The 144179-nt window shown below is 39.1% G+C and overlaps 1 protein-coding gene across 7 annotated transcripts; it reads right to left on the minus strand.

The window, feature by feature from the left end:
* Positions 1 to 19743: 19743 nt before the first annotated feature.
* Positions 19744 to 116937, minus strand: ANO5 (anoctamin 5). 7 transcript variants are annotated; one of them, XM_012101761.5, is made up of 22 exons: positions 116163 to 116937; positions 106494 to 106537; positions 102654 to 102701; positions 91321 to 91362; positions 88341 to 88454; positions 81873 to 81941; positions 80083 to 80367; positions 73323 to 73436; positions 68335 to 68450; positions 62174 to 62308; positions 60848 to 60953; positions 60690 to 60750; positions 50408 to 50559; positions 48287 to 48361; positions 46283 to 46505; positions 42248 to 42417; positions 41265 to 41362; positions 32668 to 32798; positions 30153 to 30358; positions 28326 to 28504; positions 26649 to 26754; positions 19744 to 21853 (listed from the first exon to the last, which is right to left on the minus strand). In XM_012101761.5, the coding sequence occupies exons 1-22, from the start codon at positions 116875 to 116877 to the stop codon at positions 21623 to 21625; spliced, it is 3420 nt and encodes a 1139-aa protein (XP_011957151.3). In that variant the 5' UTR covers positions 116878 to 116937; the 3' UTR covers positions 19744 to 21622. The 7 variants fall into 7 exon arrangements, 6 of the variants coding, with proteins under 6 accessions (XP_011957151.3, XP_042093645.1, XP_042093646.1 ...); XM_042237711.2 differs by lacking the exon at positions 91321 to 91362; XM_042237712.2 differs by lacking the exon at positions 81873 to 81941.
* Positions 116938 to 144179: the final 27242 nt, after the last annotated feature.

The following is a 144179-nucleotide window of genomic DNA, read 5'->3' on the forward strand; positions in this document are numbered from 1 at the left end:
GGATCTCCTTGCAGTCCAAGGGACTCTCAAGAGTCTTCTCCAACACCACAGTTCAAAACCGTCAATTCTTCAGCGCTCAGCTTTCTTTATAGTCCAACTCTCACATCCATACATGACCACTGGAAAAACCATAGCCTTGACTAGATGGACCTTTGTTGAAAAAATAATGTCTGTGGTTTTTAATATGCTGTCTAGGTTGGTCAAAACTTTCCTTCCAAGGAGTAAGTGTCTTTTAATTTCATGGCTGCAATCACCAAACTGTTTCCACTGTTTCCTCATCTATTTGCCATGAAGCGACGGGACTGGATGCCATGAAGTGATGGGACCGGATGCCGTGATCTTAGTTTTCTGAATGTTGAGCTTTAAGCCAACTTTTTCACTCTCCTCTTTCACTTTCATCAAGAGGTTCTTTAGTTCTTCCTCACTTTCTGCCATAACAGTGGTGTCATCTGCATATCTGAGGTTATTGATATTTCTCCCAGCAGTCTTGATTCCAGCTTGTGCTTCCTCCAACCCAGCATTTCTCATGATGTATTCTGCATATAAGTTAAATAAGCAGGGTGACAATATACAGTCTTGACGTACTCCTTTTCCTATTTGGAACCAGTCTGTTGGTCCATGCTCAATTCTAACTGTTGCTTCCTGACCTGCATACAGGTTTCTCAAGAGGCAGGTCAGGTGGTCTGGTATTTGCATCTCTTTCAAAATTTTCCACAGTTTATTGTGGTCCACACAGTCAAAGGCTTTTGGCATAGTCAATAAAGCAGAAATAGATGTTTTTCTGGAACTCTCTTGCTTTTTTCATGATCCAGCAGATGTTGGCAATTTGATCTCTGGTTCCTCTGCCTTTTCTAAAACCAGCTTGAACATCAGAAAGTTCACAGTTCATGTATTGCTGAAGCCTGGCTTGGAGAATTTTGAGCATTACTTTACTAGTGTGTGAGATGAGTGCAGTTGTGCTAGAATTTAGCATTAAGCAAATGCAGTCGCTAACGTTTCTGGTATGTTTTGTAAATGGATTTTGAGATTTTATTCTCAAAGCTGAACTATGGATCTTTTCCCCACCCTTCTGATGGTTTCATGAGCTGCTGAATATACTGCAAATTACTTTTAAGCTTAAACTAGTGACAGCATACTTGTTATTTTCAACTCAAGTCCTTGACTAATATACCCTTTTCCTGCTTCAAATCCCATCATGACACCTACAGATATAGTAGCCATCTTATAATAGGAAATAATGATAATGAGGATAAAAAAAAAAAAAAACAGGTAAGGATGGTAGAATGGAAAAAAAGAAAGATCTGTGTTCTTGCTGGTATAATTGAAACAATGAGAAAGTCTTGCAACTGCCTGTCTCTAAGATGTCCTTACCTGAAATAATAAATATTGGAGCCTAAGTCATTGTGCCCCAGTTAAATAACTATCTTAACTGATTCAGGTTCACATTAAGAATGCTATTATGTAAGTTCCTTTTTTGCTCACTCACTCAACAGTATGTGAATTCATATTTCTCTTCCAATAATATAGATTGACAGCATCTATGATGATGGTGAAGCCTAAATTTCCTTGGATATCCTAGTCCTCATTTCCCACCCGAACTTAATTTACCTGTATTTTGAGCTGTTTTAGAATTCTTATATTACTGTCTCATATAAGTTTCTTGGTAAAATTTTAATAAAATTTAACAGTAAAAGTATTAAGTTATCTTTGACTATATGGATAACCAAAAGATATAAAATAGCTTTAAGATTGTTTCAAAAAACTTGCAACTGAAAAGTTGGTGAATGATTTCTGCTCATTTCTGCTGCAGGACAGATTTCTGAAGAACTAAGGAATAACTTTAGTCTGTTTTGCTCCTTCAATACTTTATTTCCTGACTGCAGAATTGGTTCTAGAAGGGGCAGCTTAGAACGTCTTCTATCTCTTCCAAACAAGGAATGAGATGGCTTTCAGTTGTGAAAAATTTCACTGGATTACTCTGACCAAATGATTAAAAGGGGATGGGAAGTGAAGAAAAGGAAAGGAAAGAAACAAAGGGAGAATGAGAGAAAGAAAAAAGGAACAAAATTAATGAAGGACATAGGAAAGGAAAGAGCAATGCAAACTGGAGTTCCAGTATGAAAAGCAAGTGGCTATGAGCACACATATCTGACTTGTTAATAAGCTAAACCCCCATTCATCATCTTATTTAAAAACTTTCAGTTCACTCTTATAATTTTCTCTTCCTTCAATGTTAGTGATTCCACAAAATGCAAGGTGACCTCCATCTTCCCAGAAAGAGCATTTTACCAAATCAGGAAACTGTCAGCAAGCACGTTGCTTCCAGCCTGCATCTCCCTTCATCCTGGAATCTTCCTGGCTGCAATGAGTGATGCAGACAATTCAGACACCTTGTTACTACATATTAAGCCCTTTCTCTCAGGGTCTGCAATCTATTGGAGACTCAGCAAAGGGACGTGCTGCTGATGTACTGGAGTTGTCTCGTTATCAGAATCTGAAGCCACCCTATAGCACAGCCCCTTGTTAATATCTTTAGTTCCCCTCAACCTGCTGTCTCTAAAATCGTCCCTCTTGCCTTCATGCTGTTTGTGAGAATAAAAAGCAATCATTTCTGATCCAGTATGTCAACCTATATAATTGTCTATTTCTTCCTAGTTCAGTCTTGGAAGATTGTACTTTTCTAAGAATTTGTCTGTTTCTTCTAGGTTGTCCATTTTACTGGCATATAATTGTTTGTGGTAGTCTCTTATGATCCTTTGTGTGTCTGTGGTGTTGGTTGTAACTTTCCCTTTTTTAAATTAATTTTTATTGGAGTATATTTGTTTTATAATGTGTTAGTGTCTATTGTACAGTAAAATGAATTAGCCATACATCCCCTCACTTTTAGACTTCCTTCCCTTCCAGGTCATCAAAGTGCATTAAGTAGAGATCCCTGTGCTACACAGTATATTCTCATTAGTTATCTATTTTATAGGACCTGACTTCTCTGGTAGCTCAGCTGGTAAGGAATCCGCCTGCAATGCAGGAGGCCCTAGTTCTTCCTGGATTGGGACGATCCCCTGGAAAAGGGAAAAGTCACCCTCTCCAGGATTCTGGCCTGGAGAATTCCATGGATTGTATAGTCCACGGGGTTGCAAAGAGTCACTCATCACTGAGTGACTTTCACTTTTCTTTATGGGACCTAGAGGATTAACTTTTTCAATTTCTGATTTTTTTAATCTGATTTTATAATCCATCTAGGCTTTAAAAATTAATCTATTTGTTATATAAACATTGGAATAAAATTCATATAATAACCAATGTCAGAAACTTAAAAATGGAAGACAGGCTAAGTCATTTCAGTTTTGTCAGACTCTTTGTGACCCTATGCACTGTAGCCAGCCAGGATCCTTTGTCCATGGGATTCTCCAGGCAGGAATGCTGGAGTGGGTTGCCATGCTCTCCTCCAGGGGATCTTCCTGGGGGATCTTCCAAACCCAGGAACAAAACCCATGTCTCTTATGTTTCCTGCATTGGCAGGCAGGTTCTTTACCACCAGTGCCACCTGGGAAGCCCAAAGGCGGAAGTATGCTTTCCTTATTTCCTTCATCCTACCCTTTAGAAGCTGCTGTTGACAGTTTGGTGTGTACCCTTACAAAGATACTTGCAGGTCAATACCTATAATTTTTTACACATGTAAAGAGAATATTTAAAAAATTATTTATGAACTTATCCATATTTTTAAGTAGACAATAGTCACCTTAGTCAGAACAAGATGTTGGTCCAATTGAAGCAGTTAAGAATTTTTCAAAAACAAAAGCAAAGTGAAGAGAAAGCATAGGGTATATGCAGCTTCTAAAATCCATGATAGAATATTGCAGTAGTTTAATAATATTGAAATACAGGCATTATGTATAGTAAAAGTATTTACTTAATTCATTTTGCTTCTCAAATGATTAAACAGTAATTTATCATGCTGCTGCTAAGTCGCATCAGTCGTGTCTGACTCCTAGCGACCCCGTGGACTGTAGCCTACGAGGCTCCTCCATCCATGTGATTTTCGAGGCAAGAGTACTAGAATGGGGTGTCATTGCCTTCTCCTGTAATTTATCATGTGACCCAATAATTCCACTTGAGGTATTTACCCAAAAAAATGAAAAATGGTTACACAAAAAAACTTGCACATGAATGTTTAAATCAGTATTATTCATAATAGCCAAAAGGTGGAAACCATCAAAATGTTTATCAACTGACAATGGACAAATGAAACTTGATATAGCCATACAATGGAATATAACTAATCTACAAAAAGAAAAAAAACACTGGGATATGCTACAAAATGTATGAATTTTAAATCGTTATGCTAACTGAACCACTTATGAAAGACTACATATTATGTGATATAATTCATATTAAATGCTTAAAATAGGGAAATCCAGAGAGATGGAAAGTAGAATACTATTTGCTTAAGACTAGGGAGGGGATGATAGCTAAATGGTACAGGTTTACTTTTTGAAGTGATGAAAACATGCTAAAATTCATTGTACTATGGTAACATATATCTGTGAATATACTAAAAGCCATTGAATTATACACGCTAATGACTAAATTGTATGCTGTATATTTATGTATCAATAAAGCTTTTCTTTTGACTTCCACTTGACAAATTAAGAGCCAAGCTTACAGGTGTCACCCATAAGAGTTCTAGCGCATAGATAGACAACTTTCATTTGCCATTAAAAAAAAAAAAAGCAGGAAGACTGGATTTAGAACTAGGAAGAAGCAAAATATGACAAGTAGGAAATGCCGCTGCTCATAGCTTTGGAGGATGGCAAGAAGAAAGATAGTCAGAAGGAGATAGGCATAGTAATAAGATTTAGATCGCATTTACATCTTCCTAGGCTTCAGTCGGAGAGGAATACACATCCTAATAACGTGAGTAGATGTAAGCAGATGCTATCAGTACCCCACCAAAGCCGTCACTCACCTAGAGTTTGCCTGTAGCTTCAGTGGACAATTTCCATAAAGATTGTTGTATTCTAACCCAAGCACTTATAATTCTTCACCTGGATTTATTTTTCTCCTGGTACAGGAATGTCCTTGTCCTAGTAGGGCAAGTAGAATTGCATAAGAGTTACTCCTAGAAGCCACCCTCAATCAATTAGTGACGGGAATTGGTGGGTAAAGATCCCACCTTGTCCATCCCTCAGTGTAATAATCCTATGCTTTGCTTTACGCAGTCTCTGAAGACCCTCAGTGAGATTGAACTCTAATTTCCCATAAAGGTAACCCCCTGATAAACATTTGCTTTACTCTCTGTCTCACTTTCTCACCCTCTGGAATTTCATCCTAAATACAATTCTTTACCCAAATCTTTATTCCAGACTCTGCAATAAGCAGGGGGGCATTGAACTCGGGGAGCAATTGCCCCCATTTCCAGGTGGAGTCCCTAGGGGGAAACTAGGAAGTTATACAGAGGACTTCATATTAATTTGGATCAATCCAACATAACAACCAAGGAGAAGATAGGTCTGATCAGAAAGAACATCTAGTTCTCTTCCTCAAGGCTTCCTCAATTTTTGTTACCAGGGGGTCCTAAGTGGAGAATCTGTGGCACTGCCAGTTAGTGCCCTACCTAGCAGAGGCTGAGGGCAGCAGGCCACTGAGCCACAGGCAAGGTGGGGGCATGAAATAAATCTGGAGAGAAATAAACTGGGAAAATGGAGTTGGCAAGTGGAGGATGTTGCTCCTCTCAAGGAGTGTTATCCAAGCCTCTACTGCAGATTTGCTTGCCATATGATGTCAGCAGAAAAGACTACAGGTTCAATGGTCATAGAATGCTAGGAGTGCTCCAAGTGACCAGACCTACAAGGGTTATCTTGCCAAACAAAAGCAGAACGCAGCTCACAGACTAAAATCGGCATGAAAGCAGATACCCTTCTCCCATGCCACATTTCCTTCCACGAATAAATTGTAACACCATCTTTGCAGTGGAAACAAGGTGGGAGACAGGCTCTCTGAGAAACTGAGCATGTTTATCCAGGAATTACTGAGACCCAACTAAAAGCACAGTTTATGTCTTTGAAGCCAACAAAGTTGGACACCTGGTAACGGTTAGAAATATTTCTCCCTGGCTACCAGCAGGTGGCGATTAAGATAAGAGTAATTCCAAAAAAAACAGAAAAGATAATATTTTGCGGCTTCTCTGATTCTAGTGTGAGTTAAATTGTGAATTCAACTATACACAAATGAGATAACTGTTTTGTAAAATCTCCATATCAATTTCAGTGAATGATTGTGCTGTATCCCATTAGGCTAACTTATTTAATCATCTCTTCCTTATTCAGTTCAGTTCAGTTCACTCCAGTTGCTCAGTCGTGTCCGACTCTTTGCGACCCCAGGACTCCCTGTCTATCACCAACTCCTAGAGTTCACCCAAACTCATGTCCATCGAGTCGGTGATGCCATCCAGCCATCTCATCCTCTGTCGTCCCCTTCTCCTTCTGCCCCCAATACCTCCCAGCATCAGGGTCTTTTCCAATGAGTCAACTCTTCACATGAGGTGGCCAAAGTATTGGAGTTTCAGCTTTAGCATCAGTCCTTCCAAAGAACACCCAGGACTGATCTCCTTTAGAATGGACTGGTTGGATCTCCCTGCAGTCCCAGGGACTCTCAAGAGTCTTCTCCAACACCACAGTTCAAAAGCATCAATTCTTAGGCGCTCAGCTTTCTTTATAGTCCAACTCTCACATCCATACATGACCACTGGAAAAACCATAGCTTTGACTAGATGGACCTTTGTTGGCAAAGTAATGTCTTTGCTTTTTAGCATGCTGTCTAGTTTGGTCATCACTTTCCTTCCAAGGAGCAAGCATCTTTCAATTTCATGGCTGCAGTCACCATCTGCAGTGATTTTGGAGTGACTTTTCATTATAAAATATCTCAGTTTCTAGTATTACATATTGCTTTCCAATCTTCTTTGTCTAATATATGCATAGATCTGTTTTGTTTAGTGTTTCCTTGGCGTATTTTTGGTCCATTCTGTTACTTTCAACCTGTGTTCTTGTATGCAATGTTTCAAAAGGAAACTCTGGAATTTTATCAGGGGTACTTATTCTTGGAAGGACCTAAAGATAACTTTTTCCTAAGCCCTGAGTCTGTTGAATGCTTGTTTGAACTTTTGTTTTCAGCTATTATTTTTGCTTTTGAAATCTGCTATTTCCTTAAGATCAAATAATCACCATGAGCACAGGTTTAACTCCGGCACGTTGTTTTGCTTTCCTCTCCCAGACACTGGTTCTGCAAGGCCACAAGTCCCCCTTTGCCTTGAAATTTCCTGATGTTTTCAATCAATTTTTTAAACACGTTACCTAGTTTCTCTAGTTGTTCTCAGGGTTCAGTAATCTGAACAAGAACCAGGATTATGGGAAGTGTAATTTCTTGCTGCTGATTAAAAACAGGATGAGTCTAATATGTTCGCATTAAGAATGCTTTCTGTACACTTTTCATCAATTTTCCTCTTAAATTGATTTTTTCCTTCCTTTCCCTTTTCTTAAAAAAAGTTTATATTACTATCCTCTTCTTTTGATGCTATTTTTCTTTGTTCTTTTAAAATAGCCTAGTTAAAAACTACACATTGTCCCTAAAAACCCATGAGAGGTATTTACTGCACCCATAATATTTGAGCTACACATTATTTTCAGTGCCATGTACCTGAAATTATTTTGTAAATTCCATTATATGACCTGTGAGTTATTTCAAAATTTGTTACATTATTTTCCTAGTTATTTTGTTTTATAGTTTGATTTTTATCATGAAAGAAGAAAATTATGATTGATTTTAGCCCACTGAAATTGCTGGGGGGTTTGGTTTGTTCTTGGTGGACTGATATTTGATGTGGTTTGCAAATGTTCAGAGTGTGCATGAAAAGAAATTTCTATTCCTCAGATATTAAGTACAATATTTCATGAAGGAAGTCTACTTTTTGATCATATTGTTCAAATGATCAATAGTTTTTCAGTTTATTTTTTAATATTTTTGTCTCCGTTGTAGTTTGTACTTTGCCAATTTGGTGAAGCTGCATTTACCAGAAGTCTTTTCTTTTATATGGTATGACATTAGATTACAAAAGAGACAGATAGAAGGGAAGCCGCAGCTTTCTTTCTGAATGTCTTTGAAGCCAGTTATGGGGAAGGAAGAGGTTTTCCCGCTGGCTCAGGGGTAAAGAATCTGCCTGCAATGCAGGAGAAGCGGGTGCAATCCATGAATCAGGAAGATCCCCTGGAGGAGGGCAGGGTAACCCATTCCAATATTCTTACTTGGAGAATCCCATGGACAGAGGAGCCTGGTGAGCTTCCACCCTTGCTGCTAAGTCACTTCAGTCGTGTCCTACTCTGTGCGACGCCATAGACAGCAGCCCACCAGGCTCCTCCGTCCCTGGGATTCTCCAGGCAAGAACACTGGAGTGTGTTGCCATTTCCTTCTCCAATGCATGAAAGTGAAAAGTGAAAGGGAAGTCGCTCAGTCGTGTCCGACTCTTTGCGACCCCATGGACTGCAGCTCACCAGGCTCCTCCATCCATGGGATTTTCCAGGCAAGAGTACTGGAGTGGGTACCATTGCCTTCTCCAATATTTAAAGTCTAAACAACCTTAAAAACTACCCCTAAAATCATGCTTAGGTAAAACCTGCCTGGAATAGATTATATACAATGCATATAAACACACATATACCACTCTCTAGTTTGAAATTTTTTGAAAAACATATGGACAACACAATAATTTATAAAGAAGAGTTGTTTATATTAACACTGTAATAAAGCACAAACTCAGAAAAAAGTGATCAGGGTATTACTTCTCATGAATAAGGCAACTAATGTTGCCAACTACAGTATTTCAAAGTCCTTTACAAAAGGAGATAGCTTAATAAATTTTAGTTCAGAGTTTGTGTTACTTTTTCTTCTTTTTCTTTTCATCTGCTTCCATTTTAAGCTTAACTTCTTCAGCTGTAAGAGCTCCCAGTTTCTTATTCTTTGCTTTCTTAACCTTTTCCTTGAGGGCAGCCACATCAATCTTAGTTTCAGTAGCAGCTTCCTTAGGTTTCTTTAGGTTAACTGGTTTTTCTTTAGGGGGAATAAAAGCTTTGTTTCTTTCCTCTTGTCTCTTACTAAGAGCTTCTGCTTGTTTAGCCTTTATTGCTTCCATTTTCTGTCTCTTCTTTTGACTTGCCTTAAAAAAGTATCCACCACTAGCCAATTCTTTATCAATCTGACTTTCTGGCTGTGGTGGTAGGAATGGTGTATACTCTTTCTTAACAGTTTTCTTCTTTGGTTCCTTGCGTTTATTCACATTTTTGTGCTTGAACTGTGGCAAAAACCTTTCCCAACTTTGTGATCTTAACTCAGAGTCTTTCACCAGCTCTCGTTTAATCACTAAGGTTTTAATATTGTAAAATATTTAATATTCCAGCCTTGGGTCTCACAGAACTGGACACACGTGCAGCAACAGAGCACAGCACATGGGGAAGGGTGCACAGAAACGGACCCAGTGGGTTCTACTTATCCAAGATCTTTTCTACTCCACATTCACACCTTTCTAGTCAGCAAGTGGCTCCAAGTCCCTGAGTGAAGCTTGACTGAGAGCTCAGGGCAGTAGTTACACAGCAGGCAAAGTTTTACACAGACTTTGCTGAGTGTCCCACGTTCGTGCATGCTCCAATGTGTCCGCAACATGGCAGTGTTTCAGTAGTGCTGAACGGTACTGTTCTTCTGCCCATCCAAAACTTCCCTCCCATAAAATTACTTCCTAGTTCCTTCCACAATACAAAAGTCCTATCTTTATAGCGAATCTTCTGTTATACAGTATTATTTTCTAAATTCCATCATATGATCTGTGAGTTATTTGAAAATTTGTTACATCATTTTCCTAGTTATTTTTTATTATTGTTTTCTAGCTTGATTTTTATTGTGAACAAAGAATTCACAAAGAATGATTTTAGCCCACTGAAATTGCTGGGGTCCTGCTTATATCCCGAGAATCAACTTGTATTGTTTAAACTTAGAATGTGATGTATTTAATTTCTCACCAATGTGCAGTTTTATTTTCTTGAATATATTGGTAAAAGCACATTGTTACAACCTCACCAGAGCCATGACAGGCTCAGAGAGGTACACTAGGCCAAAAATAATCCCTGAGTCATGCTTCCCGGGCTTCCGGAGATGGTAACTCTGGACAATCAGAGAGATGGTAACTCTGGCCAATCAGAGAGATGATAACTCTGGCCAATCAGAGGGATAATGACTGGCCAATCAGTAAATACCAGGAAACCCCTGCAGCCAATCAACCCTTGCCAACTCCCTGTCTTTGTTCTAAACTTATAAATACTACTGTAAATCTGGGCTCAGGGCTCTTGTCAAGACTCCACCGTGCTGGATGAGACAGGAGCCCTGGCTCGAGCTGGCAATAAAACCCCTTTATGCTTTTGCATTGCTGTGGACATCTTATTCTCTCAGTTTTGGGGACTCGGGCTCTGGGCATAACATTTGGGGGTTCGTCCTGGATCCCTTTAACTGGGAAGAATAACATTCTCCCAGTAGAAGGGGTTTCCTCACTAGGAGAAGAGATATCTGAACACCGGTGTTAGTTTTGGATTGAGTTCAGCGTAAGGCCAAGGCCCGGTATTGTACCGGGGAGGCAGCTGGCTCTGTGAACATCCTGCAGGTAAGACTGAGTGCATTGTCGGTGGCCACCTTGCGTTTGTTATCTGTTTGTCTATTTGTGGTGTCTGCATTGCTCTTTGTGTGCTCTGTTGGCTCCCAGTGTACTTTTCTGTGATCATGGGACAAACAACTTCTACTCCTTTATCTCTTATGATTAACTACTTCTCTGATTTCAAGTCTAGAGCACAGAATCTATCATTGCTGGTGAAGAAAAGCAAGTTAGTAACTTTTTGTTCTGCCAAGTGGCCTGCTTTTGATGTCGGCTGGCCACAAGAAGGCACCTTCAGCCTGCCTACTATTCAAGTGGTCAGAGAGAAGGTGCTCGCCCCCTACCCTTTGGGGCACCCAGACCAAACTCCATACATTTTGGTCTGGCAGGACCTGGTGGAAAACCCCCGGCCTGGCTAAAAACTTTTGTTTTTCAGCCCCTCACTTCCCTTCCCTCTTCCCCGTCCTCAGCTTCATAACTTCCACAGGTACTAGTCATGGAAACATCCAAAGAGAAAGAAGACAAAATGCGCAGCAACCGGGTGAAACCGGTATTCCAGGAAGCCTCACTATACCCCAATTTACTTGACCAGGAGACCAAACTCTCCCCGCCAGATCTCTCTATGCGGATCCACTTCTGCCCCTGCAGGTTCCTCAGGTCTCTTCTGGAGGGATACAAAGGGACACCGAGCCTTTGGCCCCAGCCCGGGAAGGAGGCCCCGCCCAAGGAACTCAGGGAAGAACCAGGGGCATCACCAATATGGCAAAAAAAACCAATCCGGGTGCCGCCTCCTCCACAGTCCAGGCATTTCCAGTTCGGGCGGGGCCTGCCCGAGCAGACGGAGAATGGACATAGCAGTACTGGCCCTTTTCCATCAGTGATCTTTACAACTGGAAAACTCAGACCCCTTCATTCTCTGAAAAACCTCAGGGCCTCATTGACCTTTTAGAATCTATCCTTTTCACCCATAACCCCACCTGGGATGACTGTCAACAGTTGTTACAAGGGCTCTTTACTACAGAGGAACGTGAACAAATCTTGTCAGAAGCATAAAAAAAAAAAAAAAAAGTGCCAGGGGTAGATGGGAGACCCACTATGCAGCCTAACCTGATTGATGAGGGATTTCCCCTGCTGGGACTTCAAGTGCGCTAAAGGTAGGGAGCGTCTCCAAGTGTACCACCACACTCTCATGGCCGGCCTCCGAGCAGCCACCAGGAGGCCAACAAATTTGGCTAAAGTAAATCTGGTTAGACAAGAGCCAAATGAGAGCCCAGCAGCTTTCCTTGAGAGATTAATGGAAGCTTTTAGACAGTACACCCCCATGGACCCACAAGCCGATGAGTCACATGCAGCTGTCATGCTAGCATTCATGAATCAGGCAGCCCCAGATAGCAGGAAAAAACTACAAAAAATAGAGAGGTTGGGAGAGCAATCCCTGCAAGACCTAGTGAGGGCAACAGAGAGGGTTTTTAATCATAGAGAGACTCCAGAGGACAGGGAGGAACGTGTTAGGCGAGAGGAAAGAAAATTCAGGGCCCGGCACTCCTCCCTGAGTCCTGGATAACTATACATGTGGAAGGGAAACCGGTTGGCTTCATGGTGGACACAAGAGCTCAATACTCGGTCCTTAATCGAAAAGACAGACCGATGTCTAAGAAGACCAGCTGGGTACAAGGGGCCACCGAGATTAAACGATATAGATGGACTGCTAAACGTCAAGTGAACTTGGGGGCCCAGCAGGTGACCCACTCTTTTCTTGTGATACCAAAATGCCCAGCACCCTTGTTGGAAAGAGACTTCCTATTTAAAGTCAATGCCCAAATTCACTTTGACCATGGAGAGATATCAGTTCTAGATGGGACCGGACATCCCATACAAGTTTTGCCTCTGACATTGAGGGACAAATAGAGACTGTATCAGCCAAAGCCGCTCATGGCCATTGACCCCAATGTACAACCTTGGGTCCAAAAATACCCTCTACCCTGGGCAAAAACTGCGGGGGTAAGACTAGCCAAGCAGAGGCCTCCTATCATTGTCAAACTTAAATCGGACGCCACCCCTATCCAAGTAAAACAATACCCTTTGAGCCTAGAAGCCCGGCGAGGAATCGCACCACATATATAACAGCTTCTGGAGGCAAAAATTCTTAAAAGGTGCCAATCTCCATGAAATACTACTTTGTTACCTGTTAAAAGGCCAGGGGGAACGGACTTTAGGCCTGTGCAAGATCTTCGTAAAGTCAACAAATGGGTAAATGATATACATCCAACCGTCCCTAACCCGTACACCGTTTTGAGTGGCCTCCCACCAGACTATGTCTGGTATACTGTCCTGGATTTAAAAGATGCCTTTTTCAGTTTACCCTTGGCCCCCTTGAGCCAAGAGATCTTCACATTCAAATAGATAGAAGAAGGCAGCCAGACCTCAGGACAGCTAACTTGGACTCGACTTCCGCAAGGCTTCAAAAATTCACTAACGCTATTCATTGAGGCTCTGGGTAAAGACCTCCATGAGTACCAGGTTGATCACCCCAACATTGTCCTATTGCAGTATGTTGATGATCTTATGCTAGCTGCAACCACTGAGAAAGCATGCCTAGAAACAACAGGCAACCTCCTTCAAACTTTGGGGACCTTGGGGTACTGGGCTAGTGCAAAGAAGGCCCAAATTGCTAAGCAAAAAGTCATATACCTAGGGTATAAAATAAAACAAGGATGGAGATAGCTGACGCAGGCCATAAAAAAGGCCATATTGCAGATCCCTGAGCTGGCATCTCCTCAACAAGTGAGAAAATTTCTTGGGACTATTGGGTATTGTCGGCTATGGATCTTGGGATTTGCTGAAAATGCCCGGCCACTATATGAAAAAAGTAGAAAAAAATAAAAACTGGACTTAGACTGAGCCAATGAAACGGGCTTTTCAAGAACTCAGACAGGCTCTGCTAGAAGCCCCAGCGCTTGCTCTCCCTGACCCGTCCAAGCCCTTCCAATTGTTTGTAGATGAAAAACGGGGAATGGGAAAAGGAGTCTTGATGCAGCAATGGGGGCCTTGGAGGCAACCAGTGGCCTACCTATCCAAACGACTGGACTCAGTGGCTGTGGGGTAGCCACCTTGCCTCCAAATCATTGCTGCTACTGCCCTCCTGGTCCATGATGCTGACAAGCTGACTTATGGACAGCGACTCCTGGTCTACACTCTCCATGCCATCGAAGGGATTCTGAAGCAGCCACCAAATACATGGATCTCTAACGCCTGTTTGACCCATTATCAGGCTTTGCTGCTGGACACCCCATGGATACACTTTCAGATGCCCTGCTTCCTGAACCCGGCCACTCTCTTACCCAACCCGGAGGAAGACAGCCCTCTCCACAATTGTGGTGAGATACTGGCTGAGACAACAGCAATACGAAAAGACCTAACAGATGTGCCTTTAAATAACAGTGAGCAGATATGGTTTACAGATGGAAGCAGTTTTATAAAAGATGGACAGAAAAAGGCTGGAGCTACAATAGTTGATGACTCTGGAAAGATAGTATGGGCTGAAGCCCTTCCCCCAGGTACCTCTGCCCAAAAAGCAGAACTAATAGCCTTAATACAGGCTCTGGAGAGGGCAAAAGGAAAAGAGTCACTATTATTTATACCGACAGTCAGTATGCATTTGGCACCGTACACATCCAGGGCCCAATATATAAAGAGCGGGGATTTTTGATAGCCGAGGAAAAAGAAGTTAAAAACCTGCCTGAAATCCGCAGACTCTTAACAGCCATCCAACAGCCTCGAACAATGTCAATAGTACATGTCCCTGGACATCGAAAGGGAAGAGACCTTAAGGCTCAAGGCAACCGAGCCGCTGATATGGCAGCTCATGAGGCAGCTAACAGGGACTGCACAGCCCCTATACTAACTGTGGGGCTGTCACCCCCAGGTATGAGAACCTTGCCCCCAACCCCCAAGTATTCCTCTTCTGATCTCAATTGGATTAAAAAAAATGCCAGCCCTCAGGAGGGCGAAGACGGATGGTATCGGGACCAAGGTGGCAACTTGATACTTCCCACCAACTTGGGTCAACACCTCTGTACGCACCTACATCTGACCACCCATCTAGGAGAAAAAAAGACTCTAACTCTCTTACAGACAGCACGTTTGCGGTTTCCCTGACAACAGGAGACTGTACGAGACATAGTCCAGGCTTGCAAAGCATGGCAGATGATGAAGCTGGGAAAAGGACAGCATACGGGATTGAGGTACCGGGGAGAGAGGCCAGGGCAACACTGGGAGATAGATTTTACAGAGGTAAGACCAGGCAAGTATGGGTACCGTTATCTGTTAGTTTTGGTGGATACTTTTTCTGGGTGGGTGAAAGCATTCCCTACTAAGAGAGAAACAGCAATGATAGTAGCTAAAAAGATCCTAAAAGAAATAGTACCTAGGTTTGGGCTGCCAGTGACTATTGGCTCTGATAACGGGCCTGCCTTTGTGAGTCAGATTATACAGGGACTGGCCCTAGCTCTGGGGACCAAATGAAAGCTACATTGTAAATACAATCCCCAGAGCTCAGGACAGGTTGAGAGGATAAATCGAACTCTAAAAAAACTTTGGCAAAATTGGCAGTAGAGACTGGCAGGGACTGGGTGACTCCTTCCCTTCACCCTCTTCCATGCGCGTAATACCCCCTACAAGCTGGACTTAACCCCTTTCAAAGTTATGTATGAGAGGCCCCCTCCCATATGCCCTATCTTTAAAAGTAAAAAGCCCCACTATGTGCCCAGGTGGCCAATATTACAAGACTAAATAAGACAAATTAGATTGTGTCTGAGACAAAAGATGGTGGGTTTGTTCACACATCGGGCTAATTCCATGTTTACATGCATCAGTTTTTAAGCAAAACAGAGAGTTCTGTATAATAGTGACTGTAATGCCCAAAATCCTGTACCACCCTGAAAAGATAATGTACGACTACTGGGCCCAAAAACAAACACCCGGCTCATTACGTTTATAAAAGAGCATATTAATACAGTTCAACTATTTGTGCTTAGACAGCAATATCAAACTGTACCCCAAAACAAAGAGGAAGATTCCTTTATATGATCTAAAGACAGGGGGAATGTTACAACCTCACCAGAGCCATGACAGGCTCAGAGAGGTACACTAGGCCAAAAATAATCCCTGAGTCATGCTTCCGGGGCTTCTGGAGATGGTAACTCTGGCCAATAAGAGAGATGGTAACTCTGGCCAATCAGAGGGATAATGACTGGCCAATCAGTAAATACCAGGAAACCCCTGCAGCCAATCAACCCTTGCCAACTACCTGTCTTTGTTCTAAACTTATAAATACTACTGTAAATCTGGGCTCAAGACTCCACTGCGCTGGATGAGACTGGAGCCCTGGCTCGAGCTGGCAATAAAACCCCTTTATGCTTTTGCATTGCTGTGGACGTCTTATTCTCTCAGTTTTGGGGACTCGGACTCTGGGCATAACACACATAATCTTATCTCTTTTAAATAAGATTTTCCATAGTTATTTTATTTAATTATTTTCTTAATTACACAGGCCTAGGCTTCTGAGGGTGTAAGATTTCAGCCACTTCTCACGCTGCTGGATTAGAACAATTTGACAAATTGGGAAGCCCTGAGTCTATATGCCTTTGCATATTTTTCCTATGATAGATGTTTGGGAGTTATTACATAAAATGCTCTTGGCTAGTGAATGTTACTTTTGTGAAATTCTTACCAGTTTTATATCCCACCCCCCAAAGTAACCCTGAAGATTTTTGAAAGCTCCTCTCCCATGTGACTTGGCAGCAGCATAGACTATATTCCTAGGGATATGGGATAGAAACAAGGGAAATGCATTATCTCACTCAAGTAGCCCAGACAATTCCAATGAAGCTTGTGGATTTCTTTGGGGGAAAGACGGACTTAGAAAAATTTTGTAATATATCTCAACACACTATTTTACTTCTTGTACTTTTCTGTTCATTTTAAACACCTTTCAAAGTAGGAAAGATTAAAAAGGCAAAACAAGAAAAAATTACCACCTTCTCCATTTTTTTCTGAACGATTCTGACTCTTTCTTCAAGGAATGTGCATTGCTAAATGTGACAAACGTGTAATTTTGTGAATTGAACATGTTCCATATAATGCATTTTAATGTTTCTAGACAACCAAAAATGATTTAAAATCCTCTTAGAACACTCAAATTCAGAAAAAAAAAATTATTACCAATATTTTACTATAAGAATAAATTGAGTTCGTCAAAATGGAACTTAAAATTAAGTATTATTTTATTCATCATGCCTATTTGAATCTCTTGCTGCTGCTGCTGCTGCTAAGTCGCTTCAGCTCTATCCAACTCTATACGACCCCATAGACAGCAGCCCACCAGGCTCTTCTGTCCCTGGGATTCTCCAGGGAATAATACTGGAGTGGGTTGCCTTTTCCTGTGTGTGACCCTATGGACAGCAGCCCACCAGGCTCCTCTGTCCATGGGATTCTCTGGGCAAGAATACTGGGGTGGGTTGCCATTTCCTTCTCCTCAGTCTCTTGAGATGAATGAAATTTATGTTTATGGGCTTCCCAGGTAGCACTAGTGATAATGAACCCGCCTGTGAATGCAGGTGACATGAAACACGAGTTCAATCCCTGGGTTGGGAAGACCCTCTGGAGGAGGAAATAGCAACCCACTCCAGTATTCTTGCCTGGAGAATCCCATGGACAGAGCAGCCTAGCAGTCCACAGTCCAGGTTGTTTCGAAGAGTCAGACATGACTGAGTAGACGTGACTCAGACATGACTGTCAACTGAGCAGACAACATAAGAGCAAATTTTCCTGTGTACCTCATATCACCCTCTTTTCAAAAAAAAAAAAAAAAAAAAGAGAGAGAGAGAGAAGAAAGGAAAGCACTTGTTTTCTTGGTTAACACCATGAATCATTCATAGGAAAGGCATACCTAGTCAGTTTTGGGGGAATGGAAGCAGGCATATCATACACACTGAAACCCACTATCCTTTTTAATATTCTGAATTTTCACATAATCCTGGAATAAGTGATGTGATTGAATCATCACACACAAATTAGGGAGGTTAAATATTGTCTAGAAAAAAAATACCATAACAGCTATAGTGATTCATGGGAGCAGGCTGCTCTAAGCCTGGCAAATGGTATATCTCACTGTGCTATTTTCCTTAATGATACTCTTTGATAATATAATAATTTTGGTGGTTTATTCACCCAGTTGTGTCAGACTCTTTTGAGACCCCATTGACTAGCTCACCAGGCTTCTCTATCCATGGGCTTTCTTAGGCAAGAATACTGGAGTGGGTTGTCATTTCCTTCTCCAAGGGGATCATCCCAACCGAGGGACTGAACCTGGGTCTCCTGTATTGCAGATTCTTTACTGACTGAGCTACCAGGGAAACATAATAACTATCACTAACTAAAAACAACTATTAGAGAGGTTCTTTCACAACAACAGATTCAACTTCTGAATCAGTAGTACAAATTCCTTACCCACAACTGGAGTAAATCCACAGAGATCCCAGGGCTACACAGGGCACCTGACACTACAAAGTCACTTTGGAATCAAAAGTTTTATTTTGACACATAAGAGCTTTTAATTTGAAATTTCTTTGACTTTTCACTCACCCTCATTAGATGGCTTAGGAAAGACACACAGCTGCACCACGCACCTCCCAACACCTCTCTCCCCACAGAGGTACACAAGGTTTCATAAGGAAAGAGTTCTTCATAAAGAAAGAACTCTAGCTCCTTCTTCCTCTTAGCCTCCTGTTTATCTTCTTTCCTTTTTCTTTTCCTTGATAATTTGCTTGATGGCTTAGTTAAAAGAAAACTGTTAAAGTCAAGGGATCATAATATAGCAAAAATAAGAGAGCATTCCATTTCTTAAGTCCTCACCCCCTTTTTGATGGATTCTTGTAAAAGTAATGTTTTGAAGTGGATTCTGCTTCTTTTGTGCAAAGGAAAACTGATGAAGGCAAGGATTTGAGATGACATTTGAAGAGTTGTTTTTTTAAAAAAAATTTTTTTTTAATTTTGTACTGTTATTTTGAATAAAATCTCAAATGGTTTCTGGAACATTTATTAAAAAAAAATAAAACAGCTATGGGTTTGAGTGAATGATAAAAACATCTGCCACGCTGATAAATATCAACCTGCATTTGGTAGTTAGATGCTCAATTCAGCCCTCTCACAATAACTAATGGGTCCTCTGTGGCAAACTGAGAGGAAACCCGAGTTCCTCACCTCAGCTCAAGATGAGGACTGACTACCATTTTGCACCTTAAGTGGAACCCCTAGAGCTCCATGGCAACTCGAGAGGAAAGCTGAGTTTCCCTCCGCAACTGGAGAAGAACCCCGAGTTCCCCGCCTCCACTCTAGATGAGGCCCAATTCCCCTGCAGCGACATGAGCTGAATCCCGAGTTTCCTGTCACAACTCGAGAGGAATCCTGAGTTCCCCATCACAACTCAAGAGGAACCCCTAATTTCCTGCCACATCTTGAGAAGAACCCCGACTTCCCTGCTGCAACTCGAGAGGAATCCTGAGTTTTCCCTTGCAGCTCGAGGAGGACCAACTCCCTGCTGCAACACAAGAGGAACCTTGATGCCTCCCTCACAACTCAAGAGGAGAACGGACTCCCCTATTGCAACTCGAGACAGATAAGACAAATCTATCTGAACCGATTTGGCATCAGATTTTGTTTATTTTTTGGCTTTGGATTTTGTTTATTTTTTAGGAAAGTGACCAATACTTGTATTTCCTTTTAAAATGTGAGAAATTTCTCGGTAGAAAACTGAAAGGTGAGTACAAAACATTTTAAAAGGAAAATATCAACCTCATAGGAACTATTTACTTACCTTAAAAACTACTTACTCCCTTGCTAGTTTCTCTGTACATCCTAGAAACTCAACACTTGAGTTGGTTTCAGATTGCAGTGTTACAGATAACCTTATGAATTAAATTTGTCTTTATTTATCTTACAACCTAGCTCTGCAAACACTCTTCAGCTATAATAATTAAAGCTTATATACAAGAAGCCAATTTCCATGCTCTTCCTTATTTTTATTAGCACCCAGGAAGGAAGCAATATGAGCTGTACAAAATGTTCAACACTGCAATAACAGAGTTTGATTTGACAGAGATACTGCATCTGTGGCTAATTTCATAGTATCACTAACTGGTTCTCTCAAGCAGGAAAATACATGTCTTCCACAAGTGAAATCATTCTTCAATAATGAGAACATTTAAAATTATGCAAAAATACTCATAAAATCTACCTACTGGATGACCAATTACTGCCCATATTGGGGTAACCATCTCATGGTTTTATAAAATTCATAATCTTCAGTTCTGAATGCTTAATACTGATCATTAGTTAATATTACCTTCCATATACTTAATATTGGATATTTTATAAAAACTATTAGAATCAAATAATGAAATGCTACTTTGAACAAAATCTTAAATGGTTTCTTGTTTTGTGTGCAATTACAGAACACTATTCTTTTGAAACTGAAGTGTAATTTGAAACTAGAGATTCAAATGTTGTATAATTAAACATCTCTCTATAGTGTTTAAAATACATAGTAAGTATTTTTAAGAGAAAGAAGAACAAGAACTGGAGTACCTGTGCCATAGGCCAAAGCATTAGAGAAGTAATTCAAGGAACATACTTTTTTTTTCACTTAGCTGTCAAATCCATCACTGCATTCTTACTTGGTTGATCCACATTTGGTGTTAACTCTGTGATTGATGTTAAACTAACAATTTCTCTGAAAGAAGCTCACATCTGAGATGTTACATCATCAAATCAATAGTACAACCACATTTTGTGGGTCAAAGGCACTGAACATTGTACAGCAGTGCATCAATAGAAAAAGTTGTAAACCCATTAAAAGACTTGAGACTGCTTTAAACAATGAGATAAAATTTCATAAATGACTTGTACCTAACTTACAGGAATAGTTAATGCTCAGATTTGCTTCATGATGTACAATAGGCATTGTGGAAGAAAAACGGTTTTTAAAAATATTTCAGCAATTTTTTAGACTGAAGTCAGTAAGTTAATCAATATACACTGTCTTGCATTCTTAAACTACTAAGAAGACATAATCACTTCACTGTATCTTTCATTTACTTAAAGATCTGAAACAATCTAACACCTTCTTCATGCTGTTTCCCAGATAAGACAATTCAGTCTTAAAACCACTTCTACCAAAGTGTTATATTTAAAAAACTGAGTTATTAGTCCTTGGCTGAAATCCAAATGTTCAGTCTCTTGAAAAATCAATTTTGTGTTCACCTGGAAGGACTATCTGGAATTTTGATGGAAGTTTACTTTATTCAGGATGATTTCAGAACAAAGCTCTGCCATGATATCTATCCAGTATTTTTAATATGTAAGTTTTCCTATCTTATCTGATTTTTGTTTTTCATCTGCATAGTCTAAAATGGCAGGAGATATGGCTCAGTAGACCCCTTCACTTCTATTCTTTTTGTGCCAATGCTTTCTCTGATAGGGTAGAGATATAACACAACCCAAAAGAAGACCATGAAAATGTGCACCTTCACTGGAAGGTGATAGGAGAGCCTACGTCCAGTGTTTAATTCCAAACTGCAACATCCCATGATTTTCCAATATTCTGATTTCACACATACATTTAACAATCATTTCTAGAATCCCAGAAACAATATCTAGGGAGGGTCCAGCCAGTGAAGCAGACAGGTGTTCTTCCAACCTCCATGAAGCTGTACAAAGGCCTCCATAAAAGTGTACAAAAACTCTGAGTTTAAAAAAAAAAAAAAGAAGAAGAAGAAGAAGAAGAAAAGGGTAAAAGACACATGGCTTCTGGCTTCTGGCTCCAAATCCAGATAAACTGTGAAGCCAGATAGGCAACCAACCACTTGCTCATTGTGTTAATTAGGTTGTTGATTCAGCCAGATTTGCTTTGTTTTCCTGGATAGCTAAATGCTTGGTAAAATCAGTAGAAGAAGCAGAATTCAACTTCAAGTTCTCTTTTAGTTTGTTAAGTTCAAAGTCATGGAGAATCTTGATGGTCATTAACTTTTCTCGCTTGACTCTTTCCAGAACGTCTTTTGGAACATCAGGGATCATCCAGGCCAAGAAAAATTTAATTAAAAACACAACATGCTAGAGGAAACATAAAAGAAAATCAGAGACACTGTTTAGCTATCAAATGTTCAGCAAAATGTCCTTACAAATCATTTCATTCATTCAATAAACTGTGCTTGACACAGTAGATAGAAGGGAAAGCAATAAGATTTAGTCTTTGGTCTTAGAACTTTCCTATAAATCCAACATTAAGCAAATAAATAAATATATACTGCTACTGCTGCTGCTGCTGCTAAGTCGCTTCAGTCGTGTCCGACTCTGTGTGACTCCACAGACGGCAGCCCACCAGGCTCCACCGTCCCTGGGATTCTCCAGGCAAGAACACTGGAGTGGGTTGCCATTTCCTTCTCCGATGCATGAAAGTGAAAAGTGAAAGTGAAGTCGCTCAGTTGTGCCCGACTCTTAGCGACCCCATGGACCGCAGCCCACCAGGCTCCTCCGTGCATGGGACTTTCCAGGCAAGAGTACTGGAATGGGTTGCCATTGCCTTCTCTGAAATATATACTAAAATATGTAATTACAGAGATTCCAGTTGAACTTGGTTATTGAATATACTCTTCATCTATGCTTCCTCCTGAAAACCTAATCAAATATTTGTAAAAGAAATTAATAAATTTTATTGTTCACAAAGAAACAAAAAAAAAAAAAAAAAAGGAAGAAACAGTGAAAACAGACTGGAGAGTGAAGAAAGCTGGCACTTAAATTTGCAATTGATGATACCGTGATGGTAGAAACCAAGACAAAAGCCAATTTTGTCTTGAATCATCAAAAAAGTTCAGGAAAGATGGTGCTAAGGACTGTGAATTCATAGTGTGGGTGGAGTTAAAAATAAGAGGATTATTTAAAAATCTGTATAAGGGGCAGATGAATTTTCAGAACCTCTCTCTCATCCACATTTGGGTATTACTTCTCCTCAACCCCCGCCTGGCAACAACTGAGTGCTTTATTTTCTGCAGAAATTAAAACAGAAAGCTGTGCACTCAGAGGCAGCAGAGATGGCAGAAGATGAAGATGTGGCATCATACTGAAAATAGGACAACTCAGTGAAGTTCATCATTCTAAATCACGAGATCTCTAATTCCTCCGTCCCTTCTTGGCTCTCAACACAGCCACGAAATAACTCAACAAGCAGGAGGTTGAATGATTTTTTTTTCCTCTAGAAAATATACCTAATTAGAGAAATTAGAATTATAGATATCAAAATTTTGTAGGTCTCAAATGAAAAGGCCCCTTTTTCAGCCTATAGTGAAACCAACCCCAAATGATCTTCCTCTTGTATGCACACAAAGCTCATGATCAGGTATCATTGTTTCACTCTTAAATACGAGCAGATTGCCGAGAACAACCAAATACATAAGGAAGACTCTAACATGGAAGAGTAGGATAGAAATGGACGAATAGGATCTGTTGTCCATTTAGGATATCTAAGAGGATATAGAGAGAATCATGGGAATGAGAGAACAGTAGCATAACAAGACAAGAACACAAACTGGACTATTTCTAAGAGAGAAAATAAATGGTAATTAGAATTTCAAAACAGTTGTTAACATCTGAATAAGAAAAGTCTCAGAAACACAGGACAGAGAAAAGAAGGAAATTATCAAAGAAATAATACAAGCAAATTGTCTCAACTTAAAGGATAATAACATTTGCAGATCCAAGGAGTTTAGTGAGTGTCCAAAACAATGAATATGACAATATCACATGATTTTCTGGTGAAGTTTCATGAAAGAAGGTCTAGTGAGAGAATCCTCAAAGTTTACTGATATATAAACAGATCATAAACAAAGACTGGAAAATTAGAATGGTATTGTATCTTTATAGCAACACTGGAAGCTGATGGAAAATAGAGCAATGTTTTAAAATTTCAGGAATATTTAAATAAAGTTGATTCAAAATTTTTAGGGAAAATGACTTCTACTCTTGAATACTATACCAATTAACCATCTACGAGAATAAGAAATTTTAATATTCAAGTTCTCAAAAATTGCCCATTTTCCTCAGAAAATTAATAAAAGATGTGCTTCATCTAAATAAACTAGTAATCTGAGAATGGGGAAAACATAGATTGAAGAAAATACTGTATTTAATACAAGAGAAGTTAAACTCCCAGAATGATGGTGAGTCAGAACCTGTAATGAAAATCATGAATAAACAAAAATAAAAATTCAAAAGAATTCATTTTGTAATTTACCAGGCTGAAAGGTGATCTAAAACACTGATGGAAAGTGTGGGAATGAAGGTGACAGATTCGCAGAGAACTGAGAGGGGTAGAGATTTAAATTATATACATAACCTCAATAAAAATAAAATTAAACAAAAACTGACTGGAATTTGCGTTTTCTTGCCTTAGACTTATCTAGCTTATTATTGGCCTTTACTAATGCTCAAAATCCTTCAAGCTAGGCTTCAGCAGTATGTGAACTGAGAACACCTGGAGCCAAAGAGCCTGGAGTGTGAAATCAAGCAGGACTTAGGAAGCATCACTATGAACAAAGCTAGTGAAGGTGATGGAACTCTAGCTGAGCTATTTCAAACCCTAAAAGATGATGCTGTTAAAGTGCTGCACCCAATATGCCAGCAAATTTGGAAAACTCAGCAGTGGCCACAAGACTGGAAAAGGTCAGTTTTCACTCCAATTCCAAAGAAGGGCAATGCCAAAGACTGATCAAACTACCACACAACTGCACTCATTTTACACGTTAGTAAGGTAATACACAAAATCCTTTAGGCTAGGCTTCAACAAGATGTTAACCAAGAACTTCCAGATGTTCAAGCTGGATTTAGAAAAGGCAGGGGAACCAAGATCAAATTGCCAACATCCATATGCAAGAGAATTCCAGAAACACATCTACTTCTGTTTCATTGACTATGTTAAAGCCTTTGACTGTGTGGATCACAACAAACTGTGAACAATTCTTAAAGAGATGGGAATAGCAGACCACCTTACCTGCCTCTTGAGAAACCTGTATGTGGGTCAAATAGCAACCGTTAGGACCAGACATGGGACAATGGACTGGTTCAAAATTGGAAAAGGAATATATCAAGGCTGTATATATATTGTCACCCTTCTTATTTAATTTCTATGCAGGGTATATCATGGAAAATGCTAGGCTGGATGACTCACAAGCTAGAATCAAGAGCCAGGAGGTATATCAAAAACCTTAGATATGCAGATGACACCACCCTAATGACAGAAAGCAAGGAGGAACTAAAGAACCTCTTGATTAAGGTGCAAGAGGAGAGTGAAAAAGCTGGCTTAAAACTCAACATTCAAAATACACTAAGATAATGGCATCCAGTCCTATTACTTCATGGCAAATAGATGGGGGGGTGGGGGTGGGGAACAGTGGAAACAGTGACAGACTGGGCTTCAAAAACTGAGGACGTTGATTCCAGCAAGGAAATTAAAAGACACTTGCTCCTTGGAAGAAAAGTTGTGACAAACCTAGACAGCATATTAAAAAGAAGAGATATCACTTTGCCAACAAAAGTCCCATTAGTCAAAGCTATGATACTTCCAGTAGTCATGTACTGATATGAGAGTTGAACCATTAAGAAGGCTGAGCATCATAGAATGATGCCTTCGAATTGTGGTGTTGGGAGAAGACTCTTGAGAGTCCATTGGAGTGCAAGGAGATCAAACCAGTCAATCCTAAAGGAAATCACTCCTGAATATTAACTGGAAGGACTGCTACTGAAACTGAAGCTCCAATACTTTCACTACCTAATGTGAAGAGCTGACTCATTTGAAAAGAACCTAATGCTGGGAAAGACTGAAGGCAGGAGGAGAAGGGGCAACAGAGGATGAAATGGTTGCCTGGCATCACCAACATGATAGACATGTGTTTGAGCAAACTCTGGAAGATAGTGAAAGACAGAGAAGCCTGTTGTGCTATCATCCATGGGGATGGCAAAGAGTCCCAAAGAGTCAGACGCAACTTAGCAACGGAACACCACCAACAACAATCAAGTGAATAAGTGCCTTATATTTCTTAGTTGTTTAGTCGCTAAGTCGTGTCCGACTCTTTTGTGACTGCATGGGCTGCAGCCTGCCAGACTCTTCACGCCACGGTTGCCACTACTTCTACTTGATGGGTTGTTACTTACTTCTTCCGAGGATCTTCCTCAGGAGAGGATTGACGCAGGATCGAACCTGCCTCTTCTGCATCTGCAGGCAGGTTTTTTACCACTGAGCCACCATGGAAGCCCTACGTTTATCTATCTCTCCCTTATAGGTCTTCATGTCTCATGATTTGTGGCCCTCGATTTAAACTTTGGTCAAACACCCTCTCTGTATTGGTTCTCTTGTCTTATATCCATAATTATACTAGCTATTCTACAAGGAAGGAAGTGTAATACAGTGGGAAGAGTGGAGGTTTGGCAGTGAGACATCTGGCATTGAAACTCAGCTTTAATATTAGCTGATTATCTTTAAACCAACTACTTAATTTTGCTGACTGTCAGATTTATTTGTCAAGGCTGAATAATAAGGCTGAACGTAGAAAGTTATTATTATAGCTTCTGAAACTGGTACATAATAGATGTTCAGTAAAATTGGTGGGTCCTCTGACCTCAGGGGACGAGGTCTTAATTTTTCTTTTTTGTGACCTTGGTATCTTCAACAATAGCCAGGAATAACAGGCAATTGCTGTACTTAAACTATTCCTAACTTATTTTTTATGACATCAAATACTTCCTTCAAAACACTCTAGTAAGATAATGCTAATTTTCTGCTCAACAGATACTCTTAGAAATATGTGCCTGAAGGGTGAGAAGAGACTTACTGGCCCGAAAGTTAAGAAGGGCTTACCTCCATGATTATGATGAAGGTCATCTTGGCAGCAAGGACGTGCCAGTACTGAATATTATTAGCATACTTGTCCTCACTGTCAGGAGGATTTCTGTAATCTCTGTATCTGAAAAAATGGAAGTCAATGCAAAAAATAAGCTACAACTTCAAACAAAGAGACCTAGCATAAATTCATATTGTTTCGTGTAAGAGACCCTTTTAGTTGACTACAAAAGTCAAGTCAAAGGAAAATAACTGCTATTACCAAACATTTATCTTTCCTCTACAAATAACAATCATAGCCATATGCTACTAATGTATAGTATAGATGGAGCAGGAGACACAAGTGAAACTTCTCTCTTGCCATAAAGACACGTTTCTCAGGGGTTAGCTAAATTTGCTCTTTTCATCCCATTCCCTTTCTTCCTATTCCTTAACAACTGAGTTCTACCATCACTCCACTGACACCAACTGAAGAATAGAACTTGACACTGTGGACCATTCTCATTTTCTTGAAACTCTGTTTTCTTTTGGTTTATATGACGTTGCATTGTTTTTGTGTTACTTATTATCTTTCTGGGGTTTCCCTGGTGTTCAATTTGTGAGTTCATTTTTTTTTCCTATAATGTGTCTAGATATTAATGTTCTTCAGAGATTCAGTCCAGCTAGGAAGTGATGGCATCAAGAAATCTGACACTTGTTATGATTCTTCTCTATATAAATACAGAATAGGACTTCCCTAGTGGACCAGTGGTGGGAGTCTGCCTCATCAATGGGAACACAGATTCAAATCTTGGTGTGGGAGGATACCATGTGCCCCATGGAGGCTAAGCCTGTGTGCCAGAACTAGTGAGCTAGCGCGCCTAGAGTCCATGCTCTGCAACAAGAGAAGCCACTGCAATGAGAAGCCCACCATAACTAGAGACCAAGCCCCACTTGCTGTAACTGGAGAAAGCCCGCAGGCAGCCAAAAATAAATTAAAAATATGGAATATAAAAATGTTTTTGTCTACCTGTGTTGCAGGTAGACAATAACCGATATTGCTGTTTTTATTGGAATCCCAAATGAAGCAGTTGGGTTAAGGTTTAAGTTTAAAAGCTTTGATGTACCATATATACGTGTGTGTATGTGTGTATACATACATATATATATACATATATACACACACATACATACGTATAAATGATCTTTAAATCCTAAAGTAAAAAGATCCGCACAGTTCATGAGACACAGAGAGTGAAAAGAGCAGGTTTACAAATCCAATTTCACACTCCCTGCATCGAAGAAACCTTTCAAATGGGATGGCTAATGAACCAGCTATATTGTTCTTTCTCTCTTCCTCTCTCTCTGAGGACACATAGTTAAATTCAAGTAGGTTGAATGCACATATACTATGACCATGCTGTGTGATCTATAGACATTAAAGCCTGAATCAAGGGGAAATTTGTTACAGAAAATTTTTCCAATAAATTTAGAAAATAAGAAACAATTCAAAAGTGACATTATCTTTACCGATAGTATTCTCTTACTTTTGAGTATTCTACTTTTTTCAAATCAGAACCATACAATGTGTGAATTTTAGAACAGATGTACTTTATCCAAGATTTTTACTGCCCCAAGTAAATTTTTGTTAAGACATGAAGACAACAGAGAACTTAAGAAATACATTTAAAAAGCAAAATGAAAACAAGAGAAAACCTGCAAGTGTTGTAGTCTCGTTTTTCCGAAGGTACAGTGTGGTTTGGAAAATCGGCTATGAGGAATACTGACAGGCTGTTATTGATATACCCTTTCATAGGCCAAGTTTCATTTACTGAGTAGGCATAGTAGTAAACTAAACGGGGAACCATGTCCGATGTAAATGCAACAATAACAGCCTAAAGGACAAAGCAAGAGGAAAATCATGAGCTAATAATGCAGTTTTATGAAAGTCTGATTTGTATATCGTTCAGATCTTTGTGCCTTAAGGATGCAAAATTACTAGTATGCTATTACTAATCATGTTAACACATGAGTCTTTGACCTAAAACGTAAAATAGTTCATTTATGCTGTACGATCAGTGTTACAAGATTTCACAGCTAGAAAGAGTTACATTGAAAATTTAACCTCACTATTTGTTTCCAAAATCACCATACCTGTATGTCTCTTTCCATCTTGCCTTGCTATTTCTTACATTTCTTACTATTTCATAACACAGTTCTACTCTCTTTAACCAAATTTTACTTGCCTGGATCAATTTCATAAGAGGACCAACTGTGTGTGTGTGTGTCAGGGGGTGTATAGGGAATGAGGATGGAGAAACAACAGACCATGTACTGGTAAATTTCCCATAGTTCAGTGCAATTAATTTCAGTATTTGACTCTGCAGGAATGCTATTCTCCCATCTTTTCCTAAGCTCTGGAATAGTGTAAATGTCATGTTTCCTTTGGGTAAAATGAGTCAATTTAAAATCATTTTGCTCTGCCATCTACATTTTTAATGTAAAATATTTAAAAAAATTTTTAATATTGCTCCTATAGCTACTGATACATTTCATGTTTTATATCACTTACTGAGCACATTTTGGCAGTTTCCTTTTCTAAAAAAGTGACAAGTTCAAACAGATTTTAAAATGCATTAGCATAAATATATATATAGCATTTTTATAATTTTCTCACCTGTACATTGTAATTCTCTTTTGAGATTGTCAGAATTTTGTTTATCTTTTCAATGAACCAACTCTTGGTTTATTTAGCAATTATATTACCTTTTATTTGTTTTCTAATGTGATTATTTCTGCATATACCTTTATTCTTTCTTTCTTACCGCTTTCTATTGATTAGTTTTACATCTTTTCTTAATTTTATATAACAGGCTCAGTTCATACTTTCCTTCTTTTCAATAATAAAAGCACTTATTGGTATATACTTTTTATAAACATGGTTTTAGCTGATTCATATGAGTTTTCATTTTAATTAAGTTCTCCTTGTAATTTCAATTTTATTTCTTCTTTGTGCAATAAGCTTTCTTGGAAGCATGAATATTAAGTGGCTAAATTTTTTTTGGCTATCTTATTATCAAATTCATTTTTTATACCATTATTGTACGTGAATATGCATTATAAAATTTCAGCTTTTGGGAATTCTGTTTTATTACCATTTTTAATAAGTGTTCCATAAAAATAACAGGTAGATGTTATATATTCTATTTGTACTGCATAACTTTATGTATAATCAAGCTTTAATTGTATTACTTACATTCTTTATACCACTACTTATTTTCTGTCTACTCTGTCATGTGGCATGGGTATCATGGTATTTTAATAAGCACGTTTTTACAATTTTCCTTGTATTTCTAAGAGCTTGCATGTCACAGATTTGTCTGTGTTGTTTAGCACATAACAGTTTAGGGATGTTTTGTCTTTAGAAAGGTCACCATGATGAAATCAATGCAAATACTGAGTTAAACATTATTCACAATCTCCCTATCCCCAAGAAAAAAAAGAATCATCAGGTACAGTTTCCACTGAAATAGGTCTACTTACGTTAGTTGCAACAGAAAGGACAGCCATTCCGTAAAGAATGTCTTGCCAAACACCTATGCTATGAGCCTTAGCAGCTACAGGTCTCCTGTACTGAGTTGTAAGCTTCCAGGCATCCACTCGAATCTCTATTATGTTATTCAAGAGCGCAAGAAGAGGGGCCAAAGGAAAAGAGGCCACAAATAATGTAACAAATCCAAACTGGATAACTGTGGAGATAAAAGAGAAATTCACAAACTCATCATTGTGGAGGGAAAAAGGGGGAACAGTCGGCCTAACTCCTGTCACTTCCTTCATTTTGAAGGGATCTACACCAGCAAAACACTCCAGGCCTCCTTCCATCTGCCTTCTTCCCCTTTCCTAGAAGAAGCATAGTGACTTATTGCTTGCTAGAACAGGACGGAAAAATTAGTCATGCACAGCTCAGTTCTATCCCTGCTCTTTCTTTTAAGATCTGCTTGTCTGAAGAAAGCCTCTATTATTATTAGATAAGATAGTCTTCTTATTCATAAAACACAGTCTTTTATTATTATGGCCTATGTTTAGGTCTGCTATGGCAACCCACTCCAGTACTCTTGCCTGGAGAATCCCATGGACGGAGGTGCCTGGTTGGCTGCCGTCTGTGGGGTTGGACAGTCAGACATGATTGATGCAACTTGGCAGCAGCAGCCGCAGTCTAGTATTTATATTGATATTGGCACATTTGTGGGGTAATCAAGCCTTCTATTTTGCTAACCTATGTACTTTTTAAGATCAGAAATAATTACTGACTCATTTGTATGATCTGAGTATATGAAAGTATTCAACTATAAGCCTTATGAATGAATGCATTATTTAAGATTTGAAAATGCTAACAGAGGAGAAGGTAGTATAAACAAGATATTTGAGAATAAATCAGAAAATGAACCACATAAACATCAGAAATATATATATAAGTTGCATGTGGGCAAAGGAAATACAGATATCCTAGAATGAGGTATTTTTTAAGGTCCCAATCCTCTGTACCAACTTGACATCTTTCTAAGTATGTTTTACTCTCTTTCCTCACTAAGGCTTAACACCTATATAAGCTGGCTTATTTCTCTATGTTTCTTCCTTTGTTTCCATCAGTGCTTGGGGTAAAAGAGTCCACGTAGCTGGCAGACTGTACTTCCCACAGGAGAGAACCAAAAAACAATGAGACAAAGATGGCTTTCCATCGGAGGAAAAAAGAAAAAGGAATCTTCCACTAGTCCTCTATTTTTAGATAGATCTTGAGTGTTTTTGGATTTCAGCATTTCTCATAATACTTTCTGATTAGCATCAGTCTTTTCATCTACTAATCCAAGAGAACAAACTGCCTCCTTCCTAACTTTTCTACTGAACCAAGAAACAGAAAATGAAGGTGAAGTATTATACAGAAACAGCTTGAATTTCTAGGTTCAAATCTCAGATCTTTACTTATAATCTCTGTGGTCCACGGCAAATAACTTCTCCAAGATTCAGTATTCTTTCAAATAAAATGCAGTGAATAATGACTGTTGTGTAGAATGTTTTAAGATTAGAGATACAGTTTGCAAAACAATCAGAATAAATTAATTGTTAGTTGTGTCTCAACAATTAATCTTGTTATGAAACACTGATTTCATCTTTTATTTTCAGTTATAACCTCTGACACATTTATGCAAAAATTCACTTGAAACATAAACAATTATTTAAAAATTAGAGCCTTATGACTCCACAAATCAAGGACTGCCTAGTTTTATAACTATAGACATCTTCCTATTTGCCCAAATATACCTATTTTAATTCAGGTATCATATGTACATATTTCAGTGGAGAATCGGTAACAAATTCAGGTCATCTCATTTATTCTACCATGACTTTTATGGGCCACGAAAATAAGGTGGGAAAACTGTCCTCTTTAATTTCACCAAAACAGCAGAGAAGGTCATTTGAGAGGAAACACGCTGAGTAGATTCCACAATCAGTCCTGGGGTTCTCTCTCTTAAAATTTCACCCCAACCTCTCTTCAATCCTTAGAATATTTTATGCATTTCTTATGTCCAGTTTGGGTTTCCCTTGCATATCTACTTTTAGCTTCATTCTTTTCAGCCTGAAAAAAGCATATACACTAAATGTATGTCAGACTCTAGTAATGTTTTTCATTGTATTCCCTCTATGAACAATCACCAAGGCAAAAAAAAAAAAAAAAAGCAGAAAGCTATTTAAACTCTTTTGAGACAAGTATTAAAAAGTGATCCTTACTTTATTTTGTTCAACAATATTAACATTAAATTGATAGGAAAACTATCTCTGAGATTGCTGTTTTGAAACTAAATTTCATCCTGCATTATATTTGGGAAAAATAGAAACACTGAGCCAATTTTTTTCCATATTTAGCCACCAATCTTTTCATTCACTATCCAATGATTTATTGAACACCTACTATGTGCAAGGTAGGAAGAAATATCAAGAGATGAAAAACACTTATTTTACTCAGCTTCTTTCATGTTTCAAGGCAGAGGTTGAAAATTACCTGTTTCCAAATACTCATAGAATAACTCAAGAGAACCAAAAGTTTCAAGGTCATGATCCTGCTCCCATCGACTGTATAGCTTTTCAGAGTTGGTTCGGGCTTTTCGGCGTCTCCACCAATTCAGAACCATGCTGTTGGAAGTGATAAAAGTAAACATGAAATAGGAATTAAGAGAAAGGGGTCAGAGAGTCAGAGTATTATATCTGAAAAATGGAGGTGAGGGAGGGCAAGTAAGTTTAGATCACAGAACAAGTAGAGAGAGACATGACTGCAACTAAAGCCCAAGTCAAAATCTAGTGTTCTGTTCACATCTACTTGCTAAGGGCAAAAGGTCTTTATTTGGATGATTAAGAAAGTAAGACAACCCTGCCTCTGCAGGGTAATGTATTTACTCAGAGAGAGTTCTTTAAAGAGCACATGGAGGACAGGTCACCACAGGACTGTTTTTATATATTTAATTCACTAACCTTAACAATGTTGTGATACTAAGGCCACTTGGGAGAATGAGAAATGGGTTACAATAGAAAATGTATGACAAGGGAATACAGAAGTTTATCTAACACATGACAATAAATATAATAATCCTAAACAAGATATTACCTAACTCAATTCTATATATAAATATATACAGAATATATATATTATATATATATAATTTAATATATCATGATATATTGGATTACTTAAGACTTTTTCAAAATTAAAAACTCAATCCACATAAGAGATCATATTAACACATTTAAGGAGAAAATTATAAAATCATGGTGACTAATGCAGAAAAATGCATTTGATGTATTTTGACTACCTATTAAAACCTATTTATGATAGAAAAGAAGGACAAGAAGAAAATAGCCTCAGTCTGACCAAAAGCATCTACCAAAATCCTGGGCTAAACATAATTCTTAATAGGGAAAAATTAGCAGAATTCCCTTAGAATTAAGATCAAAATAAGAGTGTATATGATCACATTCAAGACTTTATTGGAGATCCTAGCCAAACAATAAAATAAAAAAGTCAAAAGAACTGGAAATGAAAGGGAAATCTATGATTACAAACAGTAATGTGAATGGACTGCTTGCCTAGAAAACTCAAATGAAGATAGACAAAAGTTATTACAAATAATAAGAGTTTATCAATATACTGCACTCCTAGAAGGCAATGGCACCCCACTCTAGTACTCTTGCCTGGAAAATCCCATGGATGGAGGAGCCTGGTGGGCTGCAATCCATGGGGTCGCCAAGAGTCGGGCATGACTGAGAGACTTCCCTTTCACTTTTCACTTTCATGCATTGGAGAAGGAAATGGCAACCCACTCCAGTGTTCTTGCTTGGAGAATCCCAGGGGTGGGGGAGCCTGGTGGGCTGCCATCTATGGGGTCACAGAGTCGGACACGACTGAAGTGACTTAGCAATAGCAATTAGCAATACGTCCACAAAACATAGTAGAAAATATAATTTTTAAAAGGTACCATTTACAATTAAAAGTATCTAGAAATGGATTTGACCAGAGATTTATAAGACCTGTATGCCGAAGTTTAAATATTTAAAGTCATTAATGTTAAAAATAAATGTCTGTGAATAAAAAGACCCAGCATAATAAAATGTCAGGTGTTTTTACTGAAACAACTGAAATGTAATTCCAATCAAAAAACCAAAATACTTTCCATGTGAATTCTGCCAAGATGTTTCTAAAATTTACACAGAAAGATGAAAGACAAAGGATAGTGAAGATGTTTCCATAGATAAAAAAAATAAGTAACTGGCTCCACTATATATGAAGAGTTAATTATAAAGCTCTCTTAACTAAGGGAGTGTAGTACTGGTGTGCCTGGTGCTAAGTCACTCAGTGGTGTCTGACTCTTTGCAACCCCATGGACTGTAGCCCACCAGGCTCCTCTGTCCATGGGATTCTCCAGGCAAGAATACTGGAGTGGGTTGCCATGCCCTCCTCCAGTGGATTTTCCCGACCGAGGGACTGAACCTGTGTCTCCTGCGGCTCCTGCACTGCAGGTGGATTCTTTACCATTGAGCCACGAAGGAAGCCCTGTGGTATTGGTGTAGGGATAGACAAATTATGGAACAGAATGGAGGCTGATTATAACCTTGCATTTGCTGTTTGGCATAAACAGTGTTGCAGATCATAGAGAGTGGGGAAGAGGGACTTTTAATAAATGGCAACATGAAACTATGTGTATAAGAAATGAAATTGGGCCTTTATAGCAAACATGAAAATCCCTTCCATAGTATATTAAGAATTTAAAAGAGAAAGGCAATAGTAATGTTACAATATTAAAAATATTTAAATATAAGTACATGAGAATTGGTTTTTGATATGGAGGTACGAAAGGATGTATTGAACAAGACTTTAAAAATGCTAAATCTCAAAAATATACAAGCAACTCCTGCAGCTCAATTCCAGAAAAATAAATGACCCAATCAAAAAATGGGCCAAAGAACTAAATAGACATTTCTCCAAAGAAGACATACAGATGGCTAACAAACACATGAAAAGATGCTCAACATCACTCATTCTCAGAGAAATGCAAATCAAAACCACAATGAGGTACCATTTCACGCCAGTCAGAATGGCTGTGATCCAAAAGTCTACAAGCAATAAATGCTGGAGAGGGTGTGGAGAAAAGGGAACCCTCTTACACTGTTGGTGGGAATGCAAACTAGTACAGCCACCATGGAGAACAGTGTGGAGATTCCTTAAAAACTGGAAACAGAACTGCCTTATGACCCAGCAATCCCACTGCTGGCATACACACCGAGGAAATCAGAATTGAAAGAGACACGTGTACCCCAATGTTCATTGCAGCACTGTTTATAATAGCCAGGACATGGAAGCAACCTAGATGTCCATCAGCAGATGAATGGATACGAAAGCTGTGGTACATATACACAATGGGGTATTACTCAGCCATTAAAAAGAATACATCTGAATCAGTTCTAATGAGGTGGATGAAACTGGAGCCTATTATACAGAGTGAAGTAAGCCAGAAAGAAAAACACCAACCCAGTATACTAACGCATATATATGGAATTTAGAAAGATGGTAACGATAACCCTGTATGCAAGACAGCAAAAGAGACACAGATGTATAGAACAGTCTTTTGGACTTTGTGGGAGAAGGCGAGGGTGGGATGATTTGGGAGAATGACATTGAAACATATATAATATCATATATGAAATGAATGGCCAGTCCAGGTTCGATGCATGATACTGGATGCTTGGGGCTGGTGCACTGGGACGACCCAGAGGGATGGTATGGGGAGGGAGGAGGGAGAGGGGTTCAGGATGGGGAACACATGTATACCTGTGGCAGATTCATGCTGATGTATGGCAAAACCAATACAATATTGTAAAGTAATTAACCTCCAATTAAAATAAATAAATTTACATTGAAAAAATAAATAGAGTACTTAGAATCACCACAAAAAAAAAAAAAGCTAAAGCATTAAAGAAAGAGTTGATAAAAACTCTACTATATTAAAAGTATGGACTTTTGTCCATCTACAGAAGTGGTTCCAGACTGGAAGTGATTTAGCCCATATGGGACATTATTTGAAGTATCTGGTTGTCATAACTGGGGAAAAGGTAGGCTACTGGAATCTAGTAGGTAGAGTTCAAGGATGCTGCTAAACATCTTACAATGCAAAGGGAGCTTCCAACAGCAAATGAATATCTGGTCTAAAATGTATATAGTACTGAAGATGAGAAACTGATTAAAGATACTATTAGAAAAACTTGTGCTGGGATAAGGTAATTTCAACACATATAACCAAAAAGCAAGCAAACAAAAACACAGTAACCAAAGCTATAGAGTATTCCTATAAATCAATTAGAAAAAATATAAACAGATAAGGAGAAAAATGATTAAACAACATGAACAGCATCTCATTTGTATGGTCAAAAGACTTATTCATGTTATTAATTGAGGAAGTGCAAAATAAGAGCAAAATGAGATATTATTTATACTCTCCAAACTGGAAAAAATCAACAAATAAGCAATATAAAAGCATCGTGTCAAATTTGTTAATTAAAAGGAACACTTATATGCTGCTTATATCAGAACTGAAATACAAAGAAAAAAAGGAATGATAAAAAGGGAAGAGAACCCCTGAGATTTCTGAGACAATACCAACAAGATGGGCATGCATGTAACTGGAGTCACAAAGGAAAGGAGACCACCCTATTCAAGAAAGAATTTTTTCAGGAATCACAGAAGCACGTCTATGTGCTCCATTCTAATTACAAACCTCTTAATTACCTATTAGCAACCATTATCTTGAATTCTGTAATCATGTCCCTGCTTTTTCCAAAAAAGAAAAATGGTTATATCATCTATGATCCTTTTGAGTTAATTTTTGAATGAAGAGTCAGAGTACATGGAGTTCTGTTATTTTGCATATGGATGCTGTTGTTCTAGCACTAGCTACTGAAAAAAAGTTTTCTTTAATGAATTGTTTCTGAACCTCTGTCGAAAGTAAAATAACTATATTTGTGTGGATTTATTTCTTCAGTCTCTGTTCCATTTGGTTTATATGTCTATCCCTTCACCAGTCCTGAGTTGATTAATATGGCTTTCTAAAGTGAAAGTGAAGTCGCTCAGTCGTGTCCAACTCTTTGCGACCCCGTGGACTGTAGCCTACCAGGCTCCTCCTTCCATGGGATTGTCCAGGTAAGAGTACTCGAGTGGGTTGCCATTCCCTTCTCCAGGAATATGGTTTTATAGTTAAGTCTTAAAACCATGGACAGTGAAGCCTGGAGTGCTACAGTCCATGGGGTCGCAAAGAGTTGGACACGACTGAGAGATATTGAATAGTGTTAATTTCTCCAACTTTATTCTTCTTTATCAAATTTGCTCTGACCATTCTAGTTCATTTGCCTTTAATATAAATTTGAGCATATGCTTCTCTATATCTACTAAAATCCTGCTGATATTTTGATTGGAGTAACAGATCTATTTATTAACTAGGAGGATAACTGGCATCTTTACTAAGCTGAATCTTCCAATCCATCAACACAATAATCCTCTCCACTCACACAGATGTAATTTTTTTCAACAGGATTTGTGGTTTTACAGCATACAAATTTTGCACATTTTTAAGATTTGTATCAAAGGGCTTAATTTTTTTCTGAACTATCGATCACTGTACTGACACTGTTTCTTCCATTCCATACTTCATTTCTTCTTTCAGTAGTCCTTCCAATGAGGATCTATGAATGTAAACTCTTTTTTTTTCTCATGTCTAAAAATGGCTTTATTTCACCTGTACTTTATGTAATAATTAAAATGCTTCTAGAAATCTAAGGTGAACTTATTTTTCACTAAGAATCTTGAGAATACTTTTGCATATAATGTTATTAGTAAGAACTCTGTTGAATATAGGTGGCATTCCTTTTTCTTCTGAAAGATTTTAAGATGCTTTTATCTCTGATGTTCTATGTATTGACCATAACATATCCAATTATGAATTTAAATTATCTTGCTTCATACTTTGGATTCGTTTTCATTTCTGGAACTTATGCTTTTATACATTTCAGAAAATTTTCAGCAATTACCTATTCAAAGAACTTTTTCCTCCACTATTCATTCATTTCCCCCCCGAAACTACTAGCATATTAATGTGGAAGCCACTTTATATAGCCCCCCTGCCACTTTAATTTTTTTAACCTCATTGTCTCTCTGTTCCACTGTACAATGTGGGAATTTCTCAGTACTGTTTTCCAATTCACTAATTTACTCTTCAATTGTGTCCAGTCTGTAATGGATCCCATCTATTGTACTCTTTAAGTATGATTTTTCACTTATATATATTAATAATTGATTCTTTTTGATATTCACTTGTTCTTATTTATATCTATATTTAAGTATTTCCTGATCCCTTTTATTGACAATATCACCTCCTTCTATATTTTTAGACTTTGTCAGAATCTTCCACCTGGAGTAAGTTCACTTACTAAGAACTGATTTTGTTAGTGACCTTTGTAGCATTAAATCTCATTTAACTCTTCAAATTTTGGTTTGTAGGCTTAAATTTACTTGTTTCTCTTTTCTTCTACTGCCCTGTCTGTCTCCTTTCCTCTCTGCGAATATTAATTTTCCTCTTGTTTGGTTTAGGGGTTTAACTCCATTCTGCCCTCCTGGTTCTCAATCTAGAGCTAGGATTTAAAATAACAACTTGGCATTTGTTTGGCATTATTTCTCTGTGGCAATATTAGGGATGCGGTATATCAAATACTGTTTGAAAGGATAACATCTATGTCCTTCCTTTGTTGGCACATGAAATAGCACCCCAGGAGTACTGTGAAACTGTTGGGGTGGGTGAGAGCAGAGTGGGAGGGTGCTCTCAATCATCTTTCATGAGTAAGAATAGACCCAGTCCCTGGATGTAAGTGCTGTTGAACTGACTAGTCCCGTCTTAAATGTTCCACTTTTAGTCTGGTTCATCCTATAGGTGTTAATACCCCAAAAGTGTCATTTCCTAACTCGGACCCCAGCAATATTACAGGCTTATAATTCTGTCTCTTTTTATCCATGGGAATTTTCATCTTGTAACTGTCATTTTGGTTTGCTTTCTTTCTTCTTTTTTTTTAAACAATGCATTCGTTATTGCTATGCTTTGGGGACAGAGAGTGATCCCTTCGTGTGCCAGCATTTAATTCATAACTGATTTTCATGCCTAGATGTATAACTGAGCAGGACCCTGTGGAGCCTTCCTGGGACAGACTCCTCCCCATATCGTCTGCTTTAGCTTCTCTTTGAAGGAATTAGATAATATTATCTGAGGCACATTTCCTGAGTTGTTTTACAGATATGAAAACCTCCACCAAATGGAAGATGTTAACTACTTGATGACTATAAGCATATACCCCCAGGATTCCTGGAGCCTTAGGATTTATAATGTTTACCCCTGTGACATCACCCTGTTACCTCACCATCAACCAATCCGAGAACTATGCACAAGTTGATCACATATCCTATGACCACCGCTGAGGTCACCCAGACTTTGAAAATGCTTTCCTGAAACCCATCAAGGAGTCCAAGCTTTTTCAGCCCTAGCTGTCCCAGACTATTTTATGGCACATTACAATAAACCTCAGATATGCAGATGACACCATTCTTATGGCAGAAAATGAAGAAGCACTAAAGAGCCTCTTGATGAAAGTGAAAGAGGTGAAAAAGTTGGCTTAAAGCTCAACATTCAGAAAACGAAGTTCATGGCATCTGGTCCCATCACTTCATGGGAAATAGATGGGGAAACAGTGGAAACAGTGGCTGACTTTATTTTTCTGGGCTTCAAAATCACTGCAGATGGTGACTGCAGCCATGAAATTAAAAGACACTTACTCCTTGGAAGAAACGTTTTGACCAACCTAGACAGCATATTAAAAAGCAGAGACATTACTTTGTCAACAAAGGTCCATCTTGTCAAGGCTATGGTTTTTCCTGTGGTCATGTATGGATGTGAAAACTGGACAATAAAGAAAGCTGAGCGCTGAAGAATTGATGCTTTTGAACTGTGGTGTTGGAGAAGACTCTTGAGAGTCCCTTGGACTGTAAGGAGATCCAACCAGTCCATCCTAAAGGAGATCAGTCCTGGGTGTTCATTGGAAGGACTGATGTTGAAGCTGAAACTCCAATACTTTGGCCACCTCATGTGAAGAGCTGACTCATTGGAAAAGACTCTGATGCCGGGAGGGATTGGGGGCAGGAGGAGAAGGGGAAGACAGAGGATGAGACGGTTGGATGGCATCACCGACTCAATGGACATGGGTTTGAGGGGACTCCGGGAGTTGGTAATGGACAGGGAGGCCTGGTGTGCTGCGGTTCGTGGGGTCACAAAGAGTTGGACACGACTGAGCGACTGAACTGAACTGAACAATAAACACTACACTTTCCTTTACCACAATCCAGTGTCGGAAGATTGACTTTCCTGCGGGTAGGCAAGTGGACCCGAGTTTGGTTCAGTAACAGATGTGTCCATGACACATAGATATCTTCAAAGAGTTTGACTTCTAGTAATTTTGAGAAATTAAATGCAACTATAGAATAATTTACAGGGCATATACCATTTAGATTTCCCAATGAAATATTCACAGTAGACAGGGGTAATTATCTTTCCCTAAACTTCACTCAAGCAAACAGAGATGCATATTTAAAAGTCTGTATTACCTTTATATATATTTGACTGTTGATTAAAAGTGGAATAGCATTGAACATGTATATTACCCCATGTAAAATAGATGACCAATGCAAATTCAATGCATGAGGCAGGGCAATCAAAGCCAATGCTCCGGGACAATCCAGAGGGATGGGGTGGGGAGGGAGGTGGGAGGGGATTTCAGGATGGGGGAAACATGTGCACCCATGGCTGATTCATGTTGATGTATGGCAAAAACCACCACAATATTATAATTATCCTCCAATTAAAACACAAAGTTTTTTTAAAGTGAATATTTTGTTGTTGTTACTGTTGACTTAGACAAAGGCTAACAAAGGCACCATGATAATCAAAGAATTCCACCTTCTTTCAGAGGAAATCTCTCATGGTTACTTAAATCAAGCAAAAACCTGTAAGTCATACATACGGATAAATGGCCTCTTTAATGTTCCCGAAGATCTGTTTCCCAGTCATTATGATGGTCAACTGGGTTGTCAGTTCTACTAGACAGCCTGCAGGATCACACTAGCAGGAAGAAAAAGGAGAAAAATTAAGTGAATGATGAAAGATGGACTTCTGCAACAAAAGAAATCTCAAACCAGAAGGTGAGAATCTGAAGATTTGCATTGGAACAGGTATTAAATGATACAAAGGGATATTTAGTTCCAAGTTTCAAGCATGATCACAGTGGTGGTGGTGGTAATTTAGTCGCTAAGACATGTCCAGCTCTTGAGACCCCATGCACTGTGCCTGCCAGGCTCCTCTGTCCATGGGGATTCTCCAGGCAAGAATACTCAAGTGGGTTGCCATTTCCTTCTCCAGGGGATCTTCCTCACCCAGGAATCAAACCCAGATCTCCTGCATTGCAGGCAGATTCTTTACCAACAGAGCTACTAAGGGAAGCTAGTAGATTCAGCTATGAAATATGTTAATAAAAAAATACAAAACACTTTTCTGGGCCTTATTCTTAGAAAATTCTGAATCTTTCTATCTGTGTTAGGGCTGGAAGTTGTTATTTTCTTCATGTGATCTGGTTGCAAGCCAGATTTGGAAATGACTGAGCTGGTCTAATTCTACACCCATGTGGGGAGCCCTTTCTGCTGTACCTCTAGGAAGTTATCATTCATCCTTTGCTGGAAGCCTTCAGGAATATAGAACTTACTTATTCCAGTTCATAGCTCATATTTTATATCAAACAATAGGTACAATATAACTTTCTTTCCCCAAATAAACTGGAGAGTCTATCAGATAGCAGGATTCTAAGACCAAAATGCTCCATGGACAAAGTCAGTATCTTAGACTTTTCTTGAAACTTGATAAAATTTGAGTAACTATGGGGCACACCAAAAGGTACTGGATTAACAATGAGTTACTGAAGCCATAAACATCACCCCTCTAGAGAACTCTTACCTCTTCACTTCTCCACACACCAAACAAATATGTGTATTTTCCGGGATATCCCACAAACTTCCCTTTAAAGAAAGCTACGTAGAAGCAGGATGAATAGTAATTTACAAACTGAAACAGGAACATTTTCAAGGTAAGACTGCTCTCATACTCCTGGTGAGTCCGAGGAATTTCTGAGAAAAAACAAACAACAGCGACAAGGTTTAATATCACACCTTCCTGTTTCTTCATAAAGTGTTTTACTCCCTGGGACAGGTGGATAGCTAGTCATATTACTCAGAGTCTACTGAAATGCTCCCCACTCAGTTCATAACTGACCAATACTAACTAGCTATGGATGTGTACTAAGCTTTCTAGGGCCAGCATTGCATTAATCTCATCACCAGAGAAGCCTGGGAAGCCATCATTAGTATGTGTAGAGGGGTGAGAATACTTGCCTAGGGCCACACAGGCAGAATACGGAATTCAAACCCTTACCAAACTGAAGCGCCTCCTGCTCATCTCCATGATTCCCAGGATATCTGTGTGTGTGTGTGTGTGTGTGTGTGTGTGTGTGTGCGTGTGCGTGTGTGTGTGTGAGTTGCTCAGTCATGTCCAACTCTGCAACCCCATGGACTGTAGCCCACCAGGCTCCTTTGTCCAAGGGATTCTCCAGGCAAGAGTACTGGAGCAGGTTGCCATTTCGTCTCCATATCACTACATGATATCCTGTAAACATTTCAGATCTCTCTTGTCTGTTTCCAACCCAGTTTAAACAAAGTAAATCATATAAAGGGCAGAGGGTGATTTCCACATTGATTTGTGCTTCCCTCTCATGAATTAAATGGGTTTATCAATTTTTAAAATAATGTCATGTAAACAGTGGCAGCAATAGTACACATTTCCCCTCTCCTTCACTGGAAGTGGATGATCATGATCTATCGCTTAATGAACTCCAAAGATAAGAAAAAGTTAAGAGTCTCTTCACACCACAGGAGAATGGCATGAGCCATGAAAGAGTAAGGGACCATGTTTTTCTGAGATGATATCTTCCAAGGGCATGAGCTGATCCAGCCAAAGCCATGACATGTTCAGCAACATGGAAATGGTAACACATATTCTGAAGACACAGATAACTCCTCAACTTTAATAAAATTTAGTTGCATTCCTACAAAATCTCTAATGTGAGTACAGGTGATTTTGCTCAGTGATGAAAGCTAAGGTATTTTTAGGTGCTTGGGTTTTTACATTTCATGCAAAGATGGGCTCGATCAAGGACAGAAATGGTCTGGATCTAACAGAAGCAGAAGATATTAAGAAGAGGTGGCAAGAATACACAGAAGAACTGTACAAAAAGATCTTCATGACCCAGATAATCATGATGGTGTGATCACTAATCTAGAACCGGACATCCTGGAATGTGAAGTAAAGTGGGCCTTAGAAAGCATCACTATGAACAAAGCTGGTGGAGGTGATGGAATTCCAGTTGAGCTGTTTCAAATCCTGAAAGATGATGCTGTGAAAGTGCTGCACTCAATATGCCAGCAAATTTGGAAAACTCAGCAGTGGCCACAGGACTGGAAAAGGTCAGTTTTCATTCCAATTGCAAAGAAAGGCAATGCCAAAGAATGTTCAAACTACCGCACAATTGCACTCATCTCACATGCTAGTAAAGTAGTGCTCAAAATTCTTCAAGCCAGGCTTCAGCAATACGTGAACCATGAACTCCCTGATGTTCAAGCTGGTTTTAGAAAAGGCAGAGGAACCAGAGATCAAATTGCCAACATCCGGTGGATCATGGAAAAAGCAAGAGAGTTCCAGAAAAACATCTATTTCTGCTTTATTGACTATGCCAAAGCCTTTGACTGTGTGGATCACAATCAACTGTGGAAAATTCTGAAAGAGATGGGAATACCAGACCACCTGACCTGCCCCTTGAGAAATCTGTATGCAGGTCAGGAAGCAACAGTTAGAACTGGACATGGAACAGCAGACTGGTTCCAAATAGGAAAAGGGGTACATCAAGGCTGTATATTGTCACCCTGCTTATTTAACTTCTATGCAGAGTACATCATGAGAAACGCTGGACTGGAAGAAACACAAGCTGGAATCAAGATTGCTGGGAGAAATATCAGTCACCTCAGATATGCAGATGACACCACCCTATGGCAGAAAGTGAAGAGGAACTAAAAAGGCTCTTGATGAAAGTGAAAGAGGAGAGTGAAAAAGTTGGCCTAAAGCTCAACATTCAGAAAATGAAGATCATAGCATCCGGTCCCATCACTTCATGGGAAATAGATGGGGAAACAGTGGAAACAGTGTCAGACTTTGTATTTTGGGGCTCCAAAATCACTGCAGATGGTGACTGCAGCCATGAAATTAAAAGATGCTTACTCCATGGAAGAAAAGTTACGGTCAACCTAGATAGTATATTCAAAAGCAGAGACATTACTTTGCTGACTAGGGTCCGTCTAGTCAAGGCTATGGTTTTTCCTGTGGTCATGTATGTATGTGAGAGTTAGACTGTAAAGAAGGCTGAGCGCCGAAGAATTGATGCTTTTGAATTGTGGTGTTGGAGAAGACTCTTGAGAGTCCCCTGGACTGCAAGGAGATCCAACCAGTCCATTCTGAAGGAGGTCAGCCCTGGGATTTCTTTGGAAGGAATGATACTAAAATGAAGCTCCAGTACTTTAGCCACCTCATACGAAGAGTTGACTCATTGGAAAAGACTCCGATGCTGGAAGGGATTGGGGGCAGGAGGAGAAGGGGACTACAGAGGATGAGATGGCTGGATGGCATCACTGACTCAATGGACGTGTCTGAGTGAACTCCAGGAGTTGGTAATGGACAGGGAGGCCTGGCGTGCTCTGATTCATGGGGTCGCAAAGAGTCGGACACGACTGAGTGACTGTACTGAACTGAACTGGGTTTTAGGTGCATATACACTCACACACACACACACACACACACACATATGTATACACACATACACACACACGTACTGTTGCGAACTCCAAATTTGAAAGAATATTTAATGAAAGTGACTTCCCAGTGTTTACCCTGCTGCTGCTGCTGCTAAGTTGCTTCAGTAGTATCCAACTCTGTGAGACCGCATAGACGGCAGCCCACAAGGCTCCTCTGTCCCTGGGATTCTCCAGGCAAGAATACTGGGGTGGGTTGCCATTTCCTTCTCCAATGCAGGCATGCATGCTAAAGTCGCTTCAGTCATGTCCGACTCTGTGGGACCCCACGGACAACAGCCCACCAAACTCATCTGTCCATGGGGTTCTCCAGGCAAGAACACTGGAGTGGGTCGCTATTTCCTTCTCCAGTGTTTACCCTAGTGCTGAGTAAATACTGTGCTGCCTTTTCGGTTACCATTGGTCTAATGACAGTGCACAGATTTGGAGACAGGCAGAAGCTCTTGGAGAGTGCAGTCACAGAAGAAGCTGAGGCAGGAGCTAAGTCTCTGATCTCATCTCCAGCTTGCTGGGGGCAAGGGCAGGAAAAAACTGTGCTACTCTCCCCAACTGAACCTCCCATTCCACCTGGGACCTCTTCACCATCCCTCATGGCTTTAGGAGAAATTTTCACAAGAACATAATCCAGGTCTTAAGACATGCCAACTGAAAAGAAAAGCACTAACTTTTAGATTTATTCAGGAGGACCTGATTGATCTGCTTTTCTGACAACAGGCTTTCAAAATTCAACATCTTGCAAAAACCATATACAAGAAATAAAAATTATCTGTGTCTTGAGAAATGTGTGAGGATTTTATTTAGGCTTCAATTAATCTCATCAAGGAAGGATTAAGGCAAGAATATGCAAAGAAGATCTACAGAGGCCTAATTCCTTTTAGTTCTTCCTGCTTCCATTATAATAGGCCTGAATGTAGCTGTTAGGGAATTCTGAAGTACCAGGCTATGCGTCTACCTGTAGAGCAAAACTGTCTTGAAATGTGCTTTGAAAAGTGAACTCCCTGGGGACTGATCCAGAATGAAGGTGTAACATTGGTAGGAATTCTTTTTCAGAGTCATACTAATGATTTGGCCAGCTTACCCATTTTTGTAATCCAGGCAGATATCTTTTCATAAAAGAAATTCAAGATCAAGATGACAATAAAGTTCAAGCACGATCCAGAGAGAGATGTGGTTATCTGGGGAGTGAGGAAACTTTTGACATGCTTTAAGGATGCTTCACTTTCCATGAAGCTAGCAAACGTAGCAAAGACTGACAGGCGGTATACAATCACAGCTACCATACACGCGACAACCAGAGCCATCTGGGGAAGGGAAACAAAAACTGGTCACTCTGGTCTCTGTATCTGTGCGATGCATACACAGCTGAAACATACTCTTCTCTTCAGCTCATGTGTTAAGTTTAGCAGATCTGATGTGGAGAGCAAGCCAAGCCAGTTCCTCTTACTACTCTTGTTGTTTGGTTGCTCAGTTATGTTCAGCTCTTGCCATCTCATAGATTGTAGCCCACCAGGCTCCTCTGTCCATGGGATTTCCCAGGCAAGAATACTGGGTTGACATTTCCTTCTCCAGGGGATCTTCCTGACCCAGGGATCAAACCCACATCTCCTGTTTGGCAGGCGGATTCTTTACCGCTGAGCCACCAAGGAAGCCCCCTCTCACTGTAGATGGTATAAATGACAGGAGATGAAAACTAGGAAAGTAAAAAGGTTAGAGATAAGGCATATGGTAGCAGCTGAGTAAGTAGAAAATAGAAAAGTGCTCATTGCTCATCCTCTAAGTCCACCCTCTTGAACAAGTTGGAAAATTAGCCAGCAAGCCAGCATCTGACTGTGGCCTTACCTGTTCCTGGGTAGCCCTCTAAGATTTTTCCCTTTTTTGCATTTTTAAAAGATTATAAAGAAGAAGACAATTATGTGTAAGAGACTATTTGTGGCCCACAAAATCTATAATATATCCTTTACAGCAAATGTTTGGTAACCTCTGCTTTAGTTAAATATGTATTGTGAAGATTCATACTTTCTCAAGAAAAATATGTTTAAAAATTCAATTTTATTTCCCCTTACAATATTGCCATTAGCAGTCTGATATACCTGGTAATTTAGATATTTGTACAGTATAAATTTTATACCTTCCCATACTGCAAAATCACAAAGATCTTTATAACAATGATTGGAGAATTTTATTGAGAAAGTTGAGGAACTGAATAAAATTAAATGAATACTAGAAATAAATGACAGTGATCTTACCACACTCTAAAATATTTTTCATTTAGTGTCCCCAATTGATTATAACCCCTTTTAATTCTATCATCTCTCCGAAAATGATTGTTATATCATCTAGGAAAATACACATTTAAATAGAAAAACCAATGCCTTTAAATAAAAAAGGTTAAAGATTAAAAAAATTATGGGACAACATGGAGTAGTGAGGTTAATCAATAGTCTACAATTGCAAATTATTTATACTTCAACAGGCTAACATCTCAGAGGGTAACTTTGCCTGTTTCCTAAAATTAAAGGTCAACTGTAAGAGGGCATAGATTTGGAAAGGGAAGGCAGGAAATAGATTATGAAGATGGAGGAAGCTATTAGGTAAAAGGCATGGAGAAAATCTGACTCCTTAACAATGGGATATACTAATTAAAGTAGAAGATGTAACATTTTCTTCCATTATTTTGGCAAGAGAATGAACCTTAATGGTACTTTATAGATACTCTAGATGGGTATAAAGACAATTTAATATTTTTTTTAAAAAACTAACCAAATAGCCAGTAATCAAATTGTTTATTATACTGTTCTGATTTCAAGTTATCACCAGATTAACAAAGAGCTGGGGGAGGAGGAGGAATAGGCTTTAATATAAAGCACCTCTCTCTCCCCACAACTCTTTTTCCAAGTTTTAATTATGACACATCCATGTAAATTACAGTTTATTTTATGTAAGTGCTCCATTCAAGATAAAAACAAAATACCGTGGAGGGGGAGGGAAGAGAGGGATGCAGGCCATTGCAGATGAAACTGCTGAAGTAACCCCAATATGATCTGAAATCAAATAGATCACAACAGTTTTAAAGAATGCTCACCCATAATGTCACTGTGACTCCTGATAAAATGTACCATGGAAGACGGCTATATAGAGGCAAGTAAGGTTCCATCTCCTGTAATTTTGAAGAAATCACAGCAAAATTAAAAATCTACCCTCAAAGTCAGGATTCCAAGCAGTAGTCAAAATCACAAAGCCCAGTTCAAGTAGCTCTGAATCAGTGGCTTCACCGTAGCTCATGGAAAGCTACATTCTAGTAGTGAGTGGTTCCTTACATTTCGGTAGAAACCTTTAGGGCTCCTAGATGGAATATTCTACAAATGATAAGACTTGTAAGATATACATTATTTCCTGAGTGTTGAATTCTAGTGGTATTCAGGGCAACATAGACAGGAAGAACAAACCCAAAACCTGAAGGCTGCTGCTCAGGTGGATATGCTTTAATGACGTTAAAATTTTCTAACTGAGTTAAACTGAATTGGGCACGCTGCCCAAGAGCGCTGCTGAACGTCAGGATGTGTGTGCATACATCTGATGATGTACATGTGTGTCTCCAATGTTTGCGTGTTTGTATGTGTGTGCATATTTGTGTGTACACTTGTGTGGGTTTTCATGCATGCATGTGCATGTCCCTAACAGACTCAAATGTAAGAGGTTAGGTTGTGCTTAACGACTGAAGGAGTACTGCAATGAGGTTAAAAACCTCATTTCAAAGCCATTAAAGCTAAGCGAAGTAGATGATTCATAGTGAACTAATACATATGTTTTTTTAACTGGTTTCAAATGTAAACTTTCAATACATCTTGGTTTTAGGTCAATACTTTTTGGCAAAGCCAGCTGAACTGCTTTTATATTCTTTTTCTATCCCATGAAGTATGAACAGATATACATCAAATCATTATTAGGATAATATTTCTTTTAATATATTTCAATTAATTTCAAATTATTAATATATTTTCTGAGGTGATTTTTCTCTTCATTCATTTACTGAATTTTTTTGTATTGTTTCAACGCAATTTAATAAATCTTTAGTGAATGCCTGAACTGTGAGGATTTTGATTGTTATACATAAGAATAGTGTCCTGAACAGAGTAGAGAATTGTACTGAAGAGATTTTAGAGGCTTTCTAGTCTCCCTTTAACATCATCAGGTAACATGGTGATTATAGAGTATGGCAAGGTAAGAACTCTAAGAATATGCAGCCAAAAGTTACCAAGTACCTTTCATTTTCACATGAAACAAAAATGAGATAACAAGAAATCAAAAAACTCAATTAACAACATATAGCCAGTTTGCCAGTTATCCCTAAATCTAGACTTTCCTTTCTAGACACCAGTGCAATTATCTTCCCATTACAGTCAATTCGTATGGTCTAGATGCATAAACTTTGGTCTAATAAAGCAATCAATCATAAGCTCATTACCTTAATACAATACCATTTTAATTTTCACACATTAACTTAGTATCATTTCCATATATGTGCGGGTGTTTCATATATATATATATATATATATATATATATATATATTTACATATAAAGTCCACAACACACTATTTTCCATTTCATTTTATTCCACTTAGCATTAAAACTAGGTATTTTATGTATGATGGCTTGGATCTGCTTCAAAATAATTGCAGGTGTCAATAGCGGTAAAGAACCTGCCTGCCAGTGCAGGAGACACAGGAGATGCAGGTTCGATCCCTGAGTCGGGAAGATCCCCTGGAGGAGGGCATGGCAACCCACTCCAGCATTTTTGCCTGGAAAATCTCATGGACAGAGGAGCCTGGTGGGCTACAGTCCGCAGGATCACACAGAGTCAGACATGGCTGATGTGACTTAGCACACACGCACGCATGCTCAATCTAGTGGTGGGGGCAGGGGGAAGGGGGTGTTTGGGTGTGTAACAGAAAAAAGATTGCCATGGATTGATAATCATTGAAGCTGGGTGATGACTCCATCCTGGGACTCATTACTCTTTTCTACCTACTTTTTCATGTGTTCAAAATGCATATTAGAATCAAGTAAATAAGTTTATGTGATTTATATGTTGGAGAATATCCATATTTAACGGCAGATTAAAATGCACATCATTATCTGAGAGGCCATCCACAGGCAGTGTGTCCACTGAAATACACTGCCTATTTCAGCTTCCTAATATACCTGAGTCACTGCATTCAGTTTCCTTTTTGTACACATAGCTTCAAATTCAGGTCTTAGCTGGAGCTGCTGCTGCTCCTCTTCAAAGTCTACCAGGTCCCACTCATATTCCAGTCTGGCTTGTCGTCGCTTCCAAAACTCCAAAAACAATGTGACTATGGGCAAAGAAATACATAAAAACAAATATAATAAGGAGATGGCACAATAAATGAATAAGAAGTCAGTAACTGGGTTTTCTTTCCTTTAGAAAAATCATTTTGGCTGTATGATGGTTATTCTGTTACTATTATGTTTGATGATAAAATTATAATACTATGAATTTTAGTATAATACTACAAAATAGTATTGAAATAACTATATAAAATACAATCTAGTTTCTTAGATAAACATAGAAAAAATTTTTTAGGCACACTATTCTCTCTTTCTTCATTCAGATAACTTGAAATAATATTTGAATGTGACATTTTACTATCACCTTGATTTTGTTTACATGTGTTTTACTGAAATCATTCAAGCAACAGTACCACTCTCTCAGGCTTAGGAAAATTTAAGGAAAATACAAGAGCCGTTTCACAGCACAGTATCTTTCTTTGTGCCTCTGTGCTTCTCTCCTCTGTCTACATCTGTTGGTCTGTCTCTCTCTGTACATGAAAGTGAAGTCGCTCAGTCGTGTCCGACTCTTCGCGACCCCATGGACTGTAGCTCACCAGGCTCCTCTGGCTATGGAATTTTCCAGGTAAATGTACTGGAGTGGATTGCCATTTCCTTCTCCAGGGGATCTTCCTGACCCAGGGATCGAACCCGGGTCTCCTGCACTGCCAGCAGACACTTTACCGTCTGAGCCACCAGGGAAGCACCTGGTGCATAATGTATATATTATACATATATACTATAGAGTATATATGCATATACTATATGTACATATACTATATATAATATGTATTATTATATATAGTATAATATACAATATATATAGGTTTTAAAATAAACTATCACTTAAAGAATAATATATTTACAGAAAAGCACACAAACATGATCAGCACCCCCAGAAACTCTTAGAACCCTAAGGCATAGATGTAACTGGTTTATATATATGTGTATATATATATGAATATACAAAACACATACACACAGCAGTTCCTTTAACCATTTGTATATCAGTGGACATTTAGGCTGTTTCCACTCCACACCTTGGTTAATGTATTAATAGAGAGTGTCGCAGTGAATGTGGGAATGCTAATATCTCTTTGAGATCCTGATTTCAATTATTTTGGGTAAATACCCAGAAATGGGATTGCTGCATCACATGGCAGTTCTACTTTTAATTTTTGAGGAACTTCCACACTGTTTTCCAGTTGTACCATTTAGCACTCCCATCCATAGTATACAGGAGTTCATTGCAATTCTCAACATCCTCATTAACATGCCTTTTTTTTTTTTAATTTTGGTAACAGTCATCCTGACAGGTATGAGATACCATCTCACTGTGGTTTGATTTGCATTTCCCTGGACTGCAAGGAGATAAAACCAGTCCATTCTGAAGGAGATCAGCCCTGAGATTTCTTTGGAAGGAATGATGCTAAAGCTGAAGCTCCAGTACTTTGCCCACCTCATGCAAAGAGTTGACTCATTAGAAAAGACTCTAATGCTGGGAGGGATTGCGGGCAGGAGGAGAAGGGGATGACAGAGGATGGGATGCCTGGATGGCATCACTGACTCGATGGATGTGAGTCTGAGTGAACTCCGGGAGTTGGTGATGGACAGGGAGGCCTGAGTGCTGCGATTCATGGGGTCGCAGAGTCGGACATGACTGAGCGACTGAACTGAACTGCACTAAGAACTAGACATTAAGTATTTTTTTTTTCATGTTATCTGTTGGTCATTTGTATAACTTCTTTGGAGAAATGCCTATGCAAGTTCTTTGACATTTTTAAATCAGGTTATTCTTTTCTTTTCTTTCTTACTGTTGAGCTACAAGAGTTCCTACTATTGAGCTACTATGAGCTACAGGAGTTCCTCATACATATTAGAGATTACTCTATGGACGTGAGTCTGAGTGAACTCCAGGAGATGGTGATGGACAGGGATACCTGGCATGCTGAGATTCATGGGGTCGCAGAGTTGGACATGACTGAGCGACTGAACTGAACTAAACCCCCTATCAGAAACATGGTTTGCAAATATTTTCTGCCTTTCCATGGGTTGCCTTTGCATTCTGTTGATTGTTATCTCTGCTGTTCAGAAGTGTTTTAGTTTGATGTACTCTGGCTTATTTTGATTGTTTCTGTTGCCTGGACTTTGGTGTCATCTGCATGAAATCATTTCCAAATCCAACGTGATAAAGATTTTCCTTAAGTTTTCTTCTAGGAGTTTTACACTTTCAGGTCTTAGGTTTAAGTCTAATCCATTTTGAATTGACTTTTGTGATGGTATAAGATGTGAATGAGGGGCTTTCCAGGTGGTGTTAGTGGTAAAGAACCTGCCTGCCAACGCAGAAGATATAAGAAACATGGGTTCAGTGCCTAGGTCAGGAAGATCTCCTGGAGGAAGGCATGGCAACCTGCCCCAGTATTCTTGCCTGAAGAATCCCATGGACAGAGGAGCCTGGCGGGCTACAGTCCATGGGGTCACAAAGAGTCTGACATGACTGAAGCGACTTGGCACGCACGCACCCAAAATGCAAATGAAAAATCTTGTCTGTCACATCAGTAAACAAAGGATATTTCTGCCATCAAGCCACTACAACCATCCAGGGGATGAGCCTTGAGCAAACTCAGGACAGGAAAGAACAGGATGCTGACTACTATAGAGTTAAGAAGCAGACCGAAGCAATGAGTGTGCATGCACAACTCAGTTGTGTCTGACTCTTTGCCACCCTGTGGACTGTAGCCCACCAGGGTCCTCTGTCCATGGAATTTTCCAGGTAAGAATACTGGAGTATGTTGCCATTTCCTTCTCCAGTGGATCTTCCCAACCCAGGAATCGAACCCACATCTCTTATTTTTTTCTGCATTGGTAGGTGGGTTCTTTACCAGCTGAGTCACCAGACAAGAGAGCTAAGGTGCGTGTCAAAGGAATGATTTCAGTGAATCCAAACTCTTGCATCTTCCCATATATAGCAAAGTGCTGCTGCTGCTAAGTCACTTCAGTCATGTCCTTGTCTGTGCGACCCCATAAACGGCAGCCCACCAGGCTCCCCTGTCCCTGGGATTCTCCAGGCAAGAACACTGGAGTGGGTTGCCATTTCCTTCTCCAATGCATGAAACTGAAAAGTGAAAGTGAAGCCGCTCAGTTGTGACCGACTCTTAACTACCCCATGGACTGCAGGCTACCAGGCTCCTCTGTCCATGGGATTTTCCAGGCAAGAGTACTGGAGTGGGTTGCCATTGCCTTCTCCAAGAAAAGTGCTAAATTCACTAATTCAATATATATAGCTTTCTTTAATTAACAGTAATCTTTTGATGTACCAACTACCTGGTCTTTCTTGCAAAACTCCTTTTTACCCTGGTTCCTCCCTTATCTCTCTGGAGCAGTCCCTCAGAGCTATCTGAGAGTCTGCCTCGCAGGCTTGAAGTCCTCAGAAAGTCTGTTAAATGAAAAATAATTCTCAACTTTTAGGTTGTGAATTTTTTTCAGCTGACAAAGATAAGGATCTAATGTCATTCTTTTGCATGTCAATATCCAGTTTTCCCAGCACCACTGGAAGACTATACTTTCTTCATTTTGCTTTCTTGGAAATCCTGCTGAAAATTAGTTAATCATATACAAAGGGATTTATTTCTGGGTCCCATTCTGTTTCATTGATCTACATGTCCATCTTTATGTCAGTACCATACTGTTTTGATTGCTGTAGCAAACAGTTTCTAACTGGTTTTCTGCCCAGGGCTAAATCCAGAAGCAGCAGACACAAACACCCATCTTCCAATATTTCCTTGAAAGAGATTAACTTGCAAACTTTAAAAGCTGCTGCCTTAGGGTCCATCTTCTAAACAGCCTGCATCCAGGTACTGATTGAGATCTTTCCATTTGGGACCCTTATGGGTCTTGGCACAGCCCCAAATACTGGGAGCCACTGAGAACAAAGAAGGCAGCTTGGCCAATCACAAGCCACACTTTTAACGCCAGGAGAGGTAGTTATTTTACCTAATGCACCGAAATCAACACAAAGAGGCAAGCTAAATGAAAAAACAGAGGAATAGGTTCCAAGAAAAAGAACAAGACAAACAAACTTCAAAAAAAGACTTTAATGAAATGAAGACAAGTGATTTACTTGACAAAGAGTTCGAAAGAAGGGTCACAAACCTGCTTACCCAGGTACAGAGGACAATGCATGAATAAAGTGAGACTGTGAACAGAGACAGAAAATTTAAGAAAGTAGTAAACAAAAATCAAGAGTATTATCAAGAGCATTAAACAGAGCTGAAGAACACAAGAATTTTATGGCAAAATTCAACAGAAGTGTTTGGCAGCTTACTAGATCAAACTGAGAAAGAGTCAGCCAATTCCAAGAAAGGGAAGTAGAATTCATCCAGTCAGAGGAGCAAAAATGAATTAAATAAAAATAGAAAATGATTTTTAAAAAGTGAAGTTAGCTTAAAGGATTTATGGGACAATGTCAGGCAGACAAACATTTGCATTAGAGGAGGTCCCAGAAAGCGAAAAGAGAGAGAACATATTCAAATAATGGGTAAAAACTTCTCTTAACATAGGGGGAAAAAAATATCAGATTTAGGAAACCCAGTGAGTTCCAAAAAAAAGATGAAAACAAAGAGAAACACACTGAGAAACATTATAATGAAAACTTCACAAGTTAAAGAAAAAGAGAGAATTTTATAAGCAGGAAGAGAAAACCAAGTCATGTACAAGGCAACACTTATAAGACTTTTAGCAGACCAGAAGGGAGCAGCACAGAGTTTAAATACTGGGAAAAAACAAAACAAAACAAAACCTGAGGACCCAGAATACTCTACCTAGAAAGTTTTCCAGACAAGTAAAAGTGGAAGGTTTATCACAATTAGAGTGGCTTTTGAAGAAATGTTAAAGGGACCTCTTTAAAATGAAAACATATGAAAGTATGAATGTCACTGGTAAAGGTAGATATATAGTTAAATTTAAAATACTCTAATGTTACAATGGTGGTGGGTAAATCACTTGTAAATTTATTATGAAGGTTAAAAGGCAAAAGTAGTAAAAATAACTCTAACTACAATAAAATTGTATAACTATAATAATTGATTATATATATATACAATAATTGTTAAAGGATACACTAAAAAGATATAAACTGCAACATCAAAACATAAAACAGGACAGAAAGTAAAATTATAGAGCTTTATATGTATTTCAAATTAATTTGTCTTAGCTTGCAATAGAATGATATAATTACAAGATGTTTTACCCCTTTGTAATCACAGAGCAAAACCCCATAAAAGACATGCAAAAGATATAGGAATCTGAGCATAACATTACAGACAATTATCATACCCACAAAGAAGAAGGCAACAGAGGAAGAAAGGAACAAAGGAATTACAAAACAATTAACAAAATTGTTGCAAAGAACTCAAGTCCACCATTCTTCACTTGTTTGGCATTTGAAGCAAACTGGAAAGGTGAAAAAGTTCTATAAGTGGGTGCCTCATGAGCTGACCACAAATCAGAAAAGTTGTCATTTTGAAGTGTCATATTCTCTTGTTCTATGCAACAACAATGAACCATTTCTCGATCAGATTGCGACATGTGACAAAAAGCGAATTTTGTACAACTCAGTGACTGGTCTAAGAAGAAGCGCCAAAGCACTTCCTGAAACCAAGCTTACACCAAAAAAAAAGTCATGGTCACTGTTTGGTGGTCTGCTGCCCATCTGATCCATTACAGTTTTCTGAATCCCAGAGAGACCATTATATCTGAGAACTATGCTCAGCAAATCGATGAGATGCACCAAATACTACACTTGCAGCCAGTATTGGTCAACAGAAAAAGGCCAGTTCTTCTCCATGATAATGCTTGACTGAATGTGACACAACCAACCCTTCAAAAGTTGAACAAATAGGGCTATGAAGTTTTCTCTCATCCGCCATATTCACCTGACCTCTCGCCAACCGACTATCACTTCTTCAAGCATCTCAACAACTTTTTGCAGGCAAAATGCTTCCATAACCATCAGGAGGTAGAAAATGCTTTCCAAGAATTCATCAAAATCTGAATCATGAGTTTTTACACTACAGGAATAAACAATCTTATTTCTTGTTGGCAAAAATGTGTTGATTGTAATGGTTCCTATTTGATTAATAAAGATGTGTTTGAACCTAGTTATAATGATTTAAAATTCACTGTCCAAAATTGCAATTACTTTTTCACTAAATTACTTTTACTGTTAAGCTAAAAGGACTTAACAGGCACTTACAGTGCATTCCATCCAACAGTAGCAGAATAAATATTCTTCTAAGTGCACATGGAATGCTCTCCAGAAAAGGTCATATATTGCCATCACAAAACAAGCCAATAAATTTTAAAAGTTTGAAATCATATCAAGTATCTTTTCTGACCGCAATGGTATAAACTAGAATTATATGAAAAACAAAAACTGGAAAATTCACAAATATATGGAGAATAAAGGGCATGCTACTGAACAAACAATGTGCCTTAGGAAAATGAAAAGAGAAATCAACAAGTATCTTCAGACAAATAAAACTAGACATACAATACACAAAAACTTATGAGATATACCAGAGGCAGTTCTAGGAGGGAAGTTCAGAGGGATAAACGTCTTCATTAAGAAACAAGAAAAAGCTAAAATAAACAAGCCAACTTTAGACCTTAAGGAACTAGAAAAAGAACTAAGCAAAGGTAGTTGAAGTAACGAAATAACAAAGATCAGAGTGTAAATAAACAAAATAGGGACAAACGACAACAGAAAAGATCAACGAAAAGATAAATAAAAAACCTTTAGCCATAATTACCAAGAGAAAAAGATAAGGTTCAAATAAATAAAATTAGAAGTTAAATAGGAGACATGCTCCTGATGTAGTCGGTGATGCATCACCGACTTGATGGACATGAGTTTGAGCACGCTCCGGGAATTGGTGACAGACAGGGAGCCCTGGCGTGCTGCAGTTCATGGGGTCTCGAAGAGTCAGACAAGACTGAGCGACTGAACTGAACTGATGCACCTGACATGGCAGAAATACTAAGGATCATAACAGGCTACTATGAACAATTATACGGCAACAAAGTGGATATCCTAGAAGAAATGGATAAAGTCCTAGAAACATACAACCTACTGAAACCGAATCAAGAACGAACAGAAAATATTAAGGATATCAAAAACTTCCCCACAAATGAAGGTCCAGGCCTCAAAGCTTTAATGGTGAATTCTATAATATAGGTCAAGAAGAAATAATCCTTCTCAAATTCTTCCAGAACCTAGAAAGGGAAAGAAACCTTCCAAACTCATTTTATGAGGCATCATTACCCTTACACCAAAGTCAAACAAAGACAATACAGGTAAAGGAAATTACACTTGATGAATGTAGATTCACAGAACCTTAACAAAACAGTAACAAATCAAATTCAGCAATATATTAAAAGAATCATACACCATGATCAAATGAGATTTATTCCAGGGATATAAGGATAGTTCAATACTCATAAATTGATCAACATGGTATATCAACAAAATAAATGATTTTTTTTAAACCCATCTCAACAAATGCAGAAACAGTATTTAACAGAATTCAACACCCATTATGATAAAAACTCTCAAAAATAGGGGCATAAATACAATGTATTTCAATATAAGGCTATACATGACAGGTCCACAGTTACCATCATAGTCAATGGTGAAAAGCTGAAAACTTTTTCTTTATCGTCAAGGATAAGACAAAAATTCCCATTCGTGCCACTTCTATTCAACTGAGCACTGGAAGTCTAGCCAGACCAATTACTAAAGGAAAAAAAAAAAAAAAAAAGACACGTAAATTAGAAAGAAAAAAGGAAAGAAGTAAAACTGCCTCTATTTTCATATAACATTAAGTTACAAAAAAATCCTAGAGTCTCCACCAAAAAATTGTTAGAATAAATAAATTTAGCCAAGTTCCAGGATAAAAATAAATATATTAAAAACAGTTGTGTTTCTATACACTACTGTCAAAAAGAGGAATTAAGAAAACATTCCCATTTATAATAACATCAAAAAGAACAAAATACCCAGGGGAAAATGTAACTAAGGAAGTGAAAGATATGTACACTATATAATATAAGACATTGATGAAAGAAATTGAAGATAGAAACAAATGGAAAGATAGTCCATGCTCATAGATTGGAGGAATTAATATAAAAATGTCCCTACTGCCCAAGTGATCTCCAGATTTAATGCAATTCCTACCAAAATTCCAATGCTATTTTTCACAGAAATAGAGAAAACAATGCTAAAATTTGCATAGGGCCACAAGAGACTTCAAATGGACAAAGCAATCTTGAGAAAGAACAAAGCACTAGGCATCATATTCCTGATCTCAATATTACAAAGCTATAGTAATCAAAATAGTATGGTACAATTGGCATGTCATAAAAAGAAACACACAGACCTAGAGAACACAATCAAGAGCTCAAAAACAATCCCATGTATTACGGTCAATTAATATTTGACATAGGGTCCAAGAATATTTAGTGAGGAAAGAATAGTTTCTTCTATAAATGGTTTTGGGGCAATTGGTTATTTGTTTGCAGGACAAAACTGAAGAAAAGGGAACCACTGTGTAGGAACATAAATTGGCATAGAGCCATTATGGAAAACAGTACGAAGGTGACTTATTAGAAATGTAACTATAATGTGATGAAGCAATTCCACTGTTAGGCATCTATCCAGAGAAAACAAAATCACTCTCATGAAGACACCTTCACCCCCATTCACTGCCGCTGCTGGGTGTTCCATGGATGGTTGCTCGTCTGTTTGTTATGATGTGTAAGGTTAGTGCTGGTGTACAAGCTCTCTCAATGGAAAGAATTGAAAATTATTAATCTGCTGTAATTTGTATACATACCTGTCATCCATTTGATTCCAATAAATGACAGAGGCAGGATCTGTCTGGCACATGATGAAGAGATGTCCATACGCTAACTTAACCAGAGGAGGTTGGAAAATTGTGGGTGAGACCTCACTGTCCCATTTTCTCTTTGAATCTGGGCTTTTCTCTTCAGACAAGCAGTTAAGCAGAGGTGACAGAAACCCATAACCCCCTCTGAGACACACACGCCCTCACAAATTTAGGTGTCCTTTTGACTGAATCAAGTTACCCTGCTCCTTTGGCCAATTTTTTCACATACTTGTGCTTTGTTAAAGACTGTTCGTTAAATTGGGGAGAAGAAAGTCTACCTTTTCCCGGAGTCCCCCACATTTTGAGACATGTCTTGGAAGTCTTTAGGCCTCTTCTTGACAAGTTACTTTTACAGGAAATACTTTCCTCCCTGACAATGGGAGAAACTTCATGACACTTCTACTTCCCACGGAATACAAAAGAGAAGAGATACTGGGACATTTCCAAAATCAAGAGGAATTCCACTTTGTATGGGAGCTTTTAACCAAGTAGAATTTGACACAGGGAACTTAAATTCAAATGTTGATACATGAGCCCTCAGAAATTTCTGAGTCTTGTTCAAGTTTGTGTCTATGACTCAATATCCTCCAGCCACCAAATACTTAACATCTATTCTCCTGAATTAAGCAATTATTGAGCTTATTTTTACAAAGTGCTAAGAGAGAATGTGATCTGAATAAATATGAAGTTTCAAAAATTAAAGTGCTTTTCAGAGAAATGAGTAGATGATTAATAGGGACCTTTCTGGACCAAGGACTAACAAGCACGGATGTAGACTCTGTTAAGGTAGTGATGCTTGCAGAGACATAAAGATGTAAAATTACTTTTGGTTTATGAGGTATGCCAACTATGTATGTTATATGAATAGCCATATAACACATAACACAGAAAAAGCTCTTTTTATGTAACTATTGCTGCTGCTGCTGCTGCTAAGTCGCATCAGTCGTGTCCGACTCTGTGCAACCCCACAGGCGACAGCCCACCAGGCTCCGCCATCCCTGGGATTCTCCAGGCCAGAACACTGGAGTGGGTTGCCATTTCCTTCTTCAATGCATGCAAGTGAAAAGTGAAAGTGAAGTAGCTCAGTTGTGTCCGACTCTTCACGACCCCATGGACTGCAGCCCACCAGGCTCCTCCGTCCACAGGATTCTCCAGGCAAGAGCACTACAGTGGGTTGCCAATTTACTTACCCCAAATTCCCATGAAAATGGCAAAGAACACTGTTGACTCATTGTCAAATAAATGGGAGATCTGCAAAACAACAATATCAGAAAGACTACTTAGTATCAAATGCAATACAAAAGTAAGTAAACTGCAAGTCTTCAAGCATACCACAATACATACATACCTTAGAAGCCAAACAGGTTGAATTTAGCCTCCAATAGTCACACAGTTCATCACAGAGTGGGCACATGATAATCTGACCCCCAATCTCAGGGTCACAGATCTGAATGCTGCAGAAGGAAGAGAAAAGTTGCTTGGGTGTTTTTTGGTTTTGGTGGGGGTTTTTTTGAGTTTTGTTTTGGCCACATCTTATGGCATTTGTTGCTTAGTTGCTAAGTGTCCAACTCATTTGCAACCTCACGGACTGTAGTCTGCCAGGTTCCTCTGTCCATCGGATTTCCCAGGGAAGAATACTGGAGTGGGTTGCCATTTCCTTCTCCATGCCTCATGGCATAAAGAACCTTAGTTCCTCAACCAGGGACAGAGACAATGTCTTGTATAGTGGTAGTACACAGTCCTAACCACTGGACTGCCAGGGAATTCCCAAGAGCAATGCTATTTTAAAAGATGTGCTTGGTATCCACACATTTGTTCTCAAGGGGGAAAGGGATATGCAGGTGTGCTAAGTCCCCTGAGTTGCATCCAACTCTATGCGACCCCATGGACTTTAGCCCGCCAGGCTCCTCTGTCCATGGGGAGTCTCCAGGCAAGAATACTGGAGTGGGTTGCCATGCCCTCCTCCAGGGCATCTTCCCAACCCAGGAATCAAACCCACTTCTCCTACGGCTCCTGCATTGCAGGCGGATTCTTTACCGCTGTGCTACTGGAGAAGCCCTGAAAAGGGGTGGTGTGGGAGGAACTGGGAGGTTGGAATGACTCATACACACTATTGATACTATGTATAAAATAGACAACAGATAGGAACATACTACATAGCACAAGGAACTCTACTTAACACACTGTGGTATCCTAAACAGAAGGGAAACCCAAAAGGGAGGGGGTATTTGTAAATATACTTATGGCTGATTCATTTTGCGATGCAGCAGAAGCTAGCACAACATTGAAAAGTAACTACACTGCAATAAACATTAATTAATAATAAATAAATAGATAAATAAAACATTCCAAGCAAAAAAAAAAAAAGTGTGTGTTTGAGTGAAAATCCAAAGCTATTCTTATTGAAACATCTTTACACAATTTTTCACATATGGGACTGGGGCAATATAGCAGCAATTTTTGTAGATCACATCATGCTTAAGGAACAGAATCTTTAGATCCCATTCTTAAACAGACTTTCCATAAAGTATCAAGTGAGAGGTAACTGTTGCATTTGGGTCTTTTTCAGAAATATTAATTATCTGCTGTAATAAAAAACATTCTGACACAAATTCCAGAAAAATACAATTTTGGTTAGCATAAGATTCTGTTCGGGCAGCTCAGTTGCACTTACCTGCTTGAGGTCTTAGGAATCGTTGATAAACCATAAATAAAACAAGCTAAGCCAACCACAGCTGCAAAAAACAGCATTTCTGTGTAAAATCCGAGAAAGACAAAATAGATGCCAATTTTTTCTCCATAATAATCCCTGTGAAAGAAGGTAAAAATAAAATCAGAGGCTGCAAGAATAATGCACTTCAGAGAGTCTTGGTTTTCCATTCAGACACCCTTGTATTCTAGCTTTGGCCTCATTGCCTTCTAGCCCTGTAAATTTGGTAAGTTATTCAGTGTTCTAAACTTTAGTTTCCACATCATAAAATGCAGGATGATGCTTATCTATAGACTTGGTGTAAGGATTGAAAGAGACAACACATATAAATAAGAAGCCAACTGAATGAAAGTTAAGATTTATTTTTAAATAATCAGGTAATTTGAAAAACTTTGAAGTTTTAAAGAGAGTTCAAATGTTCTGAAATAAAGTACAGAACATGCTTCTAGCAATTAACAAATCAAAATCACATTCACAATATGTGCCAAGATTTCTGCTTTATCTCTAAGATTGAAGAAAGTACTCGCATCACAATGGACAAGGGTAGTTTTACGTATGATCTTTTATCTTCCTCTAAATCTGGACCTCTGATGGATCGTACAGAACAGTAAGATAGGGTACAAACCAAGGAATAAAAAATAAGTGTGCAATAACATTCCAAAGAATATATGGGCTCAGCTCTTGCTTTACAAGTTAAAAAATTACAGCATTAGTTAGCACAAATGTTCAAATTTTATAATCAAGTTGTTATCTTTTTTCTGCTGTTGTTTTTTAAACTAACTCTTCCCTTAAGGAAACCCTCAAAGACCCAGAGAACAAGGTTTTTTCTGCCTCAGAAAAGTAGATTTCTTTAAAAAAAATTAAAAAAAAACACAAAACAGGTTAATCTTCTCCCTTATTCATAAAGAGTTCAGCTCACCAAACATGTGAAATCTTTCCACAGCTTCCTAGTCAGAGAGATGTGATTCTTCTTGGACACTAATAGCATGGTATACATAAATCTATTATACCACTTATGATTAACTTGTAATTTCCACACTCAAAAACACACAAATCTAAACATAAAGGGTTTAACTTTTACATAACACAAACATAAACTTAATTTCCCAATGAGAAGGTTTTAAAGTATGTATTTTTTTCACTCAATATTAATTTTATTGAACCTCCCATCCTTCAGTTTTCAAAATTTCTAATCTTTTCTAACAAAAGAGGGAACTTTCTGCTTGTACCATCTTCTCTTCTTGTCAGTGATAATAAACATTTTTACATGGTTGTTTTTCCTTGTTCTGCTTTTCAAATTACTATAAACCTGAAATTAAACTATGATTCCATTGTATTCCCTTGTTAATTTACTTACAACTTCCTTAGGTTCACTCACAGAAGATGAGTAAACTTGCTTTTTCTCCCTTCTTTTTTGCTGAAGAATATAGCAATTATTATGATACTGCATAATATCAAAATAAAAAGAATAAAAAATCTGAATATCAGTTTATGAGTTCCCTAGTAATTTCCTGGTTAGGTGCATAGCAGTAAGATTGATGTTTTACCTTAAAATGACTGATTATATAGTTTGAATATATATAATATATAATTTACAACAGCAACAAAAATATTAAGTACTGAGGATTAAACTTAAGAAGGTTTTATAACTCTACGACACCCTTGAAAAAACCCAAAGTAGGCTTAAACAAAGACACATCTTTCCCTTGACATAACTTTTCCGTGATTAGAATGTCTCAAGATGAGACTACCAGCCTACCTAAGCTACTTTATAAACTTAATGCAATTTTCAACCATCTTTTTTAGTAACAAGACAGACAAGTTGAGATTCAAGTTTATATGAAAGGGTAAACTTGTAGAATGTACAAAGAAACAGTGACTATGATGACTTATTAGCCCAACTAGATATTAAAATACACTAGAGCTAAGCCACTACAATTAAAACAGTCTTCAAATCACTTCACTATACACTTGAAACTAACCAACATATAGCAAATCAACCATAATATAAAATAAAAATTAAATTAAACAAAAAAAACCAGCCTGCTACTGGTGCATGGATAGTTAGCAAGATCAACTAAATAGATAGAACTTCCAGAAATCAGCTAGAGTACGTACAGAAATCTAGCACATGATAAAGGATTTCCCAGGTGGCACAGTGATAAAGAACCTGCCTGCCAGTGCAGGAGATGCCGGAGACACAGGGTCGATCCCTGGGTTGGGAAGATCCCCTGGAGGAGTAAATGACAACCTGCTCTAGTATTTTTGCTTGGAGAATGCCATGGACAGAGGAGCCTGGAAGGCTACAGCCCATGGGGTTGCAAGGAGTCAGACACCACTGAGTGACTGAACATGTGTGATACACATAGCAATGACAAACGTTTTAATAATATTAATATTTTTGGGACAAGTAGATCTATCCTTTGAATAGAAAGTGCATATTCAACTCTATAAGAAACTGTCAAAATTGTTGTTTCAAAGTTGCTATACCATTTTGTATCACCGTCACCAACCTTTGAGATTTCAAGTTGTCCCACATCCCTAACAGCCCTTATTGATGCCAATCTTTTCAATGTTAGCTATTCTAGTGGGTGTGCAGTGGTCAATGGCATTTTAATTGTTATACCCTTAGTGAATAAAGATAGTGTACAACTCTGGAGAGTTCCTTGGAGTGCAAGGAGATCAAACCAGCCAATCTAAAGGAAATCAACCCTGAGTATTCACTGGAAGGACGGTTGCTGAAGCACCAATGCTTTGGCCACCTGATGCAAAGAGCCGACTCATTGGAAAAGACCCTGATGCTGGGGAAAACTGAAGGCAAAAGGAGAAGGGGGCAGCAGAGGATGAGATGGTGAGATAGCTTGACCGACTCAATGGACATGAACTGGAGCAAACTGCAGGAGATTGTCGAAGACAGAGAAGCCTGGACTGCTGCGGTCATGGGGTTGCAGAGAGTCACAACTTAGCGACTGAACAGCAACAACATCTTTGGACATACTTACTGGCAATCCATAAACATATTTCTTTGCTGACAAATCTTTTATAATCTTTTTTTTTTCCATTTTATTCTTATCATTGAGTCGTAAAAGTTCCTTAAATATTTTGGATAAAAGTCCTTTACTGATATGTGTGTTGTGCAAGCATTTTCTCCAGCCTATGGTTTGCTCTTTATTTCTGTAATAGTGTTTTTTAAAGAGCATACATTCTAATTTTTGAAATTAAATGTATGTTTTTAAAACTGTGCTTTTTGCATTTTATCTCAAAAGTCCATGCCTAACTCCAGACCACAGTTTTCTCCTATATGTTCTAGAAGTTTTGTAGTTGTAGTCCTTATAATTAGTTATCTTATCTATTTCAAGTTAGTTTAAATTTTTATACAGGAAAGAATCAAGATTCATGCTTTTCATGTAGATAGCCACTTGTTTTACTATCATATTTTGAAAGGACTATGCTTCCGCCAATGAACAACAGGCACTTTTATTGGAAATCTATCTATCTATACATATATGGATCTATTTCAGGACTCTCCTTTTATTAAATATTTCTTTGGAAATAATTTCAAATATAGAGGTAAAGTTGCAAGAATAATTCAAATAATACCTATGTACCCTTTAATTCTTTCATTATAAATAAAATATTATTCCACTGCATTTTACCTCACTTCATATATTACCCCATATATATGTGTGTATGAACTTCCCTATAGCTCAGATGGTAAAGAATCTTCCTGCAAGGCAGGAGACCAGGGTTTGATCCCTGGGTCCGGAAGATCCCCTGGGAAAGAAAATGGCAATTCACTCTAGTATTCTTGCCTGGAGAATGCCATGGACAGAGGAGCCTGGCAGGCTACAGTCCATGGGGTCACAAAGAGTCGGACACAACTAAGTAACTAACACACACATGTGCGTGCATGCGTGCATGTGTGTGTGTGTGTGTGTGTGTGTGTGTGTATACACACTGTCCATGGGGATTCTCCAGGCAACAATACGGGAGTGGGTTGCCATGCCCTACTCCAGGGAATCTTCCCGACCCAGGGATCAAACCCAGGTTTTCCGCATTGCAGGTGGATTCTTTACCGTCTGAGTCACCAGGGAAGCCTAAGAATACTAGAGTGGGTGGCTGTATATATATATTTGAATTACTTACAAATAAGTAGTTTGAATACGTACTTCATGGTCCTGTAACTTAAATACTTTATTGTCTATTAGTAAGAATAAGGATACTGTCCTACATAATCACTGAGAAGCAACCTTAAGGATAATAACTGCTTTCTGCAATTCCTTTCTCTGTGATAACATGGTGTTTTCTTTCCTGTCTTTTTGATTTACTTGGTTAAACACTTCACACCTACTCATTAATTCTTTACATAATTTTTGTTAAAATTTTAACTTTATTTTAAAGATTATCTCATTACTGAAATGGAAAAGCAGTACAATTTGCTATAAATGAAAAGCTATAATATGATGAAAAACTTTTAAAAGTTATTTTTAAGTTAGGTGCTGCTATCTGATGAAATATCTGAGCTTCCACTTTGTTCTAAAAGAAAATCAGAAAGTGCTAACAAGGTACTGATCTTAGATGTAATGTGTTTGTCTATATCAAAGGTTATAAGTATACACCTTTGGGGAATATTTATAGCAGAAATATCTGTAGACAGCTAAGTACTCTCAATATATTTTCAACAATGTAAAATATGTAAGCCTCATTCTGACAACCTTGCTTATTTGGAAGTATACTATGAAAACATTCTCTGAAAACAATGTCTGCAAATGTTCTTAACAACACTGACTGTAATAGCGAAAATTTGAAACAGCCTAATCTTTCTCCAAAGAAAAATAGATAAAAGAGTTATGCAAAATTTATAATATGGTACTCCGTGTTCTGTTAAAAAGCAGAAGATAGATCTGGGTGCATTCACAGGGAAGTATATGAACAATACATTATTTAGTGATAAAATCTTAGCAAAAAAGTAAGTAAAGATTCCCATGTTCCAGGAAAAAAAAGTTTGTGTATGTATGTTGTTTTACATGCTCATAAAAATAAAGCTGAATGGCTATCATCAAATCAAGCACAGTTACTTTGGTGGAGTTTAAGGGAGGTGGAATTTCACTTAAAACTTTGCACACATCTTTATTGCTTAGAATTTTTTCAGACACATGTCCTACTTTTATAACTTAAGAAATTAAATGACTACTAATCAGGACAACTAAAATATCCATCCAATGAAGAGTTCATATAATGATTTATAGAAACCATTTTTTATATACTAGCTGTCTTTTACTTATTCTTAAAAATTTTCCCTCTTATTTGCCTTTAATGAAACTATTGGAATAACATTTCAGTTGACTTGCATATACATATCCAAATCGGTCTTATGAAAAAGAGGCTGTGATGCTGTGCAAGCAGAGCAGTTAAAACATAAATCGTTGAGTAAAAATACCATGACCAGGGGTTCTGTCATCTGATTGGTTCTTTACTGAAACCATAGCAGGAGTCTCCTAACCCCCTGTATGTATGTAGTATTGTTATGGTGCAAAGCAAGAACCTGCAACCAGAGTCTTCTTGCAAAGCGAATGAAACTAAGAATTGAAATAACAGAACAACTGCCTTCACAGCTGAGATCGATATATACAAACTATATACAGCTTTTCTGTTATCTTCTAAATTCCTGGACCCAGAGAAAAACAAATGAACAAAAAATAAACATATTAAACACTAAGTGCTAACCCCATTCTAAAAAACATACATATATCATTTAATTATCAAATTACCCCAAAGGGAAAGCACTATTGTTATTCCTGTTTTACATGTGAGTCTCCTAGAGGTTAAATAACTTGAACTTGTTTATATGTTTCTAAGAGAAAGAACTTGGATTTGAACCTAATCTACCTAAAAACTAAGGCCTAACCTCTGAACCATCGAGCTATCTCTGCATAGTGGTTAAGACTATTCTCACAACAGTGTTTTTCTCACAAATGAATGACTAAATGATAGTTTAGATACAAAACTGGGCAGATGGGAAATACAGTGGGTGAAAATAGTAAAAAGAATGGAATGTGATGCCATTGTGAATAAAAAGGACATAATCAAGTTTTAATCAGTTTGAATTTGTGTAAGAAACTTACCTAATCAAATTAAAAGGCTGCTCCTTGTAAAAATAAGAAAACCGAGCCCAGTTCTGGTAGAGTATGTTCCTTTGATTGACAGGATTAGGAGGTTCTGATGCCTTCCAATATTGACCCTACAGTAGGCAAGAAGAAATTACTGAACAGCAAAACAAAAGACAAAGGATAATGAAGGAGCACTGCTTTTATAAGAAGGTGAGTGAATGAGGCAAATGTTCTTTTTCATTTTTCAATTTGGATTTTCATATTCCATCTATGTAAATTACTGTATCATTTAGTATATTACAGGCTCCCCTGATAGTTCAGCTGGGAAAGAATCTGCCTCCAATGCGGGAGACCCGGGTTCAATCCCTGGGTTGGGAAGATCCCCTGGAGAAGGGAATGGCTACCTACTCCAGTATTCTGGCCTGGAGAATTCCATGGAGGGTATAGTCCATGGGATCGCAAAGAACTGGACACGACTGAGCGACTTTCACTTTCACTTTAGTGTATTATAGAGCGTAGTATATTTGCTACACTCTGTAACAAATGAAAATAACAGTGCTTTATTTATTAAATTCTCACACCAGGTTATCTAAAACCACAAGTGGAAGCCTAGGGCTGGCTTAACTCAAGCTGCTCCTTTGATGTGGAATGCTCCTTTCATTCCTACTCAAGTTCCAACAGTCATAGCTTAGGGATTCCTACAACTATAACTGGCTGGGACATTGAAAACACGCTGACTTTTTAATTTTATTGATGAAAAAAACAACCTCAAGCAAAGTTAGTGAATGATCCAAAGTCACTGGCTATCATTGATACTCATTTCCCCCCAAAACTTAATTAAAATATATAAAACAGACTTTTAGCACTTCAGTTCAGTTCAGTTTAGTCGCTAAGTTATACCAGACTCTTTGGGAATCCATGGACTGCAGCAAGCCAGGCTTCCCTGTCCATCACCATCTCCCAGAGCTTGCTCAAACTCATATCCATTGAGTTGCTGATGCCATCCAACCATCTCATCCTCTGCCCTCCCCTTCTCCTCATGCCTTCAATCTTTCCCAGCATCAGGGTCTTTTCCAATGAGTCAGTTCTTCACATACTGAAGCATATTGGAGAACATAAGCATACTGGAGCTTCAGCTTCGTCATCAGTCCTTCCAATGAGTATTCAGGACTGATTTAGTTTAGGATTGACTGGTTGGATCTCCTTGCAGTCCAAGGGACTCTCAAGAGTCTTCTCCAGCACCACAGTCCAAAAGCATCAATTCTTCAGCTATCAGCTTTCTTTATGGTTCAACTCCCACATCCGTACATGACTACTGGAAAAACCATAGCTTTGACTAGACAGACCTTTGTTGGCAAAATAATGTCTGTACTTTTTAATATGCTGTCTAGGTTGATCATAGCTTTTCTTTCAAGGAGCAAGTATCTTTAAATTTCATGGCTGCAATCACCATCTGCAGCGATTTTGGAGCCCAAGGAAATAGTCCGTCACCGTTTCTACTGTTTTGCCATCTATTTGCCATGAAGTGATGGGACCAGATGCCATTATCTTAGTTTTTTTGAATGTTTAGTTTTAGCTAGCTTTTTCATTCCCCTCTTTCCCTTTTATCATGAGGCTCTTTAGTTTCTCTCCTCTTTCTGCCATAACAGTGGTGTCATCTGCATATCTGAGATTATTCATATTTCTCCCAGCAATCTTGATTCCAGCTTGTGCTTCATCCAGCCTGGCATTGGACATGATGTACTCTGCATATAAGTTAAATAATGGTGACAATATACAGGCTTGATGTATACCTTTCCCAATTTGGAACCAGTCTGTTGCTGCATGCCTCGTTCTGTCGCTTCTTGACCTGCATACAGATTTCTCAGGAGGCAGGGAAGGTGGTCTGGTATTCCCATCTCTTTAGGAATTTTCCACAGTTTGTTGTGAGCCACACAGTCAAAGGCACTTCAGAGCCTCAACATTATTTCACATATAAGTTCCTCCCCCATTTTTAGGTACCAAGTAGCCTTACTATTGTTTAGTTGCTAAGTTGTGTATGGACTGTAGCCCACCCGGCTCTTCTTCCCTTCGGATTTCTCAGGCAAGAATACTGGAATGGGTTGCCATTTCCTTCTCCAGGGGAACTTCCCCACCAAGGGACTGAATCATGTCTCCTGTATTGGCAGGTGGGTTATTTACCACTGAACCACCAGGTAAGATCCAAGTAGCCTTATTTATATAAAGTTAATTAGGTTTTAGCAGAGCTCTGCCTAGGGCTTCTCAGATGGTGCAGCAGTAAAGAATCTGCCGTCCAGTGCAGAAAATTCAGGAGATACAAGCTTGATCCCTGGGTTGGGAAGATTTCCTGGAGTAGGAAAAGGCAACCCACTCTAGTATTCTTGCCTGAAAAATTCCAAGGACAGAGGAGACTGGTGGGCTACAGTCCATGGGGTTGCAGAGCGTAGGACCTGACTGAGTGCTGAGTACCGATGCAGAGCACTATCTATATATATTTGTTCAATGTTGTTTCCTTAACTGTTTGCCTAGAAAAGCAAACTGCTGAAGACAACATGGAGCAAACACCTAATTTAAAATTAAACTCACATGACAAGGTACAAAATTTTATATCATCCAGATTCCAACTTTCGTCTCCTGTAGCTAGTCCTACTGAATCTTGAGAAATTACAAAGAAAAAAGAAAAAAGTAGCCTATTTGGATATCTTAAAAAAAAAAAAGTTTCTTTAAAGCACATAAGGGAAAAGTCTAGTACCTAAATCTGTATTGAGGAGAGAATAAAGAAAAAGAGGTAAAAATTAACAGTAAATGATAGCTCTCTCTAGCAACAGCCTAGTAAGACTGATTTTCTAGAGAGCATGGAGGACTCTACAAGAAGGCTAGATGTATGGATTAAAATTGCTGGTTACTGAAGACAGTTTGATAGTTAGAAAAGAATCAATGTCCTGAAAACAAACAATCCTCAAAATCTTTGAGAAAAAAAAAAAAAACAAAACGAAAGCAACTTCCTGGTGGCACAGTGGATAAGGATCTGCCTGCCAAAGAAGAGGACAGCCCTTTGATCCATGGTCCCTGAAGCATGTTGTGGAGCAACTAGGCCCACGTGCCACAACTCCTGAGCCCATGTGCCGCAACTACTAAAGCCCACAAGCTATAGTGCCCACAAGCCACAACTACTGAGCCTGTGTGTAGCAACTGCTGAAGCCTGCATGCCCAAGAGCCCACACTCTGCCGCGACTACCCCATGTGTTGCAGCTACTACAGCCTGGGCACCTCGAGCCTATGCTCTGAAACAAGAGAAGCTACCACAATGAGAAGCCTGCGCCCCACAACAAAGGGTAGCAAAGGGTAGCCCCCACTTGCCACAACCAGAGAAAGCCTGTTTGCAGCAAGAATGACCCAGCGCAACCACAAATAAATATAGATAATATTTTTTAAAAAGATGAAAGTCAACGAAACTCTGATTTTTCTGCTTGCTAGGAACTGAAAATATTTTTTAAAATCTTCACACACACACAAAAAAGAATGAACCCATTGGTGAAGAAGACTGCATTGCAAAGTGTTTATTGAACTACTATAGATCTCTCTACTTGATCAAATGTCTTGGCATTGTTTAAAATACATTATCCCCTAGAAGTTCTTGGGCCCAGGGGAAAAAAATATGTGTGTGTGGTGGGGGGTATGTGGGGAGTTTCTCTAAAACAAGTTAAATTCACCTCAATTGATACTTGTATTGAGAATTGCCACTCATTGCGGAAAATTCCTCTATACCCTTGTAGCTAACATAGAAAAGATAATCAACTAGCTAATGTTGAACAGACTTAGAGTCAACAGCTAACACTTGAATAAATATTGACAGAGAATAGCTGAAAAAGAGAGAGGTTGCCTTTGGGCTTTTGGAAACCATGAGAGCAATATAATTTTCAAAAACATGGGCAATGATTAAGATGCCACTTGTTTAAACAGAAATACCTAATTCTTCTATATTCTAAAGGTATGTGTTTATCAAAAAGAGATCATCATCAAAAAGTCTTTATAAGTGTGGAAGAGTTAAACAGGAACAAAAGAAAGCAAAGCTCCAGGAAATGATCCTTAAGTAGTTCACATGAATTTAGCCAAATGATGCCTGCTGATAACAGGTGATGAAATTCAAATGCTAAATATCCAAAAGGAAAGATTTCTCTCAGATACCCCCAGAAACTAGGCTGTCTTGGTTGACAAGTCAAGGTGTAGGTTTGGGTGAATGGTTGCATGATCTAAATGTCACTTCTTTGTTGAACTCAACATGATCTGCCAGGCCCAAGGAATCCTTCTGCACAATCTCAGTTATTTGAATCTTTCTTATGGACTGAAGTCTTTAGCTTGTTTTGCATTTGTATTTATGCTTTACTTCCCAGAAATTCCTAGCCTGCGAGCCTGGATTCATGGTGTGTTCCAATAATACCTAACAGAATGCTCTGCAAAGATGCGTGCTCTGTTGCTCAGTCATGTCTGTCTCTTTGCAACTCCGTGGACTGTAGCCCACCAGACGCCTCTGTCCATGGAATTTTTTACGCTGTAACTAAAACCAACTGTACATTTGATGAATGAGTTCAAGAATGCATGCAATTTAAATCCTTTACAACTTCAAAAGTTTACAAGCATGAAAAGAAAAGATCTGATGAATCTGAATATAAATGTTCAAAAGCTATGTTCTAAAATGTTCTTTTATTAATAATATAACGTCCATTTTCAATATGGGTTCTAAAAAAAACTCATGTACAAATGTAAAGATGTTTTAATAAATTTCCATTGAAACCTCAATGTGGAGAGGTTTTAACTATGTGTTTAGCATAGTTCTCAGCTTGGACCTAGGGAATCCAAGGGATTTCCCCCAACATAAGTGAGATTAAGCAACCTGTCATGAAAGAGGAAGCAAATGGAAGATTCTGTCTCCCAACAAGTAAGCCTCTGCATGTGGGAAAGCAAAAACAGGCTCAGTATTTCTAAACCAAGCATATACTTACATCATGGAGTGGAAAGGCAGATGAGTAAGTGTTAGAATTTAGCAGTCTTTCAATGCCAAACCTTTTCTTCCCATCCTCCATGCCAAAAGGACACCGTGAGAGAATATAATAAACCTATGAGGTAAGCATAGATACACCTTTCAGAAATGTATGCTTTCCACATTTTTCAAAATCACAATTTAACTTTTTCTCAGGAGAAGGGCATAGCAACCTACTCTAGTATTCTTGCCTGGAGAATCCCCATAGACAAAAGAGCCTGGCAGGCTACAGTCCATCGGGTTGCAAGAGTCAGACATGACTGAGCGACTAAAAACACACAGACACACACACACACACACAGAGTTTTTCTCAATGCAGATACAGACTCTGGTAATGGAAGGAATCTTTCCCTTGCTGTTTGGGGGAAGATGCAGAAGGTGGGGTTGTGTAGAGTTATAGGTACTGCACCTCCTGGGTATGAGAGCTCCTTATTCCCTCAGGGAGAGGGACAATGGCTTATAACTTATTTTTTCTTCTCATGTCCCAAGCTCCTCTGGGAGTTCTTTGTACCAGAATTGATAGTACAATTGGGGCTTTAAGTTGGAGTCTAATATCACTGCCCCTAACAGTTGAGTTAGGGTAATAGGGAGTAGAAGTGACACTTGGCCAAGCACTTGAAGGCTTCCTAATTCATTACTCTGATGTTTCATACAGGGCCTTTTCCTAATATTAACACAAGATGATGAATCTATTAACTCAAGAAGATCATTCCTCTCTATATAACTACTATGGGATCATTTATATATTTTTATCAGTCTTATCCTTTATAAAACTCTGTATTTTCCTTGGGCTGTGTTCTTGTATATTTTTCAATTCAATCTCATCTGTTTTTTGTCTTTCAGAAACTTCAAAATTTCTGCTTTTCTGATTTTGGCCTTTTTCACTCTGTGTAGGTCTATTTCTCTTCCCCTCACATTTTAAACATTTTATTACCTAAGGAATTGCTGATTGCAAGGTCTGTCATCCTTGAATCTTTATCTAATCTGGTTATTCATTTTAAGGGCTGTTTAATACTTATGTCTTGATAAATAAATGATAATTTATGTGAGGTAGTTTTAATTTTATAAATAATGTGATAAATATTAGCTATTTTACATACTTTGGATTATTTCCCAAGGAAAGATTCACCAAAAAGAACTCTATATTGGGGAGCTAACAAAGTGGAATTCTTCCAGATATTAGGACCTATGATAAAGCTATGTTAATAAATACAGCATGGTATTGGCAAATAAAAACAAATTTAGACTTAGGAAAGACTTTAAAGGATTATAGGAAGAGGATGAGGCAGACTACTGCAATAGAGAGATATGGGAACATGGAGAAGTAAGCCAGGTTCAGGAAGTATCTTTCTTTGTGTTAAGGAAGGGCTAGTCTACATGCCAACATTGGCTCAGGTTATGGGCACATCAAAGTTTAGGGTCTTTGGGGGAAGAAAGAAGTCCAACTGAAGTTTGGTAATTCACCTGGTAAGTACTTTGTTTCACAGGATTGATGAGGATAAATAGTTCAGATAACAATTTATGAAACATAAGAGGACTATGGAAGGCCTGTGTTTAAACTTTATGATCCTAAAGTAATAACAAAAGGGAAAACTATAAGGGTAAGCATCGATCTGAAAGTATAGATCTCAGTCACAATAAAGAATTCAATTTTGCCATCCGCTATAACACTGATGAACCTGAAAGATAGTACACTAAGTGTAATAAGTCAGAGAAAGACAAATATGCAGAATATGATACCTATAATCTAAAAAAATAAAATAAAATGAATGAACGTAACAAAACAGAAACAGATTCAGAGAGAACACACCAGTGGTCATCAATAAAGAGAAGGGTGGTGGGAGGGGTGAGGTATGGAGAATAAGAGGAGGTACAAACTGTTATATGCAAAATGAATAGGATACATGGATATATTAGAGAGCACAGGGAATATAACCATTTTATTTTATCATTTAAATGGAGCATGACCAGCAAAACTATTGAACCACTATGTTGTACATAGGATATAGTATCCTTACTATATAGTATCCTTACTATATCATAGGATATAGTAAGTGCTATTTAAATATTAGTGCTATTTAAATATCAGACTAGATCTGATAGAGTGCCTGATGAACTATGGAATGAGGTTCATGACATTATACAGGAGACAGGGATCAAGACCATCCCCATGGAAAAGAAATGCAAAAAAGCAAAATGGCTGTCTGGGGAGGCCTTATAAATAGCTGTGAAAACAAGAGAAGTGAACAGCAAAGGAGAAAAGGAAAGATATAAGCATCTGAATGCAGAGTTCCAAAGAATATCAAGGAGAGATAAGAAAGCCTTCCTCAGCGATCAATGCATAGAAATAGAGGAAAACAACAGAATGGGAAATTTCTCTTCAAGAAAATTAGAGATACCAGGGGAACATATCATGCAAAGATGGGCTCGATAAAGGACAAAAATGGTAAGGACCTAACAGAAGCAGAAGATATTAAGAAGAGGTGGCAAGAATACACAGAAGAACTGTACAAAAAAGACCTTCACAACCCAGATAATCATGATCGTGTGATCATTCACCTAGAGCCAGACATCCTGGAATGTGAAGTCAAGTGGGCCTTAGAAAGCATCACTACGAACAAAGCTAGTGGAGGTGATGGAATTCCAGTTGAGCTATTTCAAATCCTGAAAGATGATGCTATGAAAGTGCTGCACTCAATATGCCAGCAAATGTGGAAAACTCAGCAGTGGCCACAGGACTGGAAAAGGTCAGTTTTCATTCTAATCCCAAAGAAAAGCAATGCCAAAGAATGCTCAAACTACCACAAATTGCATTCATCTCACACGTTAGTAAAGTAATGCTCAAAATTCTTCAAGCCAGGCTTTAGCAATACGTGAACCGTGAACTCCCTGATGTTCAAGCTGGTTTTAGAAAAGGCAGAAGAACCAGAGATCAAATTGCCAAGATCCACCGGATCATCGATAAAGCAAGAGAGTTCCAGAAAAACATCTATCTCTGCTTTATTGACTATGCCAAAGCCTTTGACTGTGTGGATCACAATAAACTGTGGAAAATTCTGAAAGAGATGCAAATACCAGACCACCTGACCTGTCTCTTGAGAAACCTGTATGCAGGTCAGGAAGCCACAGTTAGAACTGGACATGGAACAACACACTGGTTCCAAACAGGAAAAGGAGTACATCAAGGCTGTATATTGTCACCATGCTTATTTAACTTCTATGCAGAGTACATCATGAGAAATGCTGGGCTGGAAGAAGCACAAGCTAGAATCAAGACTGAGGGGAGAAATATCAATAACCTCAGATATGCAGATGATACCACCCTGATGGCAGAAAGTGAAGAGGAACTAAAAGCCTCTTAATGAAGGTGAAAGAGAAGAGTGGAAAAGTTGGCTTAAAGCTCAAAATTCAGAAGACTAAGATCATGGCATCTGGTCCCATCACTTCCTGGGAAATAGATGGGGAAACAGTGGAAACAGTGTCAGACTTTGTTCTGGGGGGCTCCAAAATCATTGCAGATGGTGACTGCAGCCAGGAAATTAAAAGATGCTTACTTCTTGGAAGAAAAGTTATGACCAACCTAGATAGCATATTCAAAAGCAGAGACATTACTTTGCCAACAAGGTCCATCTAGTCAAAGCTATGGTTTTTTCTGTGGTCATGTATGGATGTGAGAGTTGGACTATGAAGAAAGCTGAGTGCTGAAGAATTGATGCTTTTGAACTGCAGTGTTGGAGAAGACTCTTGAGAGTCCCTTGGACTGCAAGGAGATCCAATCACTCCATTCTAAAGGAGATCAGTCCTGGGTGTTCATTGGAAAGACTGATGCTAAAGCTAAAACTCCAATATTTTGGCCACCTCATGCAAAAAGCTGACTCATTGGAAAAGACTGATGTTATGAGGGATTGGGGGCAGGAGCAAAAGGGGATGACAGAGGATGAGATGGCTGCATGGCATCACTGAGTTGATGGACATGAGTTTGAGTGAACTCTGGGAGTTGGTGTTGGACAGGGAGGCCTGGCATACTGCGACATGGGGTCGCAAAGAGTCAGACACAACTGAGCGACTGAACTGAACTGATTTAAATACTTGCTATTATTAACAGTAATAGTATTTTAAGGAAACTCAAGACTATTTCACACATTTGAAGTGTCACTGTTTTAAGTATATACTTGCACTTATGACTGAGAAATATACAAATTTGGATACACGCATTTGGTATATGTCAAAATAGTAAGAAAGAAAGACAGAAAGGAAGGAAAAAAGAGAGAGTAAAGAAGGATGGAGGGATGGAGGTAGGAACGAAAGAACAGACATTTCCCTGGTGCCAAATCTTAGAGCATTTCCTTCAGAGACTTATAATTATAAATTCTTTTTCTCTTCTCTCAGAGATGTATGCAAATCCTTTTAAAAGCTAAATAAACTTTTTGCCAGTTCTCTAACTCAGGAGTGTTTTTCTTAAGTTTTCTAGGAACCGTCTCTTTCAAATGAAAACATCAAGAAAGGCGGCATCGCTGTTTCCTTGTCTCTATATGGGAGTGTATTCTGGGCATCTGGTCCCAAGTTGTAGCTATCTGCTTCACATAGAGATATGAGAAGCTTTATTATTATGAACACTTCAATTAGTAGATGAACTTAGAATAAATTATGTGGCAAATAGTACCGCCAAGCCTAACAGAGGGGTCATCTGTGAAATACACATTGTGAGGCTCAGATATCATGATGAAGATGCTTTGAAAAGTATGAAATCCTGTACCAATGAAAGATGCTCTTGTAACACTGTGCAGTTTATATATATACATGAACTATAGTGTTCCAGTTGAAGATAGGAAGGAAGGGTCTTTTCTACATCAATTTTCCAAATAACTTCCTGAATAGAGCAAGAACAATATTGCTCCATTATGAAGGAGGGGAAGTTGTTGAGTTTTAATGCTGAATTAACCCAACGTATAGCACTCGTGACAAAAAACAAGTAAAGCTAAATGAGTACTGACCTATCTATACCTGAACAAGTTACTAACTTATTCCTAGAAATTCAATCGCCTATTGCTAGCAATATTTTAAAGCATTTACAGTTTACAGAGGGCTTCATGTACACTTTTTCATTTGATCTTTCCAATAACGCTAGTCTTTACCATTCTCTGTTTTAAGACAGATTACCTTGTTTATAAAGTGGACTTGGGAATTGAAATCTGGCCTTCGGATTTCAGGCCATGTGCTCAACATCCCCTTAAATGTTGCCTCTTAGATCTGCTGTTGCTGCTACTGGTGCTTTTTAATCCAAGTAAGACAAGGCAGAGAACTTTTAGTTTGTTGATTTGCTTTTGTTTAATGCAATGTAATGCAATGCAATGTAATGGTATTACATTTTGTTTAATGTCCTGTCAGTGAATTGTTCAAAAACCAGATCTAGGGACTAGAAGAATGACTATTTCAAAATCCTTCTTAGACACTTAGGAGTGGTGAATCTAAAGGGAATGAAGTCTCTCATTCCTCAAGGAAAGAGTAAGTAATCTCAAGAAGACCACTCTTGTCATTGTTAGAACCCTGGTGATTTCATTAGTAGGTAACAGATACATAGTAACAAAGGAAGAGATACATAGTAACAAAGAACCTGAATTTTTTTCCTCTAAAGTCAGATCAATAATAATAGGATCTCACACTTAGTAAATCCCTCATGCATTCCAGAAACTATTCAAAGTCCTTCACACCTTAACTCATTTAATTCTCAGGGTAACCTATGAGGTAGGCATTACTCTTATTTTAACAAGAAGAAACAGGGGCAAAGAAATGGTGAGAGATTTTTAATGAGAAATTTAGATTCTAGGACTACAACTGGAGAGGAAATATTATTATAAAAAAGACTGAAAATGGCTTTAAATGAAAGGAAAAAGCTCTGAGGTTTCTCAAATGCTGTCTATTGTGGACAAAATAAAATAATGCCTTCCATTTCAATAAACAAAGAATGCTGCCTGCCAACAAGCCATTAACTACTGCAGCCATGCCACAATGGGGAATTCAGGAGAGAGAAAAGCAGGATACAGGTCCTACATAGTTAAGAGGTATATCAAAGGAATAATTTCAACACCCCAGACTCCTCAATCTTCCCATACCCAGAAAAGCACTAAAATTATTAACTTGAGATATCTGCATTTTGTGATTAGCAGTAATCTTTTAATGCTCCATTACATGTTTGTTTGTTTGTTTTATCCTGGGTCCTCCATGACCTCTTTGCAACAGTTCCTCAGAGGCTATAGTCTATGACAATGTCCCTGAATAAAACATAATTCTCAACATTTAGCTTGTGCTTTTTTTTTCCCAGTCAACACCATATATACAGAAATTAAAACACTTCATTTCCATTTGGAATGACCAATATTTCTCCTAATATGCACTGAATATATAAAACCAAAGGCTAAAATTATAGAATGATTTTACAGAAATCTTACAACATCAAAGTCCTCTAGGTCTTAATTAAGTAATTTCCCCAGTATTGCATGAGGCCTCTTTGCTATATTCACACTGTCAACTATTCACTTTTAAACAATTTGAGAAGTAGGGAGGTTGACAGGGTTATGTGGTCCAAGATGGACATTCAAATCTGCCCAATATCATGGAATACATCAAAATTTACACAGAAACACCTTGTAGTCATAGTATTACACATGTACACATATAAAAGCACACTTGAAGGGATGTACCCAAAGGTCTTCTCTACCTACAATTCTGTTTCTTGATGAGGATGGAAAGAAGCTTGACTCATCTTTAATGAGGAAGAGCTCTTGCCGATGTCTGCTGAACTGAACAGTGAAATAATCCGGAGTAGGATGCTTCACGCCCCTTGGGAGCTTCAGAGGCTCAAGCATACAACTAAAAGGGGTTCTGTCAGCTGAGGGAATATCACTCTCCTTAACAGGCATTTTGATTCCCAACACTTCGGCGTAAGTAACTAACACTTCCCAAGGGGCATGGATCTTGACAAAGTAAGTCCTGCCATCTTCAGAGTTCTGTATAAAATGGAGGCAAAATAGTGGAAAGATTACTAAATTGATTAAAGAAAGAAAATTTTTACAAAACCTCAAATTAAAGATGTCATACCATTCTCAATTTTTTGAAAAATTTCAGCAAAATTTCTAGAAAAGTAATGCTTAAAACAGTGGTACATACCTTCTTCTCGTTTAGTTGCTCAGGTGTATCTGGCCTTTTGTAACCTCATGGACTGTAGCCCACCAGGCTCGTCAGTTCATGGGATTTCCCAGGCAAGAATACTGGAGTGGATTGCCATTTCTTTCTCATATATATTTATATGAGATACATGTGTGTGTGTGTGTGTGTGTGTGTGTGTGTGTGTGTGTGTGTATGTATAATATGTGGGTTTTCCTGGTGGCTCAGTGGTAAAGAATCTGCCTGCAATGCAGGAGGGGCACAGGTTCAATCCATGGGTTGGGAAGATCACCTGGAGAAGGAAATGCCAACCCATTCCAGCATTCTTGCCTGGGAAATCCCATGGATGGAGGAGCCTGGTGGGCTACAGTTCACTGGGTTTCAAAAGAGTCTTGGCAGCTAAAAATAGCAACACACACACACATACACACACACACATGTATATACAAACACATTATTCATGTGTGTGAGAAAGGAAGAGACATAGAAAACAAAGCGAGAATTTTTAAAAATATATATTTCAGGGTCAATGTACACTATCCTGATATCCATAGAAATACATGTGGTTCTGGACAATCTCTTAAGTTTTTAACAACTAGCTATTAGCTCAGAACTGTGCTTAGGACATACGAGAAATACACACAAAATATAAGATGTACTTGCTCTTCTTACCCAGTTTCAATGTATTGCCTATACCTAGAAGAAGAACTTTAGGTAAGAACAGTTCATTACAAAGGAGAATAGTTAAGTTACAGATAGAATACATGGTATAATTCATATTTATTAGAGTTTAGTAAGAAAAAATTCAGCAATAAATACAAAGTAGAGAATATTAATTTAGAACTAGAGTATTAGAATTTCATGGACAGGGTTGGATCTGAAATAGGTCTTTAAAAGCAATTTGGAAAGAAATTCAAAACAAGTAAACGGTAGGTTAGGGGAAAAAAATGTCATGTTAATGAACAGAAAAAAATGTCTAGGCCTTAACTAAAAGTCTGTGTTGTAAGATAGCCAGGTTAACTAGTCAAGGTGTTAGGTTATAGGCCACCTTCAAAATGAGACAGATATGAAACAAAAACCATGTCTTTACTTTCTCTGGATCCTGAAGAGAACTATGCATGCCTATTTTTAAAGCATTCCACTCATCACTCATCATCTCAATTTCAGAGCACTGACCTAGTTATTTACCTGGAATATCACAGGCCCTGTCAACCCCAGTGTAAATGTCTGTAGACAGAAAAACTTATTTTGCTCTCAAACACAACAGTCTAGTCAGTCAAAGGTCAGAGTACAAGGAAACAAAACTTAAAAAACCAAGACTCTGGTATAGACTAATAACTTCATTTACCATTTTATCTTCAATTTCCAACTCAAGACCAGTTTTTCTGAGATTTTGTTCAAATTGTCTTCTTCTCTCCTATGGAAAAACATATCAGTAGAATTCTGTAAAATACTTTTATTTGCCCAGTGATAAACAGACTTGTTACACAATGACTGGGCCTTCAGATGTTCCCTGATTGTATATAAAAGCATTCTATGTATTACCCCCATCTGAGTGCCATGAATGGCTTTTCACCTGTATTATAATTCACACTATAACTATAAAAATCAATATATCTAGGAATAATCTCCAGGAAATATGCAGGACTGCTCTCTGGAAAAAAAAATACAGAAAACTTTACTAAATTAACATACAACATTTTGATAAACAGAGATATATTACACTTCTACTTGGGAAGACTCAGTCCTACAAAGATATCAGACACTTTAAACAAATGACATATTTAATGCAATTTTCAGGCAAAATATCATGATGACTTTTTAATCATGAAGAATAGTTTCACTCAGAAAAGGTAAAATTAAATTTAATTCAATTAAGTGCAAATAATCATTACTTGTGAGCTTTAAAACAATAACATTGAAAATGCTTTTGGCTTTAACTGTAAGTGTGAAAAATTGTAACTGTGATTTGAGTATAATTCAAGTATGAGTTAACCCTTATGCAAGTGTGAAAAATTGCAATTGTGACTTAAATGTAAAAAATTATGACATAACTATGAAAAATAGTAAATGAAATTTTAAAAGGTTTTACTAGGATATCACAGGACATATCTTCAAATGGATATGTCCACCTTGACAGATCGTCAAACTTTACAAGGAATATAATTTTAATGTGCTCTTTTTCTCCAACATCCAACATTTACAACATGTGAGAATATGTTTATGAACAATTCTCCCCTATCTGATATTTTTCACAATTATTCTTCTCCTATATGACCAAAAGAAAAAGCAGGCTGCAATGCTCCAGGAAAGCACAAACAAAACAAAAAAGGGGCGAGAAGGACATTCAAAGTACATTATCAGTATTAAAAAAGTGGATAAGTTTAGTTCAGTCACCCAGTCATGTCCAACTCTTTGCAACCCCATGAACTGCAGCATGCCAGGCTTCCATAACTAACTCCTGGAGCTTACTCAAACTCATGTCAATGGAATCAGTGATGCCATCCAACCATCTGATCCTGCTTTCCATTTTTCCCAGCAGCAGGGTCTTTTCCAATGTGTCAGTTCTTTCCATCAGGTGGCCAAAGTATTGGACTTTCAGCTTTAGCATCAGTCCTTCCAATGAATATTCAAGACTGATTTCCTTTAAGATTGACTGGTTTGATCTCCTTGCAGTCCAAGGGACTCTCAAGAGTCTTCTCCAACACCACAGTTCAACAGCATTAATTCTTCGGTGTTCAGCTTTCTTTACAGTCCAACTCTCACATCCATATGTGACTACTGGAAAAACCATAGCTTTGACTAGATGGACCTTTGTCAGCAAAGTAATGCTTCTCCTTTTTAATATACTGTCTATGTTGGTCATAGCTTTTCTTCCAAAAAAAGTGAAAACCTCCTCTCATTACAGTAACAAATGCTTTTGTGAGACATGTGGACACCAGTTCTCTGACTTCAGTAAAATTGAAAGCTGAGCTAAGTATTGTTAGGTGATTGACCATTAAATATTACCTTTATGACAAATCACTTTGCAATCTGCTGCTGTAATTCAGGAGTTCATCCAAAAAGATTAAAGCTGCTAAAACAGTACCATTTCTATTCCAATCTGCTTATTTATCTGAACAAGATTAATTTATACTAACATAAAAAAAAGAATATACTTCAAGCTGACTAGACGGACCTCATCTCATTCTAGGAATAATTCTCATTCATCTACAAATAAAGAAAATTCGGCTGAGCTTCCCTGGTGGCTCAGTGCTGAGGAGTTGCCCGCCAGGGCAGATCACATGGGTTCAGCACCTGGTCCCGGAGGATCCCGCATGCCACGGAGAAACTAAGCTTGCGTGCCGCAACTACTGAGCCTGTGCTCTAGAGTCTGGGAGTAGCAACTACGGAAGCTCACGTGCTGCAGCTACTGAAGTCCACGCGCCCTGGAGTTCATGCTCCTCCACCGCAACGAGAAGCCGGAAAACCACACGAGTGAGTAGCTGCTGATAGCCACAGCTAGAGGAAAGTTTGTGCAGCAGCAATGAAGACCAAGCACAGTCACATATGAATGAATCAACAAAATTATTGAAAGAAAAAGAAGATATTGTTTAAAGCCCCTGCATTCATTAACTGATGCATTTAGGATGAGTTTACTCTTGATGTTTGATAATTACTTGTCAAATATTGTAGTATTTCAAGTTTTACCAATTACGTACTTGTACAACTGTATTTTAAAAAAAAAAAAAACCCTCAAAAAACAAAAGAAAAAGCTTTAGGTTTAGACTGTTTTGATGAAGAAATAAAAACCCTTCAATGTACATACACATTTATTGTAGCAAACTTGACTGAACAAATGATAGAAGCCTCCTAAATATAAAACACATTTAAATTAGCAAAAAATTACACAGAAAAAGTGGAAGGAAAATTTTAGGTGGAGAAAAGTAAATTATGTAAAATTTGAAGTGTTAAAAAAGAGTTTCTTCATATAATTCATTTTTTTTTAATAAATGATGATGGGTACCAAATTGCCATGACAGTTACCTTCTAGGGATATAAACTAAAAAGTGACTTAACTGGACCATTTACAATACACTATAAATTCTGTCCTTTATAACCACTGAATATATGATAAATAACTGTAGACAAGGAAGACTTGTAGATGAATCAGGCTTTGGGGAGAAGTCCAGGATTTCATTTTAGACCTGCTGAGTCTGAGATTCTGTAAGACTTTCGAGTAGAGATACAGAACAGCCATATAGGAAAGATGTACGAAGTGGAAAAGTAAACAGAATTAGCATAAACATGGTCTTAAATTTTAAAACTGTGAGACTGGATGTATCATCAAAGAAATCAAGATAGATTGAGACAAGAAGAGGATCAAGGACAGAGCCTAAGGCACTATGCTCACAAGGGATGAGGGAGAAGAAAAGATTGAAAAGGGGTAGCTAGTGAAATAAGAAAGCTGAAAGAATGTGGAGACTCGGAAGCCACGTCAAGAATGTGCAGCATAGAGAAAGGAATGCTAAGTGGTGGCAGATGCTGCTAACAGATCGAGCAAAATGAGGGTTGAGACTTGAACGCTAGATTCATTTATATAAAGATGAGCAGAGTGGGTGAGGTTAAGGCCTGATAGGAATGGGTTTAAGAGAAAACTGAGCCAAAAGAAAACTGGAAAACTGACAGTAGCTGGCAGGGAAACTGAGATCAAGAGGTTTTTGTTCTTGCTTTTTTAATTTTTATTTTTTAAATAAGGAAAAATCAACAGTACATTCATTTGTTGAAAGAAATGATTCAGTAAAGAACAACACAAAATGCAGTTTAAGGGAGAAAGAATCATAAAAGCAACATCCCTAAGTAGGCATACTATAACAGGCTTAAAACTGCTCTAAGATAGAGAGGCCTGGCTGCAAGTTGGTTCTGGTGTTTGGAAACTGGTTTTGGGGAGTGTTCCCACCACTCTCGGAACTACTAAGAGTGGCTGACTTTACTTCACCTGTTTTGTACAAACTATGTCATTTATACTGAACACCTGCTTCCCTTCAGGACTATGAAATATCGCTATGAGCTCAGCAGAAGGTGACAAGTAAAATCCTACAGCACTGCATCACTAATGAGCTTCCCTAGCAGTCAACACTTCCAGTGCAAAGTCACACATTGTTACTGGAAAAATCAAGTGTGTCCCATGACTCCCCTCCACCTGGACAGAACTCTTAAAAGCTTGTATCTTGTTTTCTCTGGATTTTGTCCCATGCATTCTTTTCCTTTTGCTGATTTTGCGTTACTTATTTCATTGCAATATATCATAGCCATTGAGTATGGCTGCATGCTGTGTCCTGTGAGGTCTTTTAATGAAACAGCAAACCTGGGGTAGTCTTTCTGATCCCTAAAAATGGATTCAGGACACAAGCAGAGTTCTTGGCTTTAGGCAGAAGGACAGACAGCTCATCTGCGGTAACAGAAAGAAAGGTAGATTACATAGATGAAGATACTGGTAGATGGACAGATATGGTAATGAAAATTAATTATTTCTCTTCTACTTGCTTCAGTTTTCTCAGTGACTTAGAAAAGTGGTCAGCCAAGCTTGAAAATAAGGAGGATACATCCAATATAAGAGAGAGAAAAGGTTATAAAACAATCATCCAGCAGATTGGGAAACTGAATAATTTAAAGAAGTAAAGTGTGACTGCCAGATAGCATTAAGGACCTAGTTGAGGTCCATTGGCACAAATACGAGATAAAGTCAGTAAGTGGGTGAGATGTCTTTCTTTCTGCATGGTTCTGGCATGTAATAGGTAGACAGCTGGGTTTAATGAAGTTGTTTTCAAAGTTAAGTATGACTGAGAGAGGATCAAGGGGTTTGATGGCATATGCCATACAGGATAATTTGATATGAGGTTTAAACTGAACATGCATAAAAAAGGGCATAAAGATAAGGAGCAGCAGTAAGAAGATTAACATAATTATATTTAATCTGGTCCTGGTGAGTTGAAGGAAGACAGGTATTGGTCAGACAGCTGGATACTTCGAATGAGATTGTAAAGAATTGTAGCTATTAGTAATGGCAAGTTCTAGGGGAATGAAGAGCTGAGTTAACTGGAAAAGGGAGTTCAAGGAACAGAGAGGCCGGATGCACTGGAAAAGGGAGTTCAAGGAACAGAGAGGCCGGATGCCAAAATAATCATCTACATATGCACTGAGATTATAAATAATTAAAAAAGGAGCTTGGGTGTAGAGTAATAGTGAACCAGGAGCTAAAATTGTTGAGAAACTTTTTGTTAACAAAATCTTCCTTGTTGGAAGATCAGGGACAGAATAAGGGTAGCAACAGTGCTAGGTAGTGATAACTCTGATGAGATTTAAAGCTCAGGAGTTTTAGGGCTAAGCAAGGGAGGATGGACTGGAATCAACAACTAGATACAAGGAAAGCAGGCATTCATCCATCTCCGGAAAAACATCTGCAGGGGAGAAACCGCCACCACTTAAGCGGGCTGCTGGGGAAGGCATCAAATCCCCAAGAGAAGCTAGGCTTGAAGAGACATTCAGACAAGAGCTGAAAGTGGTGACAGTGAATGAATTTTAGTGCCCTAGTGGAAGAGTTGCCAGGGAAAGAGCAGAGGAAAAGGACAGGGAGGGATATGTACAGGGACTTACATAATATCTCTAGTTTTTTACTTTATGGGACATTTATTTCCTATGTTAAGCATGTTAGTAAATGTGTGTTTATATGCTTACCCATTGCTGTTGTTCAGTCACTAAGTCATATCCAACTCTTTGAGGGCCCGTGGACTGCTGCTGCTGCTGCTAAGTCGCCTCAGTCGTGTCCAACTCTGTGCGACACCATAGACAGCAGCCCACCAGGCTCCCCCGTCCCTGGGATTCTCAAGGCAAGAACACTGGAGTGGGTTGCCATTTCCTTCTCCAATGCACGAAAGTGAAAAGTGAAAGTCAAGTCCCTCAGTCGTGTCCAACTGTTGGCGACCCCATGGACTGCAGCCTACCAGGCTCCTCCATCCATGGGATTTTCCAGGCAAGAGTACTGGAGTGGGGTGCCATTGCCTTCCCTGCCCATTGACTGCAGGACACCTCAAATATTTAATGGCTCAATCAGCCAAGAATCTGCCTGCAAAGCAGGCAACCCAGGTTCAATCCCTGGGTCAGGAAGATCCCCTGGAGAAGGAAATGGCAACCCACTCCAGCATTCTTGTCAGGAAAATCTCATGGACAGAAGAGCCTGGTGGGCTACACAGTCCATAGGGTTGCAAAAGAGCTGGACACAATTTACGGACTAAACCAACCAACCAATATTTATTAAGCATCCACTATTCTCCAGCTACTCCTCTAGGCATTTGAGCATACAGTAACAAAGACAAAGTCTTTGGTTTTGTGAATTTACTTTAATGGTGTTGGAGACAGTAAACAAGCGGAAAAAAACCCCACAAATAATGTAAGTTTAGAAAGTGATAATGTAAGTTCAGAAAGAACATAATGTCAAGGCTACTTCAGATAGAATGGATTAATGAAAGCTGAAATGATATTGAATACAAAAGATAAATATTATATTCATACATACACCTCAAATTCTGGTGGTCACATTTAAGAACAAAGGTGAGCTACAAAAAGAAGCTACTGTCCAAAATGTTAAAAAAAAAAGTTGAAATTACATATGCATTTTGGGGTTGCATGTTTTGTAGTCTTTCCACTCAGTTTCTGCTTCCAGAAATACTCTGGGGCCGTTAACTCTTACAAAATAATTTCAGTGGAAACATCCCTGTCAAATTACGGAATGTGCTTCTTTTTATTATTCCTATCTCTCTCTCTTGTAAATACTTACCGCCTTCAGTTCTGCTTCTTTCTTTATGTCATCAACATAGGAAAGCACAAAATCAATTTTCCTAATCCCGTCTCTGAAGAAGATAGAATCTTTGCTTTGTTCATCTTTTTTAAACTGCAGGAGACATGAATGGCACAGCTTTAAATTACAGTTTTATTTTCAGATGGCAAAAAAATGAAAGAAATTAAATTAAAATTTGGTCACCATCTAATTTCATTTTCCGAAAATGACAGATGAAGACAGAGCTTTCATCAATGGAAGATCATGCTTATTTTAGAAAGTCACATTCATAAAGAAGTTACATATTAAACAATGAAGACTCAAGATGAAACTAAGCATATTGAGTACATGCGCATATAATAAAAATGCTTCAATTATACCAAAATACAAAATGAATACATGTATACATTGATCCCAAAAGCATATTCAGAGAGACTTGTTACTTCATTAAGCAAAATAACAATTAGTCCAACAAATAATTCATGGTCACATACTACTCTAGGGGTATAATTAATTACAGACTAATTCATGAATTAGTACAAGAACACTGCAAGAACAAAAACATAATTAATGCTCATACTATGTTTTCATAAAATTGATACTTTTTAATTAACGTTTTGAAGGGCTAAAATAAAATCAAGATGCAGCTAAAAATTAGAAAGCAAGTTAGCTTGCTAGCTGGCTTCAATTCAAATAAACTCGCATACAAATCTCCTTTTCAACATCAATTACTTAAGTGAGCCAAAATCAATCCATTGTTTAAATCTGTGTTATCAATTCTCTCATTAAAATAGTCAAATTTGCAAATTTACCCTTCACATGTATAGTTCATTAATTCCTCCCCTTTCAAAACTACAAAAACATCAGAGCTTCAAAAAGAAGAGATTTTAAGTTTGACTGATTTGGTCCACTTGGAAGTTTACATGTAATATGTAATGGTTAATATTTGCAACAGTCCACATATAATCCCTAGAATGATGTAAATAGATGATAGAGTGCATATCAGTGATCTCTCTAACCCTGTGATGCAAATTCATAATGTAGACAACTTTCCAACTGCTTGAGCTAACTAGTGAATGGGGAACTGGGTTTTTAATTTTCATAACTGGTATTTATTTCAGTGTATGAGTTTCTTTTATGGTATTCTATACTGAACTGATGCTGTTTTTCATTCAAGTCAGGCCAGGCAAATCACCCATAAAAAGGACTGGATGTAGATCAGTCAAGTAAGAATAAGAAAAAAATCTCGTTTGATCTGTGGTTTATGAACAGAATAACTGTATTTTAGTTATATGAATGCATAACTGGTATGCCTCAGAAAGAACTAGCTCCCAGTGCACAGGAGGAAATGAGTGAAAAAAGAATGAAGAAACAAAAAATATTCAAGGAGTGTAGAGATTACATATCAAGATATAGTCATTTAAATGTTATGTCTGAGTTTTTTGCACCCCAAAGGATACCCAGTCATCTCTCTCCTCATAAGAGAAAGTAAAAAAAAAAAAGTGAAAAATTCAAACTGTTACCATGTTATAGATCTTGATTATAAATCACTAAAAAAAGTGAACAAAATGAAAAATTATTTGAGCTCTTGTAAGTTGTCACAGGATTAGCATATTTTATGAAATTACCAAACTGGGGAAGGGAAAATAATACTAATTAGATGAAATACAATCAAAGCAAAAAATTAGAGGGAAAAATAATCTCTTTGCTCTAAGTCTGGGTCAGTCATATTTTGTCTGGTAGAGTTTTCTTTTTTTTTTAATGACATATATTGGTAAGAATTCATATTGTTTGAACAGCTAAATTTAGGTCCACAAAGAGAAGTTCTGGTGACAGAAGATGTGCATATAGCAATCAACAAAAACCACAGTCAGAGCTTTTTTCCATTAGGGAATAAACAAAGTAGCTAGACTATTTAATCCAATTATTTCCTGAATGTTCAGTTGAAATGTGCTGTGCTTAGTTGCTCAGTCATGTCCAACTCTTTGCAACCCCAGGAACTGTAGTCTGCTAGGCTCCTCTGTCCATGAGCATATGTAATTCCCTTCTCTCAAAAAACAAAGGCTACCTAGAAAAACCCACATTTCTATCATTACGTCATTTCCTAATTATAAACTGTAAAAAATTTTTAAAATACAGAGAAATCACTGGTAGCCCTGTAAACGCTATGAGGAGAATCCCATGGACGGAGGAGCCTGGTGGGCTGCAGTCCATGGGGTTGTGAAGAGTTGGACACGACTGAGTGACTTCATTTTCAGTTTTCACTTTCATGCATTGGAGAAGGAAATAGAAACCCACTCCAGTGTTCTTGCCTGGAGAATCCCAGGGACGGGGGAGCCTGGTGAGCTGCCGTCTATGGGGTCGCACAGAGTCGGACACGACTGGAGCGACTTAGTAGCAGCAGCGGCAGACATCCTTAGCGCTGTTCACACAAACTGGCTGAAGTCAACTGGGGCAGAAAAACATGATAATTTTGTTACACGTAACTGAAAACTGTGAGAACATCTCATTCTTTTGTTTTGCAGAATATATGACATTAAGATCATTTTCTTGCAGTGTGTGTGTATCTTTTTATTTATATTTGATTGTATTTGTATTTGTTCTTGGAAATGCCTGTTTATAGTGAGGCGAACATCTGTGTGACTATTGAATGAGGTAGTTATTCTGAGGTTCATAAACTTGGATTCTTCATGGGAATTCATAAACTTCTGAAACTGTATGTAAATTCAAAATGTGTAAGTGTACGTGCATGTATTTGTGTGTTTGCAATTGCTTTTTTTTTTTTTTTAAGGAAGAGGTTCCAAAGCTTAAATCAGACCCCAAAAAGATTATGAATCACCATTCTAAAATCTCAGTTGCCTGGGGAATAGGAACCAATGACAAAGTCCCTCAAATTAATAGCATTCATTACAACAAAAATGACTCAGGCTAGCAATGTAGTCATCCAAAGCACAGGCAGTTATCATTCCACACTGGTTACCAGAAGACGCCGCCTCAGGAACAAATTGTATCGCTTGGCAGACTGTGAAGCAATCAATAGAATGTTAGCAAATCCTGCCCAGAATTAAAGATTTCCCTCAAAACAGACATGCAGACAAACCAACCCCAGTATGATCGCTCGTGTGAATATGCATGCGTATGTGTAATACTTAAGATCTGGAAGGTGGGAGAAGACAGTAAGAAGAAAAGAAGAACAAAAATAGGAAGAAGACAATACTGAATAAATGAAAGAAAAATAGGGGACTTTCAAGTAAATTTCCCTAAATCTTTTTACAGTAACTTTAAACAAACTCATCTGTGGACCTGGATTAAGAAAGAAAGAACAGAAAAAATAATGAAGGAAAACATGAGAATGGAAATGTCAAGTAAAATAGATGTAGTAGAAATTCTGTTATGTATGCCTATATACATCAGCCAAAGAAAGCAAAATTATTACAGTTATTCTGGGACCATGTATGGTATGAAAAGCTCACCCAATAGTGTAAAATATTTCATTACTGAAAAAAATAGTGAAATTACCATCACCGTATAAGTGTGTGTGTAATTACTTTTTTTTAGAAAGAGGTTCCAAGCTTTAATCAGATCTAAAAGATTAACAATCTTTCGTTACAAATAAAATATTTCACTATCAGAATGCTGGGGGAAAAAAGTCACTTAATTACTTAAATGCTGAGCTGTCTTAAATCTTCAGTTACCATTATTTTTAGAATACCAAAGCAATTCACTAAAAAACATCTGGGATAATCAATGATATTTGGAAGGAAAACAACCTGTGGCACAAAAAGGCAAATACTATATTTCACAGTAAAATGAACTTATAAATTATCTAATTAAATTATCAATAAAGAATGTCAGTTCTTGCCGTGCAAAGTTTTGTTTAAACTGTTGTCTTTCTGGAATATGCTAGAGAGACCCAGCAACTGGGGACTAATCTGGGAAAGTCTCAGCTCTGTAAACTGAACAGCCTACTATGTATAGATGACTGCCGTTACTTAAAAAAAAAGACAGATACATGATGGATGTAGGTCCCTGTATAAAGCATATTATTTTGCATTGGGCTGAAATATTTCAACTTAGCATTTTAATTTTCTTGGGATCTCTCATGAGATCCACAAGTTACTGCTTTTCTCAGATGTTTCACCAGAAGTCATCACAAAATTGTTAAGGGAAATGAAACACTCATACTGTAAGATGCCATATAGGACCATATTATGACTTTCATGGGTCCCTTTTCTATTAAAATTTTCAATAAAAAATAATATATATGATTATACTTTTTTTACTCTGATTTTAAAATATATTAAAATTAAAACATTTCCATGGGCTCCAAAAAGTATTTTGTGCCTCGCAGGCCTAAAGAATAAGTTGGCCCTGGAGTCATGGTTTAACTAGTACTACCACATTAAGAATGTTGAGAATGCAAGGTATAAAAATTTACCTAAATGACTGGTAAAAAGCCTTCTGCGATAAATACATCTACTGTCAGGTTACTCTGCAGCCTTTCTAATACACGATATCCTCACAATATAAAAATCAGTGAGCTCAGTATCAACAGTTGGTCCTGAAAAAGTACTGACTTAACATTTTAAATATATTAAATGAAGATCACTAAAGGACTTGATTACAAAATGATACAATTAACATTCCATAGACTAAAAATTTAGGATTAATAACTTTACTATATATTTCCATCATGTGCTGAATATGTTCACTTTTCATTATAAAATGGTAACACTAAACCTACTAAAAATGTATTTTTAAAATCATTCCTATTTCTTTGCTACTTTGTAACCATTTGGTGTATTTACTTCTAGTTTTGTCTAAGCACTGAATTTTTTAATATAGTAAGTGGCTACATTTAATGCACACATTTTTCTTGCCTTTTTAATAATATTGCCATGATATTAAAATTAGTTTTCACATTATTATAAACACCATAAGCATAACTTGTCTGTGTCTTTCTAATTCATTAAATTTAGTCTAACTTATTTGTAAAAAGATATGTTAGAGCCTCTTCTCTATAAACAGAGTTGAAAACTTTTATTACTGGTGCTACACAGAAGTTGGCAATAACATCTTTCTTTCATTACACATAACTTGAACATCTTAAGTCCTAACTTTTGAATTATTATGCCAGGTGTTTTAAATCTGTATATTTTTAAAATCCAAGATAAGAGATAAGAGAGACAGAAATAGAGCAACGTCCAGTTGGAAATGAAAAAAAGATATATTTACGTGAGGATCAAAAATTTGAAGCATCTATGGGCAGATTTAACATATATGTATAATGAAAGTGAAAGTGAAGTCGCTCAGTCATGTCTGACTCTTTGGGACCCCATGGACTGTAGCCTACCAGGCTCCTCCATCCATGTGATTTTCCAGGCAATAGTACTGAAGTGGGTTGCCATTTCCTTCTCCAGGGGATCTTCCCGACCCAGGAATCGAACCCGGGTCTCCTGCATTGCAGAGACACTTTACCCTCTGAGCCATCAGGGAAGTCCAATATGTATAATACTTGCACACTAAAAATGAAAATATTGCTGATATATACTAAAACATATCAAAACAGAGATATATATTATGTTCATGTACTGAAAATGATCAATATTGTTTAGATGTAAATTCTCCTGAAATTAATCTACAGATTCTAAGCAATACCAATCAAAACACCAATAATAATTTTTTTAGACTTGTCAAGCTGATTGTAAAATTTATACGAAAAATCTAGATTCTAGAATAGCCAAACAATTTTGATAAAGAAGAATAAATTGGAAATAATCTGATTTTCATACTTTTACTATAAAGTGAAAGCAAAGTAGAAGTAGAACCTTTGCCAACAAAGGTTCTTCTAGCCAAGGCTATGGTTTTTCCAGTAGTCATGTATGTATGTGAGAGCTGGACTATCAAGAAAGCTGAGCACCAAATAATTGATGCTTTTGAACTATGGTGTTGGAGAAGACTCTTGACAGTCCCTTGGACTGCAAGGAGATCCAACCAGTCCATCCTAAAGGAGATCAGTCCTGGTGTTCATTGGAAGGACTAACGTGGAAGCTGAAGCTCCAATACTTTGGCCACCTGATGCGAAGAGCTGACTCACTGGAAAAGACCCTCATGCTGGGAAAGATTGAGGGCAGGAGGAGAAGGGGATGACAGAGGATGAGATGGTTGGATGACATCACCAACTCAATGGACATGAGTTTGGGTAAACTCTGGGAGTTGGTAATGGACAGGGGTCCTGGCATGCTGCAGTTCATGGTGTTGCAAAGAGTCAGACACAACTGAGCAACTGAACTGAACTGAGAGTAATCAAGACAGTGTAATATTATCGTAAGAATAGACATATGATGGGGCAAAGCAGAGTTTAGAAATAAACTCACACCTACATGGTCAGGTTCCACAAAGATTCTATGAGGAAATGATAACATGTGCTACATATGCATAGTAAAAAGCAAATAAATTTAATTCTCACCACAAATCATCTACAAAAGTTAACTCAAAATGAATCCCAAACCAAAGGTAAGAGTTAAAAGTATAAAACTGTAGAAAATCTGAGAAAATCTCCTCTACTCTGGTACAGACAAATATTTCTTAGAGCACAAAAAGCATGGTTCATTAAAAAAAAAGAATGAGAATGTGAACTTTGAAACTTTGAAAATTTGTTTTTTTAAAAAGCAGTGTTAAGTTAAAAAAAAAAAAGGAAAGTCACAGATTGGGAGATGTTTGGAATACACAAAACTGACAAAGGTCTTGTCTTCAAACTTTTTAAAAGTCAGTAAAAGATAATCCAGTTTCTAAAATACAGAAAAGATTTGAACATATAATTAACAGAAGATGTATGAATGGTCAATAAGCCCATGAGAAAATGTGTAACATTATCATTCATCACGGAAACGAGAACTGAAACCATGAGGTATCATTCACTCAACCACTAAAATTAAAAAGCTGATAGTATCAAGTGCTGGGGAGCACGCAGAGCAACCAGAACTCTCATGCATTACTGGTGGGAATGAAAAATACACAGCCCCTTTTAAAAACATTTTTGCAATTTCATATAAAGTTACACATACTCTTTCCATATGACCCAGACAATTTCTCCTAGAAAATTAATGCAAAGAAATGAAAATATATGTCTATACAAACACCTCTTACATGAATATTCCTAACAGTTTTATTTATAAAGCTGAAAACAATTCAAATATCCATCAAACTGGTGAATGGATAAACAAATTCTGCTATATCCATACAATGGAATACTACTTAGCAATAAAACAAAAGAAACCAAAAAATTATGGAGATATTCAACAAGATTCAATTTATCAGTATCACATGGAATTCTGGGTGAGTTCCAGCAACATTGTGCTGAACAAAAAGTCCAGGAGCCGGACATAAAATATAGTATATACAGTATGATTCTGCTGACATGTCACTTTAGAAAAAAAAAAAATTTTTTTAATCAGAGCTTGCCGAGGGCAGAGGTAAAACAGAAAAAAGGAAGCTTTTTTCCTGAGGTAATGGAAATTTATACCTTGACTGCTGTGATTTGTTAAAATTTGTCAAACTGTACACCTAAAATGCATTTTATTGTATGTAATGTATAAACAATAGTGATGATAATTTTTAACTTGAACAGCTAGAAGAATAGATTGTGCGTAGTTGAGATATGAAAGATTTCACTTGAGCAGCTTCTTGTCTGGGGAAAAAATTACATTTTAGACTCATAAATATTGGAATGTCTTTAGACAGTGTTCTTGCCTGGGAAATCCCATGGACTGAGGAGTCCGGTAGGCTACAGTCCATGGGGTCACAAAGAGTCGGACACGACTAAGCGACTTCACTTCACTTTAGACATTCAAATGCATATGGTGGGGAAAGACTGGTATATTTAAGGCTGAATGTCAGGAGAGATGTCTATACTAGAAAGTTCAAATTGAGTGTGGCAACATATCAATGGTAATTAAAACCATGAAACTGAATAAGATCCCCAGGAGACGGAATCAAATGTCTTGAGTCCTAGAGCAATCCTATCTAAGTAGATACATGGACCAATTATAAATACTAAACTATATTCATGCTAATTGCTTCTGGTTCATTTATTCAAATAGACATTCTGGATGGTTTGCATCTATGCCATACATGTCATAAAATATTTGAACAATTGTCCCTGAGGTGAGTAAAATCGACACCCCCTTAAAACCATTAACAGCATGTTAGTTGTTATTAAGGCATGCCTCTAGTGTGCTTTCTAATACCCATTCCTCCTCCTTTAAACTCTAATAGCTTTTCAAATTATTCCCCTTAAACACAAATGGCATTCACTCTAAGACAGGTTCTTTTAGGTATAATCTTCATTTTTCTGTATCTCATTTAATGGTTTTAGCATCCTTCTAATCTAGCTATTCAGCAAGCCATTTAGGTACTGATGACTTCCTGGTGGCTGAGAGGGCTTCCCTGGTGGCTTAGACAGTAAAGAATCTGCTTGCAATGCAGGAAATCTGGGTTCAATCTCTGGGTCGGGAAGATCCCCTGGAGAAGGGACTGCCCATTCCAGTATTCTTGCCTGAAGAATTCTATGAATAGAGGCTACAGTTCATGGGGTTGCTGAGTTGGACACAACTGAGCGAGTAACACTTTTAAGAACACTTAGGTACTCAATCAAATCCACTGTTGATTGCGTTGTGCTGTGCTTAGAGGCTCATCATGTCTGACTCTTTGTGACCCCATGGACCGTAACCCACCAGGCTCCTCTGTCCATGGGGACTTTCCAGGCAAGAATACTGGAGCGGGTTGCCATGCCCTCTTCCAGCAGGTCTTCTACTTTAACCTTAAAATAGAAGGTTAAATTGTGTGAATTCTTCCGAAGTTGTAGAATCATTAGTTGGTAAATTATAGCATAATAATGGCTGGATTACATTTTTTTCCCCTAAGGGGAAATACATCCAATGATATGCAGCTAATATCTTCGGCTTGTCTCAGCAGATCCCTTTTCTATCCTTCGGTACCCTGCTTGTTTTTCCCTTGGGAGGGTGACTGGATATAGATATCAAAGAGTTCCTCTCATCTCTGGCTTCCTACAGATGACTGGAAGGGAGGGAGGAGAGTATAAATTCCTTTCTGAGGCTGGATTCAGGAGAGCTCTAACCCTCCCTCCACTGAAGTTCACTGACCGTCTCCTGGGTTCTAACAATTGTCCCCTCTCAATTTCCCTCATGGGCAAGGGGGTGATAATAAATATGTGAACAGTTTTCCCAAAATAATCAAGGAAAAAAAAAAAAAAAGAAAACCTAACAGCTTGACAGGAAAACAGACAAGGAATATAAACAGAATGATCTAGCAAAATAAATGAAAATGACCATGAATGCAGAAAAAAGATAAATGTCTCACACATATTGAGAGGTATGAAAGTTTAAATCATCCTAGGATACAGTAGTAAATGAAAAAGCTCCACTATCTATCCCTCTCTAACAGACAGACAAACATCTAAACACTGTTAGTAAGGCTCTGGACAAAGAGAATACTTGTATATTTCTTAGAAATGCAAAACAGAGGGAAATTTGGTAGTATATGGTAAAATTACATATGCCTTTATTTTTGATGGTTAAGTAGTATTTAGAAAGATACACTTGGCCAAAATATAAGCCTGATTCCCAAGGGTTAAAGACTGAAAAAAAAGAAAAGATTTCCAAGATTAAAAACAACCGAAAGGTCCATCAGTAAAAGACTGGATGATACTATGTCACATACTAGCAAATGAAAGTAAAATCGATATGCAATACAGAGGGAACTCCAGGATGTTTTTAAGTGAAAACCAAGGAACAAATCAATGCATAGAGTATGCTGTCTTTAGTGTAAGAAGAAGGAGAAATGCAAATACACACACGTATTTAGACATGGACACACAGACAAGTAAAGGGTGCGCTGGGTGCTCTGGAAGGACAGATTAAATAACAATGCTGACTACAGAAGCCTTAAAAGGAAAAAATAAGAAATTCTGTTTGAAATGCTTTGATTCATAGTTTCAAATGGAGATGGATTTACATTCAAGTAATGAAGTCAAAGTTTCAGTGCCTCTTACATCAGTGCCTTCAAGCATTTAGGAAGAATTCTAGCAATGTGTTCATTCTCACAGTCAAACATTTTTGTAAAGATTTTAAAGTAAATTATTGTCCTATTATTATTCTTAAAAAGTGACACCAAAAGAGCATAAGCCTTCAGTTCAGTTCGGTTCAGTCGCTCAGTCGTGTCCGACTCTTTCCGACCCCATGAATCACAGCACGCCAGGCCTCCCTAGAATCACCATCTCCCGGAGTTCACTCAGACTCACGTCCATTGAGTCAGTGATGCCATCCAGCCATCTCATCCTCGGTTGTCCCCTTCTCCTCCTGCCCCCAATCCCTCCCAGCTTCAGAGTCTCTTTCAATGAGTCAACTCTTCTCATGAGGTGGCCAAAGTACTGGAGCTTCAGCTTTAGCATCATTCCTTCCAAAGAAATCCCAGGGCTGATCTCCTTCAGAATGGACTGGTTGGATCTCTTTGCAGTCCAAGGAACTCTCAAGAGTCTTCTCCAACACCACAGTTCAAAAGCACCAATTCTTCAGTGCTCAGCCTTCTTCACAGTCCAACTTTCACATCCATACATGACCACAGGAAAAACCACAGCCTTGACTAGATGGACCTTAGTCTGCAAAGTGATGTCTCTGCTTTTGAATATACTATCTAGGTTGGTCATAACTTTTCTTCCAAGGAGTAAGCATCTTTTAATTTCATGGCTGAAGTCACCATCTGCAGTGATTTTGGAGCCCCCCAAAATAAAGTCTGAACTGTTTCCACTGTTTCCCCATCTATTTCCCATGAAGTGATGGGACCAGATGCCATGATCTTCGTTTTCTGAATGTTGGGCTTTAAGCCAACTTTTTCACTCTCCTCTTTCACTTTCATCAAGAGGCTTTTTAGCTCCTCTTCACTTTCTGCCATAAGGGTGGTGTCATCTACATATCTGAGGTTATTGAAATTTCTCCTGGCAATCTTGATTCCAGCTTGTGTTTCTTCCAGTCCAGCATTTCTCATGATGTATTCTGCATAGAAGTTAAATAAGCAGAGTGACAATATACAGCCTCGACATACTCCTTTTCCTATTTGGAACCAATCTGTTGTTCCATGTCCAGTTCTAACTGTTGCTTTCTGACCTGCATACAGATTTCTCAAGAGGCAGGTCAGGTGGTCTGGTATTCCCATCTCTTTCAGAATTTTCCAGTTTATTGTGATCCACACAGTCAAAGGCTTTTGGCATAGTCAATAAAGCAGACAAAGATGTTTTTCTGGAACTCTCTTGCTTTTTCCATGATCCAGCAGATGTCGGCAGTTTGATCTCTGGTTCCTCTGCCTTTTCTAAAACAAGCTTGAACATCAGGGAGTTCACGTATTGCTGAAGCCTGGCTTGGAGAATTTTGAGCATTACTTTACTAGCATGTGAGATGAGTGCAATTGTGCAGTAGTCTGAGCATTCTTTTGCATTTCCTTTCTTTGGAATTGGAATGAAAACTGACCGTTTTCAGCCCTGTGGCCACTGCTGAGTTTTCCAAACTTGCTGGCATATTGAGTGCAGCACTTTCACAGCATCATCTTTCAGGATTTGAAACAGCTCAACGGAATTCCATCACCTCCACTAGCTTTGTTCGTAGTGATGCTTTCTAAGGCCCACCTGACTTCACATTCCAAGATGTCTGGCTCTAGATTAGTGATCACATCATCATGATTATCTGGGTCATGAAGATATTTTTTGTATAGTTCTTCTGTGTATTCTTGCTACCTTTTCTTAATATCTTCTGTTTCTGTTAGGTCCATACCATCTCTGTCCTTTATCGAGCCCATCTTTGCATGAAATGTTCCTTTGGTATCTCTAATTTTCTTGAAGAGATCTCTAGTCTTTCCCATTCTGCTGTTTTCCTCTATTTCTTTGCATTGATCGCTGAAGAAGGCTTTCTTATCTCTTCTTGCTATTCTTTGGAACTCTGCATTCAGACGCTTATATCTTTCCTCTCCTCCTTTGCTTTTCGCCTCTCTTCTTTTCACAGCTATTTATAAGGCCTCCCCAGACAGCCATTTTGCTTTTTTGCATTTCTTTTCATGGGGATGGACTTGATCCCTGTCTCCTGTACAGTGTCACAAACCTCATTCCATAGTTCATCAGGCACTCTATCTATCAGATCTAGGCCCTTAAATCTATTTCTCACTTCCACTGTATAATCACTAAGCGCAGGCGGCTACGAGAGTCGGCGCACTAAGCGCGTGGGAGAAGAGCTACCCCACCTCAGTGGTCAGGGGCAGCGGCCTAGAGTGCCAGGCTGTGATGGTGGAGGAACGGCGGAGAGGAGCTATCCTGTGTCCTAGGTCAGTGGCAGCGGGGAGGAGCTACCTCGCGTCCGAGTTCAGTGGCGGTGGCCAGGTAGAGACACCTCGCATCCGAGGTCAGGGGCGGCGGCCGAGAGGAGCTACCTTGCGTAGGAGGTCAGGGGCGGCAGCCGGGAGGAGCTATCCTGAGTGTGAGGTCAGGCCAGGAGAGACACCCTGCGTCTGAGGTCAGGGGCGGCCAAGAGAAGCCACCTCGCACCTGAGGCCAGGGGCGGTGACCCTGAGGAGCCTCCCAGAGCCCAAGGCCATGGGTGGCAGCTGGGAGGAGCCACCCACGCCTGAGGGCAAGACCGGTGGCTGGAAGGAGCGTCCTGAGGAGTGGTGGCTGCACAGCCGCAGGAGGGCCTAGAGGAGCTATGCCACTTTGAAGGTCAGGAATGGTGGCGGTAAGGAGATACCCCTTGTCCAAGGTAAGGAGCAGCGGCTGTGCCTTGCTGGAGCAGCCGTGAAGAGATACCCCACGCCCAAGGTAAGAGAAACCCAAGTAAGATGGTAGGTGCTGCAAGAGGGCATCAGAGGGCAGACACACTGAAACCATACTCACAGAAAACTAGTCAATCTAATCACACTAGGACCACAACCTTGTCTAACTCAATGAAACCAAGCCATGCCTGTGGGGCAACCCAAGACGGGAGGGTCATGGTGGAGAGGTCTGATAGGGCGTGGTCCACTGGAGAAGAGAATGGCAAGCCACTTCAGTATTCTTGCCATGAGAACCCCATGAACAGTATGAAAAGGCAAAATGATAGGATACCGAAAGAGGAACTCCCCAGGTCAGTAGGTGCCCAATATGCTACTGAAGATCAGTGGAGAAATAACTCCAGAAAGAATGAAGGGATAGAGCCAAAGCAAAAACAATACCCAGCTGTGGATGTGACTGGTAATAGAAGCAAGATCCAATGCTGTAAAGAGCAATATTGCATAGGAACCTGGAATGTCAGGTCCATGAATCGAGGCAAATTGGAAGTGGTCAAACAAGAGATGGCAAGGGTGAACGTCGACATTCTAGGAATCAGCGAACTAAGGTGGACTGGAATGGGTGAATTTAACTCAGATGACCATTTTATCTACTACTGCGGGCAGGAATCCCTCAGAAGAAATGGAGTAGCCATCATGGTCAACAAAAGAGTCCGAGATGCAGTACTTGGTTGCATAAGCTTTAGGCTCCACTTCACATTATTTGATCTATGGTTTTCAACTTGGCAATCAGGTAAGTGTTTAACATGGTCAAAAAATAAACATAAGTTAAAATAAATTAAAAATTAAAAAAAATAAAATCGCCAGTATTTTATTTTGATCAACCACACAACCTTCATTCTGGAACATAAAGATCAGTATGCTGGTGAAAAGGAAAACATTTATATCAAAATTGTCAGTAAGAAAATAACTCTGTTTCCCCATCTTCCCAAATGGTATCTTTTAGTTACTAAGCAACTAATATAAAATTTTGAATGCCTTTATTTACCTCTTAATTGGCATTCAAATATGCTAAATAAATTGTACTTCTTCATGATTAGTCTTAGGTGTGTACCTACAGGTAAGACGAGAGGTGTATGGAGAAAGAATACTAAATTAGACCTCGAAACCTGAGTTCTAATCTAGTCCAGGATATGCCCCCTTAATTTTGGTCAAATTATTAAACATCTCACACTCTTCATTTTCTCATCTCTAAAACTGAGAAAGTAAAATGCAAGCAAAGTGCTATGCTTTATGTACCATTCTAACTAATGTGCCTGATGACACCTTTTTCCCCACAAGCAATGGATTGTTTGCAAATAAAGCAACAAACATCGTATATAAGAACTTGAAAAATAATTGTGAACTAAGTAACAGTCATAACTCCTGATTATACAAAGATAACCCATCATGTCTATGCAAGAAAGTGTGCTACTGATGGCTGCTTACCTGTGGTTCTTGACAGATGAGAAAACTGGACTCGCTGCTTCTCAGGTCCTAATAGCACCATGGAGAAGACACAGCACTGTTAATAATAAGGCAATGGAGAGCATACAACTGTCAACAACAAAAACTCTAGATTCTCTATGCAAAATCTAAACCTACAATTCAGGGGACCTATGAAACACATCAAATCGGATGCAAAATTCTGTATGTACATGGGGTTTCCCAGGCCGCACTAATGGTAAAGAACCCACCTGCCAATGCAGGATACATAAGAGATGTGGGTTTGATCCCTGGGTTGGGAAGCTCCCCTGGAGGAGGGCATGGCTACCCACTCCAGTATTCTTGCCTAGAGAATCCCAGGGACAGGGGAGCCTGGTGGGCTGCCGCCTGTGGGATCGCACAGAATCGGACACAACTGAAGTGACTTAGCAGCAGCAGCAGCAGCAGAGCAACTAAGCACAGCACGGATACGACTTTTCTTCTTTTAATTCTGATTTTATTTAGGTTCTCTTGTTTTCTTAGTTGAAACTGAAAGCTTGTAAATTGTATTTATCTTTTCAAATATCAGGTCTTAATTCCATTGATCTTTTCTATTATCTTTTTAGTCTCTATGTCATTTATTTCTGTTCTGATCTTTACCTACTTTTATGAAGAGTTTTTAATCATAAATGGATGTTGAATTTTGTCAAATGGTTTTTGGTATCATATTCTTTTTATCTTTGATGTGATCATATGATTTTTGTCTTTCATTTTGTCACTGTGATGTATTATGCTGACTGATTAGCATGTATTGAACCATCCTTACATCCCTGGAATAAATTTTCACTTGACCATGGCATATGATCCTTTTAATGCATTTTTGAATTCTTCTTGCTAATATTTTGTTAAGGATATTTGTATATGTGTTCAAGAGGTATATTAGCCTGTAATTTTCTTTTTTTGTGGTGTCCTTGTCTGGTTTTTGTATCAGCATAGTTCTGGCCTCATAAAATGAATTTGGAAGTGTTTCCTTTTCCTCAATATTTTGGAAGAGCTTGAGAATGATAGATACTAAATTTTCTTTGAATGTTTGGTAGAGTTCTCCAGTGAAGCCATCTGGTCCTGGAATTTTGTTTGTTGAGAAGTTTTTGATTAATCACTAAGTTATATATCACCATAAGAAAGGCTATATATGACACACCCACAGCAAACATCATGCTCAAAAGAAAAGCTTTCACCTTTTTCTATAAGATCAGGAACAATAATAAGATGCTCATTCTTGACACTTTCAGTTAACATAATATTGCAAGTCCTAGCCTGATCAATTAAGCAAGAAGAGTAAATAAAAGGCCTACTACATTTAAAAGGAAAAGTAAAACTGTCACTATTTATATTAACTCATGCTGATGGCCTGAGTTAATATAACCAAAAACCTGAAGACTGTCCCCCCAAAACTGTTAGAATTCATTATTTAATTTAGTAAACCTGTAGGGTATAAAAATACACAAAAATCAGTTGCACTTCCATACACACTAGTAAAGAGTTATCATAAAGAGAAATTAAGAAAACAATCCCATTTACAATTGCATCAAAAAGAATAAAATACTTAAGAATAAATTTAACCAAGTAAGTGAAAGACCCAGAACACATTGCTGAAAGACACTGAAGACACACATAAGTAGAAAGCTGTCTGTGCTCATGGATTGGAAGCTTACTATTGTTAAAGTGTCTATATCACACAAAGTAATCTAAGATTAATTCAATCAACCATAATTCCAATGGTATTTTTCACAGAACTGAATAAACAATCCTAAAATTTGCCTAAACTCACAAAAGACCCTGAATAACCCAACCAATCTTAAGAAAGAAGAACAAATTTAGAGGCATCATACCTTCTGATTTCCAACTATATTATAAATATATAGTAATCGAAACATAATAGTATTGATATAAACACTGAAACATAGATGAACAGAACAGAGAGCCCCAAAATAAACCTATTATATATGATCAATTAATTTATAACAAAGGAGCCAATAAAATACAATGGGGAAAGGATACTGTCTTCTTCCCTAAGGAGTGTTAGGGACACTGGTTAGTCACATGCAAAATAATACAACTAGACCACTATCTCACACCATACAGAAAAAAATTAAAAATGCATTAAAGAATTGAGTGTAAGATCTTAAATCATAAAACCCAGGAAAAAAATATAGGTGGTAAGCTCCTTGATATCAGTCTCAGATAATTTTTTGCATCTGACTCTAAAACCAAATGCGGTAAAAACAAAAATAAATCGGTGGGATTACACCACACTAAAAAGTTTCTGCATAGCAAAGGAAATCATTAACAAAGTGAGAAGGCAACCTACCAAATGGGAGAATATTTGCAAATCATACACCTGATAAGAGGTCAACACCAAAATATATATACATATATATATAAAACCCATACAACTCAATAGCAAAAAAGCCAAACAATCCAATTGAAAAAATGGGCAGAAGATCTGAATAAACATTTTCCCAAAGAAATACAGATGGCCAACAGGCACATGAAAAGATGTTCAGCATCACTAGTCATCAGAGAAATGCAAATCAAAATCACTGTGAGATATCTCCTTACTCTTGTAAGAATGGCTACTATCAAAAACATAAGGAATAACAGTGTTGGCAAGAATATGGAGAAAAGAGAACCCCTATGCACTGCTGATGGGAATATAAATTGGTACAGATACTATCGGAAACAGTATGGAGATTCTTCAAAAAATTAAAAACAGAACTACCACAGGGTCTGGAAATCCCACTTTTGGTTATTTATCCAACGAATAAGAAAATACTAATTTGAAAAGATACATGAACCCCCAAAGGTCACTGCAACATTATTTACAATAGCCAACATATGCAAACTACCTGAAGTACCTATGAATGGAAAAGTTAATAAATAATATGGACACACACACAATGGAGTATTTCTTAGCCATAAGAAAAAGAATAAAATTTTGCCAATTGCTACATCAACGGAACTTGAGGGTATTATGCTAAGTGAAATGAATCAGACAGAGAAAGACAAATCCTGTATGATTTCACTACCACGAGGAGTCTAGAAAATAAAACAAACAAACAAAATGGAACACAACTTACAGACATGCAGAACAGATGGGTGGCTGCCAGAAAAGAGGTGGTTGGAGACAGGCAAAAGCTTGAAAGGTGTCAGGAGGTATAAACAGTCAGTTACAAGTAAGTCATGGGGATGTAATACATGATACAGTAACTGCAGTCAATGGTACTGTATTGCACATTTGCTAAAAGAGAATAAATCTTAATGCTATCATCACAAGAAAAAATATCTGTGACTCTGTATGATGATGCATGGTAATCAGACTTCTTGTGATGACATTTGGCAGCATGAACAAATATGAATCATTACGCTGCACACCAGAAATTAATATCAGATTATATGTCAATTACACCTCAGTAAAAAGGCACTAATTAGACACTGCTAACTCTGATAAGAAAAGCCATTAAATATTATTCCTTGCATTATCAAGCAGTGGGTTAAGCTAAATCCTATTATCTTGCATATCAAGTCTCAGCATATCTGAGTTTACATCACAGAAAGCCTCAGAACAAATCCAAACTTATGTTTTCTCTCCTATAACACCCAGAAAGAGTCAGTATTAAGGTTACGTGAAATATGGTATTTGCTCTACTTAAAAAGTAATAGGTTGGAGGACAAAACATGAAGAAAGTAGCATGAATAAATAACCAAAGTGCAAAGACCCAAGTATTCATATGAAGCACATATCTAACCTTGCCTCAATTTTTGTTCTGACTTACAAGGAGCTAACACATATATTTAACTTACCTCATTTGCTTTGGAATAACGGTCTTCTCTACTGAATTGTCTGTCTAAATTAAACAACAAAAAAAAGTCATGTTAAAATGGCCAACTGATCACAATATGTTAAAACTCTGGATAGGGAGAATTCAAAATTTAAAAGATCATATTATCTGTGAACAGAAACAATTTTAATTCTTCCTTTCCAATTAGATGTCTTTTATTCCTTTTCCTGCCTAAATGGTCTGGCTAGAACTTCTAGTACTATGCTGAATAGAAGTGACAGAAGTGAATATCCTCGGCTGAGCAATAAAGTTAACTCATAAACAAAAGCTCCTCGAAGTTCCTAATAAGTATTAAAAGTATAAACGGGTCCTGAGATTAAAAAAAAAAAAAGTTGACAACTGCTATCTTAGCTATAAAATCAGTAGAAATGCATGCACTATGGGAATGGTACAAGAACGTTCATAACAGTATTATTGGTAATAACCAGAAAACCAAGGTTTCCCAGGTGGCTCAGTGGTTAAAACAAACAAACAAACAAAAAAACCCGCCTGCCAATGTAGGAGACAGAGGAGATGTGTGTTCGATTTTGGGGGCTGGAAAGATACCCTGGAGAAGGAAAAGGCAACCCACTCCAGTATTCTTGCCTGGATAAAATCCCATGGACAGAGGAGCCTAGTGGGCTACACTCCATGGGGTTGCAAAGAGTTGGGCATGACTGAGCATATAACACTCAGAAAACTAGCATCACCCCAAATATCCAGAAACAATAAAGTGGATCAATGCAATGTAGTATAATCACGCCATGTATGGTATCTAGCAATAAAATTGAATTAGTTTTAATTAGATGTAAAAACATAAATCTCCCAGAAATAGTTCAGCAAAAAGGCAGAAATAATTAGCATTATTTCAATTACATAAAGTTTAACTATGCAGAACCAAAGTATGTTACTTACGGATGAATACTTAAGGGTAGGTAAATGTTGGGATACAATTAATACAATCACTGGCCAAAAAAACACTCCAGTTGCCTGAGCTCAGATTGCTGTCCTGTATTGCAAACCACACACCAAACATTTACGCCCTCTCTGCACTGACCTGTGACGACCTGGGCTCGGGAAACTGACATATGCTGCTACTCTGGCTACTGCTAATGCTGTCAATAGTAAACTGCTCTTTGTCTCCCATCCAGGTGTCTCACAATCTTCTACCAGTGACCATGAAATTGTAACAGGCTACTCTGTCAACTTTCAAATGCAGTGAAGTCTCAGACTTTTCACAGTTCTTGTCCCTGATTGTCAGTACAACGATGATAATACAGGTGGTGATAATCGCTAACGTGCGTTCATTCTCTATTGTTAAATTTACAGCAGAGGAGACAGAAAAGAAATGCAAAAAAGGCAACACGGCTGTCTGAGGAGGCCTTCCAAATAGCTGAGAAAAGAAGAGAAGAAAAGGCAAAGGAGAAAAGGAAAGATATACCCACTTGAATGCAGAGTTCCAAAAGAATAGCAAGGAGAGATAAGAAAGCCTTTCTCACTGATCAATGCAAAGAAATAGAGGAAAACAATAGAATGGGAAAGACTCGAGATGGCTTCAAGAAAATTAGAGATACCAGGGGAACATTTCATGCAAAAGGGGTAAAATAAAGGACAGAAATGGCAGGGACCTAACAGAAACAGAAGATATTAAGAGGAAGTGACAAGAATACCCAGAAGAACTATATAAAAAAGATCCTCATGATCCAGATAACCATGATGGTGTGATCACTCACCTACAGCCACACATCCTGGAATGTGAAGTAAAGTGGGCCTTAGAAAGCATCACTACGAACAAAGCTAGTGGAGGTGATGGAATTCCAGTTGAGCTATTTCAAATCCTGGAAGATGATGCTGTGAAAGTGCTGCACTCAATATGCCAGCAAATTTGGAAAACTCAGCAGTGGCCACAGGACTGGAAAAGGTCAGTTTTCATTCCAATCCCAAAGAAAGGCAATGCCAAAGAATGTTCAAAGTACTGCCCAATTGCACTCATCTCACATGCTAGCTCACATGCTCAAAATTCTTCAAGCCAGATTTCAATAGTTTGTGAACCGTGAACTTCAAGATGTTCAAGCTGGATTTAGAAAAAGCAGAGAAATCAGAGATCAAATTGCCAATATCAGCTGGATCATGGAAAAAGCACGAGAGTTCCAGAAAAACACCTACTTCTGCTTTATTGACTACATGAAAGCCTTTGACTGTGTGGATCACAACAAACTGAAAAATTCTTAAAGAGATGGAAAAACCAGACCACCTTCCTGCCTCCTAAGAAATCTGTATGCAGGTCAAGATGCAATCGTTAGAACTGGATATGGGACAACAGATTGACTCCAAATCGGGAACGCAGTACATCAAGGTATACTGTCACCCTGTTTATTTAACTTGTATGCAGAGTACATCATGCGATATGCCAGGCTTGATGAAGCACAAGCTGGAATCAAGATTGCTGGGAGATATATCAATAACCTCAGATATGCAGATGACACCACCCTTATGGCAGAAAGCGAAGAACAACTAAAGCGCCTCTTGATGAAACTGAAAGAGGAGAGTGAAAAAGTTGGCTTAAAGCTCAATATTCAGAAAACTAAGATCATGGCATTGAGTCCCATCACTTTCTGGCAAATAGATGGGGAAACAATGGAAACAGTGAGAAACTTTATTTTGGAGGGCTCCAAAATCACTGCAGATGGTGACCACACCAATGAAATTAAAAGACTCTGGCTCCTTGGAAGAAAAGCTATGATCCAACCTAGACAACATATTAAAAAGTAGAGACATTACTTTGCCAACAAAGGTCCGTCCAGTCAAAGCTATGGTTTTCCAGTGGTTATGTATGGATGTGGGAGCTGGACTATAAAGAAAGCTGAGTGCTGAAGAGTTGATGCTTCTGCACTGCAGTGTTTGAGAAGATTCTTGAGAGTCCCTTGGACTGCTAGTTGAAAGAGTGAACCCTAAAGGAAGTCAGTCCTGAATATTCGCTGCAAGGACTGACGTTGGGAAAGACTGAAGACAGGAAGAGAAGCGGAAGACAGGATGAGATGGTTGGATGGCATCACCGACTCGATGGATATGCATTTGAGCAAGCTCCGGGAGTTGGTAATGGACAGGGAGGCCTGGCGTGCTGCAGTCCATGGGATCTCAAAGAATTAGACATGACTTAGTGACTGAAATGAGAGGAGACAGACCCAAAACTGTGATAAATGCTATACAAGAGACTAAAAGAGCAAACAGAAAAAGTGAGAAAAACAAGGAGGGTTGCGGTTTAGACATAAGGAACTCAGAAAATCTCTCTGAGGGGGTAATAATTATACTGAGATGTGAAAGTTGAGAGGATACAAGAAACATGAGAACACCCAAAGGCTGCAAGACAGGAACAGTTTTTTTAGGTGTTGAAAGAAACAAAGGCCAAGCTAAAGATGAGTAGGTAAATGGCAGACAGGTATAAGAAGGTATTAGAAAGGCATAGAGTTGGGGGACCATTTGTGGAGGACCTTGTATGACTCGATTTCTTCTTTGGTGAAATAGTAAACCATGAACAAGTATTTAAATAGTATTTACATTTTATGAAAAGCACTAGTTACTGACTGGAGGATGTGTTAAAAGATAGTGAGAATTGAGAAAAGAAATAAATCATGAGAGGTTGCTGCAATAAATCACAAGAGATGATGGGGGTCTAGCCTGCAGTTGGAAACACTGCAAATGAAGGCACCTAAGTGGACTGTAGATGTCTCAGTAAAAACGGAAAACAAGCTGCTATCAAATTGCAGCTGTGCAGGTGGACAGACAAAGAAGATGAAAGATTACTAGACTTGAGCAATTTGTGAATCCATTTACTGAAACGGGGAAGATTATTAACGGTAGGCAATTAATACAGCAGATGCTGCTGGCTCCCCACAAATATCCTTTCTCTTCCTTGTTCTTTACTAACAAAATACTAATTATATGGTGCAGCAATGAGCTCTCACAAAATAAAAAGAACAAAAAAACACATTTCCTAGCCTTCTTTGCAATCTAAGAATACAGCATAAACTCAAAGCTGTGTGCTGTGCCATGCTAAGTCACTTCAGTCACATTCAACTCTTTGCGACCCTGTGGACCACAGCCCACCAGGCTCCTCTGTCCATGGGATTCTCCAGGCAAGAACACTGGAATGGATTGCTTTGCCCTTCTCCAGGGGATCTTCCTGACCCAGGGATTGAACCCGCATCTCTTACTTCTTCATTGGCAGACGAGTTCTTTACCACTAGTGCCACCTGGGAAGTCCAAATTCAAAGCTACCAAATATCGTATAAAAGGCTTTAATGTCCATACTATATTCTAAGATGTGCGTAAGCATTAAATGAAAATGCATGTAAATTGCTTCATGCAGCCAGTCGCTGGCACAGAAATCATGAATGTTATTCTTGATGATATTGTTATTATTATTAGGATATATTCTATACTTTTATTAATTTTTAAAACTATTTCAAAGTCTTTGGATAAGTTGTAGAGTGTCAGAATAAAGATAAAAGAATATATTTTGTATTCAGGTCTTCTTGTTGCAGGATCTATTAAACAGTTAATGGCTAGTGTAAGCAAAGTAAAAAACTAACACGCTCTAGGTATAGCCATGTAATTTAACTTTTCTGAGTATAGGTTTTCTGTCTAAAAGATTTAAAATATAAGTAAAAATTATTTGACATATATAAAATGTCACACAGTATCATTATCAAAGGGTTTTACTCATGAATACTATCTAGATGTACAGCTAAAAATTCCACAGTGTCTTGACTACCTCTCATTGGACTTTCCAAAAACAAAGAAAGGAAACCAATCTAGCAAACTCTTAGAATAAGTAGATAAAGAATAGAAGTCTAAGAAAATACATGCCTTGTCTCTCAATGTATTGTACTTACACACTGGCATAGGGAGGCTTTTATTTTCTTGAGGACAAAAACAGTCACTCTTATGCATAGAATTAAACACAGTTCCAAGCACAGAGAAAAAAATGTACACCTTAAGCTTGAGTTATAGAATATTTTATAATTCCACATTTTAGAAAAGAAAGTAGAAAAACTGGAAACACTAACTTTTACTTCCTCTAATTATTTTTGCTATACTTAACATAAAACAAATAGTTTAAAAAATATTTCAAACTGTTATCAGAACTGGATGCAAAGTGTTTATTTCAGAATGTGGAAGAGAAGTGAAGTGAAGTAAACGTCACTCGGCCGTGTCCGACTCTGCAATCCCATAGACTATATACAGTCTGTGGAATTCTCTAGGCCAGGATACTGGAGTGGGTAGCCTTTCACTTCTCCAGGGATCGAAGCCAGGTCTCCCACACTGCAGGCAGATTCTTTACCAGCTGACGATATAGTTCCTTCAGATTATCTCCAATCTATAATAGTTCTCTCATGCTTTTTGCTTTTCAATTTGCTGATTCCTCACCTGGATCTAACAACTGTTTCTTCTTTTAGCTAATTTTTGCTTATTTTTCCACTTTACAACAGTTTCGACATCTTCCTTTCAAGTCTCACCAGAAACCTCCTCTTCTGGCCCCTGGTTGGCCTCCTCCCTGCTCCCATAGCACCCTGGCCTTAGCTCTTTGGGAAATGTAGCCCCATTCTGGGCTTCCCTGGTAGCTCAGCTGGTAAAGAATCTGCCTCCAAAGCAGGAGACCCAGTTTGATTCCTGGGTTGGGAAGATCCCCAGGAGAATGGATAGGCTACCCACTCCAATATTCTTGGGCTTCCCTGGTGGCTCAGACGGTAAAGAGTCCACCTGCAGTGCAGGAGACCTGGGTTTGATCCCTGGGTCAGGAAGATCCCCTGGAGGAGGGCATGGCAATCCACTCCAGTATTCTTGCCTGGAGAATCCCCATAGACCAAGAAGCCTGGTGGGCTAAAATCCACGGGGTCGCAAAGAGTCGGACACAAATGAGAGACTAAGCACAGCACAGCACAGCCCTGTTCTCAGTCAGTTCAGTTCAGTCGCTCAGTCATGTCCGACTCTGCAACCAAGTGAACCGCAGCTCGCCAGGCCTCTGTGTCTATCACCAACTCCCAGAGTTCACTCAAACTCATGTCCATAGAGTTGGTGATGCCATCCAGCCATCTTATCCTCTGTCGTCCCCTTCTCTTCCGCCCCCAATCCCTCCCAGCATCAGAGTAAGAGATGTAAGTAAGCCCTGTTCTACCACCCTCTGCTGCTGCTGCTGCTGCTAAGTTGCTTCAGTCGTGTCCGACTCTGGGCGACCCCACAGACGGCAGCCCACCCGGCTTCCCCGTCCCTGGGATTCTTCAGGCAAGAATACTGGCGTGGGTTGCCATTTCCTTCTCCGATGCATGGAAGTGAAAAGTGAAAGTGAAGTCGCTCAGTTGTGTCCGACTCCTAGCGACCCCACGGACTGCAGCCCACCACCCTCTATAAGATTGCAAACTCCCTGAGAACCAGGCGGAGTGCACTTTGTAAACAGCATCCCTTTCAGAAAAGCAGAAACATTAAAGAAGACAGATGTATTTCCTCACACACCATGCTCCCTCTCTCACACAGCGCTCACCTACTTGCGCTCTCTCTCTCTCACACACACAATCAGATGTTCACAACATGTCAGAGATCCAGATATACTTTCACACCCAGAGAATATAAAGTTGAAGAAACTGCATAATCTACAAGCCTCTGTCAACACAGAGGCATATCTGAAGAGGCAGGATTTGAAGCCAACAAATGGATCAGCTTCTTGCTATTCCTGCAACTTCCTCTCAAGTCAATAGAATTGACTTGACTTGACTTTTGTGGCCTAGAAACCAGAACTACAAAAGGTTCAGTACAGATCACTATCTCTCGCTCTCTCTCTCTCTTGCTCTCTCTAGTCGCTAAGTCATGTCCCACTCTTGCGACCCCATGTACAGTAGCCTACCAGGTTCCTCTGTCCATGGGATTTTCCAGGCAAGAATACTGGAGTGGGTTGCCATCTCCTTCTCTAGGGGATCTTCCCGACCCAGGAATCGAACCCAGGTCTCCTGCATTGTAGGTACAATCTTTACTGACTGAGCTATGAGGGAAGCCCTATTGATCACTATGGAGAATCATAAAATATGAGTCAAAATTTATGCCAGCCCAAAGACAGCTTTGAGTTTTCACTGAAAGCACATTACTAATACACACTCAGTGAACCCAGAACCCAAAAATAGCCCTTGGATTTACCAAATGGTCTTCTCAGTTTACATTTCTTCCAGGAGTATAAAATAACATAAACATAAATACGGCCACATACAAAAAAAACAAAAACAAAAACGAATATTTCAAATCAGAACTTGCTAACAATGTTGATCAGTCAATAAGTCAATTTCAGCAACATTGACATTTTACTAGCAGCATTTCTTTACATAACAATTTAATGTTTTATTACACACTGCCCTTATAATTTCACTTTAAAAATTATTATATTGTGGGAAAACAGTTAATTGGAGATCACTGATTGTTTCTATGTTCAATTGTTAGGAAAATAAACAGAAAATATAACAAATCCCAGAAAAATCTATTATGTCTGAAAGGCACAGTGTAAATATTCTCTCTCCAAGGAGAAAGTTTATCACATGTAAATCAATTGTTTAACTTTCTCTTCAAAGATGATTTAGAAAATATGTAATACACAGATTCAGGCTTACCTATATTGGGGAATTTACTCTAAGAAATCCATTTTATATTAAAACACAAGAATAAAAGTAGCTCTTAAAAATTCATGCTGTGGGGGACTTCTCTGGTGGTAGTTGTATTTCCCTCTGTATTTAATTATTTTTGTTTAAAAAGGGAGGAGTTGCTTCAAGTGATACCATCAATAAAATGGAAAGAGAACCCACAAATGGAAGAAAATATTTGCAAGCCATACACACTGAATATATAGACTTCTTCCACCACAATAATTAAAAGGCAACTAATTTTTTTTAAACAGGCAAAGGATTTGAATAGACATTTTTTCCAGTGAAGATACATGAATAGTTAATAAGCACTGAAACAGATACTCAACACTTTTGGTCACTGAGAAAATGTAAATCAAAATCACATTGAGACAGCACTTCACACCCACTAGGGTTGCTATAAATAAAAAAGACAGACAATCACACATGTTAGTGAAGACATGGAGTAATTGGGGTCACTATATACTACTTGTGAAAATGTGAAAATGAGGCAGAAAACAGTTTAGCAATTTCTCAAAATGCTCAATATACAGCCACCATATTATTCAGTAATTCCAATACTAGGTGTATACCCAAGAAAAATACAAACGTATTTTCATACAAAATCTTGCAATAAATGGTCATAGCAGCATCATAGCCAAGGAAGTGGAAACAATTCAAATGTCCACCAATCAATAAACAGATAAAGTATGAATACATCTGCAATGGAATATTATTTGACAATAAAAAGGAATAATGCAATGATACAAGTTATAACATGCATGAAATTAAAAAACACATGCTAAGAGGAAGAAGCCAGCTACAAAAGATCACATACATGAGTCTGTTTACCAGAAGTTCAGAATTGGTAAACCCAGAGATGGTAAATAGATTAGAGGCTGCCTAGGGCTGGGGGTACCTAAGGTGGGGAGGGGGTGAAGGGGGAGTGACAGCTAAGAGGTTTCTATTTGAGGTAAACAAAATGTTCCAAAATTAGATTATGGTGATGATGGTAAAATTGCAAATATACTAAAATTGGAACTCTACCTTTAAAGTGGGTGATTCTTATTGTATTTAAATTATATCTCAAACTGTTAAGGGGAGAAGGAGGATGCATAATAAGGCATTTTATTTCTTTGGTGTCTTTGAAGACTAAATAGTATGACTTCTTAGATCATTTATCACTTTACAAAAAAACACCCCACTGCTTCCATGTTCAGATCTAACACTTAACAAGACATGAAAGTAAAGTGTCATTGAGAGAAGTGAATATCATCGAAGGCCCTGGAGACAGACCTAGGAAAATATGTGCTTTTTCAGGAAATGTGTACTAAAACAGAACCACAGAATATGGGTCCGGGACGGCCACAGGGGGAGTTTCCAGAGGTTGGCCCTGTCTCTGTCCCATCCTGTCCCAGAGGGCTTGGTATTTTCCTGGACCCACACCTGTTTAGCTTCTGGCTGGTTCCTGGGGCCTCTGACATGGCTCCAGAGGATAGCCCAAGTATCACGGGTAGGGGGAGATGGGAAACTCCAGAGCAAACGATGGACAAATATTTTTCCAAAGAAACTAAAAATTCAATGAAACCTTGTGAAACAGCAGCCTCCCCACGTGCATAGGAATCTCAAACTGATCGACCTTAGGGTTCGGTCTGCTCCTCCCATAATTAACAAGGATCTCAAAGCTGGAGCAGTAATTGGCAAATAGAAACAGGCAACAAGACTCGAGGGCCCACACCGGGAATTGCTGTCATGCGCCCTAAGCTTGGGCTCTCCCCTTGGTAGGAGGCTCCTTCTTGCCTCTGCCCAAGTTCAGAGGCCGGGGAACCTCGGTTCACCCGTCCATGCTCTCCCACCCGGGCAGGGACCGTGCGCCCGGGCGGGCGCTGTCTCGCACCGGGCGCAGCGCATCCACGAACGTCCCTGGGATCCAGGCGGCGAGGCCGCCAACGTCCCCCCGGGGTCCCCGCGCCACGCAAGCCGGCTCCCACCTTGATGCACCATCTCCAGGACGTCTGGGTCGCCCATCTTCGCCAGCTCGTTAATGACGCTGCCCGAGGGGGAGACGCTCGACCACTCAGACGACTTGCGAAATTTGGCCTGGAGGCTAAATCTGACGGTGGGCCGCTGTGGTGGGAGCAAGAGGTCCTGTTTGTAAGCGTCGATCTTCTTGGGTTCCTCAGGTCTCGGGGGCGTCAGCCCCTGAGGCTTCTTATCCGGCCGGTACTTCCACTTGCTCGGGTTCTTGACGTTCAGCTTCAGCGCCCTCTCCCGGTAGCGCCTCTTGGACCGCTCCCAGTACATCTCCCGGATCGTGCCGGGATGAAAGCTTCCCGGCTTCCACTCGTGCTCTCGGTGCTGGCCCTCCCGCGGCTCTCCCCGCCTCTCTCTCCTCCCCGCCAGCTCTCCGCCCCTCGACCCGCTGGGCTGCGGGCTCCCAGGCTCCCACTCGCTCCCGCCCCCTGCCTCACTCGGCCCGGGCTCCTCCGCCTCCCGTTCCCCTTCCGGGCCCGCGGCCGCCTCCTGGCCCTCTTGGTCCGGCAGTTCGCTTCTCAACTGGCCTTGCTGGTCCCATCCCACCGGGTTGGCGCCCGTCCCGGGCTCCTGGTTCTCCTGGGCGGCCGCCTCCCCTCTCTCCGAACCAATCTCTGTTGCCAGCCGAAGGGCGAACTGCGCCCTCAGCCTGTCGGTCTGGTCCTCCTCCATCTATCTGCCCGGCCCTCCGCCTAGAATGGGCGGCAGTCGGAGAGAACCCCCTTCCCGGTTGGAGTTATTTTTTGTCGGGTGAGAAAAAACCTGCCTTCCTTAAGGGGAGCCCACCCCTTAAAAGGCTCGCGCGTGGCCCGTTCTGCGAGATTCTAGCAGCCCCTCCTTCCGGAATCCTGCGCAGGGTTATTTGCAGCTGGTAGCAGCAACACGGTTGGTGGTGGTTTAGTACCCAAGTCGTGTCCGACTCTTACTACCCCATAGGCCTCTCGGTCCATGGGATTTCCCAGGCAAGAATACTGGAGTAGGTTGCCGTGCCCTTCTCCAGGGGATTTTCCCAATCCAGGAATCAAGCCCAGGTTTCCTGCATTTCAGAGGGAATCCCATCTCACACAGTTGGTGGAAAGTCAAGTTTGTCCAAAATTCGAATTCAGCCTCTGCCCCTTAGAAGTTAGATGACATTGGTCAAGTTTCTTCAGGAGACATTGGCTTGTTTCTTCAAGAGAACCATTATTAGGACCCAAATCGGGGACTTGTGAGGGGCACAATGTACAGTGCGGCTGTAATGAGTTAAGAATTCAGATGCTCTCAAGACGAAGCCCTTTTGCACCGAGCCCTGCTCCATCTCAGAGTTTCTTACTGGCTTGAGCATTTAGACCTCAAGCAGAGTGAATGGTCACACTCTTCACAGGCTCCTCTGAATTGATTTATGTCTTTGAGACCTTAACAACTACCAGCTCCCCAATAATTGGGAGATAAAAATTACTGTCTAAAAGAGGAAAAATAGATAAGCGGTGATGAACTAAGGGTGAGGTAGAGGTCTGGGCTGAGGGTCTTGAGTGCTAAGGAGGGAGTGACTGAGTTTGGGGCAGGTATGGGCAAATTTAAGAATAAGGAGAACATAACCAAGGAAGACTTGATCTTTTTGAATTTTCATGTTACTCTATTTTTTTCCCCCTTCTATTGACATTTTTTAGCCTAGGAGTATCTTTTACAGATGAGAAAATAGGCTTGAGAGAATTGTTTTGGTGAAGTCCATGGTTAACTGTGGAACTGGAAATCATCTCTTTTCCTATGCCTTGCTATCTGTTCTCTATTTCAGGCTGTAGGCAATTGCTTACTTGATGTGTTTTGGAATGGTGTTTGAAATGTTGTTATTTGTCAGGCAAGTGTATACTCCTCGGTTCTGTCTTGTCACAACGAAGATTTGGAGTGATGGACATTAAAGCCCACAGCGTGTCACAGCTCTCGGGGCTTGGACAGACCATGTTATAGCTCTCAGGTCTCGAATGGACCGTGTTATAGCTCTTAGACAAATCAGTGTCACAGCTCCGTATTACAGCTCTATTTTATTTAGATAATAACAGGAAAACCATCCTTGAGGCGTGAGGGCAGGTTGACCCAAAGACCGGAAGAAAAAAGCGTCCCAGTGTGGGGTGGGGGTGGGGGTGGGGGGAGGAGCTAGCTTTGGCTCCTCTTTTTGTCTGTCTCGCCCCCCCTCCACCCCCGCCCCCAGGGCCTGTCCTATGTAAATTGGGCCAGCCAGGAGTGTTGTTTGTTTTACCTGAGGTCCTCACTCCCCTCGGACCTTCCTTTGTTCTGTATGTGCGGGCTTTTCTCTTCCTTATCTTTTAGACACTGCCATTCTGGACTCCTTTTCCCTATTCTAACTACCTAACAGTATTCATAAGTTAAGCCGTGGACTTACATGTAATTATAATAAATTGGTAGTTATCTGACAAGTGTTGGTATTTACCTCTTGATTAATCATTGTTTGAGTCTAATGAAATGTTTATCCTCTGATTTGTTTTGTGTTCTTCCCATATACCAGGTACTCTGCTAGGTGCTGTAGATATTGTGATTTAACACATGGTACAGATTTTGCTTTATGTAGATTAAATAAAAATAAAAACAAAATAATTTTTCTATAATTTTATAGAATTATATACTTAATATTTCTTGATTCTGCACCGTATTTGAAGTGACACGTGAAAAAGACATTTAACGATGATTTTGTGCAAAATTGAATATTTCGATGCTGATTTTGCTGATATTCATCCTCTCTAAGCCTTGTTAACAAAAAAGTTGGATCTTTCTTGTGTTCTTTTGATAAAGGTATGTATTTTCTCCATAACGCCTGAGATCTTGAGACATTTTCTCTGTGTTTGTATCACTGAAATACTTTATTTTGCTTATCCATTCATAATTTAAGGATCTGTCAGTTTCTTCCATTGCTACACCCTGCCTCTTTAAACTCAATCTTCAACCATCTATTTCCAGAATTATGTTATGAATAATGAATACATATTCTTTTAATGTATTTGGTTACACAGTTAAGTGTTGTATTGAGACCAGAAAGTTATCTTTTTTAGCCCTCCAAATTATTTCAGCCTTTGTTTCCAGATTATTCAGCCTTTGTTTCAGCGTTATTGCATCATTTGGTACTGCCTTTTTATTTTAATTAGCCTTTTGTGTCCTATCCTAAGGGAGGTATGCAAGTGTTTAAATGACAATAGAAACACAGCTGTAAATATAAAAACTGTGATACTTTGGGTGCTAAACTGTCAAATGATTGCTTAAAATACTTGTTTGCCAACTGGTAAGTAGGCTTTGCTGATGACTTGGTGGTAAAGAATCTGCAGGCCAATGCAGGAGACAAGGGTTTGATCTATGGGTTAGGAAGATCCCCTGGAGAAGGAAATGGGAATCTACTCCAGTATTCTGGGAAATCTCATAGACCGGGGAGCCTGGTGGGCTCCATGGGGTCTGTAAAAGTGCCTGACACGACTTAGCAACTAAACGACAATAACCAGTAAGTCAAAGTATGGGTTCTCTGTAGAAAAGACCCTTTATGAGTGTCAGTATATAATACATGCCAGCCTGGGCTGTGTGAAAGTTAAATGTATAAAAATGAGCAACAACCTGCATGTGAATATTCTTTTTTATTCTAGCAGCCTCGTTAAATAGATGGATTTAAGGCTAAAGAGGACAAGTTCATGAGCTACACTCTGGAAACCAGGAAGGATTTTGGAAAGTCATGCAATGAATCCTTCTCCCTGTTGGTATTTAAGGCAAAGATATGGTGCCTCCAGTCTGTCTGGATCAGTCTGCTTTCTTGGTATCCACGTGCCAAGGCTTCAACTCCTATAGTAAGTGTTCTCCTTTTGGGCTACATGGCATTCATTTATTTTTTAACTCCTAAAATTTTTAAGTGACGCTAGTGGTAAAGAACCAGACTACCAGTGTAGGAGACGTAAGAGACATGAGTTTGATCCCTGGGTTGGGAAGATCCCCTGGAGGAGGGCATGGCAACCCGCTCCAGTATTCTTGTCTGGAGAATCCCATGGCCAGAGGAGCCTGGCAGTCCACAGAGTCACAAAAGAGTCGGGTATGACTGAGGCGACTTGGCACACAGCACACAAAAATTTTATTTAGTCCATATATTTTCAACATCATTACAATCCACATAAAATGGCCTGCTCTCAGGTATGAATCTTTGAATCAGGTGTCGAAAGACCTGCATATCTCTCTCTGTCCCTTATGAGCTAAAGGGCATGATGACCTTGAACAGATGATTCTGCATCCCTCCTTCCTTGCCTGTGACTATTAAGGATCTTAACCTGTTCCACCCATCTCCCAAAGTTGTGAAAGTCAAACAAATCATATCCATGAAAGGACTTTGGAAACAGTAAAAATGTAACAAGCATGAGAAAGTTTTATTGACTGGCAGAGGTAGTTATAGATTTAACAGTAGGTACTAGTTGTGGGGTGTTGTTTCCTCCACCCAACAAAAATGCCATTTTAACCATTTCTCTGAGATTTGCAGGCATTTTCTGACTCTACACAGATTCCTCACCACTAAGCACTGGTGTCAGTGGGGGGCTCAAGTCTCCTTATTTGTAATATTTAAATACTGCAATATTTGTTTCTTTGAATCCTGATTATTTAGGTCCTAGACTTTTTCAATGAGCTCTAGCCCTATCTACTAGGACTGCCTACCATCTGGCATTCTTCCCTCTCCTAGAAAAACTCACTTTACAGGTTGGCTTCTGGGGCTATTATGATCAGCAGAAACACCAGTACAATTTTGAGTACTCACATGCAACCTTACCATTTGCCAATGTAAAGACTCAGGGTGGCATGTCTACTGTGCCATATAACTAGAAAGATGCAGTTGGTTCCCAGTCTAGAGAGATGGGGAACTGTCTCAGCAAAAGATGAGAAACAAAATGTTTTCACCTCTCTCATGACTGCTTGCAACAGCCCCTGAGATCATAAATGATGCCCTTCTTCTTGCTGTCCGCAATGACTTTTTTTTTTTTAATCAGAGGATAATTGCTTTACAATGTTGCGTTAGTCTCTGCTGTACTAACAGCATGCATCAGCTGTAAGTATTCTCATGTATCTTCTCCCCCTTGAGCCTCCCTCCTACTCACCGCCCCCTGCCACTGTCCAGCTTCTCTCAGTCATCAGAGAGCACCAAGCTTAGCTCTGCCAGTGACTTTCTATCACATGTAAGGGGAAATCTAACCACCTTTCTTACCAGTAGGATTGCAGCACTATCCTTACATGATCTAGGCCTAGTTCCCACCTCTGCTATCATGTTCTAGCCTTGCTGTCGTGCTGTTCCACAAACCGAATAAGACTTTTCCCATCATTTCCCAAGCACTTTGTACTCACCGTTCTCTTCTCCATAAAGCTCTTTACACAGATATTTGATGGTTCACTCTCTTCCATCATTTTTCTATCCTAATGAAGAATCTTGCTGACCACCCTAAGTCAATAACCTCACATTACTATCCTCTTAGCCCAAAATTTTTCTTTAGAGCTGTTCTCCCTTTCTGACTTTGTATATTTAATTGCTTGTGCATATTTATTTTTGTATAAGCTCCCTGGAAGCTGAGGTTTTCTGTTTTCTTTTCTCATATATCAGTGGCACTTAGAATGGCACAGAAAGGTTCTCATAAATATTTGTTGAATGAATGATTTGTCAAAGGTTTATCATCACATTTCCTATTCCCTGAGTCACTAGCTGTCTTCTTCATTGCCCCTCACTTTCCTGCATCTGGGAGAATAATTGGATTACACACTTGCAGTGGCCTGTGGCTCAATGCTATTCTAAGAAATAATTTTCTAATTAAAAAAAAACACAAACCCTCTAAAATTTACATAAAGAAACAACTAGAGTCAGCAGAGATAGAGACAATCGTCAGGACTTTGCCTCACTATCTGAGCACCAATCTCTTGGCTGCTCTTTGAAAATAGAGTCGACCTTTGGCAAGCAGTGGTGGCAGCCACAAGGGAAGCCAGAGAATACTGGAGTGGGTAGCCTATTCCCTCTCCAGCAGATCTTCCCAATATAGGAATCAAACCGCAGTCTCCTGAATTGCAGGCACTTTCTTTACCAGCTGAGCTATCAGGGAAGCTCAAGAAGAGAGCAAAGACCCATTTGTGCTCTAGTGCTGCTGAGTTCCTGTATCAACAAGTGTCCTTTGGTGTAAAGCAATCGCATCTTCTTGTTTAAATGCCAGATGCTTAGGATTGTAATCTGTCTTTGGCATATACATACACAGGAGATGAAAAACCAAACGAACCCGTATGGTCTACACTGGCTGCATCAAATAAAAATCTGGATCTTGAACCTTGAATGGGGATACCTATATTACTATATTTCCCTTTCCTCTTTCACAGATAAAGTTTTCCATCAGGAAACCTACACCCACTGGCTCTGCATTTTCTTTACCATCATATCCCTTTAGAACCTCGTCATGCCAACGGAAGAAACCGTTTCCTTAAAGGTTATCCTTCATTGCCTTCTATCAGCCATTATATCCAGCATGTCTTTCCAGATCTTCACAATGGACCTGTGCCACTCTGAGTCTCCATCCATAATTCTGACTCTCTAACTCTCCTGGAAACATGATATGCGAGAAAGAGCAGTGTAGTGATATATCCAAAGCATATTAATTAATACATGAATAACAGTGGCTATTTATTACTAATCACCTGCTTGAGATAATCCTGAAGACTTTGAAATAAGTGGTAGAGTTGAGAAGTTGAATTAGTTTACAGTCAGACATTCTGGATCAGGCAGACCTGTCCAAGTATGAAGTGACTGTGTAGCCTTTAGCTAGTGGGTTAACCTCTCTAATCCTTAATTTCCTCATCTCTATAATAGAAACAATCATATCCACCCAACAGTGTGGTTATGGAAAATAATAATGCTAAGTCCTTGGCACAAAATATTCATTAAAAGGATGTCAGTTTTCATCTTTCTTTTGTACTTTCAATGATTTCCTTGAAATCGAAAGATGAACTTCTTTCAGCAAATTCTCCCTTGTTATTCTCATTTACTCTTTTTTTTTTTTTTCCATTAACTATCTCTTCTTTGAGGCTCCTACTCAAATATCCAGCTCCACACTAAGTGCTCATTGGAAAGTTCTAAAGTCTTTAGTCACTTGCATGTTTTAATATTAGTCATCTAATTTGAATAAGTACAAGGCTAAATCAATCTTTCTCCAAACTAATTCAACTTCCCAACTCTACCACTGATTTCAAAGTCATCAGGATTATCTCAAGCAGGTGTTTAGTAATTATAATAGCCACTGTTATTCATGTAAGTATTAGTTGTGCTTTGGATATATTACTACACTGATTCCTCACGATGATGTGAGGTAGGCATTTATCATCAGACTTCTCTGTGTGTATTGCACAGCTTGGCTCACCTTTCCTTTTAAAATCTACTTTATTAAGGTATAATATTTATTAGTAATTATATTAATAACTAAAATCATTAATTTTAAGTGTGCAATTAGATAACTTTATGACATAAATAGTTATGTAACAATCACCGCATTCACAAACTAGACATTTGCCAAAACTATTCCACACATTGGAAGTCAATTCCTTTATCCAATCCACTATCCTCTGGCAATTACTGATATTCTATCACAATTTTGCAGCTCACCTTTTTATTCCAGTTTTTACTATAGCAATTCGTTATGCATATGTGTAGTTTGAAAGAATCCTACTTTGACTCTACGGAGTATCTCATCCTTTCTGCCCTCGTGTTTCTCCACCACCATGAAGTAGGTTTCCTCCACTCCACACTATTCTGACACACATGCAAACCTTTAAGTAGGAGAATGTTAATACAACATAAGGCAACTCTGACCAACTGGAAATGAAGGATAAATACTCCCCTTTTCCATTGTCCTTGGAGAGGCAATTCTGAGGTGCATTTAACATAATGCTTCAAGGGTTCTTCAGAGGGATCTACCTCCATTTGCCCTTGGATTGCCTTGTCTTCCTTCATGTTTGTTCATGTTTGACTCTTCCTAGCCTTCCTTAAGGTCATTTCCCAGAAAAACCTTCCTGTATAGAAGTCTTACCTTGGGCTCTCCTCTTAGAGGAAATCCAAGCAAAGACAGAATTATTATTTTTATCCCTGTTTAAAAAATATTTTGTAAACTAAGGCTTAAAAAGGTTATCAGTGCACAACTGTATAGCTGTTAACAGAGCAAGAGCTTGGACCCAGAATAGCTTGATTCCACAATTTGTGTTCTTAATCATCACATACCTTTTCAAGGTGGAAACTAAAATCAACTTTGATTCTGTGCAGTATTTTTATAATGTACATCTAAATTGCCAGCTTTCTGATATTTAGTCTTTTGAAATATCTCATTCTTCAGTTACTGAAAGTGATTCCAGCTGGAAGTCACACTGGGTAATTTCCTACTGCTTTCACTTTATAGCCTCTCTTTTTGCTTACTATGGCAGCCTGATAGTTGATTTTCTTTCTTCTCATCAGGCTGTATTGTTCATGGTTGAGTGTGTTGGCTCTAAGCCCTGATGAAACTGATCTCAAATCTTAGCTGTCTCAGTCCTTAACCAAGTGATATTTGAGGAGACTCTTAACCTCTCTGAGCCACAGTTTCTTTATTTATAAAATGGATAGAATAATTCCTAACTGACAAGATTGTTTCGGTTCAATAAATATAATAATGCATATGTTTTCACTTGTTCAAATATTAAACCATGGGATACCATCTTCACTTTATTGCATTTGTTATTATTGGTGTTGTTGAGTTGATTTTAAGTGGTAAAGTTTTGAGAAGCTGGAGCCTTTTATTGTTAAATATATATTCATTCCAGGATTTCCCTGGTGGTTCAAAGGTTAAGACTCAGTGCCTCCACTGCTGGGGGCACTGGCTTGTTGTTGTTGGGGAACCAAGATCCCACATGCCACACAGCACTGTCAAAAAATGTTAAAAAAGTAAAAAAAAATATATATATACATATATATATATATATATACACTCATGCCTTTAATTTCTAGGAAGGAATTTATTTTTATTAGTCTGATATTTTTATAATATATGAAGCAATTAAAAAATTTCTGAATTTTGAAATCATGTGTGTGATGCATAAAAATGTCAATACAAATATTGCTTGAAGTAATGGAAGGAATCCTGAAGACCCAGCAGACTCACATTATTGATTAAAATGCTCCATTTTGTAGCATTCAGATGATCTTCAGTGCTGTGACAATGAAATAAAAGCTTCCAAGAAATAGTAATTTCCCATTAAAAGATGATTTAATGCTTGGATTTAAATATGCTGTCCTCCAATTCATATTTCCTAAAATAAATGACAACCCCAATTGAAATTTTAAAGGAGTCCTTAAAACTTGGGTTAAATAGAAAACCAAACTTGACTGAAATACAGGAGCTTCTAGTTAGTGAAAGCATACAATTTTGTACACTGACATTTGTCAAGCCTTTTATAAAATATGTTTGTGCAAACTTTGTCTATTTTCAAAGTACCTAATTTGGTTACAATTTCAACCATAAGTACAAAGAAAATGTAATTAAAGTGTGTCCCTCCCTCAACGGTTACATCTGGCATTTTATGTACCTAATTAAATCCTCTTTCTAGCACTCCACCCAATGGCTACGTGGTTATAACCAGAAGCATAAGAAGCGTCAAGAATATATTTGACTGTCCCCAAATCACAAGCAAGCTTGTAACTGAGCCTGCTGTGGTTTGTAATTTCATGTTTTAAGAAGAAAGTTCTTAATCACATTCTTTATTTAGTTCCCCAAAGCTAGATACTTATTTGTAGTTGCAAGCAGTCACTCCCACCCTGCTTGATTACATACCTACTGTACATTAAGGGGAGGATTCTATCCCAAAATTGCCAGAAAAGTCATCTTCAAAGACAAAGAAATGGGAGTCTGTAAAAGAAAAACAGGGTGCTTCAAAGTTAGGATCTTCAGAGAAGATCCTGGAGATGGACCCCAGAGCAGAGGGGCACTCTGAACAGATTTTATATCTGTGATTATTTCATTATTTGTTCACTGATCTCACCTCTTGTTCCACAAGGACTCGAACTGTGTCACTTACTCATCACTGCATCCACCAGAGGCAAGCATAGGGCTTGACATATGAATATTCAGATGAATTGATACCCAAATGAATCTCTCCTTCATTGTTTTCCTCTCTGACCTTTCTTTCATGAGTATTTTTTCTTTCTGACTAGACCGTAGTCATCTGAGAGCAAAGACCGTATCTTATATTTCTCCAAATCCTTTCCAAAGGTATTCTATTCAAATCAGTGTCCATACCTGTAGGATGTTAAGCTGTGAACCTGAGAAAGTAAAGGAAAGGTAAGGAAGCAAGAATGAGAGTAAACAGTTATGATGATTCATGCATGGCACATCTCTGAATAGACATTGAATTATGTGCAAATCCCAAATTTGATCTATAAACTCTATATTAATTTTATATGGCTTCACCCAGCTAATGGAAAGTGAGAAAAACTTAGAAACCAAGGAAAAAACTCGAGGCATTTGGGTAGGCAAGCTGAAGTCTAAAGTATAGCTCTGTTACTTAGCAGTTTTATAATCTTGCACAAACTTCCAATTCTTGTTGGATTTCAGTTCCCTCAGTTGTGTTGGGTCTATGTCTTTTTTTTGGAGGGTTGTTGTGGAGATTAGGTGAGTGGAGAATTTAAGACTCTAACCTATTTTTTAAAAAAACGGAAACCTATTACAGACCAATAAATGTATCTCCTCTCCCCAGTCATTTTGTGCAAGTATTGTAACATCTATAACTTAATCTGCTTATCTGAAAAACAGGGGAAACAGATAAAGGGGTTAAATATGAGTCAGAGTTCATGATCATAAACACTATACTATAATTTTAAGTTAGTTCCTAATTAGTTTTTATAATGGCTTTAAACTCAACTCATTGAAAAATTAACAGTCTTTCATACAATATTATATGGCACTTATATAGGACATAGACAGAAAAAAGGATATGTGTGTGATATGTGTGTGTGTTTCAGAGAGAAATAGAAGGTAAAGTTTTCTGTGTCTGGGCTTGGTTCACCTGTTTTTTTCTTCTCAGCATGTGAATGAGTGGCTATTATGTGTCACCCTTCATAAAGCTTTGTGTGCCTAACCTTCATTTAGTTAAGCATAAGGTGTTTATCTCTGAGTCAGAGCTCACATATCTGCTCAAACTACAGGCTTAGCTGTTTTGAATAAAAGAAGGTTACTAGTAAAAGAACATGTATCATTTTCTTCATATTTAGGGATCTTTCAGTCATTTTATTCAACTAATTTTAGTTCTGACTCTGGTCTAAGGACTTTATATATCATTTAATCTAATACCTTATACAATATGCACTCATCTCCCTCTTCTTCTCATGAGGAAATTGGGGTGCAAAGGGTTTCAGTAACTTGCCCATGGATACACAACAGGTAAGTGCTACAGCCAGGATTTACCTGGAGGTAGATAAGCTCGGAACAGAGAAGGCAATGGCACCTCACTCCAGTACTCTTGCCTGGAAAATCCCATGGATGGAGGAGCCTGGTAGGCTGCAGTCCATGAGGTCGCTGAGAGTCGGACACGACTGAGCACCTTCACTTTCACTTTTCACTTTCATGCATTGGAGAAGGAAATGGCAACCCACTCCAGTGTTCTTGCCTGGAGAATCCCAGGGACAGAGGAGCCTGGTGGGCTGCTGTCTATGGGTCTCCCAGAGTCGGACGCGACTGAAGTGATTTAGCAGCAGTAGCAGATAAGCTCAGGAGATTATGCTCTTCCTCTCTGCGCTTTTTAGCTTCCTAATGGTTTACTAACTTCATATATTGCAGTTGAAAAATCTTACTGCCCAGCACATGTGTTACAGCAAAAGTGATCACCAATTCGTATTATGTAAATGACCGTAGAGGATGCCCTGAGAAAAATAACTCTTTGACTGCCTGTCATTGCAGCAATAAAGTTTCATTGCATCACAAGTTACCTCCTTTAAGATGTATGAAGGTTGGACTGGGGCCAGGAAGGAGAGAAATGAATCCCCAAAGCATTGAAGAACTACTCAGAGTTCATGACTAGATTTGGTGCCTCAGTGAGAGACAGCGGGGACAGAGAGAAACTTCCCTGTTAGGTAAATTGTCATCACCATAAGGCCCTATTTGTGAACAAGGAACCTGAACATCAGAGAGGTTAAGGACTTGCCCATGGTCACAAAGCTGGTAAGTAGCACAGCATGGGTTGGAAATTGCGTCTAACTAAGCCCATGTTGAAGTGCTATTTCCTCCAATACCCTTCTAAGGAAGAGGAGAAATAGGGAAAGTGGTATATCTAGGGACTTAAAAGGTGAAATAGAAGAGTTTGAAGAAAAACCTCTTTCTAAGTTTCTAAGGGTGACCTGTTCTTCAACTGTTTTTTTCTATTCTTTTATGAATTCATATCAACTTATTATCCCTTATATTCTGCTCTACTCACTGTGTTGATTGCCTGTGTAGTACAGTGTATTATGGTGGTGGTTTAGTCGCTAAGTCATGTCCGACTCTCGCGACCCCATGGACTGTAGCCTGCTAGTCTGTGGGATTCTCCAGGCCAGAATACTGGAGCGGGTTGTATGTGGGATGCCCTCCTCCAGGCGATCTTCCCAACCCAGGAATCAAACCTGGGTCTCCTGTGTTGCAGGCACAATATACTGTGCTTGCTGCTATATATGTGTGCAGTTGGCAGCATGGAGTAGGGGTTGGGTGGAGAGATTTTTTTTTTTCCCTAAATCAAGAAGTTTATGATCTGGATAGAGAAATAATATGCACATGTTTTCCTAGATAACACCCAAAATTTCTGAGCCTGACCCCAAGCCTCTTCCCAAGTGGATCATAGCCTTCCTCATTGTCCTAGAGCTCTTGTCTTCTCCTCACTTTGACCTCATGGAGACCATCCAGCTACTCGGCATGCAAGCCTGTACTTTCTAAGTAGAGTTTTCTGGAATATGTTTGTCATTTGAGGGCACTCCTCTCCTTCCTAACTCCTAACATACTAGATAAAGGAGCAGCTAAAGACCAGTCTTATGATATGCCCTTGCTGTTTAGTTGCTGAGTTGTGTCCACAATACAACTCTTTGTGACACCATGGTCTAGAGCCCGCCAGGCTCCTCAGTCCATGGGATTTCCCAGGCAAGAATACTGGAGTGGGTTGCTATTTCCTTCTCCAGAAGATCTTCCCAACCCAGGGATCCAATCTGTGTCTCCTGCATTGGCAGGTGGATTCTTTACCACTGAGCCATCAGGGAAGTTTGCCAATTAGATACATCAATTTAGTTTTTGGTAACCTGAGCAAATGGGGTGCGTCCATATACACGCACGCATGCACACAGATCTAAATTCCTTTATGATAGTGAACTTCCAGATGTTCAAGCTGGTTTTAGAAAAGGCAGAGGAACCAGAGATCAAATTGCCAATATCCGCTGGATCATGGAAAAAGCAAGAGAGTTCCAGAAAACATCTATTTCTGCTTTATTGACTATGCCAAAGCCTTTGACTGTGTGGATCACAATCAACTGTGGAAATTTTGGAAAGAGATGGGAATACCAGACCACCTGACCTACCTCTTGAGAAACCTCTATGCAGTTCAGGAAGCAACAATTAGAACTGGACATGGAACAACAGACTGGTTCCAAATAGGAAAAGGAGTACATCAAGGTTGAATATTGTCACCCTGCTTATTTAACTTCTATGCAGAGTACATCATGAGAAATGCTGGACTGGAAGAAGCACAAGCTGAAATCAAGATTGCCGGGAGAAATGTCAATAACCTCAGATATGCAGATGACACCACACTTATTGCAGAAAGTGAAGAGGAACTAAAAGCCTCTTGATGAAAGTGAAAGTGGAGAGTGAAAAAGTTGGCTTAAAGCTCAACATTCAGAAAACTGAGATCACGGCATCTCGTCCCATCACTTCATGGGACATAGATGGAGAAACAGTGGAAACAGTGTCAGACTTTATTTTCATGGGCTCCAAAATCATTGCAGATGGTAACTGCAGCCATGAAATTAAAAGACACTTACTCCTTGGAAGAAAAGTTATGACCAACCTAGATAGTATATTCAAAAGCAGAGACATTACTTTGCCAACAAAGGTCCGTCTAGTCAAGGCTATGGTTTTTCCAGTGGTCATGTATGGATATGAGAGTTGGACTGTGAAGAAAGCTGAGCACCGAAGAATTGATGCTTTTGAACTGTGGTGTTGGAGAAGACTCTTGAGAGTCCCTGCAAGGAGATCCAACCAGTCCATTCTAAAGGAGATCAGTCCTGGGTGTGCTTTGGAAGGAATGATGCTAAAGCTGAAACTCCAGTACTTTGGCCACCTCATGAGAAGAGCTGACTCATTGGAAAAGACTCTGATGCTGGAAGGGATTGGGGTAGGAGGAGAAGGGGACAACCGAGGATGAGATGGCTGGATGGCATCACCGACTTGATGGACATGAGTTTGAGTGAACTCCAGGAGTTGGTGATGGACAGGGAGGCCTGGCATGCTGCAGTTCATGGTATTGCAAAGAGTCGGACACAACTGAGTGACTGAAAGGAACTGAAATGGAATCCAGCAGAGGGGCCATAGTCAGATGTGTCATGATGGCAGCAGCAATATCTAGGATGGCAGGTATCTTGGCTAGACCATTCCTGTCATAAAATGGTTACTGTCCCTCCTGTTCCTGGGCCCTGTAAAACTGCTTTGATTCCTACCTCTTTCCTAAACCTGGCCTTCATGTGAAATGTTGAATCTCTGAGTTGTAATGCTGCTGCTGCTGCTGCTGCTAAGTCCCTTCAGTCGTGTCTGACTCTGTGTGACCCCATAGATGGCAGCCCACCAGGCTCCCCCGTCCCTGGGATTGTCCAGGCACGAACACTGGAGTGGGTTGCCATTTCCTTCTCCAATGCATGAAAGTGAAAAGTGAAAGTGAAGTCACTCAGTTTTGTCTGACTCTTAGCGACCCCATGGACTGCACCCTCTCAGGCTCCTCCATCCATGGGATTTTCCAGGCAAGAGTACTGGAGTGGGTTGCCATTGCCTTCTCCACTGAGTCCTAGTAGTCTTTCATTAAAACCCCTTTTATTGCTTAATCCAGAACAGCAAATTTTCCATTCTCTCTCTTCAGACTATGAAATCTCTCAAGCGTTTTCTGATATCTATGATCTGAATGAAATATTCTCTTCTTTTTGAAATGTGCCCATTACTGTATGAGGTATATACATTGAAAAATATAGGTAAGAATTTGAAAGAATATCATTCTCCTACAGTATATATAGCATAGTATAGTACAGCATAGTTCAGTATAGCGTAGTATATATTAGTCCTTTCATACAATAGGAAAGAGATACACTCAGGACTTAACTAATGAAAGTTTATTATAGTTTATTATAAGTATATTCCAAGTGATCTTCTTGGGTGTTCCGCTGCTGCTTTCTCTCCTTTATAGTCCCCCTTTCTCTCATTCATTCATTCAACAAGTATCACTGAGCATCTTTGGTATTGATTAGTATTGTTCAAGGCGCTGGAGACACAACAATGGCCAAGACAAATAAGGTCTTTATTCTAATGAAACTTCTGGTGTCTAGGGAGAGAGAAATAAACACGTAAAAAAAAATAAAATGATCACTTTCAAAGGGTTATAGGAACAACGGCAGAATAACATGATAGAAAAGTATTGGTTGGGGGCATATAGTAAATGTAGGGACAGCTAGGAAGGAAGTCTTCTTGGGGGAGATGAGTAATCCAGGTGGAGGAAGCTGTATATACAAAGGGCATATGGTATGTTCAAGTTCAGGAAAGAGACCAGTTTGAATGGCAGGAGAGGAGGTAGAAGGGGCAAGTAGGTGCTTTTTCGTTAGACTCTAAGGGGTCACTTTGAAGTGTGTGAATTTTACCCTTTCACTTTTTGTAGATTATCCTATTTTGTGTCTTTGGGCTTCAAACTTCCCAGTTAGGAAGAACTCAATTGAATAGATTACTCATCACCTTTGTTACTTGTATTAAGAGAATGTTTACTTACCTGATAGATAATCCTCAAAATCTTAGTCACTTAGTCCTGAGTGAAATAGAAGTACATTTCTTACTCCATGAAATTCCAAAACGGTGTTCCTGATCACTGTTAGGGAGCTCTGTTTTACTTAATCATTCAGGAACTCAGACTGATAGATGATTCACCATCATCATCCTGTATCTTTCAACTTTGCCCTGAATCTAGATATCCAGACCAGAGTGTGTTAGGGAGTTGGGGGAGAGAGGTGAATGGGTGACCTCAGGAGAGGGTTTATGGGCCAGCTGGAAGCGATGTGCAGCATTTCTGCTCCCAACTAGCTACATGACCACACCAAACTGCAAAGCAAAGTGGGAAATGCCGCCTGCACGGTGCCCAGGAATAAAAGGAAATAGTTCAATCAACCTTGGTCGGTGTAGTGAACTGTCTGAGGCTATCTTGGTAAGTAGCAGAGCACAGTGTAACTGGCAGGCATTTTAAGGCTTCCTACCCACGCTGTGTGTGTGTTGTACACTAAGTCACTTTAGCCTTGTCTGCCTCTTTGTGAGCCTGTGGACTACAGCCCTCCAGGCTCCTCTGTCCATGGGATTCTCTAGGCAAAAATACTGGAGTGAGTTGCCATGCCCTCCTCCAGGAGATCTTCCTGACCCAGGGATCAAAACCCCATCTCCTGCATTGCAGATGGATTCTTTACCCACTGAGCAACCTGGGAAGCCCCTCCTACCTACGAAAGGTGGATAAAGACCAAACGTATTTTGAAAACCAAAGTTCACCTAAATATAATTTTTTCTAGAAAATGAATAAATGCTAAAATTTTGATAATACAGACTACAAGAATCGCCTTGCCTAACTGGGATGAACGAAAAAGGAAGTGATTCTCAGCTGAAGGAACACTTCCATAGGATAGGTAGTGGGTTGAATAGTGTCCCCACCAATAGGTATATTTAAGTCCTAACCCCTGGTACTTGTGGATGAGACCTTATCTGGAAATAAGACTCTTTGTAGATGTAATTGTGTATCTTTGGATGAGATTGTTGTGGATTTAGAAGTTATTTTACATGGGGCTTCCCAGGTGGTGCAGGGGTAAAGAATCTGCCTGCAGTGCAGAAGACACAGGTTCCATGCCTGGGTTGGGAAGACATCCTAGATAAGGAAATGGAAATTCACTTCAGTATTCTTACCTGAAAAATTCCATAGACAGAGGAACCTGGTGGGTTATAGTCCATGGGGTTACAAAGAGTCAGACACGACTGAGCACGAGCAAGAGCTACATGGAAAGATAAAGCAGAAAGGAAGTAGATTTCCACGTTAATTTTACCCCCAGTCAGTACTTCCAGTGTACTCCCATGTCCCCTCTGTCAAAAAGGTATCTTCCCTTCCCATTTTCAGCGATCCTCAAAGAGCACCTGTCAAACATGCTCAAAACGCATTCACTCTCTCCGTTCGGCCACAAACAACATATAGCGCCTGCTACATCTCACTCAACTCTCCCTTGTCAAAACCCAATGTTTCACAGTTGCTTGAGGGAATCTCAGTGCACCTGTGATTATACATGCATATAGCTAAAATAAAAGTGCTGAGGTCCCTAGAGATCAAAGCAGGAGTTTTAAAATTTGTTTATTGGCTGTGCTGGCTTTTAGATGTGGCAAGCAGGATCTTTCCACTGTGGCATGTGGGGATCTTTTTTTAGTTGCTGTATGTGGGATTTAGTTCCCTGTCCAGGGATTGAACCCAGACCCCCTCCATTGGAAGCTCAGAGCCTTACCACTGGACCACCAAGGTAGTCCCCTGCTGCTGCTGCTAAGTCACTTCAGTCCTGTCCAACTCTGTGCGACCCCATAGACTGCAGCCCACCAGGCTCCTCTGTCCCTGGGATTCTCCAGGCAAGAATACTGGAGTGGGTTGCCATTTCCTTCTCCAATGCATGCATGCATGCTAAGTCACTTCAGTCCTGTCTGACTCTGTGTGACCCTATGGACAGCAGCCCACCAGCCATTTCCTTCTCCAATTTAATTGCTAAGTCACATCTAACTCTTTGGAACCCCATGGACCATAGCCCACCAGGCCCCTCTGTCCATGGGATTTCCCAGGCAAGAATACCAGAGTGGTATTCCTTCTCCAAGGTAGTCACCAACACTGGGTATTTTAAGGAAGGGAGGGGAATGATCCTCTGCTCAATTTTCTAGCAACTGAGTCCCATAGGAGCAGTGCCAGTTCCTCAACTCGCACTAGGTCCCTTATGGTGGGGCCTCCTTCATACTCTGGTCCTAACTCTTCTCTTGCCCAGGAGCTATCATATAACCCAAGAGGCATGATGGGCAGCAAACATCATCCTGGTGCCTCTATTCTTTCCATCATTTTTATTGACTTGACACCTCATTCTTGAAAAAAAGGAAAAGAAAAAAAACTGTTCTTCTAGCCACAGAGAACTTTTGGCGAGAGAGAGGACTGTCACCTAGCCACACACACCTCTACTCTAGGCAATACACAGATCTCATAAGGAGAAAAGTAGAAGGGAAAAAAGAGGATGATTGGTGTAGTGTATATTTGCAGCTGTCAGATATCACACCTCCTCTCCTGAGGTTGATCCTATTGTGCTAATGAGCCATCAAAGAATTTGAATTGGTAGTTCAGCTTTTATGTAACTTGCTAATGTATTTCCAATGCCTAGGGGAAGTTCATGTCTCCTAGTCTTGGTAGGGTATTAGTCGATGAGATATTTTTAAGGTATAGCTGGCAGACTTTCGCTTGGTTCAACCACAGGATTTGGGTTGAGGATGGAAAAAAAAAATAGCATCTGGTGATTGCAGGAGCCCTGTAAAAGAGGCTTCAGGAAAAATGCCAGCCTCCATTTATATCTGCTCATTTTGTCCCTATAGAGGCTAAAAGAAGGCCTAGTGCAGGAGAATGGATTTCAACTGCAGCTTAGGAAGAAAGCCAAGGACAATAACAGAGGAAAAGGAGAATGAATTAGTTTGAGGAATGTGTTTAGGGTTAGAAACAGAGAACTAGAAGGTGCTGGGGAAATAACTGTGACATATCAAATATATACACATATATTCAAATATATATATTCACATATATGTTTATGTCATGGGATAGCTTAACAGAAATTTACTTTCTTACAGTTCTAGAGGTCTAAGATAAGGTGCTAGTAGGTTCTCTTTGGTTCAGTTTCTCTTGAGGCCCTCTCTCTGCCTTGCAGATGGCCATCGTTTCTCTGTGTTCTCATACGGCTGTTGCTCAGCGCACACCTGCCCCTGGTGTCTCTCTGTGTATCCAGGTTCCCTCTTCTTACAAGGATACCAGTCATATAGGATTCAGTTCCACCCTTTCAGCCTTATTTTAACATTTTAACTTTTTAAAGGCCTTATCTCCAAATATAGTCACATCTTGAAGTACTAGGGCTTAGAGCTCCAACATATAAAATCTGGAGCAAACACAGTTGAGATCATGACAGATGTATATTCAGGATAATGAGCAAGCATGATTTTACATACAGTTGAAGCACTAATTCATGTTAATAGTTCACTGTCTCTTACATATTTGTTTGATAGAAGTAAACAGTGCCTAGCCCTGGATGGTGTTTGGAATGAGTCAATACTTTTCAGCTTTTAAAACCTTATTACATTCATGTTTACAAAATATTATTTCAGTTCAGTAGTTAGAATTTCACATTTTCAGATATCCATCAAGTGATTCCATTTTCACTGAAAGATAAGACTTCTTGGACTTGTCTGGTTGTCCAGGGGTTAAGAATCCTCCTGCCAAGGCAGGGGACATGGGTTCAGTCCCTGGCTGGGGAAGATTCCATGTACTGCAGGTCAGCTACGTCTGTACACTGCAACTACAGGAGCCTGAGCACTCTACAGCCAGTGCTCTGCCACAAGAGAAGCCATCGCAGTGACAAGCCCGTGGATTGCAGCTAAAGAAAGCCTGCAGGCAGCAACGAAGACCAGTGCAGCCACAAATATAAATAAATTTAAAAAATTTTGTTTAAAGATAAGACTTCCTACCTCCCTCCATGCTAAGGTCTGTAGATGGCAGTTGCCTGCCTTTAGGAAAGAGCTTGTATGATTGACCTCTTCACCCCTCTGCCCTTCCCCTAATCCACTTGCTAACTGACGTTTCTGGTTTCTGGGGGCAAAGCTGAGGAGAAGAAAGCTAGTAGAAGCGAGAAAAGGCGCTGTTTTAGTCAACTTGTGCTGCTGTTACAAACACCACAGACTGGGTGTCTTGAACAACGTATATCTATTTCTCACAATTCTGGAGACAGGGAGTCCCAGATCAGGGTGCTGGCCAGTTTCTTCTTGGTGAGGGCTTTCTTCGTAGGTTGTGGACAACCATGTTCTCACTGTGTTCTCGTACGGCCTTTCTTCAAAGTATGTGGGAGGACAGAGAGAGATCGCTCCACCTCTTCTTATAGGGGCACTAATCCCATCATGAAGTTTCCATCCTCCTGACCTAGTCTAAATCTAATTATCTCCCCAAGATCCTGCCTCAAAATATAGTCACACTGGGGGTTTGTGTTTCAGCACAGGAATTTTGGGGAACACAAATATTCAGCCCATAATAGGCACAGAGGCATCCTGGCTAGGCTGGATGGCTTTAGGATCTCAGTTGCTATCAAATGTTATTGGATCCTTAGTGACTACGATTGGTGAGCACCTCCGTCCAGCAATTCCCTTCATCTGATGGCTGCCTCATTATTACAAGTGGTTGCTTAAAGTGCATTTCCTTAGACCCCAAGATTGTACTGGCCATATCCAGCTACTTACAGCTAGGGCTCCTCTGCCCTTCTAGACAGCTTTGTTGACAAGCCCTAGGATAACACAATACTGCCTGTTGCTTTTGCATGGTTTACAACTGGATAATGGAAAAAAACTCTCTCATTCCCTCATTTCAACAAAGCTTGAGAGTTCAGGCCTATCCCAGTGTAACTCTCTCTGCTTTGTGCCATATTCTATATTGGCACAAATCATTTAGTGGTCATCACGTTTTCTTGATTACAGTAACAATTTTACTTTGAAATCATATATTATTTTTTAAATTGGTATGGTTATTATACAATATTGTTAGTTTCTGGTGTACAACAAAGCAAATCAGATATTTGTATACTGATATCCCCTCCCTCTTGGGTCTTTCTCTCACCCCCAGTTCAGTTCAGTCACTCAGTCGTGTCTGACTCTTTGCAACCCCATGGACTGCAGCATGCCAGGCTTCCTTGTCCATCACCAACTCCCGGAGCTTGCTCAAACTCATGTCCATCCAGTTGGTGATGCCATCCAACCATCTCATCTTTTGTCATCAATTTTTCCCAGCATCAAGGTCTTTTCAAATGAGTCAGCTCTTCACACCAGGTGGCCAAAGTATTGGAGCTTCAGCTTCAGCATCAGTCCTTCCAATGACTATTCAGGACTGATTTCCTTTAGGACTGACTGGTTTGATCTCCTTGCAGTCCAAGGGAGGCTCAAGAGTCTTCTCCAACACCACAGCTCAAAAGCATCAATTCTTTGGCGTTCAGCTGTCTTTATCTTTTTCGATACTCTCACCCCCAGTCTCATTCTATTCATCTAGGTCATCACAGAGCAATCCTATTACTGGGCATATACACTAACAAAATCATAACCCAAAAAAGACATGTGTACCCCAATGTTCACTGAAGCACTACTTAAAATAGCCAGGATATGGAAGCAACCTAAATGTCCATTGACAGATGAATGGGTAAAGAAGATGTGGTCCATATACCCAGTGGAACATTACTCAGTCATCAAAAGGAATGAAACTGGGTCATTTGCAGAAATGTAGATGGACCTAGAGTCTTTTAGAGTAACACATTAAAAAAATGTGTTTGTCTGTTTGGTTGCACTGGGTCTTAGCTGCAGCATGCAGGATCTTTAGTCGCAGCATGTGAACCCTTAGTTGCACCATGCGGGATCTTGTTCCTGGACCAGGGATCAAACCCGCTCCCCCTGCATTGGGAGCGCAGCATCTTAGTCACTGTACCACTACAGAAGCCCCTCATAATGAATCTTAAGTCTTGTGAGTGGTCCTATGAGATTCAAGTAAAGGTTTCTCCAGGGTCTGGGGTGGGGTGGGGTGAAGGGAGGGCTCACAGTACAGAGACAGCTTTCTCCGAGGAAATCTCTTCAGTAATTCTTCTGCCTACTCTCTAATCCTTCTGTATTTTTGATTTGGTTGCAACTTTTCAGAATCAGTTAAAATTTCTCGTCTATTTTATTTTGGAATCTGGTCAAATTACACATACGCTTACCCAAAGAGAATCCGTGAATGTGAGAGAGAGAATGGGAAGGATGAAAAATATTGAAAGAGATGGAGATAAAAATAGAGTGCTATGTTGCCTCAATCATGTCCGACTATGTGCAACCCTGCGGAGTTTAGCCCACAGGCTCCTCTGTCCATGGGATTCTCCAGGTAAGAATACTGGAGTGGGTTGCCATGCTCTCCTCCAAGGGATCTTCCTGACCGAGGGATCCAACTCAGGTCTCTTGAACTGGCAGGAAGGTTCTTTACCACTGCAACACCTGGAATAAAAGAACAAGGATAAATAGGGAGGTTGGGAAAAAGGAAAGAAGGAAAGGGAAGAGAGAGAAAATGACAGAAATATGCTAAAAATATTAAAGGTATTTATGTAGGACTTGTGTAAAAGACGATTTAAGTATTCCTCTTCATACATTTTGTATTTTCCAAATAGCTTATACTGATTTTTAAAATAAAATTTTAATTTTATAATAGCTTTAGGTTTACAGAAAAATTGCAAAGATAGGAAGAGTTCCGCTATGTCCCACAACCAGGATCCTGCATTAACATAATGAGCTGAGTATTTTTGATACATTAATAAATCAAAATTGATATATTATCATTAACTAAACTTCATATTTGTTCAAATTTCCCTACTTTTTACATAATGTTCTATTTCTATTCCAAGATCTCACTCACAATATCATATTACATTTACTAGGTCATGTCTCTATAGAATCTTGTTTGCTTCAGTTTCTCATCATTTCCTTGTGTTTGATGACTGGAACAGTTTTGAGGAGTATTGGTCAGATATTTTCTAGAATATCAGTCACTTGGGGCTTGTCTGATGTTTTTCTCATGGTTCAGTTCATTTCAGTTCAGTTGCTCAGTCATGTCTGACTCTTTGCGACCCCATGAATCACAGCACGCCAGGCCTCCCTGTCCATCACCAACTCCCAGAGTTCGCTTAGACTCACGTCCATCGAGTCCGTGATGCCACCCAGCCATCTCACCCTCTGTCGTCCCCTTCTCCTCTTGCCCCCAATCCCTCCCAGCACCAGAGTCTTTTCCAATGAGTCAACTCTTCACATGAGGTGGCCAAAGTACTGGAGTTTCAGCTTTAGCATCATTCCTTCCAAAGAAATCCCAGGGCTGATCTCCTTCAGAATGGACTGGTTGGATCTCCTTGCAGTCCAAGGAACTCTCAAGAGTCTTCTCCAACACCACAGTTCAAAAGCATCAATTCTTCCATGCTCAGCCTTCTTCACAGTCCAACTCTCACATCCATACATCACCACTGGAAAAACCATAGCATTGACTAGATGGACCTTAGTCGGCAAAGTAATGTCTCTGCTTTTGAATATGCTATCTAGGTTGGTCATAACTTTTCTTCCAAGGAGTAAGCGTCTTTTAACTTCATGGCTGCAGTCACCATCTGCAGTGATTTTGGAGCCCAAGAAAATAAAGTCTGACACTGTTTCCACTGTTTCCCCATCTATTTCCCATGAAGTGATGGGACCAGAGGCCATGATCTTCGTTTTCTGATTGTCGAGCTTTAAGCCAACATTTTCACTCTCCTCTTTCACTTTCATCAAGAGGCTTCTTAGCTCCTCTTCACTTCCTGCCATAAGGGTGGTGTCATCTGCATATCTGAGGTTATTGATATTCTCCCGGCAATCTTGATTCCAGCTTGTATTTCTTCCAGTCCAGCGTTTCTCATGATGTACTCTGCATAGAAGTTAAATAAGCAGGGTGACAATATACAGCCTTGACATACTCCTTTTCCTATTTGGAACCAGTCTGTTGTTCCATGTCCAGTTCGAACTGTTGCTTTCTGACCTGCATAGATTGAGGTAAAGTATTTTGAGGAGGAAGATCACAGATGTGCTATTTTAACCCCATATATCAAGAATAAATGCTATCAAAATGACTTATCATTATTGAGGTTAGTCTTAATTACCTAGCTGAGATAGTGTTTAGTAGACTTTTTTACTGTTAAGTTACTCTTGTTATATCTTTTTCTCCCATCCTGTTTGATAGAAAGTCACAATGCATAACCCACACTCAAGGAGTAAGGTGTTATGCTCCACCTTCTTGGAAACAAAACTGCATAGATTGTTTGGAATTCTTCTGCACAGGAGATTCGTTTCTGGCCCATTTACTTCCTGGTCCCTCATAGGACTGTCCTGGTGGCTCAGGTGGTAAAAGAGTCTGCCTTCAATGTGGGCTACCTGGATTTGATCCCTGGGTCAGAAAGATCCCCCTAGAGAAGGAAATGGCAACCCACTCCAGTACTCTTGCCTGGAAAATCCCATGCACGAATGGAGGAGCCTGGTAGGCTATAGTCCTTGGGGTTGCAAAGAGTTGGACACAACTGAGCTACTTCACTTTCACTTTTGTTCCTCATTTACTTGCTCAGTCATTGCTTGTACCTGTAATGGACACATTGACAATTAATGTATACTTGGAGTAATATTGTAAAAAATGAAGTAAATGAAAATATTTCCAATTTGACATCATATTGAAATGCATTAGTAACTACAGAAGAATCTTCATATTAACTATTTCACATAAGCTAAATATAACCAAGTATAATTAGCTTTGTAAATGTATTTTTTCAAATAGTACAACTTGGAGGGATAAAAAGAACTAACCAAATAACTTTATATAATATTTTAATAACTTTTGAAATATACCCTTATTCTAAAGACAAAAAGAACTATAAGCTAATTTTGAGCTCTACTCGGTAAGTGTGTATTTCATAGTAGTAAGAGGGTAGCAATTCAGAAACTACTTTTTTTGTGTATTGCAGTGTTAAGCTAATGAGTAAAGACACTGATGACCAGAGCTGTAGACCTTGGAGAAGGGAGATACCAATATGGAATAGAGGAAGGCTACAAAGAACTCCATAGTATTGGATTGGAATTTTCCAGGGTTGAAACAGGAAAAGCACAAATGAATTTGGAACATTTTATACTACCCTAAAGTAAGAAAGTACTCAAAAAAAAAAAAAATTATAGGATTGTGTCCAAAGGACAGAGGGCAAGCAGGAAGGGGCTTTCAGTGACCAAAGCCAGCAGAATTAAAATTTCAAAATAAAAAATTATAGTAATGAATTATAACCCATTGAGTAAATGAGAGAGAAATGAAATTTTTTTATAGTACAAGAATGCCAACTACTAAAAGTAGAAGGGATGATGGTACTAGAAAGTCATCATTTTGAGATTATGATAGCAATAATTTATTTAGGCATGAATCATCAAAGAATGATAGAGCTATAACATAAATTTTAAAGGGAAATAGGATATGTACTTATCTCAAAGTATTTTCCCAGAAATTACTTACTCAGTTCAGTTCAGTTGCTCAGTCATGTCCGACTCTTTGCGACGCCATGAATTGCAGCACGTCAGGCCTCCCTGTCCATCACCAACTCCCAGAGTTCACTCAAACTCATGTCCATCAAGTTGGTGATGCCATTCAGCCATCTCATCCTCTGTCATCCCCTTCTCTTCCTGCCCACAGTCCCTCTCAGCATCAGAGTCTTTTCCAACAAGTCAACTTTTCGCATGAGGTGGCGAAAGTATTGGAGGTTCAGCTTCAGCATCAGTCTTTCCAAAGAACACCTAGGGCTGATCTCCTTCAGGATGGACTGGTTGGATCTCCTAGCAGTCCAAGGGACTCTCAAGAGTCTTCTCCAACACCACAGTTCAAAAGCATCAATTCTTCGGTGCTCAGCTTTCTTCACAGTCCAACTCTCACAACCATACATGACCACAGGAAAAACCATAGCCTTGACTAGATGGACCTTAATCGGCAAAGTAATGTCTCTGCTTTTGAATATGCTATCTAGGTTGGTCATAACTTTTCTTCCAAGGAGTAAGCGTCTTTTAATTTCATGGCTGCAGTCACCATCTGCAGTGATTTTGGAGCCCAAAAATAAAGTCTGAGACTGTCTCCACTGTTTCCCCATCTATTTCCTATGAAGTGATGGGACCAGATGCCATGATCTTCATTTTCTGAATGTTGAGCTTTAAGCCAACTTTTCAGTCTCCTCTTTCATTTTCATCAAGGGGCTTTTTAGTTCCTCTTCACTTTCTGCCATAAGGGTGATGTCATCTGCATATCTGAGGTTATTGATATTTCTCCTGGAAATCTTGATTCCAGCTTGTGCTTCTTCCAGCCCAGCGTTTCTCATGATGTACTCTGCATAGAAGTTAAATAAGCAGGGTGACAATATTCAGCCTTGATGTACTCCTTTTCCTATTTGGAACCAGTCTGTTGTTCCATGTCCAGTTCTAACTGTTACTTTCTGACCTGCATACAGGTTTCTTAAGAGGCAGATCAGTGATCTGGTATTCCCATCTCTTTCAGAATTTTCCACAGTTTATTGTGATCCACACAGTCAAAGGCTTTGGCAGAGTCAATAAAGCAGAAGTAGACAGTTACTGGAACTCTCTTGCTGTTTGGATGATCCAGCGGATGTTGGCAATTTGGTCTCTGGTTCCTCTGCCTTTCCTAAAACTGGCTTGAACATCTGGAAGTTCACAGTTCACGGATTGCTGAAGCCTGGCTTGAAGAATTTTGAGCATTACTTTACTAGCGTGTGAGATGAGTGCAATTGTGTGGTAGTTTGAGCATTCTTTGGCATTGCCTTTCCTTGGGATTGGAAAGAAAACTGACCTTTTCCAGTCCTGTGGCCACTGTGGAGTTTTCCAAATTTGCTGGCATATTGAGTGCAGCACTTTCACAGCATCATCTTTCAGGATTTGAAACAGCTCAACTGGAATTCCATCACCTCCACTGGCCTTGTTCATAGTGATGCTTTCCAAGGCCCACTTGACTTCACATTCCAGGATGTCTGGCTCTAGGTGAGTGATCACACCATCGTGATTATCTGGGTCATGAAGATCTTTTTTGTACAGTTCTTCTGTGTGTTCTTGCCACCTCTTCTTAATATCTTCTGCTTCTGTTAGGTCCATACCATTTCTGTCCTTTATCAAGCTCATCTTTGCATGAAGTGTTCCCTTGGTATCTCTAATTTTCTTGAAGAGATCTCTAGTCTTTCCCATTCTGTTGTTTTCCTCTATTTCTTTGCATTGATCACTGAGGAAGGCTTTCTTATCTCTCCTTGCTATTTTTTAGAACTCTGCATTCAGATGCTTATATCTTTCCTTTTCTCCTTTGCTTTTCACTTCTCTTCTCTTCATAGCTATTTGTAGGGCCTCCCCAGACAGCCATTTTGCTTTTTTGCATTTCTTTTCCATGGGGATGGTCTTGATCCATGTCCCCTGTACAATGTCATGAACCTCAGTCCATAGTTCATCAGGCACTCTATCCATCAGATCTAGGCCCTTCAATCTATTTCTCACTTCCACTATACAATCATAAGGGATTTGATTTAGGTCGTACCTGAATGATCTATTAGTTTTCCCTACTTTCTTCAATTTAAGTCTGAATTTGGCAAAAAGGAGTTCGTGATCTGAGCCACAGTCAGCTCCTGGTCTTGTTTTTGCTGACTGTATAGAGCTTCTCCATCTTTGTTGCAAAGAATATAATCAATCTGATTTTGGTATTGACCTTCTGGTGATGTCCATGTGTAGTCACTACTTGTTTTGTAGAAAGAGGGTGTTTGCTATGACCAGTGCATTTTGTTGGCAAAACTCTATTAGTCTTTGCCCTGCTTCATTCCA

The sequence above is a fragment of the Ovis aries genome, chromosome 21 (genome assembly GCF_016772045.2).
Source record: "Ovis aries strain OAR_USU_Benz2616 breed Rambouillet chromosome 21, ARS-UI_Ramb_v3.0, whole genome shotgun sequence".
Lineage (NCBI taxonomy): Eukaryota > Metazoa > Chordata > Mammalia > Artiodactyla > Bovidae > Ovis > Ovis aries.

Bases quoted from the DNA above. Each gene is read 5' to 3' on its own strand.
- ANO5 (XM_012101761.5), bottom strand. From the start codon at position 116,877: ATGGAGGAGGACCAGACCGACAGGCTGAGGGCGCAGTTCGCCCTTCGG. The intron at 46,506-48,286 runs GTGAGCATTCTT...TCCCTTCCCCAG, and splicing joins GAGTCACAGTGACATTATGG to ATGGCTCTGGTTGTCGCGTG. The intron at 30,359-32,667 runs GTAATTTTCAAC...TTATCTCCACAG, and splicing joins CTATGAGTATTTGGAAACAG to TTATCCAGTTTGGATTTGTT.